This window comes from Lynx canadensis, chromosome E3 (genome assembly GCF_007474595.2).
Source record: "Lynx canadensis isolate LIC74 chromosome E3, mLynCan4.pri.v2, whole genome shotgun sequence".
NCBI lineage: Eukaryota > Metazoa > Chordata > Mammalia > Carnivora > Felidae > Lynx > Lynx canadensis.
This window is the reverse complement of record NC_044318.1, coordinates 14973846-15116954: the sequence shown is the minus strand read 5'-3', so window position 1 is coordinate 15116954 and position 143109 is coordinate 14973846. Positions and strand designations below refer to the sequence as shown.

General features: G+C 47.2%; 3 protein-coding genes and 1 long non-coding RNA gene across 5 annotated transcripts in view; all 4 read left to right on the top strand.

The window, feature by feature from the left end:
* The window catches only part of ITPRIPL2 (ITPRIP like 2), a 7166-nt gene extending 6515 nt beyond the window's left edge, over window positions 1-651 (top strand). Inside the window, exon 1 of the mRNA XM_030300771.1 lies at window positions 1-651. This exon is cut by the window's left edge and continues 6515 nt beyond it. The gene's annotated coding sequence lies outside the window, so the exon portion shown is untranslated.
* An 8398-nt stretch (window positions 652-9049) lies between these two features.
* LOC115504284 lies at window positions 9050-10190 on the top strand. Its single transcript, XR_004343066.1, has 2 exons — window positions 9050-9236; window positions 9705-10190. It is a non-coding gene; the product is annotated as an uncharacterized LOC115504284 (long non-coding RNA).
* Window positions 10191-49401: 39211 nt separating this feature from the next.
* On the top strand, window positions 49402-132771 carry SYT17 (synaptotagmin 17). 2 transcript variants are annotated; one of them, XM_030301260.1, is made up of 8 exons: window positions 49402-49695; window positions 53570-53587; window positions 54279-54427; window positions 61853-62001; window positions 64373-64992; window positions 98049-98169; window positions 99711-99866; window positions 131392-132771. In XM_030301260.1, the coding sequence occupies exons 1-8, from the start codon at window positions 49681-49683 to the stop codon at window positions 131586-131588; spliced, it is 1425 nt and encodes a 474-aa protein (XP_030157120.1). In that variant the 5' UTR covers window positions 49402-49680; the 3' UTR covers window positions 131589-132771. The 2 variants fall into 2 exon arrangements, with proteins under 2 accessions (XP_030157120.1, XP_030157119.1); XM_030301259.1 differs by lacking the exon at window positions 49402-49695 and adding an exon at window positions 52488-53398 and having other exon boundaries at window positions 53565-53587.
* A 6573-nt stretch (window positions 132772-139344) lies between these two features.
* CLEC19A (C-type lectin domain containing 19A) overlaps window positions 139345-143109 on the top strand; it is a 22395-nt gene continuing 18630 nt past the window's right edge. Inside the window, exon 1 of the mRNA XM_030301261.1 lies at window positions 139345-139542. Coding sequence (XP_030157121.1) covers window positions 139455-139542 — 88 coding nt within the window. The 5' untranslated portion in view covers window positions 139345-139454. The remainder of the gene's footprint in view (window positions 139543-143109) is intronic.

Here is a 143109-nt window from a genome sequence, read left to right as displayed (position 1 = left end):
TTCCAGTGACCCTAGAGAGGGGGGAAAAATGTTCAGTGTTATCATCTTGGTGTTCGTTAATTTTTTTTTTTAATCATACATCTGTTACTTAGACACTACTGTTTGTTTCCATTTATACCTACATAGCACATGATTTGGTGGAAATTTAGCAAGTATAAGTTGGGAGAGGGTGAAGATAATATGCAATCATCTATACAGAGAGAATAGACTGAAAAAATTATATATAATCTGGTTTTTGAAGTATCAAAGATATTCAGGAATATTTTTAGCACCTTTTGCTTTAAAAAAAAATGTGCCTTGATTCAGTGACTTGACTTTAAAACATTCCTCTTATTTTATTGTTATTTTAAATGTGTATTCTGACCCCCAGCTATATATTATGATGGAGCCCATTGGCTGCAGTCATGGTGTATGGTTTGTTCCAGTAACAGAGACCAAAGAGTTAATCAAATATGATTCCGCTGCTACAGTTGTGTGATTCAAAGGAGTTTTCAATCACACCAAATTTCCATGGCCCAGGCAGTTGAGGCCAGCCATTTGTCTTCTATTTCAGGTTGGAGTAAATTTGCACTTTTAATTTTTTGGGTCATCTGGGGGGCCTTGTTCTTTTATACTTGGCTTTGTTAATAAAGGAACTTGTAGAAAACCCTGGACTGAGTGTCTGATTTGGGGAGGGCTCTCCTCTTCCCTTGGGGAGGGCATCCCATGGATGTACTGGCTTATGATTCCTTACACAAAGCTCACTTGACTTCCACCTCTGGGTGTCTGGGAGTCTTTTCCCACTCAGCAAAGCTACAACAATTGTTCATCTAGAACTGGCACCATACACAGGTGGGAAAAGATGTTAGTTCATAGCTCTGAAGGTGTGCAGCCTGGGGTCCTGCCTTCAAGTCTTCTTTCTCGCCTAGAACTTTCTGCCTGGCTCCCCCACACACTCCTAACACAGTTCAAGTCTTGGCCTGTGGCTAATTTATCGCTCAAGAATTTTGCTCAGAAATCTCTTAGGCCCCTGGGCCCTCTCCAAGTAGTAAATGTTTGCTAATAATGAAAAACCACCAGGCTTAGTGAAAGATGGAATCTTGGGGACGATGTAAGACTCCACAAAGCCTTGGAGCCAAGTGAAAGCTTAGAGAAACCTGCAGCCACAGGCTGATTAAACAGTAGTTGTAGGATACTTACCCAGGGCAGAGGCAGTGGGTGTGTTTCATTCAGTTTTCAACAAGTAGTTATTGAGTCTTTACTGTCCCCAGTGTTGAGGACACGTGTAGAAATGACCGAGGCAGACGGGGTCTCTCTCTCAGGAACTCGCACACTAATTGTGAGAGGTTGGCAATTCAGTCGTTTCCATGCAGTGTGGTGGTTGGTGATGAGGAAGGGCTATGGAAACACGGAAGAGGGGCACCTTGTGCAGTTCAGGAGGTTCGGGAGAGCTGCTCGGAAGAAGTGGAGTCTAATGTGAGATCTAGAGGTAGGCAGGAATTCGCTAAGTGGAGGGAATTGGGTAGCAGAGGAATGTATCAAGAACAGAGATGAGTGGGGAATTTCACTTTGGCTGGAAAGTGGGGGTGGGAGAGAAGAAGCTCCAGTAGCAAAGGATGGGGGCGGGGGGAGACAGGCAGGCGCCAGGAGACGGGGGTCCTGAAGACAGGGCTTCCCAAACTGGAGTGTGCAAATCACCAGGGAGACTGGTTAAATGCAGATTCTAACTCAGCAAGTCAAGGGTGGGACCTGAGACTTGCTTTCCCAACAAGCTCCCACATGATGGTGATGCCGCTGGCCCAGGGGCCACACTTTGATCACAAGGTCATACATACCGCGATAAAGGTTTGGACTGATCCTGGAGATATTGGTGAAACACTTCAGGTAAGGAATGACAGGGTCACATTTGAGTCTGGCCCACTCTGGCTGCAAGGTGGAGAATGGATTAAGCAGGGGGTGGCCATTTAATTTATTTTTGCCAATGAAGTTTTATAGATGGTGTATATACTGTCTATACTGGTAGAACTGAATACTTGCAACACAACCCTGAAAATACTTACTCAGTGGACCTTTACAGAAAAAAATCGGTTGGAAGTAATCAGGCTGGAAGTCTTCAGATCCTGCAACAGTCCAGGCCTGGGCAGGGGGCCTGAGGTGGGGACAGAGAAACAAGTTGGCCTAAAGATAGAACAATGTCCTGATTAGGGCCAGTGCTTTGACACCAAGAGATCTGTCTTCGAAGTCTTGTGTCCTGCATTACTCATCCTGTGTGTCTTTCTGCAAATTACCTAATCCTCTCTGAACCTTGATTCCCTCATCTATAAAATGGGATTAATAATGGAACCTCCCTCACAGGAGTGATTGAGGATTCAGTGAGATGGTGTTTAACATAATAAGCACCTGGGAAGGGGCAGTGAGCATAGAAGTAATTATTGGAATGGAATTTTGATTTAATCTGTGTCTCCATCCTCTTCCTCTGTTTCCTTTGCTGCTCATTCTTTTTCCACTACAGGGCATGTTTCCCTTTTGTCCATGCAACCATCTCTCTATCTACTCCGATTTGGTTTATCTCTTTCCTTGACGTCCATGGCCATCCACTCGATGGAAAGCCCTCACTCTGGGTACGACAGTGGACTGATGACAAAAATGGCCCCTGTCCTCTTTCTCTTCCTGTGCCAATGCCTCCACAGCCTGTCTCATCAAGAAGGCGAGCCTTTTTACCTACCCCTGAAACTGGAAGGACTTTGGGACTCTCTTTAGTCAATAGCATGTGGCAGAAGGGATGCTGTGCTAGTTCCTCGCCTGAGACTCAAGAGGCCTCGTCTGCCTCTGATTGTTCTCTTGGAAACCTGCAGCCACCGTGTGAATAGCCTGCTGGAGGATGAGGGACTCTGTGGCCCAATCAACCCTGTCCCTGAAGCTGACAGCGAGCTTCCTGTGAGACTCGTGAATGAGGCCGTCCCAGAATGATGTGACCACGAACTGACCCAAGCACTTGAACGAGCCTAGCCAAGACCAGGCACAGATTGGCCCAGATCAGCAGAAGCATTCAGCTGGCTCATAGCCTCTCAGAAATAATAGGTATTGTTTTAAGCCACTGAGTTAGTGGTCATTTGTAGCTCAGCAATAGAGAATTGATTTGGAATCTTAAAAAAAACAATCTGGCAGGGATGCCTGGATGGCTCAGTTGGTTGAGCATCTGAGTCTTGGCTTCCGCTCAGGTCATGATCTCATGGTTTCATGGGTTCGAGCCCTGCGACAGGCTCCGTGCTGACGATGTGGAGCCTGTTTGGGATTCTCTGTCTCTCCTCTCTTTGCCCCTCCTCCACTTGCACTGTCTCTGCCCCTGTCAAAATAAATAAAGTTAAAAAATTAAAAAAAAAAACAACCCACAATCTGGCATACTGGGCTGCCACTGGAGTGTGTACAGGCAGTCCTTAACTTTTGTATGTTTGACTTTCAAACAGCCTGACTTTGATACACGTGCTTGACTGACGCCCCAAAGCACCTTGCCCACAGTAATCCTGGTTTGCCTCATCAGCTGTGGCAGGAGGGTGTTGGCCCCCCCTTCAGTGGATGAGTTGGGCCAGTGTCGCCATCTTTGTGCAGATTGTTTACACAGTTGTTTGACTGTGTTCCTACATTCGCCCTTATCTTGTAAAAACAAATGGAATCTGGGAAAACGAAAGTGCTGATTCGGGTGACAAAAATGCCACAGGTCCCAAAGGTAATACAATTAGGACACTGATTCAATGTGCCCCAAGTGGCTAAGCTTCAGCTGCAGTCAGATGCCGCCTGCTGTTGAGCTGGTGGGTGGGGTGCTCAACTGTAAAGGAAAAGACCCACCATAGTGATGAAGGGCATGCAGGAGACTGTGTCACTTAGACATACATTAGGTCACAACTTATAAAAACCTAACCCACGGTGACTTAAACAGAGGCTTGTTTTTCCTCAACAGCCAGAGCCTGGAGGTGCACAGCCAGCAGTTCAGGGATGAATCAGGGACCCAGGCATCTTTCTGCTGTCATTCTGGGTATTTTCACTCCTCCCCCCCACCCCCCCGAACATTTTTTAAAATGTGTATTTATTTAAAAATATTTTTTTAAATTCTTTAAATTTATTTTTGAGGCATAGAGACAGCGAGACAGAATCTGAAGCAGACTCCAGGCTCTGAGCTGTCCGCACAGAGCCCGTAGCAGGGACTGGAACTCACAAACCATGAGGTCATGACCTGAGCGAAGTCTGACGCTTGAACAACTGAGTCACCCAGGTGCCCCTGGGTATTTTCATTTTTATCATCATACTTGTCATCTCCAGATCCCACAGTTGCTACTACAGTTCCAGGCATTGTTTAAGGCAAGGAGAAGAGAGAATGGATTAGGGAACGTAGTATACGTCATCTTACATCTCATTGGCCAGGATTAGGGAACGTAGTAGCCGTCTTCTTACATCTCATTGGTCAGGATGGTGTCACGTGACCACGCCTAGCCGTGAGGAAAGCTGGAGGAGAAAGCCTGCCCCATGGCATACAGCTGCCCAAGCCAAATATAACGGAAGAATGGATATTAGTGGGTAAATAAGATTCTGCCACAGAAATGCTAAGAACAAATAGCCGAAGGCGGTGTCAAAGATGTAATCAGGGAATATATAATTTCATAATTATATCATTTATACTTGTCTAAGTCCTTGCATATAGTAAATGCGCAGTAAATGTTAGAACTAAAGTCCCAGCTCCACCACTCAGTGGCTGTAATCTCTTGGACAAGTCAGTTAACTTATCTGGACATTAATTTCCTCGTTTGCAAAATCGCCAGGAGGGCGGGGGGGGGGGGGGCGAGGAATGAGGAGAATCCTGCCTTTTAGAGGTTGGTTGGGAGCATCAAAGAGCGATGCATGCGAACTTTAGAAGTGCCCTCCAAGTGTTAGCTGCTGTCTCAGGAGCAGCGCCCCAGCATCTGTGGAACAGGAAGAAGGTAAATCCATTTCTTAGGGGATGGTCACCATCTGGCTCTCTGCCCGGCACCTCCCCCCACCGCCAACCTTTTTCTTCAGGCCTGTGAGTGAGCTGCAGCTGTGAGTACTTGTTATACGTGTTCCCAGGAGGGAGGACGCCCAGAGAGAGGATCCAGCACCCCCGTGTCTCTTTCTTCTGAACTATGGCATTTTCTTACAAGCTTTCTCTGTTTCATTTCTCAAACAAAATTTCATTTTCGTGGCTTGAGTCCGAGGCAGAAAGCTTAGTGAAAGCTCGTGGTTCTCAGTCCTGGCTCCCTAACAACCTATGAGGGGCTTTGTGAAATTATCCACGCTCGGGACTCCACCCTGGCCCGATGAGGTCAGAAGCGCGGGGAGTGCGGCCCAGGTGTGGGTACTTTTTGCCGCTCCCTTGATGATTCTAGAAGGCCGCCAGGGTGGTGAACCACTTCCTTTAGTGAGATGGCCCTTAGGTCCGAGAACCTGGAACCTTCAGCTGGTGTGTGTGAGGTTTGCTTTGCGGTAGAGACAGCGAAAAGAGGTTGTTGGCCGTAGTGGTGGTGGCGGGACGGAAATAGAAGCCCAGGATGGAATTCTTCAGCTGGGAGATACGGGACAAAATAATATCAAGCAGGCATAGGATTTAATTCCTCTGGCACTTCCCCTTTTCTCCAACCCCAGGAAGATAGAAACAGTTAAAAAAAATTAATTTATAAAAGGCATCAGAGTCATCCTGAAACTTCTCAGCAGAAAAAAAACAAAAAAACAAAAAAAAAACCCCAGCGTCTCTATTCAGAGGCACACTGCCCTTCTTCTTTTGTCTTCTAGCCTGGTGAGAACACACATCATATACAGCCTGTCTTTACAAACTGCTGGCTCTTTTCATGAATATTCAATGGTTTTGCCCACACTTTGTCTCAGTCTCTCTCCTCCCCCTCCCCCCACTACCATCTTAGATGCAGTGACTTTGAGCTACCACTTAAAAAAAAAAAAGTAAAGTCCATCAAGGCGTCTTCCAGTGAAGCCGGATGTCGTAGGGGGGTGGTGGTGGAAACTAGGAGTCCTACTGTGTACCAGACTCAAACTAAAAGGTTGTAATGACCTTATCTCGGCAAAAGATTTTTATCTTCACGGTTTATTTAATCACTGGTCCCCTCGAATTAGGAGCTAAGCCTCTGATGGGCTCGATCCTTATCAAAACTACTAAGACATATTTCAACCGTGGAGGAAAATGGTGTGGCATCTGGAGATGGGGGGCCCTCAGGGTCTTGCATGGCAAGAAACTGCAGACTGGAAACACTGCTCCTCATATCTTAAGTAAAGGCTTTGCGATGATTGATAATTTTTCCTCTGATAAATACCTGGTTTTGAAAAGCAGTCTAATTAGTAGGGATCTCCATTTTCCAAGTATTCGAAATGCATTTGGCTGTCCTGTCATTAAACCCAGACCCAGGAGACCAGCCGAGACGTCTGAGCCCTTCCCACGTTCGAGGCAGAGACACTCCTGCTCACTGAATATCCTGGAGTAACCCTGTATTTCCCACCCTGCTGCCATTTGCCAGGGCCAGCTGACTGGTTCTGAGCAATGGGCAGGGAGCACAAGGGACTTGTACATGATCCTGCAGAAGCCCTAAAGGTCACGCGTGAAAGCCATCACAAGATGGAACTGAGTCACCACAAAGAGCACAGCTGCCCTTGACGGTCACCTGATTCATCGTGGCCTTTGTATGAGCGAAAAACAAATCCTCTGTGGTGTTAGCCTTGTGAAATGAAACACTGGGATTTTTTGTGACTGCAGAAAAGCCCAGCTCAACCTATCGATACAACAGGACGCTGAAGAGGGCTCCTATCATCACCCCATTTTGGAAGACCCCACTGTAAGCCTCTTATCTTGATGTGTTTGTAGTAGATGGAGAGAAGATGCTCTCTCCTCGGACCCCAAGGACTTCCCAGTTACGAAATGCTCCATCGGCATTCACACGTGCAGTAAATAATCATTGAGTGCCAACCATGTGCCAGGGCCCTTATTGGCACTGGGGATTGCGTGGTTAGCAAAACGGACTCCATCTTGTCTTTGCCTACAGCTTTCAGTCCGTCGGAAGAGACTGCTGCTCAACAAATAAGCATGCCGATGAGCACAGAATAACTACCAGAGGTGAGTGCTTTGAAGGAAAGAGGTTTCTAAATCAGAAGGGACTTTACGGCAGCCCAGGGGGTTAGAGAAGGCTTCCCCAAAATTCTGAAGCCTAGCGGGCACGCTAACCATGAGGGTCTGCCCCTGGACGTCACCCTGCAGAGCACCTGCTATGTGCAAAGCTCTCTGCCAAAATGCTAGACACACACCACCCTCACTTGACCGTTGCAACAGTCCTGGGAGGTAGTAGTAATATCATCCCCATGTTACAGGTGAGGAAACTGAGGCTCAGCAAAAGGAGGCCACATGCCCTGTGTAAGTAAGTGCAAACAGGGATTTGAATCCACATCTGGCTACAACACTAACACTCATTTCTGGCCCTTGCAAACCGAGCCAGGGAGGTTAGTCATGCAGGAAGTCACCCCTCGTGAGGCCCACAGTGGGAGATCAGAATGAAACCAGCAAGCAGATGTTGACAAGTTGCCTGGAAAAGCCACCCGCTTTTCCAGGGAGGGAGGGATAGCTTTCTCTCCAGTTCCCAAGCTCCTCCTTAAAAGTTCCAGTATTCTTTTTTCATTTTTACAGCATCCCCTCCCCCTCTCCCCAGAGGACTGACTTCTCCTTTCAGCAGACGGGAAGGCGTGGGCTGCCTGCCCTACAGTAGCCCAGCCACTGACAGATGATGGCTTCCCTCCAAACTTAACCCAGATGAAAACGATAGGGACATACCAGCTCTTTCTTCCCTTGGCTTTGTACCATGCTTCCCTTTCTCCCCAGAATAGAAGCAGGAAGGCTTGAGGTAGCTGCGTTGAAATGTTAGCTGAGGGGTGCCTGGGTGGCTCAGTCGGTTAAGCATCTGACTTCGGCTCAGGTCATAATCTCACTGTTTGTGGGTTCAAGGCCCGAGCTAGGCTCTGTGCTGACAGCTCAGAGCCTGGAGCCTGCTTTGGATTCTGTGTCTCCCTCTCTCTCTGCCCCTCCCCTGCTCATGCTCTCGCTCTCTCTCAAAAATAAATAAAACATTACCAAAAAGTTAAAAAAAAAGTTAGCTGATATGAACCTATTCCTTTGTCTTACAGAAGGACTAAACTGATTCTGCATATAGACACATTTACACTCATTCTGGCACATGCTTCACATGCAGACATCCCCGTATGCACGTGGGTGCATAGACATACACTCTCTTTAACACATACGCTCATAGCTAACACATTATAGTTATTTATTTTTATTTTTTAGAGAGAGAGAGCATGAGAGAGGGAGGGGCAGGGAGAGGGGGACAGAGGATCCAAAGCGGGTTCTTCGCTGGCAGCAGAAAGCCTGATGGCAGGGCTCAAACTCACGAACCATGAGATCATGACCTGAGCCGAAGTCAGACGCTTAGCTGACTGAGCCACCCAGGTGCCTCGTAGCCAACACTTTAAAGCACTCACCAGATCCCAGGCAGCTTTCTAGCTCTGGGCAAACATTTGACTGCCAGGGGGCCAGATCCAGCCTGCCACCTGTTTGTGTAAATAAAGTTTTATTGGAACACAGCCACGCTTATTCATTAACACATTACCTCTGGCTGCTTTTGCACTACACATCAGAGTTGAGTAGTTGTGACAATGACTGCATCACCTGCAAAACCCGAGATATTTACTACCTGGCCCTTTGCAGGAAAAGTTTGCCAACTTCAGTTCTAAGTGCTTAAAAATTTTACAAGGCATGCCTGCTGCGTAGCTAACCATCCTGAAACCTAAATGGCTTAAAAATGGCCACTGCTATTATTGTCTCTTATGATTTCTTTGTGTTAACTGAGTTCTGCTGGCAGTTCTGCTCCTTGTGATGTCAGCTAGGACCACAGTCCTCTACAGCAGAGGGCAGTTGGTGCTACTGTGTGCTGTGAACTCAGCTGGCACTGATAACCCACACGCGCTGGTTTCCCTCCTCATGGCCTTACTTTTCGGTTCTAGCATCTCACAGCTCAGCCACTGGGTTCCAAGAGGCAGTGTCATGTTTGCAAATGCAGAAGAACGGCAGATCTCCTAAGGTCCGGATTCCATTGGTCAGAACAGATCACAAGTCCAGCCCAGGTTCAAGAGGAAGTGACTCCACCTCCTGGTGGCAGGACTAGCAAAGGATTTGCAGCCGCCTTTAATCCACCAGAGTAAGTACTTATCCTCACTTTAGACATAGGGACACAGAGGCACAGAATGGTTGAATAACTTGCCCACAACAGCCGGGGAGTGACACACAACCTCATACACACTCATTCACACAAATATGTGGGTGCATACATATTCACACATTATACATACATTCATCACACACACGTCCATAATTCACATACAGGCATACAGTGACAGTCACATGTTTACATTTTCATATTGACACCAAGTCCTCATGCACGTTCACATATACATGCATACATATTTGCACATAAGCACTCACATATACACACATACACATACTCCAGGCATACACACCCTCACACACACCCCCTCCACTTCCATGTGTAGAATCACACGTATCCACATGCATGGGCACACATATACACACGTTTGATCCCTCTCCACTGAACATGGTAATTTCCTCCAATGACTCAAAGACCTTTTCCTCCTTTCTTTTGAACAAGGTGTTCTGATGCCAGAAAACCCTCCTGTCTTCCGTTGTGCAAAGTCTCTCTCCACATGAAGAGGCCCAGAGGCCCGGGACCTTGGATCCCTAGCCTTACTTGGAATGGCCATGGGGCTAGAGACCTACACATCTTTGTTGATATTAGACGTGAGGGACAGGGAAGTTAAGTGCGTTGCCCAGTGTCACACAACAGAAGCCACTAGGCTGGTGGTGATCACTGACAGCTGGGCTAGGTGCTGGGGCTCAGCGGTGCTTGATGAATGAATGAATTGGAAGTCCTTGTTCTGTACGGATTGTTTTTAAGAGAGTTTATTCTTTTAGAAGCGGTTTTAGGTTCACAACAAAATTGACCGAAAGGCACAGAGATTCCATTTATACCCCCGTCCCCACATGTGGATAGCCTTCCCCATATCCACATTCCCCACCAGAGTGGTACATTTGTTATAATTGATGAGCCTATATTAATGCATCGTTATTACCCAAAGTTCATGGTTTTAACCTCAGGGTTCATTCTTGGGTTGTGCATTCTATGAATTTGGACGAATGTACAATGACATATATCCACCATTAGAGTATCATACAGAGTATTTTCAGTGCCCTGAAAACCCTCTGTGTCTAGTCTATTCATCCCTTCTTTTTTCATAACATCTGGCAACTACTGATATTTTTTTTAATGCTTATTAATTTTTTTAAAGAGAGAATGAGTGGGGGAGGGGCAGAGAGGGAGAGAGAGAATCCCAAGCAGGCTCCACACTGTCAGTGCACAGCCATACGCAATCCGTGAGATCATGACCTGAGCTGAAATCAAGAGTTGGACACTTGACTGACTGACTGAGCCACCCAGGTAACCCGACCACTGATCTTTTCAATGTCTCCATAGTTTTGGCTTTTCCGAAAGGTCATATAGTTGGAATCATACAGTCCTTTTCAGACTGGCTTCTTTCAGTTAGTAATATGCATTTAAGATTCCTCCATGTTTTTGCATGGCTTGAGAGTGCATTTCTTTTTAGCGCTGAATAATATTCTCTCATCTGGATGTAACCATAGTTCATTTATCCATTCACCTACTGAAGGACATCTTCGTTGTTCAGCATTCATTTTTGCTTGTGACTGTAGAAAGCAGGTAGAACAGAAATGCTCCCCAAACCTTATGAGTCAGACATCAAGGACATCAGAGAGACACTGAAGATGTAGAGAAGCCCATTTTTCCTCCTTCATTTGGTCATCATTTATCCCAGCCATCTTCAGCCCTAGCCAGACATTATAGTGACCTGGGGAGGGGGATTTTTAAAAATATTGATGCTTGGGTCCTACCCGTAGGGACTGTGATTCAATTGGTCTGGGCTGGAGCTGAGCATCATGGTTATTTTTTTTTTTTTGGAAGTTACCCAGGTGACCCCACCAGGGGCTTGAAAACCATTGGTCCACCAAGACCCCACTGTAGGTGGAAGATTCTCCTGGTGGCTGTAGAGTAGAAGGTGAAGTTCATCTGTTGGGTTTAAAACAAATGGGTCTGGCTCGCCGGTACGCCCTGTTTGGTACGTTGATTTCACTGAAATGTAAAGGTTCTAGCAGGACACGCTCTCTTTGTCCGCTCTCAGATACCATCCTCTATCACCTTTCCACCAGCTACTTCACACATGTAGTTACTGGCCTGGCACCTGGAGCCACTGGTTCTTGCTGACTGTGGGACCTGGCTTTGGCCAAGGTGACCAACATGTCTCAGTCTGCCCAGGGCTTTCCAAGTTTCAGCACTGAAAATCCTGTGTCCCAGGACGCTTCCTCAGTCCGGAGCAAACTGGACATTAGTCACCCTATTTTGACCCCTCTTATAAGAAAGGGAAGACAGACCCACAAAACACTCTAAAACAACTGTTCTCAATGTTAGCTGCACATTAGAATCATGTGGGTAGCATTAATAACTCAGGTCCCAGTATCACTCCCCATCATGCTCCTAAGTGACTGTCACAACCCCAGAGATTCTGATGTCGTTGATCAGTGTGCAGCTCAAGAAAAAGATTTTTAAAAGCCTCCCAGATGATTCCCATGTGAAGGTAGGGACAAAGAGCTCTGAAGCAAGGTAAGAGAGAATTAGCCACCAGGGGGACAGTGCTGGGAAGGAGCAGGGGAAGCAAGCCTCCCAAAGGAAGTGACATCGCAGACGACACAATGTAGTTTGACTTCAGAACTTTGAGTAAAGTCCCTTTATCTCTCTGAGCCTCAGTTTCCTTATCTGTAAAATGGGAACCCCCCTTTGAGGTCCTTGTGAGGATTATATAAAATCAAGCATGGAAGGTTTTGGGCACAGAACATGATTGACATTCATGAATAATAATAAAGGTGCCATTTATTCAGTGCTCATTATGTGCCAAAAGTTTTAAGTCTATGACTCGTTTGGGCCTAGGAGGTAGCTAGTGGTCTTATTTCCACTTTAAGAGTCAGAGTGGTCTTCAGTGAAGGAACCCCTGAAGTATCCTGGTTCTGTTAAATTATTTTTGCAGAGAGCCAGGCCAAGGAGCAAGTGACCCAGATAAATCAGAACTGACCCTGGGAATCTAGAAGGGTCAAACTGGCCTTGGATTCATTTTTCAAAATGAAAATAGCTTTGGCGGGAGGAGGGGAAAAATGAAAATAGCTTTCTTGTTTGTGATCATAGATGTAATAAAAATAAATAAAATAAAAAGTTCATATAATGCAGAATCCTATGAGACAGAAGTGAAGATCTTCAGGGCCAAGCTTCCCCCCTGAGACCAGGAGCGGGAGAGAAGGGCTGCCTTAGCAAGGCCCCTCCCCACCCACCCTTGCCCATCCTTTTAGGAAAAAACCCATCAGTTCCCATGACATCATCTCCCGCCTTGGAGCTGGAGTGTTGGGGACAATGGCAGGATATGGAGTTTAAGGAATTCTGACATCAGCCTCATTGGAAAGGGCTTGGCCTGGAGCTGGGACTTGCCCCTGATGAAGGCCTCTCTGAGGGACCATTTCAGCTGGTGTCCAGAGCTGTCCCCAGAGTAACTGATAATAATGATATTGATCAAACACTCACAGTGTACCAGACATCACTCAGAAGGTGAATTAACTCACTGAATCCTCTTGACCACCCGAGCAGTTAGGTACCATTATGCCCTTCTTATAGAAGAGGAAGCAGGCTCAGAGAGGCAAATAACTTGCTCAAGGCCACACAGCTGGTAAGCAGCAGAGTCAGGATTGGCCCTGGTCCCCGAGCCACGTGCTGTGCCTCGTGCCTCAAGAGGCTGATGTGATGCTCCGAACAGCCACCTGGAGCAGGTCTGTTTGGCATCCTCATTAGATAAATGAGTAAACCAGGGCTCTGAACAGGCTGCGCGGCCTGCCCGGGGTCTTACAGCTAATGAGCACCAGTGCCAGGAAAGAAGCTCAGGGTCACCAGCCTGCAGAGCTGGCTCCCTTAGTATCAGGTTTCCTCAACTCTGGCCCTTGAGCCGCCACCTTGACTGTCTTTGCTACATCCGTGTGCCTTATTCATTTCATCTGTTTTTTCTTAATGTTGACTTTTGTCTGTAGCCTTATTCCAAACAACCATCTGTAAAGCCGTTGGTTCAGTGCTAGTTACGACGTAGTTTTCTAATACATTGAACACCTACTCCGATAAACCATATATGTCACATTCAACCAATTATACATGCACTCATCTATAAAAAACACAAGAGGTTCTGCGATGAAACCTGAATTCCACCTTTACTTAAGGAGCAGGTGAGTGGGGAGACGGGCAGTATTATGGACTGAATTGTGTCCCTCCCCCCCCCCCCCACAATTCATATGTTGAAGCCCTAACTCCCAGTATTCAGAATGTAACTATATTTGAGGATAGTCTTAAAGAGGTGATTAAGTTAAAAACAGGCTATCAGGGTAGGTCTCTAATCCAATAGGACTGGTGTCTTTCTAAGAAGAGAGAGAGAGACACCAGCCATGCGTATGAACAGAGAAAAGACCATGCGAGGACACAGTGAGAAGGTGGTCACCTCAAGCCAAGGAGAAACCAGCCATGCTGGCGCCCGATCTTGGACCTCCAGCCTCCAGAACTATTAGAAAATAAACTTCTGTTGTTTAAGCCACCCAGTCTATCTGGTGGCATTTTGTTATGGCAGCCCTATAAGACTAATACAGATAGGGGGGCACCTGGGTGGCTTAGTTGGTTAAGTGTGTGACTTTGGCTCAGGTCGTGATCTTGCGGTTCGTGGGTTCGAGCCCCACGTCGGGCTCTGTGCTGGCAGCTCGGAGCCTGGAGCCTGCTTCGGGTTCTGTGTCTCCCTCACTCTCTGCCCCTCCCCTGCTCGCACTCTGTCTCTATCTCTCTCACAGTAAGTAAATATTACAAAATTAAAAAAAAAAAAAACAACCTGATACAGATAGGTTCTCAAATCAGCAAATCATCTGAGATGATCAGAAAAGAGGGCCATGGTGGGAGGTGGGAGCTGGGAAGGGACCAGGTTCAAGTCTCCAAACTGGCATCAAGAGGGATGGTGGGAAGAGATAATGTCTTACCCTAGGGGCGGAGTCAAAGCTATAGACCCTGGTAAGGATCTGGGACAGGAAGGTAGACAGAGATGAAGAATGTATCCGCTAGATATTGCTGCTTAATAAAGCATCCCAAATTGTAGTAGTGGCTTCACAGACTGACCATTTATTATTTGTCACAATTCCTATGGGTTGACCAGGCAGTTCCTTTCTTTTTTTGATGTGTATTTATTTTTGAGATAGAGACAGAATGCAAGCAGAGGAGGGGCAGAGAGAGAGAGGGAGACACAGAATCCCAAGCAGGCTCCAGGCTCTGAGCTGTCAGCATAGAGCCCGACACGGGGCTCGAACTCATGAGCCGTGAGATCATGACCTGAGCTGAAGTCGGACACTTAACTGACTGAGCCACCCAGGCACCTCGACCAGGCGGTTCTTTTGATGGTCTTATCAGGGCTCACTCAGGCAGCCGCATTCAGTTGGCAGATCCACTGGGGTCTGGGCTTTTCCGGGGCCACCAGATGGCCAGGCCTCTCTTCATGTTGCCTTCCATCCCAGGCTCCTTCACAGCATGGCAGTCTCCATGTTCTAAGAGAGCAAAAGTGGAAGCTTTAGGGCCCAGGCCCAAGAACTCACACACCACCTCTGCTACATTCCACTGGTCAAAGAAAATATTGGGGCCAGCGCAGGGGCAGGAGATAGAGAAGTAGACTCCATCTCTTGATTAGAGATGCTGCAAAATACTGTGGCAAAGTTTTTCAATTGATGGCAAGGAGGTTGATCTTACATGCAATCCCAGACTTTTAGCTAATGGGAGATTCATCCCAGGTTCTTGGATAATAATCAGATTAGTCCCTGTCAACCTTCTGTGAGTGAGATGGAGCCCCATTAAGAGAGGCTAACATGGAATTTGGTTTTGTTTTCCATCCTAGATTTACCAAGGTGTAGAGATTCAAATGCCTACTAAGGCCAAGTGTAGCGTTGGGGGGGTGGGGAATCAAGTGATCTGCTTGGCGATTGCTCATTTGCCCCCTCTTGAGAGATGACCAGAGCACCAGCAGCCATTTTGGTCCATGAGGTGACCATGATGATGAACGTCGTGAGCTGAGGATGCCGAGCAGGAATATAGTGTCTGGGTCCCTGCTGACGCTTGGAGTCTCCATCCCAGCTCTGAGCTGTTGATTCTCCAGATACTTTCTGATACTTTTATCTTAGCCTTCTTATTTTGAGGTTTTGTAATAAGGAGGAAATCCTAATCCTAAGTGATTTAGCTGCTAACAAAACTGGGAAGATGTCATATTCACATTCAAATACAAATTTATATTTTCACTTGAAAAATGAGATCTGGTTACACTGGGGCCACATTCCCAAATGGCAGTCCTAAGGATGGGACTGAGGAGGGGCTGTCGCCTTTATTCTCAGTTCACACAGTCCTCACTAATCCAGACTGATATCTTGTATCCTCCCATTGCCCCCATTTATATTGCCTGCGTGCTCCTGGAGGCATTTGAGTTTGTGACCCCTGACCTGCGTTCTTTCTCTGCACCTCAGTTTCCCCATTAGCAAAACTGGGCTAACAATAGAACCTCCTTCTCAGGCTTTTTGGGAAGTGGGAAGATGAGACACGTCACTAGATGTAAAGCACTTACCTGAGTAATGCCCACCAGTCTCAATAGCGAGAGTCCTGTTATTGTTACTATTATCATTATTTTCTTTTTCTTTTTTTTTTTAAATTTTTTTTAACGTTTATTTATTTTTGAGACAGAGAGAGACAGAGCATGAACGGGGGAGGGTCAGAGAGAGAGAGAGAGGGAGACACAGAATCTGAAACAGGCTCCAGGCTCTGAGCTGTCAGCACAGAGCCCGACTCGGGGCTCGAACTCACAAACCGTGAGATCATGACCTGAGCCGAAGTCGGAGGCTTAACCGACTGAGCCACCCAGGCGCCCCTATTATCATTATTTTCAATATGAGAAGGAATTTGAGTTTTTGGGTGGGTGATCCCAAACCGAAAGAAGAGAAAGCAGGGCACAGCTCAGGCTCCAGCAAGAGGTTCTCAGGTGTGATCATGCCTGTGGGTGACTTTTCTTGTCAATCCGGGGACAGTTGCCATGTTAATTTCATCTATCCCTTTTAGGTGTGAGTAGCTCACCACTTGCACAGAGGATGGAGCTGTCTTTGATCTTCTTCAGGCAGCTCACATCTTCTCCCTTCCCAAAGGCAAGAACCGCTCTTGGCTTCCCCCCCGCACAAGGCCTTGGGATCTGTCCTGCCCGGGCTGTCTGCCATCATTGCTTCTCCGTTAGGCCAGGCTGTGGGCAGGGCGGCCAGCCCACTGAAGAGGGGGGATTCTGGGTGAGCCCACAGCATAGGGGAGAGTGGGTTTTTTTCCTTTGCCTGAGGCTGGTACCTCCCAAGGATAAGGCAATATAAAAGGGGGGATTTTGTGGAATAACTCAAGACTGGGAAGGAGACAGACACATTGTGCATACTGGGGTCTGGGCAGGGGAGGGTATATGCTGGCAGAGGTCACCCTCAGCCTGTGTGGTGGATCTCTGCAGTGACTCCTGCTCTGAAGGCTGCCTCCTGCGGCTCAGGTGGGAGGGTGCTTAGCCAGCCAGGGTGGGATTTTCCACCCACGTACAGGGCCAGGAGAAAGCGCTAGAGCGTTAGAGCCCTCAGAGCAGCTCCCGGGCACCTGGGAGCAGATCCTGGCTTTCTTTTTTCTTGAAAAAAAAAAAAAAAATTTTTTTTTTAATGTTTATTTTTTGAGAGACAGAGCACAAGCCTGGGAGGGGCAGAGAGAGAAGGAGACACAGAGTCTGAAGCAGGCTCCAGGCTCTGAGCTGTCAGCACAGAGCCAGATGTGGGGCTCGCACTCATGAGCCGTGAGATCATGACCTGAGCCGAAGTCGGACTCTCAACTGACTGAGCTACCCAGGCGCCCCACGATCCTGGCTTTCTGATTCACAGGCTGTGTGATCTTCAGCAAGTCACTTAACCCCTCTGAGCTTCTGTTTACTATCTCAGAATCCCTGTGGTGAGTATTCCTGTCAGTGTCTCTCTGGGCAGTGGGCAGGAGCCTCTCTGGAACATGCCCTCGGGGTCCAGATGTTATGGGGTGTGGGTAAGTCCAGTGTGATTAATGAGGGCCACTGCTGTGCAGTGATTCACAGTCGACACTTCCACGGGGAGCGTGTGGGCTCTCCCCATGTTGTTGGGAGATCCTTTACAAACAGAATCACGACATGTTCATTCTTCATCTTGCTTTGTTTCCACTTGCCATGTATGTTAGAGATCTTTCCATATCAACCCATCTAGATATGCCTCATGAAAAACATTTTTTTTTATTGGGGCAGCTCAGTCAGTTGAGCGGCAGACTTTGGCTCAGGTCTCGATCTTGTGGTTCGTGAGTTCAAGCCCCACATCGGGAGCTCGCTGCTGTCAGCCTGTCAGCACAGGGCCCGCTTCAGATCTTCTGTCCCCCTTTGTCTGCCCCTCCCCCACTTGTGCTTTCCCCAAAATAAATAAATATTCTTGAATAAATAAATAAAATAAACATTTTATTGAGTTACATTGTAATTACAGGAAAGTGCACACACAGCACAGTGACTTTCAAAGTGAAAAACACCTAAGTAATCGCTACTTAAATCCAGAAACAGAACGTTCCTCTCATCCTAGATGTCCTCTCCCAAACCAAATGGGTTTATAAATAATATGTACTCTTTTCGTGTGTTTGTTTAGCTTTTTTAGCCAAACATTATGTGTGTGAGATACAGTCATGTTGTTGCAGGTAGCAGCACTCAGCAATGACTAGAGACCCTCTTGTCACACCTTGCAGAGGGGAGGCCCGTGGGCATCTGGTGGGTGGGGTCCAGACATGCCCTCTGCATCCTACAACTCACAAGACAGCCCCCTCCCCCACCGTCAGAGACTATCTGGCCCCAATTGTCAGTAGTGCCGATGTTGAGGAAGCCTGATGTGGACCAGGCTAAGAGCTTCCGATTTTATCCTGAGGGTAGCAGAGGATGAGAATCCCGGGTCAGGTGTATGTTGAGAGTAACTAGATACCACCGAATATTTTTCATAGTTAATTGTGTCCTCATTCTTTAGTAACGCCTGCATCCTTTTCCATCATATTTTGCCAGTTCCCATCAATTATATTGTTTCCAATCTTTGGCCATTACACCAACTCCAGATGAGGACACCTGTCACAGCCTCTTTACAGAGAATATCGTATTTGGATGTAAACACATACACACTCTCTCACAGAAACCCACAATTTCTCTTTCTGGAGATTCCAGACAATGGGAACTTGATCGAAGTTTCATTTAAATGTAAATTTTCTTCACTCCAGCATGGTTAACATCGAACTGACTTACAGAAATAGCTCCTGTCATCCTGGCCTCTGCTGCTGATTCACATCTTGTGCGAATGGACACAAGATCCGGAAAGATAAACAGGAAGTCCCTTGAGGCATGGGAACATAGGGGCAGGCCTCTGCTCCTCTGAGAGCTGGGACTCAAATAGCTAAGTGCCAGCCAGGGTGGAGCCCAGAGGGACCAAAGCTGACCTTCCTCTGCCTGCAAACAGGACTGACGAGGTCTGGGGTGATTTACAATTTTTCTCCCTAAATGCTTCTTCTGAACTAATTCCACTTTGAAATTCATCTCTGATTTCTCAGTGTCTTTTATCTTTGTCTAAAATTCAAGTAACGGGTAGTGCTTTGATTTCAAATGCACTGTTTTAAACTATAACTACATAATATGTCTTGTTCATTTTTATCTCACCCATTGTTCAAGCAGTTGCATTAACAATTGTTTTACATTAATTCTAAATGTTACAGGAACAATAAAGTCAATAGAACAGAAAATTTTAAGTGCGCATGACAGAAAGGAAGACGGCCCAGATTCATTCAGTTACTCTTAATAAGATTTAAAAATTAAATTTTGCTTTGAGCCTTCTGGCGACCAAAGCAAAAAGGGAAACACAGTGCTACACACAATTTCTTGTTTTCTTTTTTTTTTTTTTTTTTTATTTATTTTTTTTTTTTTTAAAATTTTTTTTTTCAAAGTTTATTTATTTTTGGGACAGAGAGAGACAGAGCATGAATGGGGGAGGAGCAGAGAGAGAGGGAGACACAGAATCGGAAACAGGCTCCAGGCTCTGAGCCATCAGCCCAGAGCCCGACACGGGGCTCGAACTCACGGACCGCGAGATCGTGACCTGGCTGAAGTCGGACGCTTAACCGACTGCGCCACCCAGGCGCCCCAATTTCTTGTTTTCTAATCAAAGGAAAACAACACATCTTTAGTTGAGATAATTATTTTCTTGATCCTAAGTTCTGAAAGGGGCTGAATGTGAAAAAATTTTAATTTATTCTTCTAATCTCTGGTCCTATCTCTGCTTTTCTTCCTTACCCTGGATGGGGTGTAGGTATAATATTGTAAAATAATAATGTTTGAAATGATAGCTGCCCAATGCTGGGCTATGTGCTTTATACACTGGATATGGGCTGTTATTATCCCCATTTTACAGCGGAGGGAACTGAGGGAACTGAGTTTGGGTAACAATCCCCAACTCCCGCTTGGGTGGTAGTGGAGTTGATAGATGGTCAGGATGGTCCTCTGAGAAGGTAAGTAACTTGTCCAAGGTCCCACAGCTGGGCAACGTCAGAGCTGGGATTCAAACAGGAGGCTTTAGACATCTTAGATATCTTTAGCGCCTAAATGCCAGGTACACCTTAGGGCGTTTTGTATAATTGTGAGGGTGAGAGTAAGTTGAAGTTAAAAGAAGAGCTGATTTAGGCCCAATTCTGCCTCCTAAGAGCCATATGACTCTGGGCAGTTTGATTCCTTTGAGCCTCAGTTTCTTTATCAGGAAAATGGGTAGGTAATGGCTCCAACCTTAGAGGGTACTGCGAGGATTTAGCATATTGATGCTTGGAGGGGTTTAGCATAGAATCTGGCAAGGACAGTACCCATCAAACAGCTCTTAATGCCAAGAATCCTTGATGATAAAGAAAATGTGTTATGTGTGTGTTATGTGTGTGTGTGTATATATATAATGGAATATTATTTGGCCCTGAAAAGAAGGAAATCCTGTCATTTGCAGCAACATGAATGGGCATGGAAGGCATTATGCTAAGTGAAATAAGCCAGACACAGAAAGTCAAATACTGCATGATCTCACTTATATGTGAAACTGACACACTCAAACTCACAGAAGCAGAGAGTAAAAAGGTGGTTGTCGGGGGCTAGGAGGGAAGGAGAAGTGGGGAGATGTTGGTCAAAGGGTACAGAGTTTCAGTTATGCAAAATAAGTAAGTTCTGGAGAGCTATTGTACAGCACAAGGCCTATGCTAAACAATATTGTATTATATATTTAACTCTTGGCTAAGAGGGTAGATCTTATGTCATGTGTTCTTTTTTTTTTTTTTTTTTTTTTAATGTTATGTGTTCTTACCATAAGAGGGAAAAAACAAAAGGAACCAGAGGAAGCTTTTGGAGGCAATGGGTAAGTTTATGGCCCTGACAGTGTTGATTGTTTCACAGGTATACACTTATCTCCAAACACATCAAGTTGCATACATTAAACAGCTACAGCTTTTTGTATATATCTATATCTGTGTATCTATGTTATAAGGAATCCTTTTTTTTAAAGGTTTATTTATTTTGAGAGAGAGAGAAAGCACAAGCAGGGGAGGGGCAGAGAAAGAGGGAGAAAGACAGAATCCCAGGTAGGCTCTGTGCTGTCAGCCAGAGCCCGATGTGGGGCTCAACCCCTGAACTGTGAGATAATGACCTGAGCAGAAATCAAGAGTCGGACGCTTAGCCAACTGAGCTACCCAGGCGCCCCTCTGTTATAAAGAATCCTTGATGAGGCAGGAATGGCCAGCTCTCCACCTCGGGTAGGATCACCCTCCCTGTCCCTTTTTATAAGCCTTTCTTGTTCCCAGCCCTGTACTCTCTGATTGCCCTGGGGGAGGTTGAGGGGAGAAACAACCAGGAAGGGGCTTTGAAGCACCCTTTGAAATGGCCGGAAGGTCCCAACTCTGAGCTGTCTGCAGTGGTTTTCACTGCAAGCTTCACAGTAATACTGTCTGTTTTTATTTATACTACATTTCCTGTTTACAAAGCCCTGTTGCCACATGCTCTCATCTGTTCGCTGCTTGCCTCGCTTCACTTCTCTGGGCAGTTCTCTGAAAGGGCAGGATTCTCATCTCCATTTTTTAGATGAAGCAAATAAGGTGCAGAGTGGGGAGGTGACTTCCTTAAGGTCAACCAGCAGAGAGGCTAATAGAACCCAGCTCTTCTGAGTCCATGTTCAGGGCTTTCCTCTAGCACATGCTGCTGCAGGCCAGCAGTTAATAGAATTGTTTCCAGAAGTAGTTAAGAGAGCCAGAAAAAAACACATTTTGAATTGGCCAAGAGGGATTTGAAAAACCAACACACAGGGGGCACCTGGGTGGCTCAGTCGGTTAAGTGTTCGACTTTAGGTTTCGGCTCAGGTCACGATCTCACCGCCCGTGGGAGGGAACTCCTCATGTGGCTCCCGCTGACAGTGTGGAGCCTGCTTGGGATTCTCTCTCTCCTTCTCTGTCTCTGCCCCTCCCCTGCTCACTCTCCCTGTCTCTCTCAAAATGAATAAATAAACTTAAAAAAAAAAAAACTAACACACGTCAAGTCCTGGCTTTTCTCCTAATGTGGCTGCTTGTCCTTTGTCCTCTGTTCCTTCAGTCTTCATGTTTCTCAGACCGTCCTCACTCTCCTGTTCAGAAACCAGAGGACTGGTTCGTTCATTCATTCATTCGTTCATTCATTCATTCATTCATTCACTCGCTGTTAGGTACTGAATTGCCTTCACCTCCTCAAATTTGTATATTGAAGTCCTACCCCCAGTATGTCAGAATGTATGTATGTATGTATTTAATGTTTATTTATTTATTTTGAGAGAGAGCGAGCAAGCATGAGTGGGGGAAGGGCAGAGAGAGAGAGAGAGAGAGAGAGAGGGAGAGAGAGAGAATCCCAAGCAGTCTCTACTTTGTCAGCACAGAGTCTGATGTAAGACTTAATCCCACAGACTGTGAGATCATGACCTGAACCAAAATCGAGAGTCAGATGCTTAACCGACTGAGCCATCCAGGAGACCCAGAATGTGACTGTGTTTTAGAGATAAGTCTTTTAAAGAGATAATTAAGGGGCGCCTGGGTGGCTCAGTTGGTTGAGCGTCCGACTTCAGCTCAGGTCACGATCTCACGGTCCGTGAGTTCAAGCCCCGCGTCGGGCTCTGGGCTGATGGCTCAGAGCCTGGAGCCTGCTTCCAATTCTGAGTCTCCCTCTCTCTCTGCCCCTCCCCCATTCATGCTCTGTCTCTCTCTGTCTCAAAAATAAATAAATGTTAAAAAAGAAAGAAAAAAAAAAGAGATAATTAAGGTAAAAGGAAATCTCATGGGTGGGCCCCAGTCCTAAGCGACTGGTGTCCTTACTGGAAGAGATTAGGACACAGACGACACAGGCAGAGTGGCAACCTTGTAAGGATGCGGTGAGAAGAAGGCCGTCTGCAAGCCAAGGAGAGAGGCCTCAGGAGAAATCAACCCTGCCAGCACCTTGGTGTTGGACTTCCAGAACTCTGAGAAAGAAATTTCTGTTGTTTAAGCCCCGCGGTCTGGTATTTTGTTGCAGTAGCCCCAGTAGAAGAAAACACTCGCTCCTTTATTCACACTTCCCTGTACATCCCCTCGTGTACGTCATGCCTCGCTGTTGCTGAGCAAGGCTTCCTGGTTACTCTCTGTAAAACTGCAACCCGTTTCCACTATCTGGGAATCCATATATTTGCTTGTTAAGTGTTTATTGCCACCCACTCCCCACACCAGGATATGCATGCAACAGGGGCCAGGTTTTTTGTTGTTGTTGTTGTTCATTGCTGCATCCACAGTGTCTACGTCACAGTAAGTGCTCAGTAAGTATGTGTGTGTGTGTGTGTGTGTGTGTATAATATATATATTATATATATATATATATATATATATTTTTTTTTTGAGAGAGAGAGAGAGACAGAGTACAAGCAGGGGAGGGGGAGAGGAAGAGGAAGACATAGAATCCAAAGCAGGCTCCAGGCTCCAAGTTGTCAGCACAGAGCCTGATGAGGGGCTTGAACTCATGGACTGTGAGATCATGCCTGAGCCAAAGTCATACTGAAGCACCCAGGCACCCTCAGTAAGTATATCTTGAATGAATGAGGTCATGCCTGTACTCAACCCATCAGCAGTTTCTGAGCTATGACTTAGCACCAGGCCCTGTGCCAGGAGCTGAGATATACCTGGGGACCCAAGTAGTCTGTCCCCATACTGGCCTGAGCATCCCTACCAGATGCTCGTGATCATTTCAGCATCACTCCTGCACCCTCCACGTTCATCCCCGGCTTGCTCTGGAATTGATGCTGGATCAATGCTTGTCGAATGGCTCAGTGTTGGGAGCAAGGGCCTGACATATCCTTACATGCTGGATGCAAAGGTGAATGGTTTCACTGTGAGGCCATGATGTGGCAGGTAGTGTATTACGTATTTGTAACAAAGTCCCAAAGTCTGTAAACACAGGGATAGAGGAGGTAATTGCCCTCTCCATTACTTGATTCAAGTGTATCCTCCTGAGTATGAGAAAAAGGATGGATGGCAGGATGCTTTCAAGGCAGAGATTTGCATAGAACCCCCCGAACTTCTAGGACCCATGGTGACCCACACCCCGCACCCTCCTGGCTTGCCATCCACAGCTTGGGGGACTATGAGTTGTTATTTTAGAATTACATGCATTTGTCTTTGATTTTACCCATGGAGATATTTTTACTAAGGTAGAAGATCAGGAGAGGTGAGCACAGTATAAGCACGGGTACTTTCTGGGGTGCTGGTGATGTTCTGTATCTTGAGAGGGGTTTGAGTTGTGTGTTCCTTTGTCAAAACCCATTGAACAGTGTACTTAAAATCTGTGCAAACTACTGCATGTAATTTCACCTATAAACAAATATTGAACTCTAGGGAATAATAATCTTGCTGAAGTATTTAGGAGGAAGAGAAATGAGATCTGCAACTTTGTTTGAAATGCGTCAGACTTCAAGGTAGATCAACAGATGGAAATGGGATGGATAGACTGATGATAAAGCAGGTACAGTAAAATATTGACCGTAGAGCCTGTGTGATCACTGCAACATTCTTTAGACTTCTTGGTATGTTTGGAAATTTTTATATTAAATTTTGGAGGTAAAAACTTGAGCAGTTTCCATAGTGCTCCTGGGTTTCTTTACCCCCTCCTGCCTCCCTTCTCCCCTCCCTGATCCCTTCTCCTCTCCTCTCCTCCTCTCCCACCTCTTATCCTCCGTCTTCTTGCCTTCCCCCTCCTCCCCTCTCCTCTACCTCCTCCCCCCTCCTCCCCTCTCCTCCTTCTTCTAGATTTATTTATGTATTGTTTTTAGTAATCTCTATACCCAACATGGGGCTCAAACTCAACCCTGAGATCAAGAGTCACATGCTTTACCTCCTGAGCCAGCTGGGCACCCCTCTTTTCCTTCGTTTTTTAAATTATTTAAAAAAAATTTTTTTAATGATTATTTTTGAAAGAGAGACAGAGTGTGAGCAGGGGAGGAGCAGAAAGAGAAAGGGAGACACAGACTCCAAAGCAGGCTCTAGGCTCTGAGCTGTCAGCACAGAGCCCAACACGGGGCTCGAACCCTCAAACCGAGAGATCATGACCTGAGCCGAAGTTGGATGCTTAACCGACTGAGCCACCCAGGCACCCCCCTCTTTTCCTTCTTGATTAAAGAGCTGCAACATTGATGCCATTGCTAACAGACACAACTGTGACTCCCAGTTTATCCCAGTCTGTCTCAATTTATAAAGTGGATTATAGGTATTTTAGAGAGCCCTATCATATTTCTAATATTTATACATTTTTCTCTCTTGGATTTGGGGACATTTACCACTCATTTATTCACTCACTCATTTATTTTTTATCCACTCATTCTTTCTTTCCTTCCTATTTTTTTCATTAACTCCTTTAATTACACATTCATATAGAATGCTTCCCCATTATAATTAATTAATATCAAATAAGTGAAATGTGCACTAATGTTTCACTTTAGTAATTACATGTTAAAACCTATACAGTCTATGTGGTGTCATTTTATATTGTGAAATAAGACTTATTATTTATTTATGTATTTAATTAGAGAGAGAAAGTGCACAGGGAGCTGGGGAGAGGGGGAGAGGGAGAGAATCTTTTTTTTTTTTTAACTTTTTTTTTTAAAGTGTATTTGTTTTGAGAGAGACAGAGACAGCGCAATTGGGGGAGGGGGGAGAGAGGGAGGGAGAGAGAGAGAGAGAGAGAGAGAGAGAGAGAGAGAGAAAGAGAAAGAGAGAGAGAATCCCAAGCAGTCTCCATACTGCCAGTACAGAGCCCAATGCGGGATTCAAACCCACCAAGCTGCCAGATCATGACCTGAGCTTAAACCAAGAGTTAGATGCTCAACTGACTGAGCCACCCAGGTGTCGGTAAGATAAGACATATTTATGTTTCTTTATCAATAGTACATCTGGAGAAGCTTGCCAGATTTAGTGAATAAAAATGCAAAACACCTAGGTAATTTCAAATTTCAGATGAACAATAAATTTTTTCAGTATAAACATATCCCATGTAATATTTGGGATATATTTACACTAAAAATAAGTTGTTTTTCTGAAACTCAAATTTAACTGGGCTTCTTGTATTTTATATGGTAACCCTGCACACAGACTTACCCTGCAGACTAGAAACCTGGAAAACATTAATACTGATTATTAAAAATCTTTTTATTTTGGAATATTTTATATTCACAGAAAAGTTGCAAATATAGCATCGAGAGTTCCAGTATACCCTTCACCCAGTTCCCCCAATGTTAACATTTTACAAAACCGTGGTGCATTCATCAAAACTTAAATATTCAATTGGGTACGTAATAGTCACTAAACTCCAGATGTTACTTGAATTTTACCAAGTTTTCCACCCATGCCCTTTTTCTGCTCCAGGACCAATTAAACATACTGCACTGCATCTAATAACTCTGATTTTCTTCTAACTTTTCGTATTTTTGGAGGTGAGGCTGTGTGTGCCTATTTGCCTTTTCTTATGAAAGGGGAACTTTCTGAGATTCTGCGAATGACTATTTTAAGTTTTCACAGGCTGGCAAACTGTTGGAAGGAGAACCATAGCACAAAAGAAGAACACATCCTGAGACACTGGTTAGTGCCTAACAAGTTTTGGCTTGGTCACAAGCTAGGTGTGCCGAGAGGAGTGCGTTGCACGTGTGTGCAGCTCTGAATCTGAGCTGCAATGATAGCAGTGGTATTTACTGAGCAATTGCTACTTGCCAGGTATTATTATTGCCAATGATGTTATTACTGCTATCAGATCGTGGGCCCCATGAGGGCAGAGACGATCTTTTACTCGTTTTTGTAACCCGGGCACAGTACTTGGAATACAGCAGGTGATCTGCAAATAATTACTAAAGAAATGAAGTATGGGACGCCTGGGTGGCGCAGTCGGTTAAGCGTCCGACTTCAGCCAGGTCACGATCTCGCGGTCCGTGAGTTCGAGCCCCGCATCGGGCTCTGGGCTGATGGCTCAGAGCCTGGAGCCTGTTTCCGATTCTGTGTCTCCCTCTCTCTCTTCCGCTCCCCCGTTCATGCTCTGTCTCTCTCTGTCCCAAAAATAAATAAACGTTGAAAAAAAAATTTTAAGAAATGAAGTATATATTTGTTCTCCCCAAATCCACCACAACCAGTTTAAATGGTTTAAAAGTCTAGATTTCAAACTAGTTAGATGAAGCTAAATTATGCTGTGGCAATAAATGAGTCCTTGAATCTCAGTGGCTTAAGAAAACTAAGGTATATTTCTTATCCCTGCTACCTAAGTTAGGTCAGTAGGGACTGGGCTGGGGCTCTGTTCCACATGGTCACTCAGAGACTCAGGCTGACAGATGTTCATACATCTCAACCTTGATCGTTCTTGGTCCCCAAAACAGGGTAAGAGAGAACTGAAGCTTGTACCCTGCTTCTTAAAGACATCGATCATTTCTTGGGGCACCTGGGTGTCTCAGTCGGTTGAGGATCTGACTCTTGGTCTCAGCTCAGGTCATGATCTCATGGCTCATGAGTTCGAGCCCCTTATCAAGCTCTGCACTGACAGTGTGGAGCCTGCTTGGGATTCTGTCTCCTTCTCTCTCGGCTCCTTCCCTGTTTGCTCTCTGTGTCTTTCTCAAAATAAATAAAAATAAACTTAAAAAAAAGACATTGGTCACTTGTGCTACCACCCTTTGGTTAGATTTGGTTACATGGCCTCACCTAGCTGCAGAGGGGCTGTGGAGTGTAATCTTCATTGATCCAAGAAAAGAGGGAAATGGAAGGGGACTTGGTGGACACATGTGTCATGTGTTTAATTACTTTCCTTTAAATAGAGCATACATGTGGGGGCACCTGGCTGGCTTAGTCGGTTGAGTATCCGACTCTTGGTTTGGGCTCAGGTCATGATCCCAGGGTCATGGGATCGAGCCCCATGTAGGGCTCTCTCTGCGCTGAGTGTGGAGCCTGCTTGGGATTCCCTCCCTCACTGTCTCCCTCTGCCCCTCCCCTCTGCTCATGCCCCCTCTCTCTCTTTCCCTCTCTCCCTCTCTAAAAAAAAAAAAAAATCCATATATATACATATATATACACATATATATGTATATATATATATATATATATATATATATATATGTATATATAAATGGAGCAAAGCTGTGATATGTAGCTAAACAACCCAAGGTGGAGAAAGATCGTCCATTTCTATCCACATGCCTAACTCCCAGCATAGGTTGGCCCACACACAAAAGGTGTACTGTCAGGGGCGCCTGGGTGGCTCAGTAGGTTAACTGTCCAACTCTTAGTTTCAGCTCAGGTTAAGACCTCACCGTTGGTGAGATCAAGTCCCATGTCAGGCTCTGCACTGACAGCATGGAGCCTACTTGGGGTTCTCTCTGTCCCCTTTCTCTCTGACCTTCCCCAACTTGGGTGCATGCTCTCTTTCTCTTTCTCCCTCTCAAAATAAATAAATAAACATTTTTTAAAAAGGTGCACTGTCAGGCTTATAAGGTTTGTGGGCTGAATAATGTATGAATAAATCAGATGAATGATCATCTCACTTTCGCCTGGCTTTAGGAAGCACACACTCTGAGTCATATTTAATTCCCGCACTCTGAGGCTGAATCCTTTAAAAGATCCTAATTAGATTCTTGGAAGAAATAATACCCATCAGACAAACAAATGACAGGAGGTTGCCTGCGGAGCTAAACTCCAGGCTGGGAAAATGTAATAAGAGGGCCTATCCCTCTGGAGACTAAACAGGCAGAAAAAAGGTCATGCCAATTCCTAGCGGGCATAATACCCGTAAATAGTGTCCTTCAAGGATCAGGGCCCTGTTCTCTGTTAGCTGTTAGTCTGAGGAGGAGGAAGGGATACTTTCATGTGATTCTAAGTACATACTTTGTTTCTGATAAATTAAGCTCCAGAGAGTTCTGGATTGTTAACAAGGGTGTTTTACATTCATAAAGGCTGTATTATGGGCAATATGGGGATAAAGCAACAGCGAGGCTTCCTGGGAAGGCAAAAGACACCATTGTGTTCTTGCCTATTTATTATTCTCCTGTGTGAATACACATGGTCTGTTACCATATCACAGGGTCTCACAAGGGACCTCCAAATCAGTCTAGAACAACCAGCTCAATTTGCCAGTGATGAAACTGGAGACCATGCAGGTTAAATTAAGCACAGCTTGATATCTGTGGTTGGGCAGGTTGTGCACTGCACAACTTGGTGCTGTTAACGCAGGCTCTGTATGAATGGTGTCTGCTGGGGTCATGCAGTTCGATCGTCCTATATGATTTTCTTGTGAAGAGAAAATGATCTCTTGCTGCTTTGATTGAAGAATGTATATAAATTTCAAGTATCTTTCAACTGAGAGTATTTAAAGAACATTAGCATAGCTTTGCAAAGCATGATTCTCAAATTTTTGAAGAGTCTCATATTTTTGTTTTCTTTCTGGAAGTCAGTATTCCATTGCAGCTAAGAGCTCGGACTCAGGAATCAAGGAAGAAATGTGATTTGATTGTTAATTAGCTGTGACTGTAGGCAAATCACTTCTGCGTTCTAATATCAGGCTCTTTATTTCTAATATGAACATAATATTACCACTGGCTTGTACAATGTTACCTACAAACCCCACTTCTTTGCATACTGTGAATTCGTTCCAGGTAGGAGTGGACTTAGACTATGGATCATGGTTGGTCACTATGCCAATCAATCGGCAATCCCATTCCCTGCTTTCCCAGACTCCTTTGCACCTAAGGGATAGCCATGTGATCCTATTCTGGCCAGTGGGAGTGTTGCTTTCATTTGTACAGTACTCGGTTACACTTGAGTCCCTTTCATTCTTTCATAGAGTTCATAGTTCTTGAAGGCTGTGTCCAGCTGGAAAGAGCATCCACCTAAACTCTGAATTAGAAATCACAAACCCATTTTCCCCTCCAGCTGCACCAGTGGTCTAGTTGCATGACTGTAGGCTAGCCACTTCCCCGTTAGGGATCGAGTTTTGTCATGTAAAGTGGATGGGGTGCGGTTGATGGGGCCCAAGAGGTTATTTATTTATTCATTTACATAGGCAAAGAGGATTCTTCAGACCTCATGCCTACCCACCCATTGCCCAGCACCCTTCTAGCTCCTCTCCAAGGGAAAGGTGCTAGTTGGCTCCTTCAGAGTCCCGGACATTCTCTGGGCCATGTGTCACTCGTGGGAGGGGTCACTGCGTGGCAATGGCTGTTCTTTTGCTTTGCCTCCTCTCCCACTTCAGGGGGCTCAACAGGACCCTGATCTAGGAGTGCCTGCCTGAACTCTTGTACTTTCCCATTGGGAAATTGGTGGCCATTGGGTTGGGCTCCATATTAAGTTTGGTAAGACCTCAAGATTTATATCCATGGACTGGAGGTTAGGAGTTAGGAAGCCTGTTGTAGTCTAGCACTCAAACTAAGTTCTCTGATCTAACTTTTTATTTTTTTATTTTTTTTAACGTTTATTTATTTATTTATTTATTTATTTATTTATTTATTTTTTTATATATATATGAAATTTATTGACAAACTGGTTTCCATACAACACCCAGTGCTCATCCCAAAAGGTGCCCTCCTCAATACCCATCACCCACCCTCCCCTCCCTCCCACCCCCCATCAACCCTCAGTTTGTTCTCAGTTTTTAACATTCTCTTATGCTTTGGCTCTCTCCCACTCTAACCTCTTTTTTTTTTTTTCCTTCCCCTCCCCCATGGGTTCCTGTCAAGTTTCTCAGGATCCACATAAGAGTGAAACCATATGTTATCTGTCTTTCTCTGTATGGCTTATTTCACTTAGCATTACACTCTCCAGTTCCATCCACGTTGCTACAAAAGGCCATATTTCATTTTTTCTCATTGCCGCATAGTATTCCATTGTGTATATATACCACAATTTCTTTATCCATTCATCAGTTGATGGACATTTAGGCTCTTTCCATAATTTGGCTATTGTTGAGAGTGCTGCTATGAACATTGGGGTACAAGTGCCCCTATGCATCAGTACTCCTGTATCCCTTGGATAAATTCCTAGCAGTGCTATTGCTGGGTCATAGGGTAAGTCTATTTTTAATTTTCTGAGGAACCTCCACACTGTTTTCCAGAGTGGCTGCACCAATTTGCATTCCCACCAACAGTGCAAGAGGGTTCCCGTCTCTCCACATCCTCTCCAGCATCTATAGTCTCCTGATTTGTTCATTTTGGCCACTCTGACTGGCGTGAGGTGATACCTGAGTGTGGTTTTGATTTGTATTTCCCTGATAAGGAGCGACGCTGAACATCTTTTCATGTGCCTGTTGGCCATCCGGATGTCTTCTTTAGAGAAGTGTCTATTCATGTTTTCTGCCCATTTCTTCACTGGGTTATTTGTTTTTCGGGTGTGGAGTTTGGTGAGCTCTTTATAGATTTTAGATACTAGCCCTTTGTCCGATATGTCATTTGCAAATATCTTTTCCCATTCCGTTGGTTGCCTTTTAGTTTTGTTGGTTGTTTCCTTTGCTGTGCAGAAGCTTTTTATCTTCATAAGGTCCCAGTAATTCACTTTTGCTTTTAATTCCCGTTTATTTATTTTTGAGACAGAGAGAGACAGCATGAACGGGGGAGGGGCAGAGAGAGAGGGAGACACAGAATTGGAAGCAGGCTCTAGGCTCTGAGCCATCAGCCCAGAGCCCGATGCGGGGCTCAAACTCACGGACCACGAGATCGTGACCTGAGCTGAAGTCGGACACCCAACCGACTGAGCCACCCAGGCGCCCCTCTGATTTAACTTTTTTTAGGGAGTTCCACACTGGTGATTATTAAGTCCAAGTTCAACTATTAATACAGAAATGTCTTGGGGTGCCTGGGTGGCTCAGTCAGTTAAGTGTCCAACTCTTGATTCCAGATTTCAGCGCAGGTCGTGATCCTAGGGTCATGTCAGGCTCTGCAATGAGCGTCCTTAAGATCCTCTCTCTCTCTGTCTCCCTCTGCCCCTCCCCCTGTTCCCACCCACTCTCTAAAAGAAAGAAAAGAGAGAGAGAGAGAGGGAGGGAGGGAGGAAGGAAGGAACGAGGGAGGGAGGGATGGAAAAGAAAAAAAAAAAAAGAAATGTCTTGATTCCGGTCTAGTTTCTATTCCCTGTATATGGCTCCCTAAGGAAATTTGAGAGTTGGATGGAGTGGGAGGGAAGGAGGTATAAGGAGATTGACAGTGCTAAGTTTCAGGTGTCTCTGGATCTCCCGCTTCAATGGCATCAAAAAGATGAGCAAAATCCCAACCCAAGATAATTCTTACTAAACTTTTAACAACTACTTCTGAAACACTCATTTTGTGCCATGTCACAGCCAGCTCTGGTGTTCTAAAATTCTACTACGTTGGTTGAGATCGACACTGAACCCCAAATTCCCATCCTCCCAATGGCTTGTGCTTTGCTCTCCTGAGACCTGAACACCAGTGGGAATAGCATTGTGGAGCTTCAGCCTTTCCCATCCCGTTTTCATCAGCCCACTCTTTAATATGGGCTACTAACATTTTCTTAATTTCATGTGGTATTAAACATCTTCGTCTTCAAGTCCTCATTCCTTCCAGAGACCCAAACCATTCCTCGTATAAAAATTCTGGGGCTACTCCTGCTGATGAGACCCCAACGATTTACACTTTCTGTTTTAATTTTTTTTAAGGTGTATTTATTTTTGAGAGAGAGAGAGAGAGAGACAGACTGTGAGCGGGGAGAGGCAGAGAGAGAGAGACACAGAGTCTGAAGCAGCCTCCAGGCTCCGAGCTGTCAGCACAGAGCCCAACGCGAGGCTTGAACTCACAAACCGTGAGATCATGACCTGAGCCAAAGTCAGATGCTTAACCGACTGAGCCACCCAGGCACCCCAAGATTTACATTTTCTAAAACAGAATGGGTTCCATTTGGAGAGAATACTTTCTTGAACGGCAACCATCAGAAAGGCACACTGAGTCCTGGCCCGGCGGGTTTTGGGCGTTAGCTCTGTTACACGGTGCCATTTATCTTAGGCACCAGGAGCTCCAGGACATTGCCATCCTCGCTCTTTGAAAATGGAACAGGCTATCGTGGAGGACGCGGACAGATGTTTTTAAACTGGCCATGCGCAGTGTATTCTTGCTCTTTTCCCCAGGCAGGATTTAAAGCAAATTTTTAAAAATTAAAAGCGAACAAACAAACAAGAACACTCCAATGGGTAGGATCAGAAGAACTTGATTCAATAGCTGTTTCAGGCAGTTTTCTATAGCAGGTGTTCGGGAAACAGGAGTGGAAAGGTACAGTCCTCGCCCTCAGGGGGCTGGTGGCCTGCGGGTGAAACAGACGCATAACAGTAACTAAGATAAAGGCTAGTCTCGGCCAGTGCCGGCCAGAGTTTAATATGCCCATGAACCACCCGAGCTTCTTAAAATGCAGATTCTGTGCAGATTTGGGATACAGCCTGAGAGTCCGTGTTTCTCACAAGCTCCAGGTGCTGCTGCTTTAAGGACCACATTTTGATTAGCAAGGGAACAGGCTTTGAAAGCATAGGCTCTGGAGCCTGACCTCTCTAGGTTCAAATCCTGGCTCATCCACTTACTAGCTGAGCGAGTTTAGAGAAACTTCTCCACCTCTCTGAACTTCAGTTTTTTCGTCTTTATAATGAGGATAATAATTCCTACCTCACGGTGTTGTGTCAGCATCATATGGTATAATTCAGGTTAAGCACTCACCCCATGGTAAATGCCCAACAGATGGTAGCTGTTGTCGGGATAGGCTATGAAGAGCTATTTTAGAATTCTGAAGTTAGTGCTGTGGGCATTCCAGGAAGACTCCATGGAGGTGGTGACGTTTGAGCCAAGTCAGGCAGAATGGGAAGACATATAGGGCAGGGGGACAGCGTGAGCAAATGTCTTACAACTGGCAGCATGCTGGGCGTAATTGTTCTTGAGTCAAGACTCGGTATGACATGGGGTTGGCAGAGGCTCAGCTCTTCCGGATCCTTCTGTTTCTTCCTCACTCCTGCTGTCATCCCTGCTCTGGAAGGGACAGGTGCAGTGATCTGCATGGAGTTTCTCCATCCAACATGGTCACCACTAGCCACATGCAGCTCATCAACACCTGCCATGTGCCTAGTACCACATGTTGAAATGACAGTATTTTGGAGATACTGGGTTAGAGAAAATATGCAAAATCTATAAAGGAAATATATAATAACACATCTAAGAAGACACAGTATAGTGTTAAAATTAACTTCACTGTTTCTTCTTACCTTTTGAAAAATGTGGCCAGCTGAAAATTTTATAAATTTTTTAAAATGTTTTATTTATTTTTTTGAGACAGAGAGAGACAGAGCATGAACGGGGGAGGGGCAGAGAGCGAGGGAGACACAGAATCTGAAGCAGGCTCCAGGCTCTGAGCTGTCAGCACAGAGCCCGACGTGGGGCTTGAACTCATGGACTGTGAGATCATGACCTGAGCCGAAGTCGGATGCTTAACCGACTGCGCCACCCAGGCGCCCCTCTTCTTACCTTTTGAAAAATGTGGCCAGCTGAAAATTTTATAAATTTTTTTAAATGTTTTATTTATTTTTTTGAGACAGAGAGAGACAGAGCATGAATGGGGGAGGGGCAGAGAGCGAGGGAGACACAGAATCTGAATCAGGCTCCAGGCTCTGAGCTGTCAGCACAGAGCCCGATGCGGGGCTCGAACCCATGAACCGTGAGATCATGAGCCAAATTCGGATGCTTAACCAACTGAGCCACCCAGGTGCCCAGCCAGCTGAAAATTTTAAATTAAATATGTGGCTCACATTGTATTTCTGTTGGCCGGAACTTGTTTAGAGGCTCCATCTGCTCTTGGCGGGTCCGCTTGCTGAGGCTCGGGCAGAGACATAGGGAGTATACCTATGCCAGGGTATGCTTGTGGTGTCTGGAAAGTGGGGAGAGCAGGCATAGAACAGAACTGAGGGCTGGGAATGAGGAAAGTAAGGTTATCAGTCACTGCCTCATCAGATGTTCTTACTGTGCTGTGTATCAGTTAGCTACTGCTGCATAATAAACTACCCCGAAACCTCATTGTCTAAAACGGCAATCATGCTTACGTGTCTGTTGGTCATCTGGGGAGGTTGCTGATCTAGAGGAGGCTGGGTAGATTTTGACTGTATCTCCTTTTTCTTCTTAAGTTTATTTGTTTTGAGAGAGAGAAAGCATGCACTCTTGGGTGTGAGTGGAGGAGGGGCAGAGAGAGAGAGACAGAGAGACAGAGAATCCCAGGCAGGCTCTGCACTGGCAGTATGGAGTCCAATGTGGGGCTTGAACCCATGAACTGTGAGATCATGACCTGAGCCAAAACCAGGAGTTGGACCCTTAACCAACTGAACCGCCCAGGTGTCCCTTTGTGTATCTCTTCATGGGCCTCAAAGTTAATTGGTCTGTGATGGAGCTTAGCAATCAAGAAATTTTAAAAGCTCCCAGGTGATGCAGCTAGGGTGGCAAAACTATCGATTCAGACCCTAAAGCAGAGGCTCTCAAATTTGAACATGCATCAGAACCCCCTGCAGAGCTCATCAAAATAGAAATTGCTGGGCCTCACCCCCCACACTTTCCAATTCAGAAGGTTTGAGTTAGGCCCTAAGATTTTGCAGTTTTTACAAGTTCCTGGGTGACGCTGATGTGCTGGTCTGGGGACCACTCTTTGGTAACTACTGAGCAGGAAGAAAACAGTCATGAGGTAATGCTGGAAGGGGATTCCTACCATATGTAATGGGGAAGTAGAACCACCATCTGGGCTGGGAGGGGGAGGGGAGAGAGAGGAAGTGAGGTAAGAGATTAGGTTTAAGAGTCCTCATTCTTACTTCCTGGAGGAAGTAGCTAACGCCAGTGAGCTGTAGGAGCCTCCGCCAAGGTTCTGGGGACTCAGAGAGTTGGTATTCAGTTTACCATAACACAGCCTGGAGGGATTGCATGTCTCGTGGAGAAACCCACGTTGGCACCCAGTGTATCAGTATGGCATGACAGTGGTAGATTAACCAAGACTGAGGGAAGATCTGGGGTGAGGGTGGCCTCAGGGGCAGACTCCCAGAGTCCAGACTGCTGCAGAAAAGTCCCCTGGCATTTACAACAATCCACCCACCCCTACCCCCATCCCGGGGACCGTTAGAAGTCTGGGGCTGGGAAGAAACACAAGCAATCACAGGGACACAGGCAGGACCCACAGCCACTGGGAATGGGTCCCAGCGTGAGATCCAGGAGCCAGTACAGTCCAGACCAGCATAGACCTGCCACTCCTCAGCGAAAAGCAGCAAGAACAGAAGGCCACATGCAGAGCAGGGCCAGGACTAGGGTCAGGCAAAGGAGGCACCTGGGACACAAAATTTAAGGGTAGTGCAAATACAGGGTCAGCCCTCACCCTAGCCCCCATCCCCGTGTAAAGACAAGAGGGATGAGACCCCCCCCCCTAAACGGAGGTCCCACAGACTCAGTGGTCTCCCTACAATGCTGTTGGGATTCTGACATGTTCTCTGCATCTGTCATGGAAAAGGCTCAGAGCTGGGGACACCCCTGGAGCTGGTGGAAAGTGTTCTATTCACTCTGTCTCCTGGAAGAAGGCTGTTTTCAATCAGAAGAGACTGGGTTATCATTAACAGGTAAGTGTCCTGAACCAGAAAGGGAGTGTCAGGTCCAGAAAGAAGAATGGAAGGAAACAAAGACACTTGGGCGTTTTGCACAGCTGGACCATATAGTCAAGTTTGCTAGCGGGTGTTTCACAGTTGACATAAGTGGCATCAAAAAGTTTTTAACAAAGGAAGATTTGTCTGACACAAGAAAGGATTTGAGCCTTATAAGAACTTGGGTGAGGAGCTTGGTAGGAGGCTCAGATGTGTTACGGATGAGATCCGTCAGGAGTTGATGAGGCCGGGGGGTACCTAGGTGGCTCAGTTGGTTAAGCGTCGACTTCTGCTCAGGTCACAATCTCACAGTTCCAGCCCCGCATCAGGCTCTGTGTTGACAGCTCAGAGCCTGGAGCCTGCTTTGGATTCTGTGTTTCCTTTTCTCTCTCTCCACCCTTCCCCCACTCATGCTCTCTCTCTCTCTCTCAAGAATAAATAAACATTAAAAAAAAAAAAAAGATTTGATGAAGCTGGGCAATGGATGGGTAAATGCACCTCTCTCTGAGAAACTGGCTGAACCGACAGTGTGAGGGCAGGTCTGGAAGGGAGCCCCACCCGGTAATTACACTGTTATTAACTCAGCGTTTACTTTGGAGAGGGAGGGAGCCTGATGGGCAGGAATACTCTCTGGGTCATGACAGATCCAGGGAAAAGCCTAGGCTTGTCAGCTGAACTTATCCCCAAACAAGAGGCACAATTCTGGGTGTCAGATGCCATTCGTTCTGAGACCATGGGGGAGCACCTGATCCTCTCCTCAGGGAGTTCTGTGGCTCTGGTAGTCAGGGAGGCACATGTGGTCCCCCAAAGAGTGAAGTCAGCCCAGACCCATTGTTAACCTGGGTGTGACCCTCGGGAGATACTTCCCTTCCTAATGTCTGACCTCACTTTTTAAATTGAGCTTTCCCTGTAGGAGCCCTTCCCCTTCTCCAGTTTTCCATGCACGGTGGGCCTTCCCTCTACAAGACAGGATGAAGGCAGCTTAGGGAAGGCCTGCCATGCCAGGCAAGGGTGGGTAGTTATCCTGCAGGCAGTGGGAGCCGTGGAAGACTTTTGAGCTGAGCGTTGGCATGCCTCGAACTTCCCATACCCTCACCCGGACAATGCTTGGCTTATAGAAATTTGCGCTCAATATACTTGATAGAATAAATGATCTATGCAGTGTTTTTGGAAGAACTGAGTAAGTTTCCACTTTTTTAGCTTAGCCTCTTCTCCACTGCTCTGAAGCAATCTCCCACCCACCCTTTCTCTGCAGAATGATTTACGCTTATTTCTACTGATCCCCTATTTGCTTTATTCAGGAAGATAGCAGCTCAGGCTTCCCAGATCTTATCTCTGAACCCACAAATATCTAAAACAGTGGATAGTCTAGTGGGGTTTGACATTGGTGTTCACCCAAAGCTCTGTGGTTGGCCTTTGACTTTTTTTCCATGAAAACCTTCAAAGTTGATCAATTTTCATGGAATTAGAGCACTATAAAAGGCATTGATATCACAAGATACTAATACCTTCATCTGTCCTATGTTTAGTCTCCAGAACTCTGTGGGGTCAGAAATGGAATGATCAGGCGTCGTTTGGTGTAACAGAAAGGGCGGGAATTTTGCTCGCTGTCAGACATCATTCAGATTCCAGCTCTGCCAATTATTAGCTATCTGGCCTGGGACTGTTTGCTGACTATCTCTTGGCCTCAGTTTTTTTTTCTTGAAAAGTGGGGGCTGCCTCTGTGTCTGGCTCATAGAGTTGTGAGGATGGTAAGGAAGACAGGTATTCAAGTGTTTAGGGCAGTGCTTGGCCACATAGTAAAGGCTCAAAAAACAGAATAGTAATTGAATACCATCGAGCAGCAAAAGCCCTAGTGATTGGGATTCCACTCAGCAAGCTAATTGACTTTTTTGACCCAAGACCCATGAAAGATACTGGGGCTGTTTCTGGGCAAGGATGAGAATAAATACTGTGGGACATGCTTGAATAATGTATATATATTTTTAAGAATAAAACTCTTATTTTTATTATTTTTTAATGTTTTATTTGTTGGTGAGAGAGAGAAAGACAGAGCGTGAGCAGGGGAGGGGCAGAGAGAGAGGGAGACACAGAATCCAAAGCAGTCTCCAGGCTCTGAGCTCTCAGCCCAGAGCCCGACGTGGGGCTTGAACTCATGAACCGTGATATCATGACCTGAGCTGAAGTCGGATGCTTAACTGACTGAGCCACCCAGGAACCCCAGAATAAAAATCTTACAGTAAGAATCTCTTTCTCCTCACAGAACTCTCCAGCCCCAGAGATATTTGGATTTGAGTTTGCCGGGGAAGGTGTTTTTGTATGTGTTAGTTTTCAATACTGGGTAAGAGTGGGAGTGTGGGCAAAGGGGGAGAGGATGCAGGAGTGATTCAGAGGAGAGGAGTTACGAGAGTCCTTCAAGCAGGACAAGGAAAAAGAGATTTGTATCACAAGGACAGGGCTGGCTTTAGTGACAGTGGTACGGCTCCTGTGCTCAAGAAGATCCTAAGCTTGGCTTGATGCCCTGTTGTCCTTGTCGTCTTGAGAGTTTTAATAATTTTGAACAAGGGGCCCCACATTTTCATTTTGCACAGAGCCCTGAAAATGATGCACAGCCAGTCCTGTATAAGCAGAAGAGTGAGGAGCGGAGGGGGCTTGGCAGACCCTGAGTGCCCACCCCCGTGGGCTAGCCGGCAACCATCACCTTGGGATCCCGTGCTTTCCCAGAATCATTCAATACTTGTAATTCCTCTTGAATGAAGAGAGAGGACACGGATGTGTATGGCACTGTCTTTAAGAAGGGAAAATCGGGGCGCCTGGGTGACTCAGTCATTAAGCATCTGACTTCAGCTTGGGGCACGATCTCACAGTTTGTGAGTTCGAGTCCCACATCGGATGAGCTCAAGCCCCACTTCAGGTGAGTCCTGCTTCTCTCTCTCTCTCTCATTCTGTGCCCCCTTGTGGGATTCTCTCTATTTCTGTCTGCCCCTCGCTCACTTGTGGCCCTCTCTCTCTCTCAAAAAAAAAAAAAAAAAAGAAAATCTTGCTGCCCCTGGATATATTCAGGGTGGATCTGAATATAACCAGGAGGGCATATCCCTATGAGCACCTGTTAGACCATCACCTACCTACTATGAAGTCCACTTTGGCTGTCCTTGGCCATGGGACATCCTGGCCTGTTACGATTTTTGTGCACACGAGAGTAATATAATGGTCATGCGGTGTCTGTCTTTTTACCCTCCCTATTTTCTTTGTGGGCTCTGCCCTTCTGTTTTCCACGTGTTGCCTGTGGTGCTGCCAATCACAGTGTGTCGTCTCCCCCCTTAGACACGGGGACGTGAGCCAGGCTGGGCGGGTCAGAGTGCCCCGTCCCCCTTCACGTCTGTGACTGACTCACAGTGGCAGTTTAGGGGCTACCAAAGCTGAAGTTGCATTGTGATGGACCTTACAGTCACCCAGAAACAGACTAATCAAGAGTACCTCGTGCTTCTAACAACCCCTGTAATGACAATGTAAGATGTTACTCCTACTGTTCCTACTCCCTGCGTAAATGTGGGAGCTCTGATGCGCACAGATCCCTAGAGCTGGTGCAGTTCACTCAGTGGTGAAGTCAGACAACCAAAGGTCTGCAAACACTTCAAAAATGTCAGAATGTGGGGCTCCCGGGTGGCTCAGTCGGTTGAGTGTCTAACATTGGCTCAGGTCACGATCTCACAGTTCGTGGTTGGAGCCCTTGGTCAGGCTCTGTGCTGACAGCTCGGAGCCTGGAGCGTGTTTCAGATTCTGTGTCTCCCTCTCTTTTTGTCCCTCCCCCACTCATGCTCCGTCTGTCTCTCTCTCTGTCTCAAAAATAAATAAGCATTAAAAAAACTTTTTTTAAGTGTCAGAATGTTATGACCCCTTTTACTGTCTTACTCAGGGCAGAAATAAGGCCTGTTTATAACCTTGATTTGTATTAATGGGAACACCAGTGGGGGCTATGCATTGATCTTTCATAGAAACATGTATCTAAAAAGTGAGGAAGTGTAATTCTTAAAGCAAATTTGAGAGAAGAGCCTGTAGACATAGAACAATAAGAAAAAGCCAAAAGGCTTTTTGAAAGCAAGAGCTTTCATTTTAATTTCTTTTTAAAAATAGCTTTGTTGACATGTAATTTACATACCATAAAACTCACCCATTTTGAGTGTACAATTCAATGATTTCCAGCAATTCACAGAGTCATGCCTCCATCACCACAAAAACAGTTTTCGAACATTTCCTTCACCCCCCCAAAACTCTCTGCGTCCATTCCCCACTCCCAGCCCCAGGCCCCCAGCCCCAGGCAACAACAAATCTCCTTTCTGTCTCTACAGATTTGCCCTTTCTGGACATCTCATCCGAATGGAGTCATACCACACGTGGTCTTTCTTGTCTGGCTCCTTTCACTGAGTAAAATGTTTTTGAGGTTACCCACTGTTGTGGCATGTTCCTTTCTTTTTATTGCTGTAAAGTATTCCATTGTGTGGCTATACCACATTTTGTTTATCCATTCACCCATCGATGGGCACTTGGATGGTTTCCACTTTGAGGCAATTATGGATAATGCTGCTGTGAATGTTCACATACAAGCTGCCATTCAGGGCGATGGCTCTTTAGATGATGCTGAATGCCTCTTCACCTCGAACAAGCTCTTTCTTGGAAGAGTACTAGGCCTCCAAGAGCCTTGCTTGGAAACATGGATAAAGAGTTAAACCTCACATGCTCCCCTGAGAAGGCAAAATTGCTCCCAGGGGGTGTCAGCAGGTCTCAGTTTCTATACAGGACATGTCCCCGTGTCTCTCTTAACAAGATGGGGCAAGACCCAGGTGGGGCCATTAGTTCCTCCCTGGCTTGATACATATGGATGTCTGGAAAAATCTCATTGGTCAGTGGGGTGGCTAGGCTGAGAAAATGTAAAGTTGTCTCCTCTCCGTGGAAGGCAGATATTGTTGGCAAAAAACATTCGTTCATTCAGCAATACTACTGAGTGCCTTCTACATGCTAGGTACTGTTCTAGGTATTAAGGATACAGGTTTGGGAGAAACAGACCAAAAAAAAAAAAAACCAAAAAAACAAAAAACCCACAAAAAGCCCCCCTCAGCTCATACAGCTTACTTCTAGTTGGGGAGACAGACCATAAAAAATAGGAAAGATGTAAGGTATGTCGCATGGTGATATGTGTTATAAAGAAAATTAAGCAGGGAAGGTGAACAGAGTTCCTGGGAGAGGCAAGAGGTTGCTATTTTGAAGAGGAAAGTTGAGGAAGAGCAGATTGAAAAGGTGACATTTGAGCAAAACCTAAAGGACGTTGTATTGTCTGAAGCTATCTAACAAATTACCACAGACTTAGCTGCTTAAAATAACCCATATTTATTATCTCACAGTTTCGATGGGCCAGGAATCTGGGCATGACTGAGCTGGGTCCTCTGCTTCAGGGTCTGCCACAAGTCTGTAGTCAAGAGGCCAGCTGGGCTGGCATCTCACCTGAAGGTTCAACCAGGGAAGTATCCATTTTATTTTATTTTTATGTTTATTTGTTTTGAGAGAGAGTGAGTACGTGTGAGCAGGGGAGGGGCAGAGGGAGAGGGGGAGAGAGAATCCCAAGTAGGCTCTGTGCTGTCAGTGAAGAGCCCTGTGTAGGGCTTGAACTCACAAACTGTGAGATCATGACCTGAGCCAAAATCAAGAGTCGGGCAATTAACCAACGGAGCCACCCATGTGCCCCTGTTGTCAGAATTTTAGCTCCTCTAGGACTATTGGACTGGAGTGGGGCGGGGGAGGGGGTGTCTCAGTTTCTAGCTGGGGGCATCCTTATCTCCTGGCCATGTGGGTCTGTCCAACATGGAAACTTGTGTCATGCAGAAAGAGCCAGCTACCAAGACAGAAATTACTGCCTTATGTAACCTAATCACAGAAGTGACATCTCATCACCTGTGATAAGTTCTGCCCATATTGAATGGGAGGATTTTATGCAAGGATGTCAATACCAGGGGCAGAATCATTATGGGCCATCTTGTAGGCTCCCTGCATAGAGGTGAACGAGTGAGCAAGCCAAGGGGGAGCTCAGAGGGAGGAGTGTAACAGGAGGAAGAAACCAGTGCAAAGGCCCTGGGGCAGGAACTTGTCTGGGGTGTTCAAGAAACAGTGAGGAGGTCATTGTGTCTGGAGTGGAATGTGCAAGGGGTAGGGAAGCAGAGGTGAGGACAGCGGGGGAGCTAATGAGGGGCCAGGTTATGTGGGACCTTTTTAACTTTTACCTTAGATGAGAGTTGCTGGCGGGTTTCAGGTGGAGGAATGACATGAGCTGGCATTTGTTCTGGATCCTCGATCCTCCAAGTGTGGTCTGTGGACCACTCTTAAAGGCTGTTAGAAATGCGGAATCTTGGGATCTACTGCCCCAGACCTGATGAGTCAGAGACTGCATTTAACAAGATCCCCAGGTTATGGGGCACCTAGGTGGCTCAGTCGGTTGAGCATCCAACTTTGGCTCAGGTCATGATCTTGGGTTCTCGAGTTTCTGAGCTTGAACCCCATGTGGGAATCTCTGCTGCCAGTGCAGAGCCCGCTTTGGATTCTCTGACCCCCTCTCTCTGCCCCTCCCCAACTTGCGCTCTCTCAAAAATAAAAACTAAAACATTAAAAAACAAAACAAGAACATAAGATCCCCAGGTGAGTGGAATGCACAGTGAAGTTGGAAACTTAGTGGTTCTCACCCTTCAGCCAGCATCAGAATTACCTGGATGGAGTGTTTGTTGAAACACAGCTTGCTGGTCCCCCTCCCCCAACCTGCAGAGTTTCTGATTCACTAGGTGCAGGGTGGGGACTGAGAGTCCGCATTTCTAGCTAGGTCCCGGAGCTGCTGATGTTGCTGGACCAGGGACCATGCTTTGAGAACCACTGGTCTACAGTGTGCCTGGCACCAGGGCGCAGGGCTGAGGAAGGACAGAATCTTTCCTTTGAAGCTGTCCAGAGCATCAGACCCTGCTGCTGGCCTCTGGGGGAAGATGACACATCAGACTCAAAGCTCTTTCCTTGTCATAAGTCCTACGAAAGTGGATTTTATATGCTGCCCCTTAAAACCACATCTGTGCCATCACACTCGTGTCTCCCCTGGCTCTCTGTTCTGTTTGTGCAGTTAAATCCCATCTCTGTTTCTCCTGTATGTGGTGCAGAGAGGGAACAGGTGGTCACCAGTGCCCTGCTAATAGCTCTTCAGATGTTTGCAGCCCATTATTAAATCGCCCTCAGAGTTTCCTTCTTGAAGACTAAATAATTAGCTACCCTTTTCTGAATCATGGGGTGGAGAGGTGAATGTAGTCACCAGCCTCAGACGGGGGCATATGTGGTAGAAATTCTTGAACCAGTGTGGGGGCTGGAGGTAAGACGGGGTGAGCGTTGCAAAAGCTAAGCCATCAGACTCCTTCATTTCGGCAAGATCCTTGGAAGTGATGCCAGCAGGCAGCATACAAGATGACAGGTCTAGTGCCATGCAGAGATCAGCTGGAGGTGAAGTGTCACCGGTGAGCCAGACATCTTCAGGGGTTATGGGCACTGTCAGGTGCACCCCTGCCCCGGTGCAGCCCCCCACCCTGACTCATTCCAGCCAACGGATTGGCACCGGTGGTGATCGTCCTCCTAGGCAGGAGGCCTGCGAGCATCACAAAGATGATGTCCTGGCATGCCAAGGTCAAGGTCAAACCGTGGACCACCTGCATCAGCATCTCCTGGGAGGCTTGTTAGGAAATGCAGACCTGCAGACCGCGTCCTCCACCCACTGCATCAGAACGTCTGGGTGAGGAGTCTGAGAATAGGGATGTTAACCAAACACCATCCCCCGCCCCCCACGTCCACGCACAGTCAAGTTTGAGAATGACTGCTAGTGTGTGATGTGGCTTTCTCTCCTCCGAGTGTTGGCCACCAACAAGAAAGAGAAAACCGTCTAGGGTAAGTAAAGCACCTAGTACAGTTATTAGTAATAAAAGCAACTTTGTGTGGTTGTTTCTATTTTGAAAACCAAAAATAGTGATAGCTAGAATTTCTGGAGCAGATCCTCAGTGATGGGCACCGTGCCAAGGGATGGATATAGACTGGCCTGTAGAGTCCTCACCTCCATGAAATAGTGGCTGCTAGTATCACATTCAGTGAAGAGGGAGCTGAGATGCAGAATTGTCTCAAGTCCCATGGCTGCTAAGTGGCAGGTGGCATGATTTAGTCCCAGTCCTGGCTGATCCTAGAGGCCAGGATTTTAACCTCCACTTTGTCCCTTCCTTCTCCCTAACCCACATTTCCATCCAACTCTAAAACAGAATAAGAGGCACCACAGCCACAGATTCAATGTTATGGGAGAAAGAAACAGAGAACCACTCACTGTGAACCCACGCTAGTGTTTCACATACATTTTTCTCATTTGCTTGACTCCACACCAGCCCTCAGAAGGAAGTATTATACCCATTCTGCTGGTAAGGAAAACTGAGACTCCCAGGGATTAAGGGGCTTGCCTAAGGCCACACAGCTATTATGTAGACAAGGTTGGACTGGACTCCAGATTCTTGTGATCATCAAACCACACTGCCCTTTGGTAAAGATGGAGAAGAAAGGGGTCCAACTCCTTACATGGGATTACTTGGTCATGTCAGCCCTGGAGCTCATACTTAACAGGTGGCTGCCCTTCCTATTGCCAGACCAGCGATTTAATTAGCCCAGAGCCTTCTTACTTCCCCAGAGTTCAGAAACACTGCCCAGGGTTACAGGCACAGCTAAAACAGGATCTGAATGGCATGTTCGGGAAGCCGTATAATTAAAACTGACTTAGGAGACAAGTACCGTCAGCCAGTTTGGCAGAAATAGAAAGTCACCTAACCAGAATGTGTATTGCCTAGATGGTTGCCAGAGACTGCTTTTTGCTGTTCTGGCACTTTTTAATTACAATAGATACCCTGAGGTCTGTGGTTTGCACTGCCTTTTCTAACTACCTTCTGAAGGACCCTGAAGAGCAAACCATTATTATGCGTCTGCCATCTGGGGTTGGGTCTTGATGAGGCGGCAGGTTCCTCTAAGAGGCTGTAGACTGAGGTGAGCCCACAAGCGCCCCCAGGAGGTGGCTGAAGCCTTAACTCTTCCGCTAATCTGAGCCCCGTTCTCTGTTAGGAGGGTCTGAACTGTTTTAGGGAACCCGATCCTCTCCCTCTCCACGTGGTCTTTGTGAGATGGTGGCTCACGACCTCTGCGCACCTGGTCCAGGTGGACGCAAGCAGCGTGCTGGCTCCTTTGGACACAGTGCTTGGTCCAGAGGTAGGCACTTAACCCAAGCAGGACCACTTAGAGTTTTTCCTTAAGATTTCATTAAAAGTCCCCCTTACTTTTGGAGCATAAGCTATTAAAATCTAAACTCAAGTGCACTAATGGCCATCTTCCTGCCATGTGAAGCAAACCTATCCCAGGGGAAAAAAAAGTCCAATGTTTAGAGAAAAGCTGCGAAGAGGTGCAATATGGAGAGAGTGAGTCCTTATGACTTCTTTTGTGTCTCTAATCCAGCCCTGACACTAGGATTTGCCCTTGGACTTCCCAGTTAATGAGCCTGTAAGTTCTTTCTTGTTGGGTAGAATTGAGTTTCTTCCAGGAACCCTATATAATACATATCTGAGATCAACATACCCAAATATAAAACCCCAACTACTCCCCCAGCAAACCTGCCTTCCTCCAGCCTCCCCTGCCTTCCAGAACCTCATCACTGCTTATTCAGTTACAGCCATCGGTTCATTGCCATGACCATTGTTCAGTCTCGAATCACCTCATACCTGGATTGCTACAACATCCTCCCTGCCTCCAGGCTTGTGTACCCCATGTCCACAGACACACACACACACACACACACACACACACACCCCTGCCAAAATCTTTCTGGGCCTGACCCTTCCTGCTCTTCTACGGGGTAACTTACCAGGTTGCCAGGCATCTGGCCTCTCCTACATGTAAACCCCACCTGGCAACACTCTCCCATTGCTCCAGCCAGACAACTACGTGGCAGTTTTGACTCTCACCCCTAAGCTAATGAACCTGCCACTTGCGGGGGTTCCTAATCCCTTCTGTGCCATGGACCCCCTGCTAGTCTTTTGAAGTCTGTAGACCCCATCTCAGAATAATGTCTTTAAATCATAGAGTGGAATACATAGGATTATAGGGAAATGATATAATTCTTTTTTTAATGTTTATTTGCTTATATATGTATTTATTTTCATTTACTTCATTTTGAGAGAGCACGACAGTGGGGAAGGGGCAGAAAGAAAGGGAGAGAGAGAATCCCAAGCAGGCTCTGCGCAGAGCCCGACGTGGATCTCAATCTCACCAACCATGAGACCATGACCTGAGCCCAAATCAAGGGTCGGACACTTAACTGAGCCACCCAGGTGCCCCTGAAATGATTCTAATGAAACACACTTATCAAAAATTTAAAACGAATTTAAATATGGTAATGTATGTGATTCTTCATTAATGCATTCAGTAGAAAGATCTACTGGTTGTGATTTTCAAGCAGTAAAGAATGTAAATAAAATTTCAGGTTATTCACAACAACTGTAATGTGAGATGAATATACCTGATTTCTATTGACTTCTATTTCTATCGGTGACAAACCCAGGTAAAAGTTAAGATTGTCGTGGTTTGCTGCCTGCATCCATAATGAAAGGAGATAATGGATCGCACGCAGAGGTTGGTGACAAGGGAGATGTAACTCTTTTCTTTCCTAAGTTCAGGGACCCCGCAGAATTCCGAACTGGGGGTTTTCCCACCGAGACCCGGGTGGGGGCCAGCTGCCTTGTCCTAACAGGCACAGCCTTGGTCTGAGTCCAGATTATACCTCAAAGCCCAGACTACAGGTCCCTGTGAAGAGCAGGGAGAGGCTCACAAAGCTGGGGACCCGGAAAGCCAGTCTTGGAGTGACATCTGACGAATGACTTCGAGCTGACTTCTTGTTCATGCTTTCTTTGGAGGCAGAATGGCACAGCTGTGAGGAGCTGGGCCTTGAGAGTTAAATTAAAATAACTGCCTGCATTGGAGGAGGGGTGCTTGGTTTTCTCAGACAGTTTTAAGTCTTTAGGGATTAAGGGATCAAACCAACCCCAAGGGTTTCCTCCCCCTTCCCCCAATACCCAGCACTGTGAGGCAGTATGGTGTGGCGGCTAGGGGAAGGATTCTGGTGTAGGCTGTCAGGGTTTGAGTCTCAGCTCCTCAATGCCAGTACCCCCGGGGCAAGTTACCTCACCGCTTTCAACCTCCTCCAGTCTCATCTAGAGAGTAATCTCATCTAGAGATAGTAACAGAGCTCACCTCATGGTTATCAGAATTGAAAGTTGTACTTGTGTAAAAGGTTTAAAGCAGAGCCTGGCACACGGTCTCAGAAAGGTTAGCTATTCTTCCTGGGAACACTTGGCAAACGCTGTCACCTCTCTCAAGTCCCCCAACCCCCCGCTCCCCCACCCAAACGCCCACCCCGGTAGACAGCCCTTCTCTGTGAAGCCCTCTCCCCCCAAGCACCGTTTCCATCCAGCGCTGAAGAAACATTATAGATAAATACCATTAAGTGGTCAGGACCGCACACTGTGCGGATTCAAAGGCCAGTGCGTGTAGCTACCAGCTGTAGCTGGAGGGGATCTACCTCACTGCACCCCGGTTTCCTCATCTGGGAACCGGGGGCAACTGCACACCCCCCTCAAACGGTTAAGAGGAGTCAACAGCAACAGCAGAAACTACGGAGCGCCTACTCTGGCCAGGCGCTGTGCTTGACGCATAGCGATCAAGGCAGAGGACGATGAAATGCAATCACGCCTGTGAAGTGTTGAGCACAGTGCCTGCCGGATTACAAACGCTGGGCACTTTGCATGCCACGTGCTTCGAATGAAATATTACATACTAAAAAATGTAAACCTGTTAGATTTTTACAAAGAATATATACACATGTGCACATTACACCTTTTGTTTATGACTTGCACGTTCATTCCCTCAGCTGGCCCTGGAGAAAAGGCAGGGCAGACAGATTTTTAAGCCATTTTTAGTGATGAAAAGACAGAGGAGTTGATAAACGGGAGACGGCTGGGGATTTTAAAAAGAGAACCGGCGGAGGGCAATGTTCCACTTCAAATCCCTCTGTGCAGAGTGGGCCCCAATTCTGTGGCCCCGGGGTGGGAGAACCGGCTCCGGGGAGGAATCCAGGCCCTGGGCGCCCCAGAGACGCGAGCAAGCGGGACAGGATGGACACGCCCGAGGGCGCACGCTCGCTGGCGCGGAGCTTCGAGCCGGCAGAGGCGCGCACGTCGCGGGCGCGACGCTGGGTGGCGCTGCCGGGCCGCCCCGCGCCAGACCTGTTGAGCCGAGGGCGCAACTCGGGCAGGTTTAGGGCAAAGGGGCGCTCCGCTCTCTTCGCACGCCCCTGCGGCCCCGGCCGCAGCACCTCCCTCGGGGTGCCCCACGCCCCACCTTATCTTAAGGCTCCGGTTCATTTGGCCCCTGCGTTCCTCGCCGCAACAGTTCTAGGCTCGTCGGGTGGGGCGGGAATAAAGTTTGTCCGAGCTGGACTGGGAGAGGGGTGGTGGGGAGGACCCTCCCCGCTCCAGACTCCATGGCGGGCAGGACTGTGCCCCCTCGGCTTCAAGGCTGTCCCGGGGGCTCTGCTCTCGGTAGGTGCCAGCCCGCGTGCCGACCGGATGGGCTGACCCGCGCACCGCCCCCTCCCACCCGCTTCCCCATCCCCTCCCCCGCCTCTGGCGCGCACCGGCCCCGGCGTCTCCAGCCCCGCCTGCGCCGGGGTCGCTGCAGTCCCCGCGGCCGCCCCGGGCTCCCTCCCCAGGCGCCCCGGCCTCATTCCAGCCAGGGGAGCGCCTCGGGGGGAGCGCCGGACAGCGAGGGTGGCCGAGGCGGGGGCTCCAGGCGCCCTTGCTCTCCCAATCTGGGAGGCGGCCCCGACTCCGAGAGCCTGAACGCAGGGAAAGGCAAGGACGGGGCGGCCGGCGGAGGGGCGGGCGCCGCTCATCAGCCACGCCAGTCACGTCTGGGGCCACCCGGCTGCCTTTTTCTTCCTTTCCCCCTTCGCCTTCTCCCCCCACTCCCCTGTTGGCGAGGGCAAAGTGGCCGTGGCGGCGCCATGCCCGGGCCGGAGTGAGCGCGAGGGCGAAAATGGCGTACATCCAGGTAGGGCTGAGGCTGGGGGGCAAGGTCCGCGGTGCGGGTGGGGGGTGCCGCGCCCCCTCCGGCTGTGAGCCCGCCAAGGGAGGGCACACGGCTGGGCTCCCACAAACTTGCCTCGAGAAAAAGGGTGCCCGAGGGCACGCAACCTGTGCAGCGGTGGGGTACGCCCCAGGAGAAGGGGCTGGGGACCCCCACACCCGAGGATGAACGGCCCCTGCGGACTCTGCACGGGTGCCCTCTCCTCCTAGGGAGGGAATGGGATTGGGGCGGACTTTTCAGCCCCCCCACCCCACCCCCTCCCCTTGCACCCCACCCCTGGGGAGGGGCCGCCGGGAGGGCGGCCCGGGACGCGCCAGCCGCCCGGCCCGCCAGCTGCCGTTGCCGTGGCGACGGCTCTGGCTAATTGGCCGGCGGAGCGAGCCTGAGGCGGCTGTTCCGGCCAGGAGGGACAAGGACGTCGTCTCTCCCGGACCCTGGGTGCTGAGGGGTGGGGGACACACTATAGGCGTGCTGTTGGTGGGGGGCGGGAGCAACCGATCACTTTCGGCCATTGCATTGTGGTCTGGGAGTTGTGGACCCCCATCACCTTGAGGAAACTCTCACAAGAATCCTTGAACTGAAATGATTTCCAAGCATCCTTCTTGAGGGGAGGCTGCTTGACTACCAGACCTTTCTCTTCTATACGAGGTGTGGGGGGGGGGGGGGGGGGGGGGGGGGGTGGGGGAGGCAGTGGCGACAGGTCAGCGCCAAGGTCATGCAGTCAGACCTGCAGTCAGACCCGTGGAGCCGCTTGCTTTCTGGGGTTGGCTCCTCAGAGCCCAGCAGAGAAGCCTACAGGTTCCCTCATTTAGGGTGCATCTGGGCTCACTTCTACCCTCAGCTACAGCTGGGGGTGGGGGGGGGGGTGGCTGCTGGTCTCCCAGTTCCCCACTGGTCACATCTCTCTCGTCCTCAGACTTTTCAGCCTGCCAGGAACTCTGTGCTCTGTCACCTGCCTTAGTCTCCCCATCCCTCTCCTGGCTTAGATTTACTCCATTGGCTTCCATGCAATCTTTAGGTCCTCTTTTCAAGTTCACTGAAGGTCACATTTACTGTGCACATACTGTGTGCTGAATGTTGTTGTGGGGTTTTTCAGCAGTCACGCAACAAACACCCGAGTGACCACCTACTGTGTGTGGGCACTGGGGATACAGCTGTGAAAACAGCAGTCTCTGCCCTTCAGAATCCAGTGAGAAATAAACAATATTAGAACATGCTTCTGTGGTTTTTAATAACCACCTTCAGGACAGAGATTAGTGATTTGCCCAAGGTCGCACAGCTGCTTAGGGGTCATGGTGGGATCTAGAAGGGAGGACGGGGAATCTGAGGAATTTGTTAAACAGCTAATATGAGAATGGCTTGGTGATACTGTCTTTGCTTCTAGAACAAGGTGTGAAACTTTTTCTAGATCCAGAGAGTAAACTTTTTTCTTGGAGACCTACGTGGCCTGTCACAAATATTCAACTCTGACCGTGGCGCTGGACAGCCACACATACATAGATAATAGTAAATGCATGGGCGTGGCTGAGTTCCAATAAAACTATTTGTACTAGTCAAGAAGTAGTACTTCTGATTTTTTGCAACCATTTAAAAATGTACAAACCGGGGCGCCTGGGTGGCGCAGTCGGTTAAGCGTCCGACTTCAGCCAGGTCACGATCTCGCGGTCCGTGAGTTCGAGCCCCGCGTCGGGCTCTGGGCTGATGGCTCAGAGCCTGGAGCCTGCTTCCGATTCTGTGTCTCCCTCTCTCTCTGCCCCTCCCCCGTTCATGCTCTGTCTCTCTCTGTCCCAAAAATAAATAAACGTTGAAAAAAAAAATAATAAAAAAAAAAAAATAAAAATGTACAAACCATCCTTAACTGGAGGACCGTGCAAAAACAGGTTGCGGGCTGGATTTAGCCTCGCAAGTCATAGCTTGCCAACCTTTGTTCTAGAATGTCTGGGTTCTCCTTCCTGTTTCTTTCTGGCTTGAATCAGTGCTCCTCCATCCAGTCAAATACATGAACCCAGTGGACCCAATGCGTGGCAAGCGTGTCTTAGCTTCTTCCCTCTCCTCTTCCTTTTCCTTGGTTTCTCTCATCTTGCCGAACTTGGCGTTTGAGAAATCTGGATGATTGGGCCCCTGTAGTGGCCTGGTCTCTACTCACATGGTTTTATAAATGGTGTCTTTTGATTGCCACACACCCAGGAAGTGCTTTCCTCTATGAAAAGAATGGGCATGGACCGTTATCCTTGCACTTGATTTGAAACATTTTCAAGCACTTTCATTTGTAAGCACATGAGGGCATAGCTTTTTCCTGCTTTTACCTGCATGGGCCGGCCTGGACAGTCTGTGGTGCCTAGTAGGTTCCAACTGGTCTTGACAAACCACCTCGTTCTCATAAAGCCACAGAAAGGGTGCAGATATTTTGTAGTGGGGTATTTGCATAGTCCAAGTCCTAGCTTAGCCATTCCATGAAAGAGAGGTAACTAAGGTTCAGAGTGGCCCCCTGACTTCACCCAAGTCACGTGATTGGCCGGTGGTGACGGCAGCACTAACACTTAACCACTCAACTCTGCGTGGCCCCCAAGCGTCTTCAGGCCTTGCCATGTAGGGTTCCCAGTTTTGCTTTTGGAAGAGTTTGTGATTAGTGCCTGAGACTTCGTTTCCCAAGCCGTAATCATTCCCTTATCACTTCAAGGATTTTTGAATTTGTGAGCTATCACTTGTACCAGATTTATTTAATACTTTTTCCTATAAATGGACTCGCTTATTATTATTTTTTTTTTTTACTTAAAATCATTTGAAAAGGAAACTTTATGTCACTAGCATAATGGAAGACCAGAATCACTTGATATGAGCAGAAGGCAACCGGAAGAATAAACAGGATGATAGTAATGCCACGTGATTAGTTAGATCCCAGGCTCTGAGCTGAGGTTTGCTCTCTATTTAAAAAAGAAAGAGGGGGTGGGGGGGATTTGCAAGTGTTAGAAACCTGTTAACACATGATGATACCAAAGGGAGACCTCCTGGAAAGGGAAATGAAAAAGAGGGTAACTTTCTCCCTCTTGATTTAAAGTTCTGAGTTTGAGTTCCTCTCTGGGATATATCCCAGACTGGGATGTGGAGTTCCTAATCTCCCTGGTTTACTTGGCCCATTCATTTGGAAGCCACTGTGACTCTTCCCTTGAAGAGGGGGAGGGAATCCGTGCCTTGGAAACCTGTGAGAAGAAGTGGGGGTGGGAGGTGGGGCTGAAAAGGGAGGTAGCCCCGCCCCCTCTGCCCTCCCCAGGACCAGATAATGGCTTCCTTTTGGGCTCCCTGTGTTTGTGGGTGGTCATAGGAACTCCCCACCATCACCATTGGAGCAGAATTGTAAGGTAGGGCCTCTGGGAGGGTGCCGGAGCCAAGTGACATCCACTCTGTGCCTGCCTGCATGTTAGCTAGTCATGTCCTTTTGGGTTGGCTTTATGGCTATTTCTGTATAGGAAGGTTTGCTCTTCCTAAGCGTGGCTGCATTGGATAGCATGACTATCTATCCACCCGCTCTGATTCATAACAGCATACGGTGCAAATCAAATCGAAATGCTAAAGTTTCCCATTTATTCGGTGTTGGTTAGCCAGGAGGCTACCAGCAGCCCCGCAGATAGCAGCACCTTGTTAGGGAGTCAGCTCCCTTCCCAGGATGGTAAGTGGAAAGATGCAGGGCTTTTTTTTTTTTTCCCCTCTTTCTTTCTTGCTTTCTTTCTTTTTTCTTTTGTGAGTTGCTGGAATATTGCTAAACTGGTCTTGTCTCTCTTTTTGTAATCCTCTCACCCCCGACGCCCCTTGGCTTCTTCGTGGATCTCTAAAAGGGCAGTTGGAACCTTTAAACGAGGTGGGTTAATTCGATGATTCGTGTGGTCTGGTTTCTGATCACGAAGTGCTTGTCTTTCATTTTGGACTCTTATGTGGGGCTGTGGGGACGTTGAATATTAAAGCAATAACTGGAGGTTAAGAGCGGCACAGTTTCGCTGTGTTTCTGTGGAAGGGAGATCCCGATGAAAACACACTAAGGGAGAAGAGGTGGATATCCCTCCCCACCCCCTCCTTACTCCGTTTGATTACCTCTGTTTACTTTCATGTCACGGAGATTATTTTAAAAAAAAAATCTTTTTGCTTTGCTTTCAAGAAGACAGTAATATTCATTGTGTTTTCGAGAACATATTGTATAGCCCTCATGATGTTGTATAAACCACCCACATGTCAAGAATGACATTCACATAAACTACAAAAGGGAATACCTGTGAATGTTTTGCTCGCTATTAATGGCTCCAGCGAGTTGGTGTTTGCCATCTTTGTGCCTGCAGTTGGTAAATAGAAACGGAAAACATTTTGTTCTAAGTGTTCAGCAGCAGAGACAGACCTCCTGAATGTCATTATTTCTCATCAGGGATCAGCTACTTGTAATTTCGGGTGTTTTTCCTTTTCCTCCTCTCCACCCCTCCCACACGCCCCCCCCCCCCCCCCCCCCCCCCCCCCCTCCCCCTCTCCCCCTCTCCACTGCCCACCTCCCCCAATGGCCTCAGGGTTTTCTTTCTAGAATCTCCGATCTGCTGCTGTGCAGATGGACTTTCAGGCATTGCTGTCAGAAGTGTTATGAGTCCAGCTGTTGCCAGTCGAGTGAGGACGAAGTTGAAATTCTGGGACCTTTCCCTGCCCAGACTCCTCCCTGGCTGTAAGTAAAACCGCTCTGAACTTCCTTGAAGGCAACCTCAAGACCTTTCTTTTCTCGGTTTGCGAGAGAGGGCGCGGGCAGGAGGATAGGGGTAGGAAACAGGGGAAGGCTGGGTGTCCGTTGACGTCTTTGCTGCTGATGGGGACGTACTCTCTGCCTCTCCTCTTGTTGGGCAGGCCAGGGGGCGGGGGGCAGCTGGTGGTGAGGCTGTCGTTGAACTGGTTTCCCGTTGGTCCTCCTGAGATATGAACCGTGGGGTGCCGAGCGTGTGGGCACTTTTAATCACGTTGAGTGTCACTCCAAGTGGAGGAAGAGCTCTGTGAGCATCTGTATGCTTCAAGGGATGTCCAAGTTCTAAAGATTCCCATCCAAGTCAGTATGACAAACTGTCCCACCCCCTGACCCGGTGCTTGGCACATAGTCGATGCTCAGTAAAAACTGCTACATGGGTGGTAGATGGAATGAACAAACAAATGCCTTTTTGCTGGTCTGAACAAGAACTTCAGAAACAGGGAAGCAGAAGAGCACCCCCAGGCTCCATCCTGTCCTCCAACGCTGTTTATGTTCTCTCTGGCATCTCTCATTTTATTTCTAATTCGTGCTCCTCCCGCGCCTGCACACAACATCTCCATCTGCCAGTCGCTCAGATATTTTGGGAACACAGTTTTGAAGCTTCTCAGCCACGTGTCTGGTCCACCTCTCTGTGGCTGAGAGAGGAACGTGGCCAGAGAGTCTGGGTTGAGTCTGCCGGTCCAGCGCCGAGAAGGGGCCTGGCTGTCCTCGAGGACGGGTTCTCACGACACGGACGGGGAGGTCCAGAGAGGGCAAGAGACAGTGCAAGGGCCCACAGCCAGAGCCTCAGTGGGAACCCTGTGCTGTTTCAGCCGCGTTTCTGGAAGTCCATGATGCCCCCTCTTTCCCCTCACGTTGGCGGGTCATGGCTCACCCCCCTCACCTGCTCTCCTTAGAAGCAAGCATCAAATATTTCCATAGCAAAATGGCTCTGTGTCAGGCTCCATGCATTCATATCCAGTTTCTCCTACTTTTTTTTCTAGTTCTGTGACCTTGGGCAAGTCATTAGATCTCTTTGCCTTGATTTCCCATCTGTAAAATGGGGGTGATAAAAACAATAGTGTTTATCTCCTATGGTTGTTGTGGCGACTGCATGGATTAGTACACAGAAGAGCACTTAAGAATGATTGTCACCTGGTAGGCAGTCATAAATGTAGGTGACCCATCTCACCCTGTTTGGTCTCAGTTTTCTCATCTGTAAAGTGAGAACAGTAATAGAACTTATTTTCTAGGGTTGTGATTAAGCATAACCTGCTTCGCAGAGCAGTTAGTAATCACCTTTTATTATTATTATTATTATTGCTGTTTTATTGTTTATTTTTGAGAGAGGGAGAGAGTGTGTGTGAGCGGGGGAGGGACAGCGAGGTGGGCGGACAGAGGATCTGACAGCAGAGCCTGATGTGGGATGTGGGGCTCAAACCCATGACCGTGAGATCATGACCTTGGCCGAAGTTGATGCTTAACCACCTGAGACACCCAGGGGCCCCAGGAATCATTTCTGTTATTTGTAGATGCTTTTTTTTTTTTTTTTCTTTTAGGGACACAAAGAGTGAGTTGGGGAGAGAGGGAGAGAGAGAATCTTAAGCAGGCTCCACACCCAATGCAGAGCCCGATGCAGGGCTTAGTCTCACAACCCTGAGATCATGACCTGAGCCAAAATTAAGAGTCAGATGCTCTTTTTAAATTTTTTTAGGGGCGCCTGGGTGGCTCAGTCAATTAAGCATCTGACTGTTGGTTTCGACTCAGGTCATGATCTCACGGTTCATGAGTTTGAGCCCCGCATCAGGCTCCGTGCTGACAGTGCTGAGCCTGCTTGGGATTCTCTATCCCTCTCTCTCTCTGGCCCTCTCCTGCTTGTTCTCTCTCTCTCTCTCTCTCTCTCTCTCTCAAAATAAATAAATAAATTTTTTTTGATGTTTATTTATTTTTGAGAGAGAGACAGAGTGCAAGTGGGAGAGGGGCAGAGAGAGACACACGCAGAATTCGAAGCAGGCTCCAGGTTCTGAGCTGTCAGCACAGAGCCTGACACGGGGCTTGAACTCACGGACTGTGAAATCATGACCTGAGCGAGGTCGGACACTTAGCCAACTGAGCCACCCAGGCGCCCCAAGAGTTGGATGCTCTTGACTGAGCCACCCAAGAGCCCCACTAGAGATTCTTTAAACTGGTGTAAAGATAGTGTTAAGAAATTATTTCATCAGTCATGGATTGTAGCCTGAATCCTGCAGGTGTGCATAGGGTTGAGGTGTTTGGTGGAACCAGTTCATTAATCAAAAGGTCATTCCCATTTTCTAGTGCCCTAGGTACAGAGGTTGGCTCAGCCCATTTGGTATCTTGAAAGCCGTACTCAGGCAGTGCCAGCTCTGTGAGGGCAGGGTTTTTATCCGTGTTGTTCACGCCAAAAAATAGTTACTGACTAACTGACTAACCTACCGGCAAAAATTGAATCCTGGAAGTGCCAGTCATCTGGTTGAAACCTTACAGTTTCTTTGGTAATTATTTCTCGAGTATGCACCGTGTGCCAGGCACTGTGGGATGCAGAGGCTAGATAGAGTCCCATTCCTGTGCTCAGGAGATTTAAAATCTAGTACAGGAGATAAGGCAGGTACATAGGTCCAGCTACCCCCTGGAGTTGTGCATTCCCACCCTGCACACCAATATGACAGTTTTACATAGAGTCTCACTGTGGAAAAAGTCCAGGGATAATGGCTTCGGGCATCGGTGGATCCAGGGGTACAAATGTTGTCATGGGCATGCATTTGTGCCCTCTCCACCTCCCTGTCTCTTTCTGTTTCTTCTGTATTGCCCGATTCTTAAGCTTGTTTTCTTCTTTGCTTCATTCTCAATAGCAGCAAACAAACCAGGAGAGGCTCTTATTGTCCTGGTTTGGGTCATGTGCCAAACATTGAGCCAATCACTTTTGCTTGGAGGAAATGGTGCTAGGATCATGCCTGGATTGTCTGACCACCTGGAACCAGGGAAAGGATCATTCCCACCTGACACACATGAACTCAGCTCGTGGACCAGGGGTTGGCAAACTTGTCCTGTAAAGGGGCCAGACAGTAAACATTTTAGCCTCGTGGGCTTAGTCTCTGTCTCAGCCACTCACTTCTGTCATTGTAATGTGAAAGCATCCATAGGTGAGGCATTAATGATTGGGCATGCTATGTTCTAGTGTTACCTCATTTACGAAATCAGGCAGCAAAATCTGGCCCCATAGTTTGCTGATCTCTGTAATAGACAATTTGAGCGCTGTAACCAGAGAGGAGAGAATGGACCCAGGGTAGGCAAATACCACAAATGGTCACAATATCTAGAAAGAGTAGGGGAATCATGGAAAATGGGCCTGCAAGCCCAGAGCATGTAGGGCTTTGAACGTCAGATTGTGGAGTTAGAATTTGAATTTGCTTCTGAACCACTGGAGAATCCTTTTTTTTTTTTTTTAAGTTTATTTATTTACTCTGAGAGAGAGAGAGAGAGAGAGAGAGAGAGAATGAGCTGAGATGGGCCAGAGAGAGGGGAGAGGGAGAGAGAGAATCCCAAGCAGGTTCCACACTGCCAGCTTGGAGGCTGCTGTGGGGCTCAAATTCCTGAACCGTGAGATCTTGACTTGAGCCAAAATCTAGAGGGATGCTTACCAACTGAGCCACCCAGCCACCCGTTAGTGGAGAATCCTGATGGACATTGAAAATCAGTCAGGTACCTTTTTTCCCCAGATACCCAGATGTTAAGTATTACAGATGCATGGCTCGGGTTCTACCAATGAGCTGGCGAACAGTTGCACTTTACCTGGGCTGCTGACCCTTTGTGCAAGCGGGGAACTCTTTCAGGGGGTAAGGAGTTGGGACCCTCTGGGATGGCACTTTGGTTTTGCCACAAGCAGAGAAGAGCACTGGAACCTTCCCAGCAGGGCCGACGCATGACACAACTCCAGAAGGCCCCTTTCATATGGTCGTCATTATGAATGATAACACTTAGAACTCTGCAGTCTAGAGCCTGAACAGCGGTACATGACCTTCCATGCTTCCCAGGATGAATATCTTGCATCCTGGGTAGCAACTTAGTACCTTTGTGGCACGCAACATAATGCAAAATGTTAAGAGAAATCTGTAAAGGGGAGGCGGGTTAAATCATTCAGAAAGTGAATTTACAGCTTGTGCTTTCCCCAGATTTATTTACCAAGTGGGCAGTTGCATGTTATCAAACAGGCAGGGAGTAGAAATGTCAAGTGTACAGGCTTTGCAGTGCTGTTCCTACTGTGACATTTGAGCTCAGAACCACAGGACATGCCTCTCTGTGGGGTGGCAGGTACCAGATGAGCTGGTCCTTTGTGTGTGTGATTTGGGGGGACACACCATTAATTGCCACATATGCTCCTGTCATTTGGATCCCCCATTCTTTCCTTGGCTGGGCTGGGCTGGGGAAGGTCAGGAAAACTGTACAATCCCACTGGCTCCTTTTGGAGCAATGCCAGAAAGACCATCATTGAAGAGTGAACTACTCAGGTTATTTCCGTGTCCATCAAGCATGTATTGAATACCTACTATATGCATAGCTCTTACAGGCCTCACAAGGGATGCCCAGCTCAGTAGTTTGGGGTGTGCAGCTTAGAAGCTGGTATTGCTGGACTTCACTGGGAGTTTAACAGTGGTGCAAAATAAATATCCATCCCAACCCCCACCCCACCAGGCTTCCATTCCCCGGTCTGTAAAGAGGATGAGGGTTGTTAGTAACAGAAGTAAACTCTGGATTGTTTTAAGGGTGAAATGAGATGGTTCAGACAGAGCATTTAGCACAGTGCCTGGCACATAGTTGGTGCTCAGCACCTGGTACCTTTGATCAAGATAAGTACACATCTCCCCCCCCCCCCCCATTTAAGAAGTGTACCTGCTGTGGGAGGCGGGACAAGATAAGCACTCAGATCATCTTGAGACCAGATAAATCAGATAAGAATCCCAAGAAGGGTGTGTTCATTCATTCATTTACTGAGAAAATGAATGTGGAAGGCTCCGCACGTGCCAGACTCTGTGCCAGGGCAGGGTGGGCAGTGGTGAATGAGACACCACCCTCGTGGGGCAAGGATCTGGTGTCAGACGCAGAAGACAAGCCACAACTAGAGAGGAGTTATGTGCGTTGTTAAAGGGGGGAAAGAAGGTGCAGGGCCAAGGGCTGATGGGGTAGGAGGAGGTGACAGCGACAGGGTGGGGGCTCTCTGAGGAGGTGCTGTTGAAGCCGAGACCTGACTGATGAGAAGGAGCCGCACAGGAGGTGGAGACGGGAAGAGCATCCGAAGCAGAGAGAACAGCGCGGCCCGGCTCGCTGTGTTGGAGGAAGGGCCGGGAAGCATGGTGGGTGCAGAGAGGGCAGGGGCTGCTCAGACAAGGGCTGAGAGGACTCGACCGGAGCTCCAGGGGGCGATCGCGCCCAAGCTGGGTGGGGCCTCACAGGTGCAGGTGGAGGTGCTGAGGTGGTTCTGCCTTCTTCGGAAGGTGCTGCTGCTTGCATCTAAGGGAGAGAGAGAAGAATGCGTGATACAATATGATTGCATTTCTTTGCCTTCTCCTCCTCCCACCCTCCACATTTCATCTGCTATATTCACCTTTTACAGACCAGGAGGAGGAGGCAAGCAAGGACTGGGCATCCTCCCCTCCCCCTGCAACATGCCTGGTCTTGTCCTGGCTGTGACCCTGATCTTGCTTTGGAAGAACATGAGATCAGTCTCATTTCATGCACAGGATGCATCTGAAGACCTCCTAGAATTGGAAACTTGCATTTTTCAAGACCAGCTCCGCGCAGGCTTAAATGTCAAGTTGGGGGGTGGGAGGTGCAGTCTCGGAAAGTATCAGTCTACAGCCACAATAGCTTAGGGGCATGTTATTAGCGGCATCCATCTCACAGGCCACACCGCCAGCTTTGCCCCCTCACTTCCCCTTCCCCAAGCACCCTTCCCTAGCTTTATGGGGATTGGGGGCTCTTACAGGTTGTAATAATACCAGCTGAAATGTATTGAGCACATACCTACTACATACCCAGAACTGTTCTAAGCATATTATATTATATGCGTTGACTCCTTCAGTGTTCACTGGAACCATACAAGGTGAGTATTATTATTCCCACTTTACAGATGGGTAGATGGAGGCACAGAGGAAGGGCCTTGCCCAAGGTCACCCAGGCGGGGTTCAAACCTAGAGGTTGTGCTCTTAATTACCACCCTGTATCTCCCTACCCCCCGACATGGTGTTTTTTATTCTTTCAGTATTTTTCATCCTCATTGGGAGCACATGGAATCAGAGCTGCTGCTCATTTTTTAGCTGTTTCTTCACATCGAACTATTGTTCTCAAGTCATTCATTCTCAGCACCATTTTGTAGCTCTTGCCCTGCCGCTCCAAGAACTCTCGAGTGACACTGTTATAGGGTATTTTTTAGATATTTATTTATTTTGAGAGAGAGTGCGCACACACTTGCGTGTGAGTGGGGGAGGAGGGGCAGGGAGAAAGGAAGAGAGAATCCCAAGCAGGCTCCATGCTATCAGGGCAGAGCCCTAAGCGGGGCTCAAACTCACGAACCGTAAGATCGTGAGCTGAACCAAAATCAAGAGTTGGATGCTTAACCGCCTGAGCCACCCAGGCGCCCCTGTTATAGGATATTTTTTAAAGATATCAAAGTAGAGACACAGTGAAGGTTGAAATACCAGGGCGTTCCTCACCAAAAGCCATCTGCAGAAGATCAGATGGGTAGAAACAACCTTCTGGTGTCTTCCAGACTGAAGACCAACAGGCCTGGTCTTGACTTAGCCTAAGTGGTGCCCCCATGTGGCAATACCCTGAGTAAGTTCCCTCCCCCCCGGTCTGTGAATGTGAAATTATGCACATTCAGATTGTTCTAAATTGGAAGATATTTATTCAATATCATTTCATATTTTGTGCAAAACGTAAGATGTTATTGGGGCACCTGGGTGGCTCAGTGGGTTAAAGCGTCTGACTTCAGCTCAGGTCATGATCTCACGGTTCTTGAGTTCAGGCCCCTTATCTGGTTCTCTGTTGTCAGCTCGGAGCCCACTTTGGATCCTCTGTACCACCCCCCCCCCCCCCTCTCTCTGCTCCTCCCCCACTCATGTACACGCTCTCATGCTCCCACGCACACTCTCTCTCTCAAAAATAAATAAACTTAAAAAAAAAAGTGAGGTGTTTTTGAGAGCTTAGGGCTACCACACTGATTCGAGTTTCTATTATTGCAAGTAGTACAAATTGGATCCGCGACAGTTTCATCATGGGTCTGTCCTCTAAGGGAGAGAGAGATGCCAGCCCCTGGAGATTTTTTGACAGCCGTTGAAACCTCTTCTTTTCCTGTAGGATGGCCAGCCGGAGCAGCGACAAGGATGGGGATTCCGTCCATACAGCCAGTGAAGTCCCTCTGACCCCAAGGACCAACTCCCCAGATCGAAGATGCTCATCCTCAGACACATCTAAGTCTACCTACAGCCTGACCCGGAGGATTTCAAGTAAGCATCTTTGCTGTGACTGTCTAGGGCTCGTGGCTCAGCAATCCTGTGCTGCTCAGCCTCTGCTCAGAGCCCATGATTCAAATCCAGTTAGCCGGGTCCCCAAGACAAAAGAAGAGAGCTGACGGCATCCCCGCATGGATCCACGTGAGGGAAGGGGTTGTCTCAGCCTCCGGAGTTACCAGGGCAGGGTGGGGACTGTGGCCATGGGAGCTGATGCCCCATTGGAAGGGGGCAGCCGCTACTCGGCCCTCGCTGAAGGAGATGGTGGGCTCCGTATTACCTGACTTTTCCAAAGAGAAACTGGCAATCTGTGTTTCTATATGAAGCTTCCTTTGTTTTAAACTCCAACAAAATGTATCTGTGGGTCAAATTTGGTCTCTAGGCCCCCCAGTTTGTCCACTCTGATGTGCAGAGTATGTGTTTGACCAAATGGCATGATGTGGATGGGGAGGAGAAAGGAGGATAAAGCCCAAAGACTCCCAGCCTCCTCTCACCTCCTGAAAGTGTCTCTGCTGTCTCATTCAGCTGCTGCAATTCACTTAACAGAGGGAAAAAGCTTAAAATTCATGAAATAAATCCACTCAGGTGGAAATATTGGTGTCTGATCTTTCCTGGGAGCAAATAGGGAAGAAAAAGGAAGCAGAGAAAAGTTCGAGGGCTTGAAAGAGTGGAAAAGAGGGGATGTGAGGCTTCTCTAGGCCTCAGTCTTTCCATCTGTACAATGGGAGGGCTCTTCTTGACCTATGCAGTCCAATGCATGTTGCTGGTGACCATTTAAATGGGAGGTTAAGCCCAACTGAGACATGATGTATGCGTTATGTACCCATGATTTTGAAGACAGTACATGAAAGAGACTTTAAACTGTCTCACTAAAATGTTTTTATTTTGATTATATGTCAAACAAATTAAAGTTAATTTCACCTGTTTCTTTTTTTTATATAACCTTTTTTTCAATGTTCGTTTATTTTTTGAGAGAGAGAGAGACAGAGTGTGAGAGGGGGAGGGAAAGAGAGAGAAGGGGGGGATACACAGAATCCAAAGTAGGCTCCAGGTTCTGAGCTGCCAGCTCACAGCCGAACGCGGGGCTCTAACTCACGGACTGTGAGATCATGACCTGAGCCAAAGTCGGACACTTAACCAACTGAGCCACCCAGGTGCCCTTTCACCCAATTCTTTGTACTTTTAAGGGAATTGTGGCTACTGGAAAATTTTATGTTCCCTGTGTGGTTTGTATTTCTGGTCCCCTTTGTATTTCTCTTGAATAGCACTGGTCTAGATAGTTCCTGGGTCTCATGCCCAGCTCTATACACGGATTATTTCCATTTAGCACACAGCTGTCAGAATACCAACCATGCACGAGACACAAGTCTCACAATTTTCACAGGCAAGACCGGTGTTCAAGCAATTAACAAGAATGTCATGAAAGAACAAATACCGTATGACTCCATGTAGATGGGGAATCTAATGGTCAAACTCCTAGGAACAGAGAGAAAAATGGGGGAGGGACTACTGGGAGGTGATGGTATATGTTTATGGCATAGATTGTGGTGACGGTTTCAGGATGCCTGCCTACCTCCCAACTCACCAAATTGTGTACATTAAATATGCACAGCTTTTTGTATGTCAGTTGTGCCTCAATTAAATAGTTTTTTTTAAAAAAATTCCATGTGATTATTGCTAGAATAGAGGGATGAGCAAAGATTCAAATGATGAACTTGGGAGCATTGAACTCTGCTGGTTGATAGGCAGGGAGGAGGCACCCCACAAGCGGTGAAGTCCAAACATGGTTCTTGCAGAAGTGCATCAGTTACCATTGAGTGAGCTCGTACCCTGTGCACATTCTATGCAGAGCCCTTTCCATGCATTGGCTCTGTGAATCACCACAATCTTTGAAGTAGGTGCTATTATTGACTCCGTTTTACAAATGGGGAAACTGAGTCCCAGAAGCTCTGGCTCCAGAGTCCACTCTCTGCAAGTGGAGACAGTATAGGGTACCAGCTAGAGTCAAGACTCTGGGGCCGGACAGCCTGGGCTTGACTCCTGGCTTCTCCTCTTAGTACTTGTGTCCCTTTTGGAGAGTTACTATCTGTCAGATTAGTCATTCCCTAATACCTTGTGGCCATCAGGTGACTTGATATATCAAGGCGTTTAGAACAGTGCCTGGCAGTGATGGAGGTGATAATGCCGTCTTGTTGCCTCTCATAGAATAAATAAGAGGATCTCAAGGTGTGGAGAGCAGATGGGGAAGAGCATTGTGAAACGGAGTGAACAATATAGGAGTCTGGGAAATGTTGCCAATCTCAAGAAGCAGCCCAGGCTTGGCCCCATATGTGGTGGTGCTAATTGTTCTTTTTTGGCGGCTGTTTAGGTCTTGAATCCAGACGACCCAGCTCCCCACTCATTGATATTAAACCCATCGAGTTTGGCGTCCTCAGCGCCAAAAAGGAGCCCATCCAGCCCTCGGTGCTCAGACGGACCTATACCCCAGATGACTACTTCAGAAAGTTCGAGCCCCAGCTCTACTCCCTCGACTCCGACAGTGACGATGTGGACTTTCTGACAGACGAAGAGATCTTGTCCAAGTACCAGCTGGGCATGCTGCACTTCAGCACCCAGTACGACCTGCTGCACAACCATCTGACGGTGAGGGTGATCGAGGCCAGGGACCTGCCGCCCCCCATCTCCCACGACGGCTCGCGCCAGGACATGGCCCACTCCAACCCCTATGTCAAGATCTGTCTCCTGCCAGACCAGAAGAACTCTAAGCAGACGGGGGTCAAACGCAAGACCCAGAAGCCCGTGTTTGAGGAGCGTTACACCTTCGAGATCCCCTTCCTGGAAGCGCAGAGGAGGACCCTGCTGCTAACTGTGGTGGATTTTGATAAGTTCTCCCGCCACTGTGTCATTGGGAAGGTCTCCGTGCCTTTGTGCGAGGTTGACCTGGTGAAAGGCGGGCACTGGTGGAAGGCGCTGATCCCCAGTTCTCAGGTAAGGGGGTGACTTTGTGCTGTTTCTTGGCTGGGGACTTTAAAAAAGAAAAAAAAAAAAAAAAGATGATTTTTTTTTTTTTTATTTAAATTGTCTTTGCGTTTTGAAACCTTTTTATTTGGACGTAGTTTTGGACTTATAAGAAGGTGCAAACGCAACACAGATTCCTTGTGTTCTCTTTATCCAGCAACCCCAGTGATAAATCTTACACAACCAGAGTGCGTTAGCGATACCAGGAAATTGACGTTGTCAACTAAACTACGGACCTTATTCAATTTTCACGCATTTTTACATGCACCACTGCGTGTGTGTGTGTGTGTGTGTGTGTGTGTGTGTGTGTGTGTTCTATGAAATTTTATCACATGTATTGGTTCATGTAACCACTACCACCCTGGGAGCTTTTTTGTCATCAATGCTGGGGTATTTAATAAGGACAATGATTATCCAGGGTATGAAGCGATCAGTCATTTTGACTTTCAGAAATTGATTTGGGAAAAATAAAATGAAGGCCGAAGAACGGGTGATATATGGATATTTTTCAGGCAAATTGTGAGATTGGCTTCTTTCCTCCACCAGCCCACAGACATGTAATTGGCTGCTTGGGAAACCACCCACGGACCAGGCTCTGTCCCCAGTGGGCTGATAGAGTCCCTCCCTTGGGCATTCTGTGGACTGGAGGACGACAGCGCACGTACTATGGGTGGAAGGATGAGGTAGAAGTCCGAGGGAAGGAAAAGACCCAGCCGTTTGGAGGCTAGTCTGGTCCATTCATGCTGAGGTTGACAATTCTGTGTAATGCAGGCAGAATTATTTTGTGTCAGACACACCAAGGTGTTTTTCAGAGCTGAACCGTACTGGCCAGGGATTTGATGATCCAGCCTCACATTTGGGGTATGGGTTTTAAACTTGGGGACTGGAGGGGTTGCTCTACTGTGTGTGTGTGTGTGTGTGTGTGTGTGTGTGTGTGTGTGTGTGTCCATCCATCGGTCTGTACAAAGAGAGATTTATCCTTCTCTTAGTTTGTATTTCCCCAGAAGAAGAAAATCCCAAGGCAAAGGAAGTCATTTTTTAGGGAGATGACACGAGAGGAAATACCAGGAGGCAGTGGGAAGGTCACATAAAGTCTGCATTATCAGGCCCCCACCCCTGTGGGTGACTGGAGCTGTAAAACTGGAAGCCAGCGTTAGACACATCCTAAGAGTCTTTCCACCTGAGGGGTGGTGCAGCCGGGGGGGTTATACACTGACTCCTATCAGCCATTGAATGAGGGCAGTTGGGGGATGGGAACTTTCTTCCCCTGGCATTCCTGGCCTGTTACACTGGGCAATAAAGAGACCTTTGACATCCACAGGTACAAAAAAAAAAAAAAAAAAAAACCCAAAAAACAAAACTCTAGAGCTGGCAGCTGGATGCAAGTGTGTGTGCACTGAGGTGATCAGGACCAGGAGGTGGTGGTCAAGGTGTTAGCAGTGCTTGCTCTGATCCTGTATCCTCCTCCCATCACGATCAGGATATATTGGATGCTTTCCGTGTATCCTCCTCAATATGTGATATCATTGGGTTTTCAACCATTGAGAAATTAGGGAAACCATTGAAAGAGGGAGACCCACTGGACAAAATAAACTCTGTGGCCAGCCTGATTCTGCACATCTATGGAACACCCTGGACATACAGAGAATGTGGACATCCACACACCTTGCCTCCGAATCTCCTGAAATCTGAGGCCAAGGCCAGGACGCGGGTGCAGGCAGTTAATTTAGGAGGTGATCCCAGGAAGCAGGAGTGAGGGCTGAGGAGACCCAGGGAAGGAGGGCACCTCTGGAGTGAGTGGTGACTCTTCAGGCTGCCGTCTGGCCCCTGCACACTGGTCAGGTGGGCTCCCATAGCCTCACGCAGGGGCGGGGACAGAAAAGAGAGAGACCACGTGTGCTGCTGATAATGTGCCCAAGTGGCGCTTTGAGACCGTCTGTAGCTGGCACCGGAGGCAGTGTCTGTTGCATCCCTCTGCTGCCATGGCAGCCCCCTCCCCCTCCCCCGAGGTACTCCTTCTCCCCCTCCCCTGCTTTTACTTTTCCCCACGACACTTACCATCATCTTGCAGACCATATATTCTATGGTCTACCTCCCGTACTAGTATGTAAACCCCATGAGAACAGATTTTTGTCTCTTTCGTTCACTTCTCTGTGCCCTGCACCTACAACCGTGCCTGGCATTTGTTGAATGAATGAAGGATGGAAGGAAGGAAGGTTTCCCCCAAGTGAATTTCTCTCTCCCACCTGCCACCCTCCCCTCCTCTCCTTCGCCACCTTCCCTCTCCCTCAGAGAAAGTCTCGTGGAAACTGACAGAGAGAAGAGCAGACTCCCATCCCCCAACTCAAGGCGGCTCTGGACTTCACACTCTGGGGGTCTCTGGCTGGCTCGGTTGCAGTTTACCTCCGTGAGTAGACAGGCCAGTTGTCTGAGGTTGGGTTCCCTGGAAGCAGAGCTTGAGATAAGGATTTGGCCGTGGATTAGTTTGTAGGGCCGCTGTGACAAAACGTCACAAATTAGAGGCTTAAAATGACAGAAATTTACTGTCTCACAGTCTGGATGTAAGAAGTCCGTGATCAAGGCCACGCTCCCTCTGAAACCTGTGGGGGAGAATCCTTCCTTGTCTCTTTCTGGCTTCTGGTGGTCACTCCAGTCTCTGCCTGCGTCATCACATGACCTTCTCTCTGTGTGTGTCTGTGTCTTCTCTTTTCATATAAGGACACCGGGGGGGGGGGGGGGCCCACCCTACTCCATTATGTTCCCATTTTAAATAATTACATCTGTAACAACCCTGTTTCCAAATAAGGTCACATTCTGAGGTAGTGGGGGGTTTAGATGATAACATATCTTCTGGAGAGGGGGAGTGTCATTTAGCCCAAACCCGAATGTAGGAGAAAACCCTGCAGGGGAGGGAAGGGAGCAGTCTAGGGAAAGGGTGAGAGCCCAGCGAAGATATGGTGTTAACAAGGCCTGGCCTCAGCTGATCTGTGGCGGGGAGGGGACTCTGGATCGTGGGTTGGCATTGCAGTGCCTTCCTCCCTCAGGCCAGGAGCCAGCCTTTTGTACTCCCGTATCTGCCAGACGTTGGTTGGGACAAGCCTGGGAAATCTGATCTGCAGCTGGGCAGCCACAGGCCTGCTTAAAGCTTCTCTCCTGCAGAACAGTTGTTCTGAGCCAGGGGCAGCTTTGCTCTCGGGGCACTGGGCAGCCCTGGGAACCATTTTGGGTTTGGCAGGTGGAGATCAGGGGTGCTGTAAACATGTGCAGTACACAGGACAGCCCCCACAATGAAGAATGGTCTGGCCCAAAATGTGTGCAGTGTCAGCGTGAGAAAGCCCACTATGGAAGAAAGGGAGAATGGAGGTTCAAGGACCACAGCAGGGTCTGCCATGAAGGCAGGGTGAGGGCAGGGCTGGTCCCCGCAGGGTGGGGAGCTTTTTTCCAGGAGAAACAGTTGTTGGGAAGCGGGGAGAGACAGGGTCAGAGGGTGTTAGGAGCAGATATCCAGGTAACTCTGTTGTTTTTCATTCCATATGTAGAAAAGGAGATACTGGTTCTGAACAAAAATCCACATTGAGCAAAGTAGGCCTGTGTCGGAGACAGAAAACAAAATCCTCACACAGTGTTGCTGAGGCCATTGGATGTCAATGCTGATTTTCATTGCAGGCCAACATCTACCTTCACCAAAGCATCTGTTGGCCAGTTGAGTGGGCGGGGAAGATGGGGTTGTGCAATAAGGTGAAGGCAGAACTCTCCAGTCTTGTTCCTGGCCTGCCTCTATGGCGTAGGATCTCAGTGTCTACTTCTACGTTCTATGCCTTGGAGAACCCATGGGAGCGGGTGACTGGTCAGGCCAGCGTGTAGGCATTCTCTGGCTCACAGCGGAATGTCCCAGCTGTTTTGTGGCTTTGAACATTGTGTCTTTGATCTCGACATTCAGGAAGCTAGTAGCTAATGGAGCTACTGTAAATTTGGGGGGCTTGTTGATAAGGCTTGGCTAGGAGATCATGAAAATGGGGACAGAGAAATAAGAAGCATATGGGGTGATCACATAGGTGTGAAGTCACTCTTGCTGCTAAGAGAAATTCTGCTCTAAGTGGACCACAGTGAATCGACACTTTGGCTGTTAAAGGTGAAATCCGTGTAAACCTTTCTTTTAAAAAATTATTAGTAATTATGACAAAACACACATCCATTTTTTTTCTATTCACATAATAATCACTGAATTTATCTTTTATTTTATTTTTAAATTTTATTTATTTATTTATTTATTTATTTATTTATTTATTTATTTATTTTCAATATATGAAGTTTATTGTCAAATTGGTTTCCATACAACACCCAGTGCTCATCCCAAAAGATGCCCTCCTCAATACCCATCACCCACCCTCCCCTCCCTCCCACCCCCCATCAACCCTCAGTTTGTTCTCAGTTTTCAAGAGTCTCTTGTGCTTTGGCTCTCTCCCACTCTAACCTCCTTTTTTTTTTTCCCTTCCCCTCCCCCATGAGTTTCTGTTAAGTTTCTCAGGATCCACATAATAGTGAAAACATATGGTATCTGTCTTTCTCTGTATGGCTTATTTCACTTAGCATCACACTCTCCAGTTCCATCCATGTTGCTACAAAGGGCCATATTTCGTTCTTTCTCATTGCCACGTAGTACTCCATTGTGTAAATAAACCACAATTTCTTTATCCATTCATCAGTAGATGGACATTTAGGGTCTTTCCATCATTTGGCTATTGTTGAGAGTGCTGCTATAAACATTGGGGTACAAGTGCTCCTATGCATCAGTACTCCTGTATCCCTTGGGTAAATTCCTAGCAGTGCTATTGCTGGGTCATAGGGTAGGTCTATTTTTCATTTTCTGAGGAACCTCCACACCGCTTTCCAGAGTGGCCGCACCAATTTGCATTCCCACCGACAGTGCAAGAGGGTTCCCGTTTCTCCACATCCTCTCCAGCATCTATAGTCTCCTGATTTGTTCATTTTGGCCACTCTGACTGGCGTGAGGTGATATCTCAGTAACACACATCCATTTTTAAGTGTACATTTCAGTCATATTAAGTACATTCATGATACAACCATCGCCACCATCTGTCTCCAGAACTCTTTCCATCTTGCCAAACTGAAATTTTACACCCATTAAACAACAGCTCCCCAGGCCCCGTAGCCCCCAGCACCTGGCCATCACCATTCCTTGTGTCTCTATGAATCTGACTACTCTAGGTACCAGTAAGTGGAATCACGCAGTGTTTGTCTTTTCATGACCAGCTTATTTCACTCAGCACAGTGTCCTCGAGGTTCATCTATGTTGTAGCAGGTGTCCGAATGCCCTTCCTTTCGAAGGCTGAGTAATATCCCTTACTTTTTTTGTTTTTTAATTTTTTTAAATGTGTATTTATTTTTGAGAGTAGAGAGAGAGAGAGAGGGAGACAGAGCGCGAGTGGGGGAGGGGGCAGAGAGAGAGAGAGAAAGAGAGACAGAGAGGGAGATACAGAATCCGAAGCAGGCTTCAGGCTCTGAGCTGTCAGCACAGAGCCTGACCAGGGCTCGAACCCACGAACTGCAAGATGATGACCTGAGCCGAAGTCGGACGCTTAACCGACTGAGCCACTCAGGCGCCCCTGAATAATATCCCTTTATATGTATATACCCCATTTTGTTTGTCCATTCATTCATCTGTCAGTGGACATTTGGGTTGTTTCCATCCTTTTGGTTATTGAGATATATGTTACAGTATATATTGTGATATTTCATAATATATTATGTGATATATATTATTATAATTTAAATATATAATGCTCTAATGTATGATAATATTGTGAATAATTTTGCTACAAATATGGGTGTATACATATTTCTTCAGGCCTTTTTGAAGCCAGAAAAATATCCAAGGATAAAGGCAGTTTATCTTCTCTTAAGATCACGTGGCTTTGGGAAGGGTGGGCAAGGTGGTGGGAGAGGAGGTGCCCCATGGACATAGCAGAAACTCACAAAGTGTTAGGAAGGACCAGAGTTCCTGGGGTGCCTGGGCGGCTCAGTCGGTGGAGCATCTGACTCTTGAGTTCGGCTCAGGTCATGATCCCAGGGTGGTGGGGTTGAGCCCCACATCAGGGTCCACGCTGAGCATGGAGCCTGCTTAAGATTCTCTCTCTCTCTCTCTCTCTCTCTCTCTCTCTAAGGAAAATAAATAAAATAAATACAGGGACCAGAGTTCTTACTCCAGCTTGTGGCTGGAATCCTGTAACCCGTGGGTCGTGCTTTGGTTGTGCCCAAGTGGAGACACAGCACCTACGACCTTCCATCCCTTACAGCACGTCTGTATGGAGCTAAACTCTTCTCAGGAGAAAGTACTTTTTGGAAGTGAAAGTCCCTCGAACTGGGGGGAGATTATAATTATTTTGACCCAGTAAATACACAACACAAATATTGTACCTATATAAATTATTCATGTATTTAGTTCATACACATTTGTCAGGTGCTGATCAGGTTCTAGGGGTTGGGATTTCTCTTTCTTTCTTTCTTTGTTTTAAGCTTGTTTATTTTGAGAGAGAGAGAGAGAGAGAGAGAGAGCGAGTTGAGCACAGGTTGGGGAGAGTCAGAGAGAAGGAGAGACTTGGGATTTTTCCCAAGCAGGCTCTGTACCATCAGTGTGGTAGGGGCTGGGATTTCTAATGTAGCTATAAGTCAGTGTCTCCTGTGAGCCCAGCAGTGCTCTAAATGATTTATATGTGCTAACTCATTTATCCTAACAGGGGCCCATTTTACAAAGGAGAAAACTGGGCAGAGAGAAGTTAAATAATTTGTCTGTGCAACTAATTTAGACCGAGGCTAAATTAGACTGTAGGACTGAGGCTGTTTGACTTAAAAAGTGAAGTGCCATAACCACAGCGTTATACTGGTTCTCCACAGCAAGCCAAACCAAGTCCCTGCCCTCATGGAGTTGACATTCCGGTGGAGGGAGGTGTGTAGCAAATAAGTGAGTTAGCAAATAATGCCATGTTTCACTGTCTATGCCAAGAGAGAAAACAAGGTAGGATATGGGGCTGGAGAGGAAGGGCTGGGTGGTGAGGGTGGGGAAGCTACTTTAAATGGGTGAGCTAGATGGAGTGAGGGGGTCAGCCTGGAGGATGTCTGGGGGAAGAGCATTCAAACAGCGGGTTGAGGAAGTGCAAAGGCCCTGAGGCTGGTTTGGCACGTTGATGACTGGAGTAGAGTAAGTGAGAGGGAGAGCATGAGAGATGAGGTTGAATTGGTATAAAAGGTCATTTCACATCAGTCTTAGAGCTAAAAGTATAGGTAAAGGCTTGAATTCTATTCCTAAGTGTGATGGCAAGCCCTGGAGAGTTTTGAGAAGGAGAGGTGACTTGGTCAGGCTGCCCTGGAGAAAAATCACTGGGAGACAAGGTACTTATATCCAAAATATAAAAAGAACTCCAATGACTCAAAAAAAAAAATTCCAATTTTAAAATGGGCAACAGTTTTGAACAGACGCTCCACCAAAAAAGATACATACAGATGGTCTATAGGTACATGGAAGGGTGCTTGACATCATGAGTCATCAGAGACCTGCATGGCGAAATACCACTGCACACCTACCTAAAAGCTACACACACTGACAACACCAAATGTTGGTAAGGATGTGGAGCAACCAGAACTCTCAGACAGTGGGAGTGTATAAGGTGGTGTAACCCCTTAGGAAGAAGTTGTGGTAGTTTTTTGTGAAACTAAACATTTATCTGCCCCTATGATCTCGCTGTGACACTCCTAGGTATTTATCTAAGACAGATGACGATGTTATGTCTGCACAAAAAATTGCACACACATAGTCTCAGCAGCTTTACGTGTCACAGGCCCCAGACTGGATGCAGCCAGGTGTCCCATCAACAGGATGAAGGATAACAAACTATAGAATATTCATATAATGCAACATTATTCAGCAATAAGAAGGAACAAAGTACCGATACGCACAACAGCATAGAGGAGTGTCACAAACAGTATGACAAGGAGAGCATTATTCTGAACAACATTACGCTAAGTAGAAGCCAGACCCAGGAGTGCACGCCTGCATGACTGGTTTGAGAACCAACAAAACTAATCTGTGGTGAAAAGTCAGAACAGTGGTTATGGGAAGTTAGCAGTAGGGGCGGGGATCGAACGGAAGGGAGCAAGAGGGACATTTCTGGACTAATAGTGAGGTTCTGCATCCCGATGGGACTTTGATGCCCAGGTGTGTGCATTTGTCCAACTCACATGGTACACTTGAGGTTCAGGCATCTGGTTGTACGTGTCATTTGTATACACACACACACACACACACACACACACACAAACCCAAAGAGCCGTAAACACACAATGAACGGTGGCTACTGACCTGCCTCCTGAAGTGTTTCAGGGAGAAGCGTACCAATGTCTGTAACTTATTTTAAAATGCCTTCCAGGGGCTCCTAGGTGGCTCAGTTGGTTAGGCGGCCGACTTCGGCTCAGGTCATGATCTCGTGGTCCAGGAGTTCGAGCCCCGCGTCGGGCTCTGTGCTGACAGCTCAGAGCCTGGAGCCTGTTTTGGATTCTGTGTCTCCCTCTCTCTGACCCTCCCCCATTCATGCTCTGTCTCTCTCTGTCTCAAAAATAAATAAACGTTAGGGGCGCCTGGGTGGCGCAGTCGGTTAAGCGTCCGACTTCAGCCAGGTCACGATCTCGCGGTCCGTGAGTTCGAGCCCTGCGTCGGGCTCTGGGCTGATGGCTCAGAGCCTGGAGCCTGTTTCCGATTCTGTGTCTCCCTCTCTCTCTGCCCCTCCCTCGTTCATGCTCTGTCTCTCTCTGTCCCAAAAATAAAATAAAAAAACGTTGAAAAAAAAATAAATAAACGTTAAAAAAAAAATTAAAAAAAATAAAAAGCCTTCCAAAAAGATCATTAGGTACGCAATAAGGCAAGTCTAGCCTATCTCTAAATTATTAATGTAGAATTATTAATATTAATAGCTGCAGTGCAGAAGTGAGGTGATGTGTATAAAGGAGGTGAATGTATAGGTCTTTCAGCTCTTCTGTATTTAGCCGTCTTTATAGTAAAGTGTTGGGATGCAAAGAGAGAAGAAAGCAGAGGCACACTTAGGAGTCATTTGCTACGTACAGTCTTGTAGATAGGAGGTGATGGCCCCAACCTGCGTGTGAGGTGCAGGGGCACGAGGGTCCAGCTGGAGAGACAACTTAAAGGCATAATCTTTGGGGCGCCTGGGTGGCTCAGTCAGTTGGGCGTCTGACTTGAGCTCAGGTCATGATCTCACGGTCTGTGGGTTCAAGCCCCACGTCGGGCTCTGTGCTGACAGCTTGGAGGCTGGAGCCTACTTCAGGTTCTATGTCTCCCTCTCTCTCTGCTCCTCCTCTGCTCGCACTCTGTCTCTCTCAAAAATAAACATTTAAAAACATTAAAAAATAAAGGCACGATCTTTATTGTCCAGGACCAACCCTTAGACGTTCAACTCTGGCTTCGGGGAGCTGTAGACGAGACTGTCTGACAGAGTGGGAATTTTGCCACCATGCTGGCTCTGCCCTTATTTTCGCAAGCAGTGGCGGCTCCCGGACTTCAGCCTCACTGATTCCAAGGTCCTGAGTCTTGGATGAATCGCAGTTGGGCGAATGTGCTAGGAGATTCTAAATGCGGTCTCCTGCTGAGCAGCGCTGGGTGGCTGGGGGCAGGTGGAAAGGGCCAGCTGTCCAAGCCTGGCATACGGGTCTAAAGCATGGCTCACTGGTTGGCTCTTGTGATGGTTGAAGGAGCCGGTGGCCCACACAGACTGCCATTAGGATTATGTTTTATGGAGCCATTTGGGAAGGAGCAGACTCAGGTTAGAGTGCTCTTAAAAGTTATTGGGGCATAATTCTGAGTCGTGTAGGGGTGTAGCATCTTTTATTACAAAGCCAGATTTCCTACTGAGGAGAAGTGTTTGATTTGCGCTCAGAAGAAGAAAATGTGTTTAGTCAAAAGTGATATTTGCACACTGGGATGCTGGATATTTATGTTTCTGAAAATTGCTTTAGCCTGAGATTTACTCTGACCAAAGGAACGCCTTTTAGATCTTCGTTGCCTAGTATTCAGGGTCTCGTGGCTTAGGAAGTGAAGTCTGTGCATATTGCCTTTGCCAGATAAGATTCAGAGACCCACATTTAGCAATAAATGTATTCTGGGTACTCCTGCATCCCAGCCCCCTGGGCCGGGTGCAATACTTACATTACCCTACCCGATGGATAGTAATGGGACCTGCATTTCATAGATGAGGAGCCTGAGGCTCAGAGAGTTTGAGGAACTTACCTATGGTTGCACAGCTGGAATGGGGAATTGAACCTGAGACTAACTCTAAGCCCACACCCATGATCGCATGATATAATCTATTTAGGAGACAGCCCTGGCCGATGACTTTGTAAACTGACCTACCCCCATGTAACTCGAGTATGTGATAAGACTGTATCTCTCATAAGTATAACTGCATTTTTATATGAATATGTACCTTGCTTCCTTCTACCTTTGGAGTTATCCCCGTAGAAGGAATTCTACGTTTGCTTGGAGCCTGTTTAGGAAAGGCTTTAGAGACCAGGGGGCATGCTCATGGCTTTCCTGAGGAGCACCACACTGATTGGATTTTTGAAAACGTGGGGGCGCCTGGGTGGCGCAGTCGGTTAAGCGTCCGACTTCAGCCAGGTCACGATCTCGAGGTCCGTGAGTTCAAGCCCCGCGTCGGGCTCTGGGCTGATGGCTCGGAGCCTGGAGCCCGTTTCCGACTCTGTGTCTCCCTTTCTCTCTGCCCCTCCCCCGTTCATGCTCTGTCTCTCTCTGTCCCAAAAATAAATAAAAAAACGTTGAAAAAAAAATGAAAAAAAAAAAAAAAAGAAAATGTGCATAGAACAGTCTGATTTGGTGACCAAGATAGGTGTCGTTGTGGGAACTGCCTTTCTTTAAGTTGAGGAATAGAAAAAAAAAAATCGCGTGACTCTGAGGTAAAGAGATTTACTTTCTTGGATGGCCCTCAAAACGTCTGTTTTCATCAGGAATCTTCGTTAAAACTGAGAGAACCAGAGCGACTGGATGGTTCAGTTGGTTAAGCGTCCAACTCTTTTTTTTTTTTTTTTTTAAATGTGTATTTATTTTTGAGAGACAGAGCACGAGTCAGGGAGGGGCAGAGAGAGAGGGAGACAGAATCCAAAGCAGGCTCCAGGCTCTGGGCTGTCAGCATAGAGCCCGATGTGGGGCTCGAACTCATGAACCGTGAGATCATGAACTCAGGTGAAGTCGGACGCTTAACCGACTGAGCCACCCAGGTGCCCCCCACCTTTTTTTTTTTTTTTTTTTTTTTTTAATAAGCATCCAGCTCTTGATTTTGGCTCAGGTCATGATCTCTTTGTTCATGAGATCGAGTCCCACGTCAGGCTCTGCACTGACAGTGCGGACCCTGCTTAGTACTCTGACTCTCTCTCAATCTCTCTCTCTCTCTCTCTCTCTCTCTCCCCGCTCCCCCTGTCCCCCTCTCAAAATGAATAAATAAAGCTTAAAAGAAAAAAAAAGCTGACAGAACCCATCTCAAACTAGCTTTGGGCGGAGAGGAAGGTCTGTGGTAGTGTGGGCTCCCGGCACCCCTGGGTCTGGGAGGTAGGTTGTGCGCTGAGAATCTTTCTCAGCAGGAATGTTCCTCACCTGTGCCTTCCTCCATTACCTTTCTCCCAGGAAGACCTTTCCTGTGCAGAAGCAAAAGCAGCCACAAGATGCCCCAGGCTAAGCTCCCACCAGCCAGGTCACACACATGGGAGGAGACATCCTGTCTTCTAAAAGTTCCAGAAGTCCCAGGGAGGATTCTCAGGGGCCTGTCCTTCCCTGAGTCCTGCCCCTGTCCACCTGGTAGAAGAAGGCTTGTCACCACATCCACATTCCAGCCTGTCACTGCCACTCAGCGGCCTCACAGTGGGAGGGAGCGTGGTTTAGGAGAAGGAAGAGTGAATGTCTCTTCTTTAGCTGCTACCGTTCCAGTTCTTTCTTTGGTATTGTTGCCGTTTCCCTGGCTAACACACCAAAGAACCTTGGCAGTCAGGGGTTTAAGACCTGGCCCTGGTAGCAGGCAGATGTCACCGCTTGGAAGTTCCCGGAGTGGAGGGGGGCTGCCTTGGCCCTGGGAGTGTAGCCTTTGGCCTTTTGCTGTTGGGCTACCTTCACTGGAGGACCAGCTCTCAAAGATGGGTCCTGATCAGATGGCCCAATCCCACTGTCTTCTAAGGGGCTCACTGGCCATGGGAAAGTCATCTGTGACCTGGCCTGGGCTTTCCTAGAAGCCCAGAAGATTTGAGTGCAAGTATTTTATTTGGGGGTGCTGCTGAGAAAAACCAGAAGGGAAGTAGGGGAGTGAGACCTGTACAGGACGTGTTATCAGGCAGGTTGCCACCATGGGGTGCAATTTTCCCAGGCACTCGGTGCAGGGGCGAGGGCGCCAGGGCGTTTATTCACCAGCTCCCTAAGGCATAAGTTGAGTCATAAGTCATAAGTTGAGGGCTGCTTCAGGAACCCTTAATTCCCTGGGCTCCTCCAGCCTGCTTCGTGGACATGAAGAGAGAGGACTGCGGTGGCCAGCGAGACTCCTGGCTGGAGAGATACAGCGCTGGCAGCAGGGAGCTCGGCGGTCTGGGAGCTGGGGTGACATCTTCTGCGTCCCCACGCTTACTCTTGCCACCTCGAGGGCTCCAAATGCAGGATCTTCCCTGCTCTCCCTTTCTCTGCTTGCCGCTTCTCTCCATTTCTCCTTTCCTCTCGTCAGGATGGTGACAAACAGACGAGCAAGACCCCTGGCTAACCAGATGCCCCTAGAGAAGAAGGCACCAGTGTCCCCTTCCTGTAGGGGCGTGAGTCACTTTGCACATGACTTGCTTGGCAGCCATCTCTCGTGGCTTTGGGGTGGATGGGCAGGGACAGCCCTCAGCTTTCCCCACTCAGCCAGTGTCAACTTTTTTGCTTACAGAGGCAGGGAATGGGGGTGGGCTTGAGTCCTGCGAGCAGTACTCCTCTGCCTCTTGAAGATCCCAGAGGGAGGTGCTGGGACCCACTGTTGCTGGCTCTTTAGTCCCTGTGTCTTGTCCCCAGCTTTGGGCCCAGGAGGCCAAAGGAAAGGTTCCCCTCTGCATCCTGTCGATGTACGGCTAACGGCTTGGCCAGACTTTCCACAATATCAGCTTCTCCTATTACTTATTCTTGGTATTTGGGGGCACATAGAAAGAACTTGGTAGATGTTTTTTGAACTGAATAAATATTGTTGTGTAAAGAGCATTAGCTTTAGAGTTAGACTGACCTGGTCAATGTCCCGGCTTCACCATTTACCAGCTGCATGAACGTGAGTCCAACTCCTCACCTGTAAGTGAGGGATAATAATGCAGTGCTTACGGCATAGGGGACTTGGGGCAGATAATAAATACAGAGAGCTGACTGTGACATAGTACTCACTGTATGACAGGCATGGTGCTAAGCGTTTCTATTGTATTAACTATTGTTATCATCCCATTTTATAGATGGGGAAAACTGAGGCATGCATTAAGTAACATGCCCAAGTCCACAGAACTGGGATTTGCACCCAGGCTGTCCAGCTCCAGAGGCTGTGCTGTTAGCCACTCTACTCCACTACATTACATCTTGATAAACCAAGATCAGGCAGGCAAAGCACCTGGCATATAATATACACTGAGTAAGTATTGACTGGGAGCTCGTGCACTGGGAAGGAGGAGGGAGGAAGCCAAAAAGAGAAAGAAGAGGTTGGGAAGCAAGTAAGATCCAGGCCATGAGGAATTGGCCATAGGGTCCAGTTTGTGTTTCAGCATATACTTTGGTCTTACCATGTGTCAGGCAGACAGAGATCAAAAGAATTTAGGACATCTTTTAAAAGGAAAAATAGTTGACGATTTGAGGTATCCAGAGTTGTGTTGCTTGGGCCAAGTTCCTGGAAACTGCCTGGAGTGATACACGGCCCCGGCCTCTCCTGACTGCATATTGTATTTTGAGATCACTCACCACCTGATACCATAACCGGCGAGGCCCTCGACAAGGCAAATGTCAGGTTTTTAATGAGCATCCCTCTTTAAGCTGCTGTCAGCCTTGACCCTCTCAGTCGGATCCTGGCCTCTGTGTGTGTTAAAAGGGTTTCCCGCCCAGGTTTTGGTGAACAGCAGTGTTTTGGCAACACTGTGCAGCCAGGGCTGGCCCGAGCAGAGCCTTAGAAGGGAACATTAACTAGAAGTTTCTTTTCATGTAGTCCTTCCTGTTTTTCTCCTCCTAGAAAAGAAGTAGAGTTTGCATTTCCGATCTCAACATGAGTTTCTGATTCCTAGTTATAATGTGAATTAGAAGGGGAACCGGTAATGACTTGCACCAAGCCTTTTTTCTAGATGAGAAGACTGTAGCACAGAGTGGTTGAGTGACTTGTCCAAGGTCACACAGCTTTCAGTGACAGTTTTCAGAGACTAGTCAGTTGCCTGACTTTTAGGTGGGGGCTGCTGTGCCACACTCCTTCACCCCACAAGGGAAGGGGTCTGTGGTGACTAAGAGCATAGGCCCTAGAATATACAGACCTGGGTTCAAGTCCTGGTTTTTATATCCTCTAGAGGTGTGGTCATGGGAGAGTTATCTTATCATGTCTAAGCCTCAGTTTCTTTGTCTATAAAATGGGGATGATATGGTGTGCTGGAGCTAGCTTGCACTGGCTCACAGAGCTCATTTTAAATTGTCAGGAATTTCGCAAGCCGAAGGACTTCACATTGAGGTCAGCCCTTGTGTATGAAATTGACAAATACTCCAAATCAGAGCCTTTTCCCCTCCTGGAGGGTTAAATATCCACATACCACTGATCACAGTGGTACTTATTTCAGGGTGTGTTTGTGGGCCACAAGAGGGCTCCTTGAGGCTCAAAGCACAGGGCACGATGTATGTATACAGTGGTGCCATATACAGAGTACAGCCCAGCCATCCCACAGATCCTCAGGCCAGAGTCAGCCCAGCCACTCCCAGTGAGGTGACCTGGGGCAGTTACTGATTGTCCTGAAAATAATGGTAATCTCTGACTCTTCCTGAGTCTTCCCATTGACCAGGGATTATATCGTTTTAGGGCTTTCCATATAAATTTGAAAATCACCCAGGAACTATCATTATCCCTATTTTCCATGAAAAAAAAAAAAATGAGGCACAAGGGTGCCTGGCTGGCTCAGCTGGTGGAGCATGGGACTCTTGATGTCAGGGTTGTGAGTTTGAGCCCCATGTTGGGGGCAGACATTACTTTAAAAAAAAAAATCTTAAAAATAGGTAAATAAAGAAAATAATGTTAAAAAATTAAAAAACTAAGGCACAGAAAGTCTGAAGTAACTTACCCAAGGCCATGCAGTTAGTGAATGGAGGAGTCTGCATTCAAAGTCTGGCATCTGCTCTTGGCCTCCACCCTTTCTCTCTCTCTGAAGGTCAGCTTCCTTCTATTTTCTATGGAAAATGGCAGGAAAAGCAAATGCGACCTCAAGAGTTGCAGTGAGGGTGGCATCTGATAATGCCTGTGGCGTTCGCACGGGCCCAGCCCATCGCAAGGCTTCTGTTGATGTGCACTCACTGCTGGTAAGCCCCAAGTAAATGTTGCTGGCAATCACTACCATGGGATTGTGCTAAAGTCTTCTTAGCCAAGGAACGGCTAAGGTCAAACTCAGTTTGACCAAGGAAATTAGAGCAACATGAGCCAGCAAGTGATTTGTCAACCCTGGGAGGGGTCGACGCGGTAAAGCTGGAGCTCTTAAGTGCCTGGCAGGTGGGTGGCCCTGGTGTCTCGTGGTAAGCTTCAGAGGCAATGCTGGGGCTCTGCTCAGAGAGGCAGAGGTTGAAGATTTCGGTGGACTGTCACCACTGACTGAGCCTGTACCAGTCACAGGTTCTGGGGCTACAGGCAAGAGTGAGACCTGGTCCCTTCCCTCAAGACTTGTCACTCGAACAAATAGTGAGCATCTGTCAATACGTCCTATTTCCTGACACCGTCCAAAGGAAGCATTTTCCAACGTGACCCCACCGAATCATACAAGCCTTGAGGGACAGCGATCATCCCCGTTTGACACCTGAGGAAACTGAGACTCCAGGCAATGAATGACTTTCCTCAGAAGTTCACGGAATAAATGGCGGAGCCAGGACTCGAACTTAGGTGACTCTGGAGCTCAGTACATCTTCATTTCCTGCAGCGGCCAAACAAGTCATGGCCATCAGTGACTAGGATGCAAAGTGAAAGAGTGGGACTGAGAGAAGGGACTTCGGTTCAAGCAGCCGCAGAACTGACTCTGGCCAGCTTGAGGGAAATGATACGTAAAATGATAACGGATTCGCTTGCTAACTGCTGGGCTCTCAGTTCTTCCCATATATTAACCCACTCAATTCTTTCTTGAGCTCTACATGACAGGTGTTCCTACTGTCCCGTTGTGCAGAGACAAACACGAAGGCTGAGGAGTTGGAGAACCTGGTAAATGGTGGAGCTGGCATTCACCAGCTCTCGGAGAAAACGGGGTAGTACAGAAAGGGCACTGGGACAGGGCATAGAAGCAAAGGAGGAATTGAACCGCGAGGCACCTGGGAAGCTCTGGGACCTTCTTGAGCACAGCTCCACAGACTTCTCCCGTGGGGTCCAGTGCCCAAGGTCAGCCCCACCCAAACCACAGCCAGAGTGCTTCTGATACCGGAATAAGCGGTGAAGGATGCCGAGTAGACAGAAACATTTGCTGTCTATAGCCACCCCCCCAAACTGAGGCTGAGAGAAAGTGCAATTTTTTTAATAACAGGGCTTTTGAGGGCAGCTGACGTAAGAGAGCAAAGTAGCTACAGGAATGCCTGTGCTTTTCTTGTTTTTTTCTAAAATTGATCACTAGGTGTATTAGACTCTTGCCATGTGCCAGGCCCTGGACTAGGTAAGAGGGTGGGCTTTGAAGTCTGACTGACCCAAGTTCAAATCCTGACTTGACCACATATACCTTCATCCATTCAGTAAATATTTACTGAGCTCTCAGGCAGGGCACTCATGTTATGGGGATACCCAGGCAGGGGATACTCATTGTGTGACCTTGGGAAAATTACTTGCCTTCTCTGAGCCTCAGTTTTCAGTGGGGGACAGTGGGGGTAAAAGCCAAAGAGCATAGTTGTCAAGAATGTACAATCTGGGGCGCCTGGGTGGCTCAGTCGGTTAAGCGTCAGACTTCGGCTCAGGTCATGATCTTGCGGTCTGTGAGTTCAAACCCCGCATTGGGCCCTGTGCTGACAGCTCAGAGCTTGGAGCCTGCTTCAGATTCTGTGTCTCCCTCTCTCTCTACTCTCGCCTGCTCACACTCTGTCTCTCTCTCCCTCTCTCCAAAAAAAAAAAAAAAGGCACAATCTGGAATCAGCCTCCTTAGACTCATACCCTATAAGCCGTTTTTACTCATAACACTTCTGACACTAAATGTATGGAGTGTTTTATTCACACCAACACATTCCCCGTTTGTCCAGACACCAACGGAGTATCCTACAACTTAGTTCAGTTCTGACACTCACTGCCTGGCGTTTGTTCAGATCCCACAGTTTAAGGGCTCAGTCTCACCAGACCGCCCCCATCACAGATGCCAATTGTAAGTCCCAGGTGTCCCCATACTTCTCACTGACCCAGCTATAAACTATGGGTTCTTTAGACCTCTGCCTCGGCTTCCATAATTTGCTAGGATTGCTCGCAAAACTCAGGAAGACACTTTACTATTCGTTTATTTTAAAGGATATAAACTCAGGAGCAGCTAAACAAAAGTGATGCATAAGGCAAGGTATTGGGTGGAGAGGGGCACGGAGCTTCTGTTCCCTGTCGGGGTCCACCATCCTCCCAGCACCTCGATGTGCTAACTCTAAACCCTGTTATTTAGGAAAGTTTTTTTGTTTGTTTTTTGTTTGTTTGTTTTTTTTAGTGGAAGTTTAATAACATAAGCATGACTGATTACATCACTGGCCATTGGCGATTGAACTCGGCCTCCACCCCCGCCCCTCCCCAGACTTCCAACCCTCTCATTGTGCTTTGGTCTCTCTAGCAACCAGCCTTCTTCCTGAAACTATGTAGGGAACCCCAGCCCTTAGTCATCTCATTAGCATACACAAGCCCTTCTTATCTCCCCAGAGATTCCAAGGGTATTAGAAGCTGTATGCCAGAAACAGGGGACAAAAATCCAAATATGTATCTCTTATTAGATCACACACTTGCTCTGCCCCCTGCTCACTGTGTGATGTCAGGCGCATGCCTTGACAATCCATTGTCTCCCTTTACTCATATGTGCAGTGGGGATATTAGTAGTCCCTCTCCCAGAGGGCTGTAGTGACGATCAAATGGGAGACTAAAGGAGAGCATTCAGAATTCTGTGCCTGGCACAAAGTTGCCAAGAAACACTGTATAATGTAAGAAGAAAAGGTGACCAGGAGTTGAATTCTGGGGAAGACTGTACTTAAGGGCCAAGGAAAAGGAATGAGAACAGTGAAGACCAAAAAATGGAAGCTAGGAGTAAGAGGAAAACCAGGAGGGACCCCGGTGATGCCAGCAACAGAGGAATTTAAAAAAGAGCTATTCTCTACTAGAATGTCATGGGGTATATATTTTGTCCCCCGTTTTCCCAGGAGGATAGGAAATGGGGCCCAGAGAGGTTCAGCAGCATGTCCAAGGCCACACAGTCAGGACCTGCTAGAGCTGGCATTGGAAGGTAGGTCTGTGACCTGATTCCTTTGCTTAATCTATCACCGTGTTAGTTTCCTGGAGCCGCCATCACAAGTTCCACAGATTCGGTGGCTTAACACCACAGGAATTTATTCTCTCTCAGTCCTGGAGTCTGGGAGTCCAAAATTAAGGTGTTGGCAGGGGTTCCTTTCTGGAGGGGCTGAGGGAGATTCTGTCCCATGCCTTTGTCCTAGCTTCTGGTGGCAGGCAGTCCTTGGCGTTCCTTGGCTTACAGACGTAGCACCTGGATCTCTTGTCTGTCATCACATGGTGTTCTTCTCTGACCACGTCTGTCTTATAAGGACACCAATTATGTTTGATTTAGGGCCCACCCCACTCTCAGGAACTGCATTACAGGGACCTTGACTGTCTTGCTCACTTCTGGGTCCTTGGTGTCAGGATAGTCGGGATAATCATTGAGTGCCTCCTGTATGCTAGCCCTGTGCCCTGCATGTGGTAGATAGTCTATAAGTAACTATTGACAGGATGCTCGGGCTGGATCTGAAGTTGGGTAGGTGTTGGGGAGACACAGAGAAGCAGAGGGGGACTTCCTACCCAAAAATGGAAAGAGCAGATGGAAGAAGGGTCTGGGGCTGGGCCCTCTTGGCTCAAAAGCTCTCCCTTAGCTGGCAGAACTTCTCCCGGCCACTTGCCCCTTAGTGCCCTGGCCTTTCCTGGGTGCTGCTCCTTCTACTTGAGGGAGACTCTCCCTTAACATAATTGTGTCCACTGTTAGTCCTTTGTTATGGATACTGGGTAGCTGGAGACAAGGCTTCGTGCTGTCACTTCAGGTTTGGGTCGATAGTGCCGCATGTTGTGAAGTGATCTCTGTTAGACCAGCCATCTTTGCTATAAGATGTTCTCTGGGAGTTCAGATTATGATAGAGTCAAGATCTCACTCTTTTTGAGATGCTTGAGTGGGTCTGAAGTATGTTGACTGAATTTAGATGGCCATTGAGTGCTGTACAGAAACTCTCCATATCCAAAGATTGAGCTTCTCTCCTATCTTCCCTGGAAAGTTTAGCTTCATTTGCAGGATATAAACAAATGTTTCTGTCCGTCAGCATTTATCAAGAGTCTGTTCTGTACCTGGAGGGATGGACAGAGTAATATAAAATTACGAAGTCATTGTCTCATGGGGCAGAAAGACAGGAGAAAAAAAGATGGTCACTACCTCAAAAATGAAAACAGAGCCTTACCTCACACCATATACCAAAATCAAGTCCAGATAGTCCAAGGATTTATGTTTGAAAGGCCAAACTTTTAGAAGGCAAAACAAGCAAACAAACGAAAGAAAAAAGAAAAAGAGAATATCTTTACAACCTTAGCATAACAAAGCATTTCTAAAAAAGCCATAAAGTGCAAACCATAAAAGAAAAAGATGGCTGTATTCTACCATGTTAAAATTATGCACTCTGCTCGTCAGAAAATACAGTAAAAAAAATTTTTTTTAACGAAAGCCACAAACTGGGAAGATACGTTTGTTATACACGTATATTCGTTTACTGGGTCTGTTGTAACAAAGTACTAAAAACTGAGTGACTTAAACAACAGAAATTTACTGTTTTGGAGGCCAGTAGCATAAGATCCAGGTGTCTGCAGGGTCATGCTCCCTCTGAAGGTTTTAGGAAGGATCTTTTCTAAGCATTATAACTTAGTTCCACATGGTACTGTCTCTAATATGCGTATCTGTGTCCAGATTTGTCCTTTTTATAAAAACAATGGTCATATTGGATTAGAGGTCCACCCTACTCCCATATGACTTCATCTTAACTAATTACATCTGTAAGGACCCTATTCCTAAATAAGGTCACATTCTGAGATCCTAGGGGTTGGGACTTAAACATGAATCTGAGGGTGGGGGAGAGACACAATTCAATCCATAACAACACATAACAGGTGGGTAGTTTAGTATCCATAATATTTAAAGGCCTTTTGTAAATTAATAAGAGAAAGACAAATACCCAATAGAAAATAGGCACAAAGAAATGAGCAGAGTCTTTTAAAAGTATAAATAGCCAATGAACGTGAAAGCAGCCAGGGAAATACAAAGTAAATCCAAAATAAGATACCCAGTGGACAGGAATACTTAGAATGGCTGACAGGAACAGGTAGACACATTCCGGTGGGAAATGTATGTTGTCAGGCAGCCGTGGGCATATAGCAGGGCATTGAACTCACCCAGAAAGACTGTCAACATTTTCATGCAAAAGAGGAAATGCAGTTAAATTAATATATGATTAGATATTCAGTCAAAGAAATACAAACAAAAAAATATTTCAGCAGCCCCACAGATCCCATACCCATGTGTTAAAATGTTAATGTTCGGTGCTGGTGACTTTGTGGGGAGATTTCTATCCTGCTGGTTGCCATGAAGTTATTTTAGCCCTTTGGGCTGGTCCGGCAGTTGATATTGAGCAGCATAAAAAATATTTGGATGTTTTTTATATATCTTGATATATTCTTTGACCCAGTAATACCACTGATGGGTTTTATTGGAAGGATGTAATCTGAAAGAAGAAAAATACCAAAGTGCTCAATTTTAGGTCATTAAAAATAACCTAAGTGCGTAGCAGGGTGCCTGTGTGGCTCAGTGAGTTGATTATCTGACTCTTGATTTTGGCTCTGCTCATGATCCCAGGGTCGTGGGATGGAACCCCACAATGGGCTCCATGCTGAGTGTAGAGCCTGCTTGAGATTCTCTCTCTCTCCTCCCCCTCTGCCCCTCTCCTCTGCTTGTGCTCTCTCAAATTAAAAAAAAAAAAAAAAAATTGGGGCACCTGGGTGGCTCAGTCCGTTAAGCATCCAACTTTAGCTCAGGTCATGATCTCGCAGTCTGTGAGTTTGGGTGCCATGTTGGGCCCTGTGCTGACAGCTCGGAGCCTGGAGCCTGCTTCGGATTCTGTCTCCCTCTCTCTCTGCCCCTCTTCCACTCATGCTCTGTCTCTCTCACTCTCAAAAATGAATAAATGTTAAAAAAAATTAAAAAAAAAATAACCTAAGTACCTAGCGATAGGAAAATGGTTAAAATAAGTTACAGTATTTCAGCCTAATGGAATATTCTGCATAGACATTAAAAATGAAACTTAAGGGTCTCAGTCAGGTTAGCATCTGCCTTCAGCTCAGCTCATGGTCTCAGGGTTCATGAGTTCGAGCCCCACATCGGGTGAGCTCGAGCCCCGCTTCAGAATTCTCTCTCTCTCCCTCTCTCTCAAAAATAAATGAAAAATAAGTAAGTAAATAAATAAATAATAATAAATAACTAATTAAAAATGAAGCTTTGTGGGTGCCTGGCTGGCTTGGTCAGTAGAACATGTGACTCTTGATCTTGGGGTCATGAGTTCAAGCCACACACTTGGGATGGGGGTGGGGCAGCAGTGGAGAAAAGGAAGCATTTGATGAAACGTGTAAAGTGCTGGGATTATCGTTGGATTTCGCTTTTTAAAAAATCCATTCCTATTTTAATTGTTTACACAGTAAATTAAGAGACAAAGGGTTTCTCCCAACACATGAGAATAAAGTCAGGGAAACACAGAGCAGGCTTCTTCGGGCCTCGTTAAAAGTTGTGTGCATACCTCTGAAACCCTCTGCTCGGTGAGCAAGGGCCAGAGCCAGAGCGCCATTTAGAAGCACTTAAAAGGACGAGTCTCAGGAGGAGAGCCAGGCTGTTGTTTTCCCCAGAAAGTGTCTTTTGTCCCAAATGGTTTTCTTTGATTTCCTTTTTATTGATTAGAATTTAGCTGTTTTCAAAGGCTGCAGGGAGAGCGAATTTTTGTCTGGGTAGAGAACGGAGCAGCGTTTGTACAAGCCGGCTGCTGGGGGGTTGCGGAGAGGATGGCTTCTGGATTCTTTTGAGTAATTTACAGATGGTCTATTTCCATCCTCCCAAGCCCACCCCACGTGGCTCAACCAAATTCAGCTCATCGGACTCTTAAAAAAGGAAACCAGGCCTGTTTATTTGTGACATTGCGTTAACATGAGAAAAGGTAGAAATGGCACCTGTCCCCTGGCTTTTGTCTGCCAACTCCGCTTCACTTCTCTTGAGGTCGGGGGGCAGGCAACAGACACGGGGCCCCCTCTCTGGACCGTGATGTAGTGGTAGCAGGCCTCCACGTCAGGGCTGCATAGCTCGTTCTCATGGTCATCTGGATTGAAGTTCCACCGTGTGTTGTGAAGGCATGGATAATGTCCTTGCCTCCATGGAGAACCAGAAAATATCAGATAAGGACAAAGTGCCTTTATCAGAAATAAAGTAGGTGCTGAAAACAAGCAATTGAGAGGGAGGGAGGCTCGGGGACTATTTTCAGCTGGGTGGTCTTGGAAAGCGTGGTTGAGGCGGTGATGTTTGAGTTGATGTTCCCAAGCTGAGGCAATAGCAGGTGCAAAGACCCTGTGGCAGGAATGGTCTTGTTTTCAAGGAATAGAAAGAAGGCAGATGGGGCTGGCGGGTGAGGTCTGAGGTGTAGGCTGGGGTCAAATTATTTAGAACCTGGCAGAGCAGTGGTTCCCAGTTGGGGGGTTTTGCCCTCGGAGGATGTTTGGTGATGTAGAGAGACATTTGGGGTTGTCACACTTGGGGGTGGTATGCTACTGGCATGGAGTAGATGGAGACCAGGGATGCTGTTAAACATCCTACAGTGCACAGGACTGCCCCCACAAGACAGAATGATCTAGCCCCAGATAGTACCGAGGTTGACAAATCTTGTTGTAGATGAGGCGAAGGACTTGTTATTGTTGTTGTTTTAAAGTTTATTTATTTAAGTAATCTCTCTACCCAAGGTGGGGTTCAAATCCATGACCCATGTGATCAAGAGTCACATGCTCTTCTGACTGAGCCAGCCAGGCACCCCTAGATTAGGCTAAGGACTTTGGATTTTATTCTAAGAGCAGTGGATGGAGGGTGTTAATTAGGGAAGCAAGAGAATGGCCCGGTTCTGTTTTCTTTTCTAAACCAGAGTGTTGGACCAAATTATCCAGCTCTGACATGCCAACCTTATCTGACTAAATTTGGGTGGGAGAAGGGAGACTTTATAGCCTTGGAGAATAAGCAATCTCCCAGAATAAGCAATCCGTTCTTCCTGGGGAGGCTGAGCCCACTTCCTGGGTTTTGTGTCGGGTGCTTGGGTTTCTGCTTACAGCAAAGAAGAAAGGCTCAAAGAGGAAGCAGAAGGATAGAAATTGTACTTGATATGTGGCTTCCAGCTGGTACTTTGGCCTCCTTCAATCTGGAGAAGAAGACCCAAGACAAGCTTAGCTGAGGTCGTGAATAGACTCTCGTCGTATCTATCGGAGAAAAATTCAGTCTTTGGTTGGTATTAACATTTGTCCAGGCTAGAATCATGGATACGAAGAGAATATTAGTTAATATTTCAGTACTGTTGATATTTTGGGCCAGATTATTCTTTGTTGGGGGGTTGGGGTGGAGGTATCCTGCACTTTTAGGATTTTTAACAGCATCCCTGGCCTCAACCCCCCACACGTCAGTAGCAACCCCCTCCCAATTTGTGACAACAAAAAATCTCTCCAGACATTGCCAAATGTCCCTAGAGGTGTGAGGGAGGGAAAAATTGCCCCAGGTTGATGTAAGTTTCAGGGGCCAGTACTTCATAGGTGTCCACAAAGATCACCATAAATTCCATGATTCTTCTGGGGAGGGTGGGGCAGGTTGGGGAGTTATTGAGCTAGATGGTCCTGCTTTTTCTGTTCTGTAATCTAAGTTCCTTACCATCTGGCCGCCGGTCAGCTTTCAAATTTAGCATCGGATATTTCTAGGGAGGAGGGACAAGGAAGATGCTGTCTTCAGGAATCCTCCAGGGACATTTTTGCCTTCAGATTGTTTAGAGCCTTAGTTTTTGATGTCTGAGTGGATGTTATTGTTCAGATGTGTCACACATTCTGGAACAAAGGCCCTGAGTTTAGTGAGAACCCTCCACTTTCTTGGGGGCTGGGCTGAGATACAACCTTGAGATCCCAAGCCCTGAAAATTATGGGACCTGTCATCATAAGTCACTCAAGAGAACAGCAATGGTTGACTTTCTCCACAGTGATTACTTCAGAATTATTTCTGAATATCAAATATTAAATTCTTGCCCCAAAATGTATTTCTCTCTCTTTTTTTAAATTTTTTATGTTTTTTTTTATTTATTTTTGAGAGAAAGACAGAATGTGAGCAGGGGAGATCAGAGAGAGAGGGAGACACAGAATCCGAAGCAGGCTCCAGGCTCCGAGCTGTCAGCACAGAGCCCAGACGCGGGACTCAAACCCACAGACCGTGAGATCATGACCTCAGCCGACATCAGACACTTACCCGACTGAGCCACCCAGGCGCCCCCTCTCTTTTTTTACTTGAAATGGAGGTTGAGGGTATCCACAGCACACACCTGTTCTGCCTGAGGGTGAAGCGAGCATCATCTTCCCCATTTAAAAAGCAAAGGAAAATATAAAAACCAAGAGTACAAATAAGTGGGGGTGATGTTATTTGTGAAGAGAATCCTCATTAATTTATTTAGAAATCCAAATTAGTAACCATCTTTGCCTGCTTTACTGTTAATAGCAAGTTACTTGGGACTTTATCTTTTGAAATCAAGAACTTCAGGACCAGAACAGCAAAGGGTAGTGGGACTGCAGTGCACAGTTCTGTTACTCGGGTCCATCTGCACGGAGTGTCTTTCCCTGAAATATTTCCTGGGCAAAATCCTACCTATCTTTTTTGTCCTAGTTTTATTGAGATATAGGTGACATATAACAATATGTAAGTTGAAGGTGTACAATGTCATGATTTGATATACATATATTTTGAAGTGATTACCATGATACAGTTAGTTAATACATCCTACTTACCTTTTTAAGTTTATTTATTTTGAGACAGAGAGAGAGAGAGAGAGAGAGCGCATGAGCAGGGGAGGGCAGAGAGAGAGAATCCCAGGCAGGCTCCCTGCTCAGTGCAGAGCCCAGCTCGGGGCTTGATCTCGTAAACTGTGAGAACATGACCTGAGCCAAAATCAGGAGTCCAACACTTAACCTACTGAGCCACCCGGGCGCCCCTCTCTTTTTTTTTTAAGTAATCTCCACACCCAATGGCAGGCTTGAAACTCACAATCCCAAGATCAAAAGTCGCGTGCTCCACCGACTGGGCCAGCCAGGTGCCCCCATCCTACTTATCTTGAAAGACTTAACTCGTGGGGCACCTGGGTGTCTTGGTCGGTTAAGCGTCCGACTTCGGCTCAGGTCATGATCTCATGGTCCGTGAGTTCGAGCCCCGCGTTGGGCTCTGTGCTGACAGCTCAGAGCCTGGAGCCTGTTTCGGATTCTGTGTCTCCCTCTCTCTCTGCCCCTCCCCTGTTCATGCTCTGTCTCTCTCTGTCTCAAAAATAAATAAATGTTAAAAAAAAATTTTTTTTTTTAAAGAAAGACTTAACTCGAGGGGCACACCTGGGTGGCTCAGTCGGTCAAGCATCCGACTCTGGCTCAGGTCATGATCTCACGGTTCGTGGGTTCGAGCCCCATGTCAGGCTCTGTGCCTGTGCCGACAGCCCAGAGCCTAGAGCCTGCTTCAGATTCTGTGTCTCCCTCTCTCTCTGCCCCTCCCCCACTCATGCTCTGTCTCTCTCTCTCTCTCTCTCTCTCAAAAATAAATAATAAAACATTAAAAAAATACTTAACTTGAATGCCTTCTCTGGGAAGTTCCCTGACCATGCCCCTCCCAAGAATGGGTTGTACTTTACTGTGTCTTGCACTAGGTCAGGTTTATGTGGCTCATTAACACTTAGGACCCATGATTTGTTTTCACTGAGGTAAAATTTACATAATGTCAATATAAACTTTTTGTTTTCAAGATTATTTATTTATTTAGAGACAGCAGAGGGAGAGGGGGAATCCCAAGCAGGCTTCACTCAGCACAGAGCCCGATGCAGGGCTTGATCCCGTGACCACGAGATCACAACCTGAGCCGAAATCAAGAGATGGTCGCTTAACGAACTAAGCCACCCAGGTGCCGCTCAATCTAACAATTTTAAAGTGTATACAGCTCAGTGGCATTTAGTACGTTCTCGGTGTTGTGTAACCATCACCTCTCTCTAGTTCCAGAATATTTTCATCATTCCAGAGGAGACCCATACCCACTAAGGAGTCACTCCCCATATCTGTCCCGCTAGCCCCCAGCCTGTCTCCTACAGATCCTAGCAACCACCAATTTGCTCTCTGTCAGTCTAGATTTACCTGTTCTGGATGTCTCAGAAATAGAATCATACCATAAGTGATTTTGTATCTGGCTTCTTTCAGCTACCATAATGTTTCCAGGGTTCAGCTACAAAATATTGTAGCATGTATCACTACTTCATTCCCTTTTATAACTTTCTGTCCTATGGTTATGCTACATTTTGTTCATCCATTCATCCATTGGTGGACATTTGGCCCACTTCCACCTTTTGGCTATTGTGAATAGTGCACAACCATGAACATTCACGTACAAGTTTTTCTGTTCTCTTGGGAGAATGGAAATACCAAGAAGAATTGCTGGGTCATGTGGTAACTCTAGGTTTATCCTTTTGAGGAAGAGCCAGACAAGTAGCACAGTGGTGACACTATTTTATATTCCCACCAGCAGCACCCAGGCTTCCAATTTCTCCACATCTGCATCAACACTTGTTATTTTCTGGTTGTTGTTGTTGTTTTTCTAGCCAACCTAGTGAGTGTGAGGCCACTGGAATTTTGATTTGTTTTTGTATCTTTCCTGCTCCCCACCCATAAGCCGAATTGTTGGTGGCATTGTACTTTTGTTACCAGCCACATTTTATAAGAGTTAATGAGCGGGCTGAGCTTGCCTCCTGTCCTTATTTATAATGTGATCTTGAGCACGTCACTCGGCTTCTCTGAGCCCAGATTCTTTCCTCTAACATGGGAACCTCCAGAGCTGTTGAGGGGCAGAAATGAGCCAGAGTCAGTGCCTGCCCCAGGGTGATTTCGCAATACAGGTTTGCCGTGATTATCACGATCATGATGTCCCGGTGCCTAGGACTGAGTAACTGTAGAATAAGTGTTAATTAAATAAATCAGTGAACCCTTGGATATTGCTCAACTAGCCCTCTTTTTTATTTCTGCCAACTGTTCCCTGAATTTGAGACAACTGTCTTGCAAATTGATCACTCCCAAGGTGAGGCAGAGAGAAGGAGTAGTGGATCAATGGGACCACTTCCCTTGGAAAAATACACCGTGAAAACCTTGATAGTTGTGTGTTGGAGGGGAGGGTGGGGGAGAGCTGGAGAGAGCAGCTCCTCATAACCTTCGAGGAGAAAGAGGAATAAAAGAGCTTTTTTTTTTTTGACATGAAAAACAATTTTCTTAGAAAGCGGAAGATAGAGGATGACACGAGCAGCTGCCTTGTTGAAGGTTGGTCAATGGCCCCCCCGAGAGGAAAAGAGCAACTCTCTTCACTCTGGAAAGGGCTTGAGGGCCCCTTAGGCGCTGAGAGCCCTGTAGCTGGCCTTGCTCCTTTTTCCATTTCCTGTAAGGACCTCTGGGGTGGACGTACTCCCACAGGTCAGCCTCTGGGCAGCTTTCTTTAGCTGCCATGGATCTTTCTAGAATCCACCTCTTAGCTCACTCCAGCCACTCTGGCCTTCATTCTCTTCCTGAATCTCTCCCTCTTCCCACCCCTCTGCCTGGTGTGTCCCCCTCTCCACCTCACTTCCATTAGGCCTTCCTCAAACCTCACCTCACAGAGGCCTTGCCTGAGCACCCTGGCTGACATGACGGCCCCCACATGTGCCCCACCAGTCACCATTCTCTTACCCTGCCTAGGATTTCATGCTTGCTTTTTAAATGTTTGTGTTATGTTTTTAAATGAAATATTTCTAACTTAAAAGAATAAAACAAATACCCAGGTAACCATGTCCGAGATCTGACAAATGCTAATAATATTCTTCCCTGTTTGGTTATTTCATATCTCCCCTTTTAATCAACTTTATTAAGGTATAATTTACATACGATAAATACATACATTTTAAATACGTAGCTTGTTGATTTTTGGCAAATGCATGCATGTAACTGCCACTATAATCAAGATACAGAGTATTTCCCGCGCCCCAGAAACGTCCCTCATCTCCCTACCCTGCTGAATTTTTCTTTTTTTTTTTTTTTAATTAAAAATTTTTTTCTTTAATTTTTTAATGTTTATTTTTGAGAGAGAGAGTCAGAGAGAGTGAGTGGGGAGGAGCACAGAGAGAGGGAGACACAGAATCCGAAGCAGTCTCCAGGCTCTGAGCTGTCAGCACAGAGCCCAATGCGGGGCTTGAACCCACGAATCATGAGATCATGACCTGAGCCGAAGTCGGATGCTTAACTGACTGAGCCACGCAGGCACCCCTCATATTCAGCATTATCTGAAATCACCTCATTTGTGACTTTTTTTTCTTTTAAGTTTATTTATTTATTTTGAGAGAGTGTGCGAGTGGGGGAGGGGCAGAGAGGGGGAGAGAATCCCAAGCAGGCTCTGCAATGACAGCATGGGGCTCAAACTCACGATCATGACCTGAGCCAAAACCAAGAGTCAGATGGTTAACCAACCGAGGTGCCCCCATTTGTGTCGTTTTTAGTGTTTACTCTCTCTCTGTCCAACCACAGTGTATGTTCATGGAGGCAGGGACTATGTTGTTCCCCACTCCTTGCATGGCATGGCCCACAATCAATCTATCAAGGTCATGATACTGTATTTATTATCCTTGTGTGTACATCTTTTTTTTTTTAATTTTTTTTTTAACATTTATTTATTTTTGAGACAGAGAGAGACAGAGCATGAATGAGGGAGGGTCAGAGAGAGAGGGAGACACAGAATCTGAAACAGGCTCCAGGCTCTGAGCTGTCAGCACAGAGCCCGACGCGGGGCTGAGCTCGAACTCACGGACCGCGAGATCATGACCTGAGCCGAAGTCGGCCACTTAACCGACTGAGTCACCCAGGCGCCCCATTTTTTTTTTTTAATTTTATTTTTTAATTTTTTTTTAACGTTTATTTATTTTTGAGACAGAGAGAGACAGAGCATGAGTGGGGGAAGGTCAGAGACCTTGTGTGCACATCTTGACACACAGTGAGGTACATTGATGGGGTAATTCCTGGAAATGGAACTATGGAGTCGACGGATATTTCCTTCTTTTGCTATCCTAAAAGAGACATCTATCCCCCTTTCTCTCTTCTAACCCGTGTCTCAGTCTGAGCACTGTTGCCATTTCGGGCTGGACCATTCTTTGTTTTGGGGGGCGGAGGGGGCGGTCTTGTACACTGCAGGATGTTGAGCAGCATTCCTGACCTCTACCCACTAGCTTCCCTAGCGTCCCCCACCTGAGTTGTGACAACCCAAAATGTCTTTAGACAGTGGAAAATGTCCCCGGGGGAGTTAGGGGCGGCAACATTGTCCGCATATGAGAACCACTGGTCTATCTCTGTAGGCTGATTTCCTGCCATACAGTTTTGTCCCTTGGTTGGGCCTATGTTTAAATGAATTACCCTCGATGACATTAGATGTGTTGAATTTATTTTTCACCAGCTCAGTGGACTGAAGTACACCTTATGATCCCTACCTGGAGAGCTGTATCATGAGTTGAGCAGCTGGTTAGTTGTAGAACCAGGGAAGTCTTTGCTCTAAGTCTACAAGGATATGAATGCTTCTCTCTGGAGAATTCTCTGCATTTCTCGCCTCAGGATAAATATGTCTGCAGAGTCAGGCTCTGAGGATACTGCGTCTTCCACGCCTTAAAGAACAAGGGGGAAACCCCTTACAGCTATGTATAGGGGCTGTCTGAACTTCCCTGATGAATCAGCACACTGAGTTGGCCATTCTTGTCTTTAAAAACCTGCAAGCTTGCCTGTAAAGCAGTGAAGGATAGATGGGGACATAGTGAAATGAAGCAGGCAGGTCCCATCCGGGGGTGGGGAGGGTGGGCTGCAGTGTGGCCAGATGTTACGAGGTGGGGATGTGGAGCCCAGCCTTGCCGGACCTTCATTGTTCAAGAAAGGCAAGAAATCCAGAACTTTTTTTGAAAGTGTGATGTCTTGATTCTTGATTTTTATAATAATTAGCAACTTATTATGTTTCAACTTGATGTGGGCCAAATGAAATACATCTATCTATAGGCTGACAGTTTGTAACCTCTGAGGTAATGTGTGAGGTTACTTCTTGTTTGGGGACTAACTCACTCAGCCCAGAAATCTTTTGGCTTGACTGTGGATGCAGTCAGCGCATGTTTATTGAGTATCTACCATGTGCCAAACTATGTTCCAGAGCTGCCGCTTGACGTAAATTTGCTGGAATGACTGATAACCGAGAGGGATAGAGATTATGGGTGGGCAGATGGATGGACAGAGTGATGAAAGAAGGATAGATGGATGATGGATGGCTGAAAGATGGATGGCTGATGGATGAATGAAAGATGGATGGATGATGTATAGAGGAAGGATGGATGAATGAATAAATAGATGGAGGATGGCTAGCTCATGGGTGGTTACATGGATGGATAAATAGATCAATCTGATCTTTTAGAGATATATACTAAAATATTATAGATAAGATAATATGATGTTTGGGAATTACTTCAGAATGATATGGGGAGTTGAATGAGAGTATAAGTAAATCAAGATAATTATTGAATCTGAGTGATGGTGGACATGAGGAGTTTCCTTATACTTTTTTGCTTTCTTTTGAATATGATTGGAAATTTCCCATACTAAAAATATTTGTTTTAATGTTCTTGTCATTTAGAGATACACTCTGAAGGATATACAGGTAAAATGACATCATGTCTGGGACATGGTTTAAAACTTTCAGCTAAAATTTTTTGCAAGTCGGGGTATAGATGTGCTATGCTCTGAATGCTTGTGTCCTCCCAAAATTTATATGCTGGAATCCTAACGTCCAGTGTGATGCTGTTGCAAGATAGGGCCCTTGGGAGGTAATTAGGTTATGAAGGTGGAGCCCCCTTGAATGGGATTAGGGGCCCACATTGCTTCCCAGTCCCTTCTACCATGTGACGGCACAACAAGAACCCTGTGACCCAGAAGATGGCCCTCACCCAACCATGCCGGCACCCTGATCTTGAACTCCTAGCTTTCAGGACTGTGAGAAGTTTTTGTGGTTTATAAGCCACCCAATCTATGGTATTTTGTTGTATGAACAAAGACAAGTACAGACTAAGACACGATGAAACATCCTTTAGCAAAATGTTGATCGTTGTTACCACTGGGTGGTGGGTATATAGAGATTCATTACACAGGCCTGTGTAAATCTGTATATGGTTGCAAGTTTTTACAATAACTTTTTTTTTTTTTTTAATGGGACAGAGAAGTGGGGCCTCCTATTTTCCAGGTACTTTTGGAAGTGTGGAATCAGGCTCTGGGTGAATTTCTCACAAGCATGGTAGTGTTGACATCAAAGGAATGGGTATTTAAAAAAAATGTTTTTTTTAACATTTATTTATTTTTGAGACAGAGAGAGACAGAGCATGAATGAGGGAGGGTCAGAGAGAGAGGGAGACACAGAATCTGAAACAGGCTTCAGGCTCTGAGCTGTCAGCACAGAGCCCGATGCGGGGCTTGAACTCACGGACTGCGAGATCATGACCTGAGCTGAAGTCGGTCGCCCAACCGACTGAGCCACCCAGGTGCCCCGGAATGGGTATTTTTTAACAAGGGATGTCACTGGCTGAGTGTTGCCATAGTGAGGCTAGAAGCCAGGGCTCTGTTGTGGACTCCAGGTTGAGAACAGATTTCTTGCCCACATAGGTGCTCCCACTTCTGTTGGGAGGCAGAAAAGCACAGTGGTCAGAGTGTCTGGAATCAGCCTCCCTGGGTCCAAACACCAGTGCTGCCATTTTCTAGCTGTGTGGCCTTGAACGTGGGATTTCACTATCCTGTTCCTCAGTTTCCTCATCTATTAAATGAAAGTTAATAGTAACATGTTACAGACTCATTGTGAAGATTGAACTACTTATTCCACAGAAAATGCTTAGCACGGTACTTGATATGTAGCATGTATTTATTGTCATTATCAGTGCTTTGTTGTTACTACTGCTAAGTATTTTAAGAAAAGAAAGAACTTTCTGAGATAGGTGGGATGATTGAGGGCAGAGGCTAAGAGAAGCCCAAGAAAGAGGCACCCAGTGTCAAACGATCAACCCACAGAAGCCCATTCATAAGCTGCTGGAATCACTTTCCTGCAAGCTAGGTACAAAAAGGAATACAAGAAAAAAGCAACTTCCCAACCATTTCTTTTCTCTGCAGAATGAGGTAGAGCTGGGGGAGCTGCTTCTGTCGCTGAATTATCTCCCAAGTGCTGGGAGACTGAACGTTGACGTCATTCGAGCCAAGCAACTTCTTCAGACAGATGTGAGCCAAGGTTCAGGTACAGTGCGACCCTTCCTTCCCCCTTTACTTAACGTAGCACCTTTGTTTGTTTGACATGGGGACTTGATTTTTTTTTTTTCCTGCATTTCTGAGACTATTAAGAAGACCCTGTGAGGGTAACCAAATAGCTTTTAGAACTAGGATGTTAGACCAAGAGGAAAAATAAAGAATCAGATGTCTCTTAGGATGAGGCAGGTAAATGATGCCATCTCAGTAACCCATCTGAACCGGGGATTTGACTGAGACCACGTGTGATAACTACTGACCTCTGCATGCTCTTTGTATACACGCAGCCCCAAGGAAGTTACTTGCCTATCCAGATGCTATGCCTGCAATGCAGATGCTATGCTCCAGGTGGCGGTAGTGTGCACTGACCACACCTTCTGGTCTCTGGGCGTGTGGGGTACACCCTGAGGTTTTTTTCCCTAGCTCATTTCAAGTAGACCGTGAATCTTTTTAAATCCGAGCTCTGAAAAGACTGTTGTATTTAAAGTGTCTGACTGTATAGCAAACCAATTCAAGCATGACTTTTAATGAAATGGAACAGATTCCATTCCATCTGTATGTAGCTTCTCCCTTGACAGCAAAGGATATTATCATGAAAGTAGCCAGGGTCTCTGGTACCTCTTCAGCTCAGTGGAGGAACTACTGTCTCCTCTAAGTACAGTAGCTAAAATAAATCACTTTTGCTATAAGGTGACAGCTGCATTTAGAAGACAACTTGCATTCTCAAAAACCACATTATAAAAATAGAGGTTTTGAAGGGGCCATTGAAGGGGATGGTATTAAGGCTGGAGAGTTTCAGACTCATCACCATGGGAAAGTCAGTATGATAAAATGATTAAACGTTCCAAAGTCAAACTGCCTGAACCAAGTCCTAATTCTACTGCTTACAAATGATGTGACCTTGAAGAGGTTATTTAACCTCCATAAGCCTCAATTTCTCCATCTGAAAAATTGAGATAATAATAGTATCCATCTCACTGGATTGTTTCAACAAATATTAGATAAGGTACGCAAATCTCTTTGTAAACTAGAAAGTGATCTAAGAATGATAGTTACTATTCTGATACTCCCACGTATGTGCTATGGGCTCACTGACAAGGTAATGGGTTTCTAGGGGCAGAAAAATGAGGGCAGGCTCTGGGTCTGACTCTTCTCCCACTAGTCTGATCTTAAGTAGATCATTTCCTATCTTGAGTCTTCAGTTTCTTCATCTGTTAAATGCATACAGTGCTTGACACATGGAAGGAGCTCAATAAATCTTGGATGGCTGGAGGAAGAGAGAAGGGGATGAGCAGATAAGCAGCTGGATGGGGAAGAGAGAGGAATGGATAATGGACGGATGGATGGGAAGATGGATGAACAAAAGGAGGGGTGGATACCTGGACTGATGGATGGAAAGATAAATGGATTGATGGGGATAAAGAGTGACGAAAGGATGGGTAGGTGGTTGGGTTATCAGATAGATGGCAAGTTGGATGGATGGATTGAGTTTCATGAGCTCCAACATTGTATAATGCTGTGTCCGATTCCCAGACCCGTTTGTGAAAATCCAGCTGGTACATGGACTCAAGCTTGTGAAAACAAAGAAGACATCCTTCTTAAGAGGAACAATTGATCCTTTCTACAATGAATCCTTCAGCTTCAAAGTTCCCCAAGAAGAACTGGAAAATGCCAGCTTAGTGTTTACAGGTACGTTGTGTTCCAGATCCTGATGATCTCCAGGTGAGGCTATTCCGCTTATTGTCCTAAAAACAGAAGGTATCTAGAGAGGACAGTCTTTAAGAACTTCATGTCTGGTATTCAGCTACCTGGGTTTGAATTCATTTACCACTTGTGAACTTGGGCAAGATCCATAAAACTGTACAGCATGATTATTACAAATGTAAACTTTGGAGCCAGATTTCCTGGCGCTTCCACATAACTACTGAAGACTTGGGCAAGTAGCTTGGCCCCTCTGAGCCTCAGATTCTTCACCTATGAAATGGGCAATAATAGTACTTGCTTCATAGGTTTGTCGTGAAGACTAAGGGACTTACAACCTGGAAATAGTAATGAGTGCTCACTATGTTAGTTTTGGTGGCATGATCATTTCAGTAGCTTATAGTCTAATAGGGAAACATGAGGAAATAGGGTCACCTAACTCAGGAGGATTTTGAAAGCCTTCCCAGAGGACATGGTGTTTAAGTAGAGGCTCTATGTGCCACTCTGGTTGAATTTAATCGGTTGTTTTCAGGGTGTATTAGTTATCTATTGCTGCAAAATGAATTTAGTGACTTAAAACAGTGAACATTTATTAAGCTCATAGTTCCTATGGCTCAGGAACTCAGGCATAGCGTTGCTCGGTGCTCCTGGCTGAGGTTATCTGACAAGGCTGCACTCAAGGTATTGGCTGGGGCCACAGTCTCATCTTAACGCTCATCTGGGGGAGGATCTGTTTTTAAGCTTATGCACATAGTCAACGGTTGGCAGGATTCCGTTTCTTGCAGTGGAGATGCATGGGATTGGAGGCTTCAGTTCCTTCCTGAATGTCAGCCAGTGACCTTCTTGTGTTTCTCATCACGTGGGCTTCTCCATGGGGTAACTCACAGCATGACAGATGGCTTCCATCAGAGCAGGCATGTGAGGGAGCAAGATGGAAGCCGGAGTCTTATTGTTAACCTAACCTTAGAAATGATGTCCCGTCACTTTTGCCGTATTCTGTTCACTAAAAGCGACCCCGTGGGTCCAGCTCACCTTCTAGGGGAAGGGGATTACAGGAGGGTGTGAATACTGGGAGTTAGGGATCATTGGGAGCCATTTTGGAAGCTGGCTACTGCAGCATAGAACCAATAGAAGTAATGGTTTTTATCTCCTGTGTCCTCGTCATAGGAGGGGCTTCACTTATATTATCGCTAATACTCATCATGATTCCCCCTGTCAAGTCAGTATCATCCCTGTAGACTTACAGGGCTGGGGACCGAGACCAAGGCTTAAAACCTGAGCGAGCCATCCAGCGTCAGACTGGTAGAATCAAGATTCAGGCTCTAGTCTCCCTTGCTCCAAAGATGAAGGGGTCTGCCTTTCCCAAACACGCAGGTAGTGCTGGCATTGGGGTTCTGGCATCACACTGAAGAGTCCTGCTCCAGAGTAGTCGGAAGCTTCATCTGTTTAGATCTAGTCTAAAACCCTTAGCCGCAGGTCTCCCAAGAAAGAAGGCCGTGGCTGAAAAGCCGTTGCATGTGAGGCTTCCTCTGCATGGGCTTATTGCTTCTCATGGCCAAGATTGCAAATGCGCTGTGCTCCAGGACTCCCCCGAGGCACGTTGGTTCTGGGTTTTCTAAGGGCCTGTCACCCAGAGAGTCTGCATCCATTCAGGGGATGCCTGCCCTAAGCAGACACGACAGTCCTATCTGTTGCAGCCTGCGATGGCTGCTGTCCAAGGGTCCCACTGTCCCCAAGGTTTCAGGTGAAGACAGAAGAGAGTGATTCCCCTGAATCTTTAAATGGTAGAGGGCAGGCAGTGGGAGCTTTATTGAACCAAGATAAGATCCAAGCATGGAATATGGATTCCCAAGGCCCTACTGAAAATAAAGGACTTAATGTTGCACGTGGAGATCAGGAGGGGGCCCAGGGGGCATTGAGTGCCCATAAGGAAAGCCCTGACACTTGGGTATTTTACTTTACTTAAGATTTTATGACAAAAGTAGCACACGCCCGTCACAACCAAAAGATGCGAATGGACAGAGAATCAGAAGAGCAGGGGGGTTTAAATGCATGGGCTGTGGAGCCAGGGCCTGGGCCTTGGCTTTATGGCCTTGAGCAAGATATGATGGCTATCAGTTGGACAACATAGCTCTAGGTTTTACCTGGATTTATTTTCAGTTCTCGGTCATCCATAGCTTTTTTTTTTTTTTAAAGAATGTTCTTATTTTTTTTGCATCTTTAATCATCTCTTCTAAAATTTGAGCATTTATTGCTCTAACAGCTATATGCTTACTAGGGTGTAAAATGGGTGTAACTACACAAGGACGTCTTGAAAGATTGTTATGTGGGGGGTGCCTGGGTGGCTTGGTCGGTTGGGCGTCGGACTTCGGTTCAGGTCATGATCTCACGGTCCGTGAGTTCAAGCCCCGCGTCGGGCTCTGTGCTGACAGCTCAGAGCCTGGAGCCTGTTTCAGATTCTGTGTCTCCCTCTCTCTCTGCCCCTCCCCTGTTCATGCTCTGTCTCTCTCTGTCTCAAAAATAAATAAACGTTAAAAAAAAAAATTAAAAAAAAAAAAAAGAAAGATTGTTATGTGGGTTAAATGAGAACAAGACATAATCTTTGCTAAACACTGTGTCTAGTGCACAGCAAGCACTTAGTAACCGTTAACTATTATTATTTTTTGTTTATTTATTTATTTTGAGAGAGAGTGCGTGGGGGAGGGGGAGAGAGAGAGAAAGAGAGAGAGAGAGAGAGAGAGAGAGAGAGAGAATCCCAAGCAGATGCCACCTTGTCCGCACAGAGCCCAACTTGGGGCTCGAACTCACGATTTCGAAATCATGACCTGAGCTGAAATCAAGAGTCAGATGCTAAACCGATTGAGCCGCCCAGGTGCTCCAGTAACTGTTAATTATTATTTAAAAAAAATTTTTTTTAACATTTATTTATTTTTTGATAGAGACAGAGCGTGAGCGGGGGAGGGGCAGAGAGCGAGGGAGACACAGAATCCGAAGCAGGCTTCAGGATCCCAGGTGTCAGCACAGAGCCGGATGCGGGGCTTGAACTCACGGACCGTGAGATCATGACCTGAGCCGAAGTCGGCCGCTTAAACCACTGAGCCACCCAGGCGCCCCTGTTAATTATTAAAAGGCAGTTTTACTCTCTTCTTCATCCCCCTTCTAGTCCCTTCTCCCTTAAGTCACCGGTCACCACCTTGAGTGTCCTGGTATGCATCATTTCACACTTTCTCCCTTCTTCACACAAACATCATCCACATACAGAAAATTCAGCTCTTTTAAGAAGTTATTCGTTAGGGATATCTGGGTGGCTAGTCGGTTTAGTGTCAGATTCTTGATTACGGCTCAGGTCATGATCTCAGGGTTCGTGAGTTTGAGCCCGGCGTCCAGCTCTGTGCTGACAGTGTAGAGCCTGCTTGGGGTTCTCTCTCTCCCTCTCTCTCTGCCCCTCCCCTCTGCCGAAATCAATAAATAAACATTTCTTTAAAAAAAAGAAGTTATAGGGGCGCCTGGGTGGCGCAGTCGGTTAAGCGTCCGACTTCAGCCAGGTCACGATCTCGCGGTCCGTGAGTTCAAGCCCCGCGTCAGGCTCCGGGCTGATGGCTCGGAGCCTGGAGCCTGTTTCCGATTCTGTGTCTCCCTCTCTCTCTGCCCCTCCCCCGTTCATGCTCTGTCTCTCTCTGTCCCAAAAATAAATAAACATTGAAAAAAAAAAATTAAAAAAAAAAAAAAAAAAAGAAGTTATTCATTAATTCAGGAAGTATGTATTGAGCACGTGCGCTGTCCCAGACACTGTTTCCAAGGGCTGGGAATATAGCAGTGAACAAAACAGCCCCTGCTCTTCCTGCTCTCATGGAGCTTTTGTGACTATTCTGTGGACACTACTCTGAAACTTGCTTTTGTTTCATTAACAAACGAATGTGTGCAGTCCCTCCGGGTCAATGCAAATGTTAGTGGGCCTAGCTCCTTATTTTTTATAATCGCATTATATGCCGTCCCCTGGTGTAGTACAGTAACAGCAGAGATTACACATAGTGGGGGGCGAGGGAGGGTGTGGGGAGGTCAGGGGCATGTGACAGAGCTTGAGATAATGTGGTAAGAACCTTGCAGCAGAAAAATACCCAGAAGGACAGAAAGTTTTGACATCTGTTGAGAGGTGTTTTGAAGCCTTGAGTCCCGTGTGTGAACACCGTAGGGCAGAAGCCTCAAACTGGGGCAGCTCTCCCGCCCCCACCCCCATACATCTCTCAGTCACCCCCCTGCACTTATGGTGACAGTTATCAGACAAGGCCCGTGCTCTCCATTTGTGGAAGACCTGCTTCTCTTGTTTAAATGTTGGGGTTTTTGAGGGGTGCCTGGATGGCTCAGTCGGTTGAGTATCTGACTTGGGCTCAGGTCATGATCTCACAGTTCATGAGTTCGAGGCCCCGTCAGGTTCTGTGCTGACAGCTCAGAGCCTGGAGCCTGCTTCTGATTCTGTGTCTCCCTCTCTTTCTGCCCATCCCCTGCTCGTTTTCTCTCTCTTTCTCTCTCAAATAAACATTTTTCAAAAATTTATAAATGTTGGGGTTTCAGGCTCCTAGCTCGAGGGCACCTCTTGCCAGCTTAAAGCCCATTGAAAATATTCTTTCTAGAGAAGGAAGAATCTCAGGCCTCCCTGCCTTCTTCACTAAGGGATTCTTAACTCTGGCTGTATGTACTTCAGAATTGACTGGGAGCTTTAAAGTGCTACCAATGGCCAGACCCCACTCCCAGAGACTCTGACCAACTGGACTGAGTCTGGGGTCTCAGCTCTCTCTCTGTATATGTGTATGTGTATTTTTAAAGCACCCCAGATGTTTAAAGCAACGCAGTCAGGGTTGAGAACCATAGCTGTGAGTGGAAATCCCAGCTGGGGTGGCATTTTTCATGAAGGGCCCTGGCTGCAATAATAAAAGAAATACAGAGTGAACTAGTATCTATCTAGGCAATTGAGGAATTGTCCTGAATTCAAATCTAGAATGTTCTAACGTGCTTTATTCATCAGCTAGGGGAAAGAGCTGTCACCTCCAGGCTAAAGATCTGAAACCTACCTATTAGCTTGTTTCCAAACACTTCCCAACCAAAGTAAGGTTGATCTGCACTTTGAGCATTTGTGGAGAATCCTGGTAAAAGCCTGTAATTAGCTGGCGGGCGGGGCTTTCTTGGCAGTTACTTTCCTGTGTGGGATGCGGGTTCTTCTGCAGTTTTCAATCAGGTGACTTCTGCAGCTGAAGTTTAAAAAGGGGGTGTGGGGTGGCTTTTCAACTCATGGGGGAGAAACATGCAGCCCAAAGGTCTTCCGGGGAAAGTAAAGTGGATTTGGCCACTGTGGTTAGTGGGCTATTGTTGGAAGTGGGGGAAGAAAAGAAGGAAAAATAGAAATGCAGATTGATGGTGCCTCTGCAAAAAATTAAAAATAGAATTACTATGTGATCCAGCAGTTGCGCTCTGGGTATATCCCCAAAAGAATCGAAAACGGGACTCAAAACAGACATTGGCGTATCCACGCTCATAGCGATATGATGCCCAGTAGCTAGAAGGTGGAAGCAGCCCAGATGTCCGTCAATAGATGGCTACATGGATAAACAAAATGTGACCTGTCCCTTCAGTGGACGGTTATCCAGCCTTCAAAGGAGGGCAATGGTGACGTGCTACAAAGCGGATGAACCTTGAACGCATCCTGCTACATGAAATAAGGCAGATATGAAAGGTCAAATGCTATATAATTCCATTTCTATGAGATGCCTAGAGTAGACAAATCGATAGAGACAGAAAATAGAATAGAGGTTTAACCGGGGCTGGGCGGGGAGGAGAATGGGGACTAATTTGTCGGCGGGTGTGGAATTCTAGTTTGGGAAGATAAAAGCTTCTGGAGACGGATAGTGCGGTGGTTCTGCCACAATCGGAATCATCTCAATGCCACTGCATTGAATACCTAAAAGTGTGTAAGTGTAAATTTTATGTTGCGCATATTTTATGACAATTTAAAAAACAAAAACAAGAAATGCAGCTGGAGCTCCACAGAACGCAGGCGGTTCAGAGTAGTACGTGGATGCTGAGGCTGGCCCCTTGCCGACTGTTTTCCTGAGAAAAGTCCCTGCCCTTTCATTGTCACTTGAACGACCTAAATGTCATGGTTAGGGGCCACGCCCTGGAGCCAGATGCCCAGGGGTTCGTTCTATGATCTTGGTGCTTGCCTTGACCTCTTTTTTGCCTCACCTTCCTCATCTGTAAAATGGGGATAATGGTTCCTACATCAGTAGATTATTGTCAAGTCCAAACTGGGTTAATAATGTACACAAAGGCATAGAATGGTGCTTGGCTCAGAGAAAGTGCCCCATCAGTATAGCTATTATTATTATTACTCAGAAGACACCATATTTATATAGCTAGGTCCACCTTAAGGCTTTTCTGAAAGAAAGCAGGGCAGTACACACAAATAAATAATATTGTCTACCCACTTGCTAAACTTAAAGTCAGAGTTTCTGTGGAAAACCCAAAAAGGGAAGGAAAACTTATTTTATAGGGGCGCCTGGGTGGCTCAGTCGATTAAGTGTCCGACTTCGGCTCAGGTCATGATCTCTGGCTCATGGGTTCAGGCCCTGCGTTTGGCTCTGTGCTGACAGCTCAGAGCCTGGAGCCTGCCTCAGATTCTGTGTCTCCCTCTGTCTGCCCCTCCGCTGCTGGTGCTCTATCTCTCTCTCAAAAATAAAATAAACACTTAAAAAATACGTATATTGGGGTGCCTGGGTGGCTCAGTCGGTTGAGCATCCGACTTTGGCTCAAGTCATGACCTCACGGTTCGTGGGTTCGAGCCCCACATCAGGCTCTGTGCTGACCGCTTGCTCAGAGCCTGGAGCCTGCTTCAGATTCTGTGTCTCCTTCTCTCTCTGCCCCTCCCCCGGTCACACTTTGTCTCACTCTGTTTCTCAAAAATAAATAAATGTAAAAAAATTTTTTTGAAAAAAAAAAAATTACATATATTATGTTGGGACTTTAAAAAATCCTGAGGCCCAGGCCCCAGGCCAGAGCAACTGAATGAGCCAGAGCATCTGTGTTTGGGGAAGGAGAAGGGGGTATGTGTTTCACGGCTCCCCAGGTGATTCTCTTGCACAGCCTGGGTTAGCAGCATTCGCCCACACTGTTCTGCCTCCCTCCTCACCCCACTGTCTGCTTGGAGGCCTCCCAGGCCTCTCTTTGAGAGTGAGTTCCAAGGCACCTGGTCTGCTTCCATAATTGCTTGGCTTTCTGCAGCTCTAGCATCAAATTGGTTCATTGAATCTGCTGGTATGATGAGGTGGGCGGGGTCGCGTGGTGGAGGGTGAGATAGAAGGTCTGGAGCGATGCTGCTGCTACCTTCGCGCCTGGGAAGACTTCCGGGCTGATCGGGCAGTGGAGGACCCGCTGGAAAAAGTGTCGGGGTTCGGGAAGCAGGGCATTGGAGAAGCCGAGGGCTTCCAGCCGAGGACAGGAGAGGAGGCCAGTCTGAGAGGGGCAGAGCCTTTCTGCGAGAGCCAGAAACTCCCTCGAGATGGAGAGATGCTGTGGGCTTGTTCGGGGCCACAGATGTTCCCCAGCATCTGGCCTCAGCCCACCTCTGCCACGCCTCTTCTCCAGCCTCCCCACAGCCTCTGTCTCCTCTCCCTGCCCAACTGACCGGGCACCAGGCGCAGCTCTACCTCCTAGAGAAACGGGTGCACAGCCATTCAGAGTATGGATCGGGGTGACACACGGCTTGGTTCACATGACACCCTTACCACGTAGCAAGTGCATGTGACCTTGGGTCAGGGACGTCCCTTTCCCGAACCTCAGTTTCCTCCTCTTACACCCTTCCGACCTCAGTACATCATATAGAAAGCTTTACACGGTGCCTTGTACACAGTTCGTGCTCCGTGAATACCAATGTGATGGTGACGGTGATGATGACGGATGTTGCCATAGAGGAGCGGACGGACTCTGGAGTTATACAGACTTGGACTTGAATCTTGGCCCCACTGTTAGCCAGCTGTGTGACTTCAAGCAGAGGACTCCACCCCTCTGAGTCTGGACTTTCTCTTGTGTAAAATGTAGCAGATTATTCCTATGATGGGAAGTAAAGGCAAATCAGCATGTGGCCTTGTGCACCCCAGAAATAGCCCCTTGGAAAATCATGCCTGTCATTTGAATAATTCCAGTGTGTAAGAGTTGAAATGCTGGCGCTTTTGAGGTTAACGGCTCGGCCCGGCTGCCTGTGGCTGTCTCCCTAGCCTAGCTCCCTCACCTAATCATCGTCACCCCAAAGCTGCCAGCTGGTACAGTGTCCACGAGCCAGGGATTGACACGAAAGCTGTGCCAACTCAGCCGTAGAACCAGACCGGCTTGTGCTCCCTGAAGTGCCCTGGGGTTGGCAGTGTGTGGGAGGACCCGGCGGTAGGCGCTTGTCTCCGGCCAAGACCCAGATCCGGTCACAGGAAGCGAGCGGCCGAGCATGGAGACCAAAGCCTCCGCTTTCTGGATGGAGGGTAATGAAAGTGGGCCCCTGTGGGCCAGAGTGTGGGGAAGATTGCAGAGAGGAAGGCAGCCCCAGAAGGAAGCCCATGAACTTACATATGAACTCCTGGGCTCACCCTGAGCTGCTCGTGAGTGGATATGACCCTAAGCAGTACATGGGAGACTTTGAGAACCGAACTACAAAGTGTAGACTACCACCCGGGTCTGGAGCTGGCCCCTTGGGGACAGATAGGAAGAGCACTGAAAAGACCTTGAAAACTAACTGACATTGAAAAAACAGCATATAGGGGCGCCTGGGTGGCGCAGTCGGTTAAGCGTCCGACTTCAGCCAGGTCACGATCTCACGGTCCGTGAGTTCGAGCCCCGCGTCGGGCTCTGGGCTGACGGCTCGGAGCCTGGAACCTGCTTCTGATTCTGTGTCTCCCTCTCTCTCTGCCCCTCCCCCGTTCATGCTCTGTCTCTCTCTGTCCCAAAAATAAATAAACGTTGAAAAAAAAAAATTAAAAAAAAAAAGAAAAAACAGCATATAGAAGGCGGGTTAGAACATGTGGTCTGAACCTAACCTCGTCAGTTGCCTGATGCAACTGAAAAACCAATATATTTAGAAGGATTTATTTATTTATTTATTTATTTATTTATTTATTTTAAAGTAATTTTTTATTATTTTCATTTTTGAGAGAGAAAGAGAGTGGGAGCAGGGTAGGGGCAGAGAGAGAGGGAGACAGAAGATTGGATGCAGGCTGCAGAGCCTGATGCAGGGCTTAAACTCACAAACCACGAGATCATGACCTGAGCTGAAGTTGGATGCTTAATCAATTGAGTCACCCAGGTGCCCCTATTTAGAAGGATTTAAACAAGACCTAGAGTCTCATGATATAATATTCAAAATGTCCAGGATACACTCCAGAATGACCTGGTTCACAAAGAACCAGCAAAGTCTGGCAAATTGTCAGAGGAAATATAATCAGCAGGCACCCACTGCAAGATGACCCAGATATTGGAATGATCACACAGAGACGTTAGAGAAGTTCTTACAACCATGCTCCAAGAAGTAAGCGTGAATCCTCTTGGAAAGAATGGTATGGTAGAGAATGTTGCAGGTTAGTAGAGAAACAGAAAAAAGAACCAAGTGGAAATTTTCGCAGAGCAAAGTAGAATGACAAATCAGATATTCACTGGATGGGCTCAAAGGCAGAATGGAGATGATGGAGGAAAGAGTGAACTTACAGACAGATCAAGAGAAATGATGTACTGTGATCAGCAGAGTAAAAAGATTAGAGGGAAAGAGGAACAGAAGGGGAAAAGAGAGAAGTATGGTGGGGACCATCAGGATGGGAGTGAGGGACTTACCCCCCAGACGTCCCATGAGTTCCTTACCAGGTTGCTGGACCACTAGCTCAGGGGCCCCACGACTGTCCTTCCCTTCCCAGAAAGCATTAGCAAGTCACGAGGAGGCAGTATCACGCTGTGTTTGAATTCAGCCAGCCCTGGCCTCGGACCGTGACTGTGGGCAAGTGGCTTTGCCTTGGTGAGGCTCAGTTTCCTTGACTGAATAGTGGGGACATTATATTTATCGTGAAACCCCTGTGAGTTCATTATCTCATTTGGTCTTTCAATAAACTTACAAGGTGGCCATTATTCATTGGGGAAACTGAAGCTCAGAGAAAGGGATTGCAATGAGTCGAGCCAACTGCAAAGTCTGCGAGAATGGTCCCCACAAGACTGCCCTGTTCTCACTTCAGACCAGCTGGCTAGAAAGTCAGGGTCCCTGTGACCGTGCAGTTTCAATGATGCACAAGAATGATTCACAGGACTCCAGAAAGTGTTACTTATGACTACAGTCTCATGGTGGCAGAAGGACACAGATGAAAATCGGCCCAGGAAGGAGACACACAGGGCAGAGTCCAGAACGGGTCCAGATGCGGAGCCTCCGGTCATTTTCTCCGCAAGGAGTCCTGGATGGCGCTGCCTCTTCCTGGTCACTAGGTGCGCACTGTGCATAGAATGTTACCGATTAGGGGAGTTCACCGAGCCTTTGGTGTCCAGAACTTGTACTGGGGCTCCATCTTGCACTCTCTGACAGCTGAACTTCAGCCTCCAGCACCTCCCAGAGGTCCAGCTAATACCTCTCATCGTCAGTTCCTCCAGGAGACCCCAAAGCTCTCCCCATAAATCACATTGTCCAGTGGCCAGGGCCCTGAGGCAAACATAGCCCCTGCAGGATATTCCAGAAACCCGGAGATCACCTCCCAGGAGCCAAGGGCATAGACCAGATCCCTCTGTGGACACAATGAATTCTTTACTACGTAGGAAATAACCGGTCACTTGGGCCACGAGGTCATCCAGCTGGTGAATGGTTGGGCCAGGCTTCCAACCCAAGTTGTTTGGTTCCCAAGTCTTCCTCACTCTTAACCAACTACACTTTGATGACCGTGTGAATCTCCTGGCGATCTTGTTAAAATGCAGATCCTGAGTCAGTAAGTTTGAGAGAGACCTGAGCCTCTGTGTTTCTAATAAGCTCCAGGTAACACCGATGCTGGCCTGAAGACCACGCTTTGAATAGTAGGAAGACACTTCACCTGTTCTCCCAGCTTACCCCATTATGTCCAGGGCACAGAAGGCAGTGTGAGTTTGGAAAAAGTACCACAGGGCAGGTCAAGTAGAGGCTGTAGGATGAGAAGCTCACTTTTTTTTCCTAAGTGCCTTGAGAAGCCCTTGGAGGGTATTTGGCCAGGGAAGTGCTATGATCATGTTTTAAAGTATCAGTCCAGGGGTGCCTGGGTGGCCCAGTCAGTTAAGCATCCGACTCTTGATTCCAGCTCAGGTCATGATCACAGTGGTTTGTGGGTTCAAGCCCCACATCTGTGTTGATGGCAGAGCCTGCTTGGTATTCTGTCTCCCTCTCTCTCTGCCCCTCCCTTGTGCGCACTCTCTCTCTCACTCTCTAAGTAATAAATGAACATTTAAAATAATTAATAAACTATCACCCAAGCTGTGGAATGGAGGATGGTGTTGTCAGAAGGCAAGAGGGGGAGCGAAGAGACCTTGTGGAAGGCTACAGTGCTGGTCAAAGGGACAGGTGATGGTGGCTTGGACCACAGAGGTGGCAAAAGGGGCTTCAAAAAAGTAACTGTGAGATCTAAGGTAGGAGGCAGAGTCAACAGAAAGTGCTCATGGTGTAGATGTAAAGGACACTCCTCTATCTTGGCTTGGCAAGCTCCTTAACTCCTCTGAATGAACATTTCCTTGTCTGTAGATTTCAGTCTCCCAACTCTTAGAGTGCCATGGGGACAAAAGGAAACGATGTATGTAATGTTATTAGCACAGCAGTTGGCCCTTAGTGAGGGCTCGGTGGATGTGACATTGAGCCTGGATGTGGGCATAGGCAGTCAACAGATGGAAGCAGACGCCTGGCTCTCCTGGCAGAGCACTCCCACCTCACTTCTCCTCCGGAGAGCTCCTTGAGGCTGCCAGAGTCCATCCACCCAGGTGGTAAAACTTGGCTGGATCTTAAACATTCATTTTCGGTTCTGGTGGCAGCCTTTAAAGACCAGGCCAGCTGCCAGGGCTCCTGGGGATTTTTACTCCATTTGCATGGTTGTTTAATGTGTTTGGTGCCTTTGGAGGGAACCTCATTCCAGGCAAATCTCCATGGGGGAAAGCATCAGGGGGCTGGGGATTTATCCAACCACACGAGTCCCTGCAGAGCCTCAGCAAGGAGTGGGAAAGGAGAGCCAGTGAAGGCCAGATTCAGCCTTGCCTTGTGCTTCAGTGCTGGCGAGAAGCCGCCGGGCTCAGCAGCCAAGGCCAGCACCTGGTGGCTGTAAGACGAAGGCTTGCTGGTGGAATAAACCAGACACCATGAATATCCTTTACGGAGAGTCCTTCTGTCCATTCTTTGTCTTGACTGCACCAACCCAGAGCTGCTCGTCAGTGGGAGAAGGCTTAACCTTTAAAACACTAGGGACTGTGGGGCACAGGCTGAGTGTCCCTTATCTGCCTGCATCTCGGGGAGACCTTGTGGATCAAGCTTTGGCTTAGAAGTCAGAGAACCAGACCCAAAGAGCGTGGTAACTGAATCATCTCAAGTAGGACCTTTTCATGTTGTTGGACCTCCATTTTCCACCTGTCAGATTTAAATAAGATCTACCTGGAGGGGGCATCTGGGTGGCTCAGTTAAGCGCCTGACTTCAGCTCAGGTCACGATATCACAGTTCGTGAGTTTGAGTCCCGCATTGGGTGAGCTCGAGCCTCACTTTGGGTGAGCCCCACTTCTCTCTCCCCCTCTCTCTGCCCCTTGCTCGCTTGCGCCTAAAATAGAATAAAATAAATAAAACGAAAATACAAAAACATAGGTCTACCTCGAGGTAGCTCATTCCATCTTTAGCAATGATAGCAAACACATACATGGCACTTCCTGTGTGCCCAGCACTGCTCTGAGTGCTTCACGTGAATTAACTCATTTCATCTTCATGGCACTGTGACATAGGAATTGCAATTATGTTATGAAGGAGGAACTGAGGCACTGATTGGGGAAGTACTGTGCTCAAGGTCTTCTGGGTCCAGAATCTGGACTCTCAGTCACTGAGTTATACAGCCTCAAATATTTATCAAGCCCCTACTATATTGAGGTGCTGTGCTAGTTGCTAGAGAAATAGCAGAGAGGCAGAAATAACTAATCCTTTCATGAGACTGGTATGCTAGCTGGAGTGAGACAAAGAAACACCTAAATAATTACAGAGTATGGTGACAGGGGCCGGAGCATCACTTTAAAGTGGGTAATATAAGCTTAGAAAGGGCTGGCTATGCAAAGATCAGGGAGAACAGTCTAGGCAGAGGAAATGGCAAGTGCAAAGGCCCTGAGGCAAGAATGAGCAAGAAGGCGAAAGTGGCCAGAGCGTAGTTAATGAGGGGAGTGAGTTACACGAGAGGTCAGAGCAAAAGTAGCTTAAGCTTACTTGTTAAGCTTAGATGACAAGTATTTCTTTCTCTTTTACTTAAGTTTATTTATTTTGAGAGAGCGAGAGCAGGGGAAGGACAGAGAGAGAAGGAGAGAGAGAATCCCAAGGAGGCTTTGTGCCGCCAGTGCAGAGCCCAGTGCGGGGCCTAATCTCACAAACCGCCCCCCTGAGACGGTTAGGCACTGAGAAAACTGGCGAACGTGACAGATGTGGCTTCTGCCTTCCCGAAGGAGTGAGATGATGTGCGTGTAGGGATACTTAGCACATAACAGATGCTCAGTGGGTGTAATTTTCTCTTTCCATGTGTGTAAGCTGACATGAAAGCTGCTCCCCTAGGTTTCTGCCTAACCCCCAGCCCCCACAGGAAAGCAGGATGTAGTTGGCTTATAATGGCAATCGTTTCTGGAGACAGCCTTAGGCAAGGGCATTCTTCACCCGCCAACAGGTGGGTGAAGAATGAGCCGAGCGGGCACAAGGGGTAGGCCTTCCCTCTGTCTTTAGGCGCTGGTGCCCCACTCCGGCTGGGGGAGGGAGGGTCTTTGCGGCTTATCTCACGGCTGCTTTCTTTGTGATCCTGAGTTACACAGGCCCAGGAAGGTGTCCGCTGGCCGGGCACCAAACTTCTCATTACGTGTCTGCTTTTAGATTCTATTCTGCCTAATTTTATCAGGGCTGGAGAAGCAGAAGAGAGGCAGCCTATGGATGATTCGTGGGTGGGATCCTCTTGCATCCTGGTTCAGGGTCATCTTGGCCCTCTCAGTGGTGTCTTCGGTCAGGAGGGGTTAGGACACTTCAGGGGGGCATGGACAACTCTGTGATCAAATGAGGGTCCCCAGCCTTACTACAAGAAGCTTCTGTAAAGCCCAGGGTGTTCCTGAGGCATTTGAGGACTGGGGCAAATCATTCTTTCCCAGGTTATTGAGGGTGCCTCACAAGAGAAGTCACAGAAGGGATAATGGGAAGGGCAGGAACTCAGTGGTAGCTCTCTTCCCACTCTTTTTTTTTTTTTTTTTTAACGTTTATTTATTTTTGAGACAGAGAGAGACAGAGCATGAATGGGGGAGAGGGTCAGAGAGAGGGAGACACAGAATCTGAAAGAGGCTCCAGGCTCCGAGCTGTCAGCACAGAGCCCGACGCGGGGCTCGAACTCACAGACCGCGAGATCATGACCTGAGCCGAAGTTGGCCGCTTAACCGACTGAGCCACCCAGGCGCCCCGCTTCCCACTCTTAATAACAGGCAACCTTCATTAAGGCTTAGTGGATTCCAGGCACCGCCCCAAGGACTATCTGAGTTGGCCCTCACAACAACCAGACGAGGGAGGTACTACTGTTATCCCCATTTTACAGAGGAGGAAGAGCTCAGATGATTTGCTTAAAGTCACTGTATGAACTAAGGGAGGGGAAGGCTGCTGTAGTAGACCAGCCATGCTGTGTCGGGCTTAGCACGGTAGAAGCTTCTTTCTTGCTTGCACACTGGTGTTTGCGGGCTCCTTCACGAGTAGCCTTCCGTGCAAGGATTCAGCGACCCAGGCCCCTTCTGTTTTGTGGCTCTGCCGTCTTCTCAGGCCGTGGAGGGTTTCACCTCCAGCTGGTGGTTGGGAAAGAGAGAGAAAGTGTTGAGGATTGTGTGGGAAGTTTTAATAGGCCAAGCCTGGAAGTTAGGAATATCACTTTCACTTCTATTCAGACTCCGTTGGCTCCAGCTCCCCGCGAGGGGGAGGCTGAGATAACAGTCCTGCTGCTCGTCCAGGAAGAAAAGGCTTTGGTGACCTCACGGCCGTCTCTGCCAAAGGGGCCCAACTGGGCAAATAAAAGCCAACCTGGGCCCTGAACAAGCTTGCTCCCCTGCCTCCCCGAGCACCTGCTGCCTCTGAGCTCCCCCATGAGTGTCAGTGTTGGGGGGATCCCACCTCACCAAACCCCAGGCTCGGGGAATTCAGCCCAACGAGAGCAGTTCCTGCAGTGAATTCGCCAGATACCTTTTGGCTGGCAAGCCCTGGGCACCTGCTGACGTACGAAAGGAGTTGACCACTGGTTCTCAGCTGGGCCGATGTTGTCTCCCAGCGGACATTTGGCAGGGTCTGGAGGCGTTTCTGGTTGTCGCAACTCCAGGGGTGTCACTGGCATCTGGTGGGTAGGGCTCAGGGATGCTGCTGGCATCCCACAATGCACCGACAGCCCCCCATGATGGTGCTGAGGTGGAGACACCCCCGAACCAGAGCGGTGGATCTGCTGGTCTTGGCGTTTGCGGGGTGAGGTGGTGACCTCTGTGAAGGGCAGGCGGGTGCCGGCTCAGAGCCAGTCTGCTCCAGTTAGGTGCCTGTTAGAGGCATGTTTCTTCTCCTTACGGCATTTTAAGCTCTCTTCATTCTTAGTGGTTTTTCTTTGGCTGCCTGAGTGTGAAGAATTCAGGGGTAGAAACTCTTGGGTGAATGTGTGCTCATCTGTGCAGATTTTTCAAATGGCTTCCTTGCTTCCACCCATAAAAATGTGGGCAGACAGAAGCATGCTCTGCAAACAAGCCGCCTTCCCAGGTGGTATGACCTGGACAGATGGAGTGCAGCCTGGCTCTGCGGGCGAGGGGGTGGGGGGCCCTCTCAGGAAGAGGAGCAGGGTATTTTTAAATCCGGTCTCTGCTCCTCCCCACCTTGTGGTTTATGGGTACGTGTCACTTGCATGTGTTGATGTGCAGGGTTCACAAGGGAAGAGGAGTTCTGATGGCTTTTCAGTAATTATAAAGGATATATATTTATACACACATGTATGTGTATATAATACAACCATTAGGAGAGAGTAGAATAAAAAGTAAAAATTCTCCCTGCTTAAAGGTGGTTACTCCTAACAAGTCTTCTTTCTAGGAATATATGCATTTATGTGTATGTGCACATGTATGTGCCTATATATCTGGCAGGTGTACATGAGTGTGTGTGTGTGTGTGTGTGTGTGTGTGCATGCATGTGTGTATCTCCACCTGCTATTGTGAGTATCCAAAATATATATGCTTTTCTGTAACTTGCTCTTTTCACATAATGGTTCTTGGGCATTTTTTCATATTAGCATACTTATATATAGGAGAGCCAGGCACCGTGGATATATCAGTGAACAAATTAGACAAAAATCCTGGTTTTGGGGCACCTGGGGCACCCCCGCTCAGTCGGTTAAGCGTCTGAGTCTTGATTTCAGCTCAGGTCATGATCTCACAGTTTGTGAGTTCGAGCCCCGTATCAGGCTCCATGCTGACAATTCCAAGCCTGCTTGTGATTCTCTCTCTCTCCCTCTCTCTCTGTGCCCCTCCCCTGCTCGCTCTCTCTCTGTCTCTCAAAATAAATAAATATACGTTAAAAAAAAGTCCCAGTTTCATTAGGTGGCTACTTGAACATGGGAAGACAAGTAGCAAACAAAACAAATCCGTATGATGCCATGTAGAGATGATGTTCGATGCTAAGGAGGAAACAGAAGGAAGGAAAGAGAATAGTGAGCTTGGGCGTGAGGATTGCGAGTTTTTCCAAGGTGGCCGGGAAAGGCCTCATGGAGAAGGGGACATTTGAGCCAGGATGTGAAGGCTATCAGAGAGGAGATCGGAGATGTGCCACGTGGATGTGAGTGAGTGTGGGAAGAGCATTGCAGCCAAAAAGGATAGCAAGTGTAGAAGCCTTTACATGGGAGAGATAGCCGGCAGACCAGCGTGGCTGACACGGAACACAGATTCCCCTAATTATTTGTAACAACCACGTGATATTTCATTAAGTCCAGGAGTTGAAGAAGTTATTTAATTAGTCCCCTGTTGGTACCATTGGGACTAATGCCAGGTTTTTTTTGCAGTTAGAAGAATCATTGGGGTTGGCATCCTCAACGCGTCTCTGCTGATGTGTCCAAATATACCATGAACTAAAACCCAGCCGTGGGATTGCTTGATCGAAGCATAGATGTTTGTCTGTTTTGATAGCTAGTGTCAAAATTTGCAACCCCCCCCCACCAAAAAAGAAAGTGGCATAGTTTTATTCTTTTCTGTCTTCTTGCAAATGAAACAGATGGTTTTGGCAAATATTTTTGCACCTTTGTGGCCCAGGGAGGCCCCAACTCCTGGCTGCCCAAAAAAGGATTCTTGTAAGGCGAAATAAACAAGTTTTGAAGATTCTGAAGTGCTGAACAGCTACGAGGTGATTTTTTTTTTACCTTTAAAAAGCATTTTGATTTTTAATATATATTATATAATAATTCAAATATATGGAAAAGTACAGAAACATAATCACAGGCAATCAGCAACACCCTCCCCGCCCCCCCACCCCGATCTGCCTCAGATTAATTTTTCATTTCTCAGTTGCCCTCGGCAAAGCAATTCCACACTGGTTGCTGGCTTCCAGAACCCAGGTGTGCAATTATTTTATTTTGAAATGAACTGTGTGAAAAAGGGATACAGGGACTTAATCAAGGTTTAAAACTTTTGCTCTTTGAAAGAGTTAAGAAAACAAAAGAGCAAGGCACACCTCGAGGAATTTTTTGGGGGCGCCTGGGTGGCTCAGTCCGTACAGCATCCGGCTTCAGCTCGGGTCATGATCTCGCGGTTTGTGGGTTCGAGCCCCGCATCGGGCTCTGTGCTGACAGTTCTGAGCCTGGAGCCTGCTTCGGATTCTGTGTCTGCCTCTCTCTCTGCCCCTTCCCCACTCGCTCTGTCTCCTCTCTCTCTCAAAAATAAATTTAAAAAAAGAGGAATTTTTTGCAAAACATAACCAATAAAGAACCTGTATCCAGAATACATAAAGAATTCTAGTAGCTCAGTAACAAGACAACAGTCCACAATTCAGTAAAAAGCGGGCCAAGGTTTGAACAGACGCCCTTCGCAAGAAGACACAGGAACGGGAAAGCAGCACCAGAAAAGATGCTCTACCTCCTTAGTCATCAGAAATGCAAAGTAAAACCACCGTAAATGCACTGCGCATCCACTAGCACAGCTAACGCGGAAAACACGGGGCACCTGGGTGGCTCAGTTGGTTGAGTGTCCCTCCGTCTTCTGCTCAGGTCATGATCTCGCAGTTCGTGGGTTTGAGCCCCACATCGGGCTCACTGCTGTCAGCCTGTCAGCACAGAGCCTGCTTTGGATCCTCTGTCCTCCTCTCTTTCCCTCCCCCACTTACACTGTCCCAAAAATAAATAATTTTTTTTTTTAATTTAAAAATAAGGGCTGAAAATACCAAGGGTTGGCGAGGATGTGGGGCAACTAGAACTTTCCTGCATTTCCGGTGGGAATGCAAGACGCTGTAACCACTTTGGAAAACAGTATGCATGGCCTTCTAAAGTTAAATACACATTTACCATACAGACCAGCATTCCACTAGGAGTGGAAGAGAAACGAAAACATACATCCACAAAAAGTCATGCACACAGATGTTCCTAATAGCATTATTTGTTAACAGCCAAAAACCTGGAAACAACCCAAATGTCCATTAACTTGTGGATGGATAAACCAATTATGATACATCATACATTAGACTACTACCCAGCAATAAAAAAGAAAAAGATACTAATACACATACACATGGATGAATCTCAAAAACATTACGGTATAATGCAAATGACTATATACTACGTGATTCCATTTTTATGAAATTCTGGTGTAAGCAAAACTTGGCCCACTTGGGTCAGGGAAAAGGATGGAAGGGAAAGGGAAGAGAAGGAACTTTGTTGGAGAGAGAGAACTATGTATCTTGATTATAGTGGTAGTTACGTGTTCGTATACAATAATCAGTATACATCCAACTGTGTACTTAAAATGGATGGATTTTATTCTGTGAAAATAATACTTTAGTAAATAAAACCGAAGAGAATTTTTTTTTTAATTTTTAATTTTATCTTATTTATTTTTTTAGTTTTAGTGACTTCTTTATTTTTTAAGTTTATTTATTTATTTTGAGAGAGAGAGAGAGCACAATCGAGGGAGGGGCAGAGAGAGAGGGAGAGAGAGACAATCCCAAGCAGGCTGTCTACTGTCAGTGCAGAGCCAGACATGGGACTCAAACTCATGAACCGGGAGATCGTGACCTGAACCGAAACTAAGAGTCGGACGCTTAACTGACTGAGCCACCCAGGAGCCCATAAGTGTTTTTTTTTTTTAATTTTTTTTTTTAACGTTTTATTTATTTTTGAGACAGGGAGAGACAGAGCATGAACAGGGGAGGGTCGGAGAGAGGGAGACACAGAATCTGAGGCAGGCTCCAGGCTCTGAGCTGTCAGCACAGAGCCCTACGCGGGGCTCGAACTCACGGACCGAGAGATCATGACCTGAGCTGAAGTCGGCCATTTAACCGACTGAGCCACCCAGGCGCCCCAGTGTTTTTTTTTTTTAAATAAAATATGTGGATGTGATTTTAATTTGCATTTCTTGGGAGTCTCATGGCATGGGACATCTGTCATGAGCTTTTCCTGTGGAAGGAGAAAGGCATTTAAGGCAGGGGTGCGCCTTGAACAGGATCCAGCGTGCTCATCGGTCAAAAGTAGACTTGAATCTTTCATTTGCTGTTGTGATTAGACAGCACATCAGGGTGCTCGACCCTTCTGTTCAGGCCCAGGATGGTGTTTCTGGCCATGTGTGGTCTGGTTGTTGTGGTCACTGGGATAACCTGGTGGGACCCACCGGGAGCTCCTCGGCCTCTCTCCGGGGACTGTGGCCTTTTTCCCTCCTGTGACCAGCCTGTGAACGGAGTAGCCGCACAGACCCGGAAACAGATTTCTGGGGCAGAAAGAAGCAAGTTAACGGCTATGAAACTAAAACGGTTGAGTTTGTGTGTTTGTCTTTTACTGTCTCAACATTTTATTGAGACCCTTTAAGAAAATATTGGAAGAATTATTCAGTCAACACCTGTATCCCCATCACCTAGCTTTTACAATGACTATTTTGCTGTTTGCTTTGTCACACGTCTAACCATCTCTCTGTGTATCTCTCAATTCATATTGTTTCCACGCCTTTCGAGACCAGTGGCAAACTTTAGTTCCCATTCATTTGTTGTTTAAAGTTGACTTTTTGCTGAAGCTTGACATACAGAAAATCGTTACACAGGCGTGACTTATGAAGAAATCACTGGCCATTGGTGATTAAGTGAGTCTCCTGCCCCTTTCCTCTCTCCAGAGGTTGGGCAGTTGGGATGGGCTGAAAGGTCCAACCTTCTAATCATGCCTTGGGCTTTCTGGCAGCTAGATCCCATCCTGAAACCATCTGGAGACCTCAGCCATATCATTAGTATACAAGAAGACACTCACCAGTTGAAGATTCCATGGGTCTTAGAAGCTCTTGTGTCGTGAACCAGGGACTAAGACCAAATATTATAATAAAAGATGCTCCTATCATCCGTTTCACTTGGAAATTACAAGGGTTTTAGGAGCTCTGTGTCAGGAAGTGGCGGCAGAGACCAAATATGTATGTTTTATTATGTCACTTCATGTGCATTCATTTACATATTGTCTGTGACTCCTTTCTTTTATGTTTGTTTACTGAGAGAGAGAGAGAGAGAGAGAGAGAGAGAGAGAGAAAGAGAGTAGGGGAGGGGCAGAGAGAGGAAGAGAGAGAATTCTAAGCAGGCTCTGTGCTGGCAGCCCAGGGTCCAACATGGGGCTCGATCTCATGAACTGTGAGACCGTGACCTGAGCCAAAATCAAGAGTTGGACACGTAACCAGCTGAGCCACCCAGGCGCCCCTGTGGCTGCTTTCTGCTGCAATGGCGGGGTAGTTGCAACAGAGACTACAGTTGGCCCTTGAAGCCTAAAATATTTACTGTCTGGCTCTTTATGGAAAAAGTCTGCCTACCCTTCCCCTGATGTAACACCTCTGGGCTCTCTTTCATTCATCTTATTATTTGATTTATTCTCTGTTATTTTGTATCCACTTCTCCCAGGGAAGAGTTGACTTACCTGACTGGGAACAGTTTTCCTCTGCTGGATGGGATTAAGGTGGGTCCCAGCCCTCCTCTCGCTGGGACCTACCTGCCTACAATGGGCGGGGAGGGGTGGGATTCTCTGTAGCTCCTTCAGGGCACCTGCTGTTCAGGCTTGGCCCTGCAGGGACAAGGCCTCCACTGGTTTTGGTCAGAGAAGTTTAATTCCAGAACAACTAATAGGGCCAGGCCCCCTCCCACAGTCCAGCTGAACTACCAATCCAACCACTGTTTTGTTCTGCATCTAACACAGTGTATCTAACCTGGCCCCATGAGAATCGCCAGGGGAGCATTTGAAAAACCCTGGAATCTAGCCCCTGACCCCAAACCAATCAACAGAATCTCTTGGACTGAGTTTCTGGGCACTAGGCTTTTTCAAAGCCTTCCAAGTGACTCACATGTCTGCGATATTTCTCCTTTATTTTCTCAATTGTTTCTCAATTATTTCTGAAGACTAGGAGGGGAAGATTCGATTAATTACCCCCTTGGGGGTTCAGCAGGTGTTTTGCAAATAGCTCTGAAGCCAGTTTGTAGCGAACATTTCCCCCAGAGGGATGCCAGCAGCTCAGAAACAAGTGTACAAAGATGATCCTCTTTCAGATACATACATTGTGGTTGTTCGTGTAAAAACAAGCACATTATATTATAGTCACACCTTTAAATGCTTCCTCCTAGACGGTGTGATTCACACGCAGAACTGAAAGTGATTCTTCCACCCATATGCCATCTTTATAAACGCAGGCTCCACATGGCTCAGTTTCCGCACAGAGGAGTGAAAAAGTGGACCAGCCGTGGTCCAAAGGAATTTCAAAGGGAATCTCAATCTTGAGTCCTATGTCTTGAGGAAGGTGGAAAAGACCTAATTCCAAGGCCACAGTGACAGTTCTCAGAGCCTCTTCCTCCACTCCCAGGTTTGTGGATTAATGAAGGGAAACCCCAGGCCACATGCTTTTCCCTTAAGGCAGGGTTGCTCATTCTCAGTGCTTGCGGGCGTTTGGGGCCAGATGATCCTTTGTTGTGAGGCTGTCCTGAGTACAGTAGGGTGTTGAGCTGTATTCCCCCTCTGGTTGTGACAGTCCAGATGTCTCCTAACTTTGCCAAATTTGGGGAACAGAACAGGCCCAGCTGAGAACCACTGCATGAAAGGAATTGAACAACTCGTTAAGCTCGTATATATCCTGTAGACCTGGCCAAAAGGGACTTCCACCCTGGGCCTTGCGCTTTCTTTTTTTTTTTTTTTTTTTAATTTTTTAATGTTTATTTCTTTTTGAGAGAGAGAAAAACAGAGCATGAGTGGGGGAGGGGCGGAGAAAGGTGGGGAGGGAGACACAGAATCCGATGCAGGCTCCAGGCTCCAAGCTGTCAGCACAGAGCCCGACACGGGGCTCAAACTCACGAACTGCAAGACTCTGAGCCGAAGTCGGATGCTCAGCCGACTGAGCCACCCAGGTGCCCCTGGGCCTCGCGCTTTCAGTGGGGTGAGAGGTCTGAAGGCAAGTCCGAGGGGTCAAGGTAACATGCCCACCGCACGCTCGGGGCTCTCTCTAGCGCATCCTCAGGAAAGCAGGCCATGAAGGTAGTGTGTGGGCCCAAGGAGACAATAATAGTACTCACCTTGTAAATAGAGTTGCGGGGATGAAATCATTTAGTGTCATCACGAATCCATAGAACGGGGGCTGACACACCATATGCACTGTTTTTCGTATCGATAGTCGGTAGACATAAGACAACTTCCTTGTCTGCTGCCTACCTAAAGAAGTAGCCATTCAGATGCTGGAGGCAGACCTGCTGAAGCCCAGAGAGATGATGGGAAGGTCTCCAACATGGCGCCTCACACACCAGCTGGAGGGCCGAACTCCCCTACAAACACATTCACATGCAAAATATTTCTACTCCCAATCTTGTTGTCATATATCAGGGTCCGTGGAAGGGGGAATGGGTGAGACTTTTCCTTCTAAGAGAAGAAGTGATGCTGAGCTCTGAATGTCCGTCCTTTTTGCCACAGGCAGGCTCTGTGACCTTGGGCGCTCAACCTCCTAACCCCTCTGAGCCTCTAATTCTCTGTCTGCAAAATGGGGATATAAACAGTACCTTCTCTGATAGGATTGTGGTGGGGATTGAGTCAAAAAATGTATAAAAACTACTTTTCTCATTGCCTAGCTACAGGACTCAGGATTTGGTATTGCTGATTTTTGATTACAATAACATTGTTATCTAAATTGTACTTGTGACTGTCGGAAGGAAAAACATGGAGAAGAATGCGCTGTTTGAATAGCTGCTGTGAATCACAAAATGAAACCTCACCCTTAAGTCATGGATGAAACTTCTTAGAACCAAAGGAATGTTACAGTTGAAAAGGGCCTTAAAACCTAAATAGACATACCCGTTGTAAAAATGGGAAAACTGAGGCCCAGGGAAGGGATATGATTTACCTAGTTTTGAAGAAACATCTGAAACATTCAGAGAGAAAAAGAAACAAAAGGGAGTGCTATAGTTTGAGGAAGTTTTGCGAAGGTTGACAAGAGAATGGGTACCATCTTTGTTGGGGTGCGTCTGAGCTGGCCAGTGGGGAGGAGAGACAGGAGGAAACAGGGCCAGGGTGACTGCTTTGGGGCTTCTCTGAAGGTTGAGGTAACTCTTGAACATCTAGACAAAGTCTGGGGATCCCTCCGTGCTGAGGAATTAGGGAGGACTGGAAAACAGCCCAGGATGGGTTTTGCTGGCTTCATGCATTTTTTTTTTCCAGAAGTGGGGGAACAGCTCAACTCAGCACCCAACAGGTGGACTACAGGGTCTGTGACGAGGTGGGGCCGTGACCTGAGAGCACCCCTGCACTGTGCTGTCAGCCTTGAGGCTGCACATGGGGTATCACCTTGGGAACCATACATGCAAAATGGGGAGCTGTTGAGATTTTTTTTTTTTTTTCCTTTTAATTTGCAGTGTTTATGACACCCACACGCTAAGTCATCCAGCTTCCCTTCCAGACCGGCTGCCTTGGCAAACTCAGTTAACAACCCAAAGAGTTTAGCTCTTGGGTGGTAGAACAGCTTCATTTTCACAGCAAATATCAACATGTCAAAGCCTTAGCTTGCTCCTGACTCACTCAGGGCACCCAGATTTTGACTGGAGAAGTGGGCGATCTCCCTGTACCTCCCTGCACCTCAGTCTCCCCAGCTGTAAAGTGGGCCAGTGATAGCAACTGCCTCAGAGCCGTGGTTCTCAATGGAGAAGGGTTGGATGCTGCTGCTGGGGGATGTGTGACAGTGTCTGGAGATAACTTTGGGTTGTCACAACTGGGGAGGGGACTGCTTGCTAATGGCATCCGGTGCTCAGAGGTGCTTCTGAACATCCCGCAATGCTCAGAATAGCCCCACAACACAGAATGATCTGGTCCCAAATGTCACTAGTGCTAAGGGTGAGAAGCCTCACTCTAGAGGGTTGATAGGAGATTTCACAAGTTAATCCACATGATGTGCTTAGCCCTGGACCATGCATATGGTAGGTGCTTAATAAAGGGGCGTTACTCTCCATGCTCCTTCGAAGCCTGGTCCTTGAGCCCAGTGGGTGCCTCTCATCATGCTTTGGCTTTGCCAGAGTTCTTTCCCTCGCCTGAATTGCCATGGTGAGTGGTGCCACAGAGGCAGACAGATTTGTTGATAATTCTTTAGAGATAAGTTGAGCCTAAAATTCTAGGATGTGGAACGTGCCAGATGTACCCAAGCCCTGTCTGAGGATGGAACTGGACTTTGGTGGCTCATCTGTCTGCACAGAGGACTGTCCCCAGAGACAGAAGCATCAGGGTGCTTGAGATTTGTCAAGGCTAGGGAGAGAACACAGTGTGACTGACAGGTGACAGCATGTTGCTGGGCAAGGTGGCAGCTCTGCTCTATAACCATGGGGGAAAAGGGCACTAAAGGGGTTTTGTGTGAGTAAATCTTACACTGACTGGACCCTCTCCCCTTTGACTTTAAAAAAGGCTTTAAAATTTTAACTGTGCTTAATAGAAAACTTTTCATACTTTCTTTGACCTGCTAACTGGAAAACTGAACTTTCTGACTGATTCCGAGCCATAGCTGTAAAAATAAATGGTTACAAAGTGAATATCCCTTGGCCGGATGAAGGAGTACAGGGTTGTTTGCCCGTTTACCAAGTGGCCCCCTTCTCCTGTACCTTTTTTTTTATAACTTTTTTTTTTTAAGTTTATGTATTTATTTGAGAGACACAGTGCGAATGGGGAAGGGGCAGAGAGAGAGAGAAAAAGAATCCCAAGCAGAGCCCAGCACGGAGCTCGAACTCACGAAACCGTGAGACCATGACCTGATCCAAAACCAAGAGCCACCCAGGCTCTTAACCAAGGCTGAGCCACCCAGGTGCCCCTCCTGTAGTTTTTTTTTTTTTTTTAATGTTTATTTGTTTATTTTGAGAGAGAGTGTGTGTGAGCAAGTGGGGGAGGGGCAGAGAGCACAGAGAGAGAATCCCAAGCAAGTTCCACGCTCAGTGCAGAGCCCAACGCTGGGCTCAATCTCACGACTGCGAGATCACAACCTGAGCCCGTGTCTAGGGGCGGTCGCTTAACCGACTGAGCCACCCAGGTGCCCCTCTGCTGTACTTTTTAAAGTTCTTGTATCTGTCTGCTAGTCACAATCCACTAAATTAATTTAAATTACTGCACATGGGGAAATCAGATGACCAAGCTTATTCGGAGTATGTCTAAATCCACGAAGAGGAAGTAGATTCTTAGAGAATATGTGAGGAGCCCTCTCTATGGGTTTGATGCACGGGCTTGGGATCTGTTCTGACTATTGTGATGCCTTTGTGCTACCACCGTGCAGGTCTTTGGAAAGTTGCTTTCAGATGACTAGGGTACATCGTCCACTAATACTAGTGACTGTAGTAGAATGAGTCCCCAGAACAACCAGTAGGAATATTTGGGGATGCCTTACAACGACATTGCCAATTGTGATTATTCCTAAAGAGGAAGAAAGTAGGGATCTAGTTACGAAGAACTGGCTCCCTTCACGGGGTAGTTGCTGCAGATATTCAAGTTTTGTCACAACGAGCTCAGTGACTTGGTTTCCTTATCTGTAAAATGGAAGGGTTGGGGTATCCAGCCCCCTTTCTCTGGACCCCTTTCTGGATTCTACATGTATCTGGTCTTAAGTCCCCGTTTCTCCAACAACACGCTCCCTAGAATTCACAGTGGTGGCAAATCTTGATACTCTCCCAGGCCACTTTTTTATAATAGAAGTCATTAGTTTTATTCCGCTCTGGCTTACTGTCATTTTCATTTTAAATGTTCGATTTCTAAAAGACTGTTAAGATTGCCATAACTTTACCCAGTGGTGTGCGAGTGCTGAAGCCTGCCAGTTAACTCAGATGGTCACGGCAGCTACTGTTTCCCCGTCAGAAAGGCTGAATCACTGAGGAGCGCCTGCCTTTCGAGGGCCAAATGATTCACGGAGCCAAGTTACTTTGCAAAGTGGGATAAGGAGCGTAGGATATTAGACTTCCTTTTAGTCTTCTTCCCCTTCTGGCGATTTAGATGTGGATTCTCTAATGGCAACTTGTTTTTCTCTTGTTTTCTTTCCAAAGCAATATGTACTTGGAAGAAGTGCAAACTGTACATACTTATATAATACAGAAGGCAAAAAGTTCCCTGTTTTCCCTCTCTAGAGAGAGCCACTCTCAACAGTTTGGTGAAATTCCTCCAGACTGTTTTCTATTCTATATATTAACACTTTTTTAACAAAAAAAGAGAGTGTGTTTATGTATACTATTTTGCATCTTCTTTTGTCTCCTAGCAATATGCCTTGGAGATTTTTCCATCTCATATATATATATAGGTCTATCTCATTTTTAACAGTGACATTGGTTTCCATGGCATTATTACATCAGGAATGATTTAATTAGTCTCCTCCAATCCTACTCTGGATGCCTCCCAAAGCTGATCTGAAGACAATGACTTGGGTTCAGGTAAACTACTAAGGAGGTGATCCCAGGAAGTATTGACAGGAAAGTGAGGAAGTGAGGCAGAAAAGGGAGGCAAGCCAATTGGGACATTTGGTAAGTGGATAACTGCAGCTTGGAAGGTCCCTAAGACCATGAAGTGATTGGCTGGAAGCATTCACCAACTTAGAAAAGCTATTATCATTATTTTTTTATGTTTATTTATTTTTGAGAGGGAAAGAGTGTGAGCGGGGAAGGGGTAGAGAGGGAGGGAGACAGAAGATCTGAAGCGGGCTCTGATGTGGGGCTCGAACTCATGAGATCATGACCTGAGCCGAAGTCGGATGCTTGGACTACTGAGCCACTGAGGTGGCCCTAGAAAAGCTATTATACTACGGTTATGGTTTATTACAGAAAAAGGAAACAGAGTCAAATCAGCAAAGGAAAGAGGCACACAGGGCAGAGTGCAGGAGAGACCAGACCAGAGTTTCCAGTCGCCCTCTCCCAGTGGAGTTGTAAGGACAGCACTTAATTGTCCCAGTTAAGTGGAAACACACTTGGAGGGTTGTCAACCAGAGAATTTCACTCAAGCCTTGATGTCTGGGATACTGATTAGGGAATCAGTCACATAGGCATCCCAGTGGCTCGCTGACCCTAGTCTCCAGCCCCTGCTATTGAGTGGCCCAAGCATTCCGCCAGAAATCATAGTTAGCACAGACTGGCATGGCCCAGGCAGAGGGCTCTGGGTGCTTGAGGTAGGACACGACCCACAGAGGCTTTGGGTGGCCTCTAGGGTGGGCCGAGGGGGTGGACAGAGGACGACAGCCTCAGCTACGTTTCTTCATGGACATTTTGATTATTTCCATTTTTCGTTCTTTTTAAAATGTATTTATTTTTTTTATTTGAGAGAGAGTGTGGGAACAGGGGATGGGGGATGGGAGGGAGAGAGAATGAATGAATGAACGAACGAATGAATGAATGAGTGAATGAATGAATGAGTCCCAAGCAGGCTCCATGCTCATCACAGAGCCCAACATGGGGCGTGATCCCACAACCCTAGGATCCCAACCTGGGCCGAAATCGAGAGTCTGATGCTCAACCAACTGAGCCACCCAGATGCCCCTCCATTTTCCATTCTTACAATGCTCTAGAGCAAGAGTCAGCAAACTTTTCCAGAAAGGGCATGAGACAAACTGCTTTCAGCTTTCTGGGCCACACAATCTTTTTTGCAGGTCCTCAGCTCTGCTACTGTAGTGTAATGGCAGCCACAGACATTATGTAAACAAATGGATTTGACTGGGTTCCGATAAAACTTTATTTACAGGGGCACCTGCTGACTCAGTCGGTTTAGTGTCTGACTCTTGATTTCATGCAGGTCAGGATCTCACAGTCATGAGATCAAGCCCTGCATCGGGTTCCTTGCAGGGTGTGGAGCCTGCCTAAGATTCTCTCTCTCCCTCTGCCCCTCCCCTGCTTGCATGCACTGGCACATGCTCGCTCTCTCAAAAAAATAAATAAAAATTTTATTTACAAAAACAGGTATTAGGCCAGATTTGGCTTAAAGGCTCTAATATCCAGACATTATCCAATATCTAATATCCAGAATATACCCTTGTATGTATATCTTTGTGCAGATAAATCTATGAGATAAATTCGTAGAAATAGAATTGCTGGATCACAAGTTATAACATTTTTATTTTGAGTAGATACTGTGAACCTCTCCCAAAAGTTGAACCAACTTCCTCTTTCACCAACAGTGCATGGGAGTGTTTGAGATTTCCTTTCTTTATTAAAACCCCTTTCCCAAGGAAAACCTACATTCCATTTACTAGGATGTATTTCCTTTTTCCTTCTTGAGCTTTGCAGAGGCAGAGGAAGGTAGAACATTCTGCCCCCAAGGAATGCCTGGAGTGGCCTCATCATAGTTATCTTGCTTTACCAAGGCCCACAGAGAAGGGCACTCTGGTAACTTGTTTTTGTTTGGTGAGATCAAACCTTACACTGCCCACGAAGCATGGTTCAAAACAATCCTGAGTGTTACCTTTAAAAAAAAAAAAAAAATCAATGCATCAGAGAGCTCCTTAGTAATGTCTTATTAAGCAAAGATTCCAGTCCTGATTTCTCCCTTCTGTAAGGGATCTTCACGTAAACGAGATTACCCACGCATACTGAACACTTTACCAAGTTACAAAAAATATACGTGGTCCAATTTTCGTCCACGTTACTGACAGGTGCTGGACACTTGAGTGGTGCTAGACCTGATTGGTACAGGCTAGCCTCGTTCATCCTGGGCCTTTTTGGTATTTAGACAATGGATGGGGTTTTGGGGTTTTGTTTTTCCACTTTTCTTTTTTTCTTCCCATTTCCCCCCTCCCCAATTTTCATCATTTAGAATTCTTGGTATGAACCTCACAGGGGAGAACAGAGGCTCATTAGCATTCAAGTTCTGTTTTTGGCTGCATATTTTAGCTGGTTTATTTGATAATCGGCATCCCTCCTGGGATCCAGCCCGCTTTTGCTCGGCTCATGCTGGGTGAATCTGTGATATTTCCCATTCTGCAGTCCTTCATTTATAACACAGACACAGCCTGCTTTCGTGTTAGCGAGATGGCATGCCCGGACTACCCACACGCAGATAAAGAATTAGGCAGAACTTGGCCGAGAAGATAAATCAAGCTAACTATCTCATTAGGCTTGAAAGACACAAATTAAGCTTGCATTAGAATTAACAGGGAAGCCTTCCAAAGAGACACACATTACAACAAGGGGTAGAAGACATTGCCATGGCCGTTTCTCTCAGGAAACTTGCCTTGATGGCCTGGAACAGAGGAAACATAAAATCTCTTTTATAAAAGGTCCACAGACAGGGGCGCCTGGGTGGCTCAGTCAGTTGAGCGTGCGACTTTGACTCAGGTAGTGGTCTTGTGGTTGATGAGTTCAAGCCCTACATCTGGCTCTGTGCTGACAGCTCAGAGCCTGGAGCCTGCTTCGGATTCCCCCTCTCTCTGCCCCTCTCCCGCTCATGCTGTGTCTCTCTATCTCAAAAATAAATAAACATTAAAAAAAAATTTTTTTAAAAGGTCCACAGACAGAAATCTGGGATCAAAATAGCAGGATAACATTCATCGAGTGCTTATCTAGGTACTGTGTGCTGAGAGCATTCCACACATTATCTCACTGAAACCTCACGGTGACTTGTGAGGTCAGGTACTATCACGATTACTGTTGCGGGGTGCCTGGGCGGCCCAGGTGGTTAAGCGTCCGACTCGTGATTTTGGCTCAGGTCAAGATCTCACACTTTGTGAGTTTGAGCCCCAGGTCGGGCTGTGTGCTAAGAGCGTGGAGCCTGCTTGGGATTCTCTTTCTCCCTCTCTCTGCCCCGCCCTCCTGCTCACTCCCTTTCTCTCTTTTGAAATAAATAAATAAACATTAAAAAATTCTTTCCCCTCCCCCCAAAAAAAGGTTCCTGTATCACCTAGGAGGAAACTGAGTCTCAGTCTGCATTTGTCCCAGGGTCCTAGAGCTGCCAAATGATCGCCCAGGATGTCTGGCCACATGGCCCGCAGTGGTTCATCCAGCATGAACTGGCCCCCCAGGGGACATTGGCCCCACCTGGAGACACGTTGGGTTGTGACAGCTCCTGGCATGTAGTGTGTAGAGTCCGGAGGCGCTGCTAACCATCCTGCAGGGCACAGGACAGCCCCCATGACAAAGAATTACCCGACCCCAAATGTCAGCAATGCCACGAATGAGAAGCCCCGGGTTAAGTCCGCGGCCAGCCTCCAGTGACGGCTGACTGTCCCGCTAGAAGTCCCCAGCTGTAGTGCTCCGCAGACGGTGGGGTGGGGCGATGGCCGTAAGTTTGAAGCTGCACGTTGGAGGGTATGCGGCTGTCTGGTGGAGCCACGACAAAGGCTGAGCGGTGGCAACACGCCTGGTGTGGTGAGGGCCACCTGGTGCCACGGGAGTGAAGGGACCACGAGAGGAGGGGATGAGGGAGGGGGGGAGTTCTCACCGATAAGAGAAACAGGTGGTGCCCGAAAGCAGGAGCCCGTGTCTGCAGCAGAGGACCGTGTAGACTAACGACCTCTGTCTTGTTCTTGCCCCCCTGTTCCGTTCTCCTCCTTCCTCGCGACCTCCCCCCTGCCACCCCCGCCCCTCTGGCTCCCCAGTGTTCGGCCACAATATGAAGAGCAGCAACGACTTCATCGGAAGAATTGTCATCGGCCAGTATTCTTCGGGCCCCTCCGAGTCCAACCACTGGCGACGGATGCTCAACACTCACCGCACTGCCGTGGAGCAGTGGCACAGCCTCAGGTCCCGGGCTGAGTGTGACCGTGTGTCCCCTGCCTCGCTGGAGGTGACCTGAGGGCTGCGGGAAAAGCAGCTTTCGTTTGTTTAAAAAAAAAAAAAAAAAAAAAAGGAAGAAAATTTAAGACGGAAAAAAATGTGTCACATGCCTGTTACATCCACACTTACACACTCACAACACACACACACACACACACACACACACACACATCCTAAATCCTCTCAGAACAGAGAGGAAGCTGACTACTGAACACAAAATGGCTGCCCTCAATGAGCAAGGCCTGAGAACTTTCTGGAAACCCCATCTATATGTCACAAGCTGACTGGGCTCTGCCGTGAGACTCATTGGCAGTGTTTGTTCCTGTTGATACCCCTGCCTCAAAATGCACTTTCCACCCTCAGGCCAGAGAAAGGGCCTCCTCACGGGCGCCAGCCTCCTTTGAGACGAAATTCTGCAAGAGCGTGGCCACTGTGTGGGAGGCCCGACCCCCATGTCCAAAATGCACACCTGCTGACTGGGTGACTTCTGAGCAGGCCGCTGATCCCTGGGGTTCTTCCAACCTGATACCTTTCCCCCAAAGTGTAAGTACTTTGCCTTCTCTTTAGTGGACGTGATAGATTAGACTATTTGGAGAAAACAAATGGCAACAAAAAATATTCCAGTGTAAGAAACTTCCCTGGCTTCACTGAATTTGTCCTTGTGTTAGCTTATTCCTGGGGACCCCCTGTGGGTACGTGTGTGGATGTTCTCACGTGGGTGCCCTCACAGGTGAACGTGTGTGTGTGTCCCCGTGTGTCCTCTTGGTGAGCACCTCTGTCCTGAGCTCTCCCTTCTCTCTGCCTCTCCCTGTGAAATTTCACCCAGTGTCCTCCCGTCTGTCAAGACCCCACCTTCAGTAACAGCATGTGCGTATGTCAAGTAAATAGAATATGATAGAGCAAAAGTAACCTTCTTTGACCGAATCCTGGTAACAGTGACACACAGAAGACCTGCAAAGGACAGTTACGCGGATTAAAATGGCCACCGCACCCCCCATCCAAGATGACTTCTTCCTTGTCATACTCCGAGGATCTCTCTGTGTTTGTGTGTGAACCAAAGTCATTTTTCTCATGCTAAGGAATTAGTGTAGTTAGGCTAGATCTCTCCCCGTTGGATGCTTCTGTATCTTTCCCACAGCCTATTGTCTGGCATAATGGGGAGCTATTTATTGAAATTAAAGATTATTTATTTGTGCCATGCATTTGAGTTCTCTTTTTCTTCATGAACACGGGGCATAAAGCGTGCGAGGGTGTTTTGGTTACTACTGCTGTGTAACAAACCATCCCAGCAATTCAGAGCACCGGTATCTCCTGGAGGTCAAGGACAAAAGGCAGGAGGGCTAGGTTAAGTTTCTTAGGAGGAAAAAAGAGCACTTTCCTTCTCTATTAAATGACTTCCCCGGGGTGCCTGGGTGGCTCAGTCGGTTAAATGTCTGACTCTTGGTTTCGGCTCAGGTCAGGATTTCACGGTTTATGGGTGTGAGCCCTGTGTCAGACTCCGTGCCCTCTCTCTCTCTCTCTCTCTCTCTCTCTCTCTCTCTCTCTGCCCCTCCCCTGCTCGCTGTCTACGTCTCTTTCTCAAAATAAATAAATAAACATTTTAAAAATGCATTGGAGAAATGAAGTGAAATGGCTTTCTTCCCATGGTTGTCCAGAAGAGGGTAAAAGCATGAGAGAAACAGGGAGTGAGGGAAGGTGGGTACACAGCAGGCGTTCGGCACTAGAGATGAGGTGATAACCGTGTTCGGGCCCCTGGGCTTTGGAGCCATAGAAGCCGCGGTTCAAATCGTGGGCCCACTGCTCCCTAGCCACGTGTCCTCCAAGCCTCACGACTTCTCTGGGCTTCGGTCCCCTCGTTGTCTTAGTTGAGATCACCTCAAAGGCAGACCTCGAAGCAAGGGCTTGGATGCAGCTTGGGCGCTGGGGTGGTGACCGCCCCAGAAGCCTAAGTGGAAGAGTAAGAGGAGAAAAGCTGATGAAGGCTGCATCGACCGGCACTGCGGGCGGCTGGGGCTCAGTCATGCTGGGGACCCCACAGAACACACTTGAGAACAATCGCGATAGGGAAACTGGAATAGTTAACTGCTGACCCTCATCCCTCAGGGCCCGAGGGTTGTCGCTGGAGACCTTAAACGTTTGGCACTTTAGGACGGTCCCGTGTGGGCTCAGAAAGCTTCAGTAGCACCAAGAAATCCTCAGGCAGAGAGAATGAGGGGCATGTGATCGGCCGGGTGTGTGGCCTACGGGCACCGCCAGCTGTCCTGTCTGAAATAGGGTGACAGTTCCCCCCCAGTACGGCTCATGCGAGGATCTGCCTGGACGATGCTCGCACAGCCTAAGCATGCGGTGCGTGCTGGCTCTTCCCAGGAGGCATGCGTCAGACGACATTTGCTGGTTGACCGGAGGGGACGGTTGTAGGACGGATGTCAGAGCCGTCCACGTCTCTGAGGAGAGAGTTTGTCAGGGACGAGGGAAATGTGTTGGAAGGTGAAGGAATGACTTGGTTTCTATAAAACTTGAGCCCCAGGTGCCCTGGCCGGGGCTCCCCATTTGTTTCTGTTAGCATCTTCCTCCTCCTCAGCGAGAAGGTGGGAAAGGAGATTCACGGGCCACCTACACACCCTCTTTGGGGCCTGGGGACCCAAGTTCAAGGGGAGGAGGTAGGGCAGGAGCAGTGCTGTGAAGTTTAGAAGCCGAGTCTGTTTTCCCACCCCCGGTCCTTGAGTCCTCTCGGCTCTTGGGACCCAGAGCCTCTTAGGATTTCAGCCCACCCCCTGGGACTTGACATGTGCTGTGACCTGTGCCAGCCCTGCTCAGACATGATGAGTCCCGGGGCGCCAGGAAGGTCTATTTGGAGCACTGATAGGGGATTTTTTTTCCAGAAAGCTGGGATCACTGCAGGGGAATGAAGAAAAGGATTCCTTTCCTTTCTGGGTGACCTGTCTTCTACTGCCGGTGGGGTACCTGCCCTTTTTCCTGTTCAAAAAGACCATTTAAAATAACTCCGGAATTGGGGTGCCTGGCTGGCTCAGTAGGTAGAGCATGCAACTCTTGATCTTGGAGTTGTAGGTTTGACCCCACCGTGGGTGTAGAGATTACCTAAAAATAAAATCTTTTAAAAAAAATAGGGGCACCTGGGTGGCTCTGTCGGTTAAGCGTCCGACTTCAGCTCAGATCATGATCTCACAGTTCACGGGTTTGAGCCCCACGTCGGGCTCTGTGCTGACAGCTCAGAGCCTGGAGCCTGCTTCGGATTCTGTGTCTCCCTCTCTCTCTGCCCCTCCCCCATTTGTTCTCTCTCCCCTCTCTGTCTCTCTCTCTCTCTCAAAAATAAACACTAAAAAATATTTTTAAATAAATAAAAGCTAAGAAACTAAAGGAGATGGTTGATAGATGATAGGTAGGTAGGTAGATAGGAAGGAAAGAGGGAGGGAAGGAAGGAAGGAAGGAGGGGAAGGGAGGGGAGGGGACAATCTTCACTGAGTCCTCAGGTCACCATGAGCATAGTGTGTGTGAATGTGTGTATGAGTGGCTGGGGCGGGGGTGGGGCAGTAATGCCATCACACAATAAATACAGCTTTAGGAAGACAAAATATATATACTATGTTATGATGAGATCTCTATTACAACCTCCAAATCACAGCAAAGATCATATTTGTTAAGGAAATTACCTACCTTCTGGTCAATATATTCAGGTCTAAAACAGAGGTTGGCAAACTACTGTTTGGCAAACAAGCCCACTGCTCATTTTTGTAAATGAAGTTTTATTGGCATCCGACCAGGCCCGTTCCTAGTCTTTGGCACAGGTGAGTAGTTGTGACAGGGTTCCCGTGGCCTGCAAAGCCTGAAATACTTGCCCTGTGGCTCTTTACAGAAGTTGAAGTTATAGTAATGTAGGATGAGTAGGTCTAGAGAGCTAACGTACAGCATGATGCATATGGGTAAATAACACTGGACCGAATACCAAAATTTGCTAAGAGAGTAGATTTCAGGTGCTCTCATCACCAAAAAGAAGGTAACTATGTGAGGAGATGATAATTAGTTTGACTGTAGTATCATTTCACTGTGTATGTGTGTATCAGGTCATCACATTGCATACCTTAAATACATACAATTTTTAAAAAAATTTTTTTAATGTTCATTTTTGACAGAGAGAGAGACAGAGCATGAGCAGGGGAGGGGCAGAGAGAGAGTGAGACCCAGAATCTGAAGCAGGCTCCAGGCTCTGAGCTGTCAGCACAGAGCCCGACGCGGGGCTCTAACTCACGGACTGTGAGATCATGACCTGAGCCGAAGTCGGACGCTTAACCGACTGAGCCACCCAGGAGCCCCAGTATCTTTCATGTTTCAAAAGAATTTCCAGTGGCCTGTGTCTGACCACCCTCCTCCCCACCTAGTGGGTTCACACTCTGAACGTGCTTGATTTCCGTGACAGCAGGGGCCCCGAAGTGCAGTGCACCCGATGACGGAGAGTAAGGAGAAATTATCCAACCTTTATGTTTTGTTATCAATCTTAAAAAAAAAAATTGTTGGAGCGCCTAGGTGGCTCAGTATGTTAAGCGTCCGACTTCGGCTCAGGTCATGATCTCACTGCTCTTGAGTTCGAGCCCCACGTCAAGCTCTGTGCTGACAGCTAGGAGCCTGGAACCTGCTTTGGATTCTCACTCTCCAGCTCTCTCTCCCCCTCCCCTGCTCATGCTCTATCTCTGTATCTCTCTGTCTCTGTCTCTCTTTCAAAAATAAAAAAACTTTTTTTAAAATTCTCAATTTGGGGGCAGAGTATTCTGTAAGACCTGATATATTAGCACAGTAAGTAATCCACACACATCACTTATATAATAAATGTATGTCATTCCTAAATAAATACATGTGCATGTGCTGGGATGTGCACCAGCACCCGGTTATGAGGCAACTGGTAGATATGAGGCATGCTGTAGGCTGAAACTGAGCCTAAGCTGTGCTCGGAGCCTGAGTCAGGCTTTGGCAGGCCCCCCCCACCCCCCCGGCCCAGAGCCAGCAGGGCAACGCATGCTGCGTGGGCACAAGCTAAGTTAGAAGTTATGCCTCACAGGCACAGCCGCGGGTGTTCCAGAGAGAAAACCAGCGACTGGGACGGGTTTGACTCCCTCCTGTGAGTGCCAGCCACACAAAGTGTCAGAGTACCTGATGGAGCATCTCAGGAGTGGAAGCAGGGAGTGGGGAGTGGGGAGTATGCAGGGTCCCCTGCCAGGAAAGGGCTGGCACTGGCTCAGTGATAATCCTAGCAACATTTGCTATCATTTATTGAACATCTACTACTTGCCAGCATCTATGCTAAGTTTTAACGAACAAATTATTTCATTCAATCTTTGTGGGGTAGGTTCTGCTGGTGTCCCCTATTTTATTAAGGGGGAAGCTGAGGCCTCAGAAGGGCAAAGTGACTTGCCTGACAATACACAAAGTGAAGGAGTGAAAGACTCCAGTTTTTAGAGACATTAATTCCTAAATGCAGTGACATTCCCAGTGAAAACACCAGTGGATGTGAAAACATTTATTTTAGGGGCACCTGGGTGACTCAGTCGGTTAAGCGCCTGACTTAGGCTCAGGTGATGATCTTACAGTTCGTGAGTTCAAGCCCCGCGTTAGGCTCCGTGCTGACAGCTCAGAGCCTGGATGGAGCCTGCTTCAGATTCTGTGTCTCCCTCTCTTTCTGCCCCTTCCCCACTCACGCTCTGTCTCTATCACGAAAATAAATAAACATTACAAAAAATTTTTTAACATGTATTTTTTTTAGGAAATAAATATTTATTAAATTCTTGGACCTATTTAGTGAATAAACATAATTGTTAGCCACTTTTTAAATTTGCATCCAAGTTAGTATAAAGTTCAATAATGATTTCAGGAGTAGAATCCAGTAATTCACCCCCTACCTATAACACCCAGTGCCCATCCCAAGTGTCCTCCTAAATGCCCCTTGCCTATTTAGCCCATCCCTCTACCCACAACTCCTCCAGGAGCCCTCAGTTTGTTCTCTGTAAGACTTTCTTATGTTTTGGCCCCCTCCTTGTTTTTATATTATTTTTGCTTCCCTTCCCTTATGCTCATCTGTTTTGTATCTTAAATTCCACATATGAGTGAAGTCATATGATACTTGTCTTTCTCTGACTAATTTCGCTTAACATAATACCTCTAGTTCCATCCATGTTGTTGCAAATGGCAAGATTTCATTCTTTTTGATTGCTGAGTAATACTCTGTTGTGTGTGTGTGTGTGTGTGTATATATATATATATATATATATATATATATATATACCACATCTTCTTTATCTATTCATCCATCAAGGAACTTTTGGGCTCTTTCCATACTTTGGCTATTGTTGATAGTGCTGCTATAAACATGGGGGTGTATGTGTCCTTTCGAAACAGCACACCCCTATCCCTTGGATAAATACCTAGTAGTGCAGTTACTGGGTCATAGCGAAGTTCTATTTTTAGTTTTTTGAGGAACCTCCACTGTTTTCCAGAGTGGCTGCACCAGCTTGCATTCCCACCAACAATGCAAAAGAGATCCTCTTTCTCCGCATCCTCGCCAACATCTGTTGTTGCCTGAGTTGTTAATGTGAGCCGTTCTGCCAGGTGTGAGGTGGTATCTCATTGTGGTTTTGATTTGTAATTTCCCTGATGATGAGCGATGTTGAGCATTTTTTCATGTGTCTGTTAGCCATCTGGATGTCTTCTTTGGAGAAGTGTCTAGTCATGTCTTTTGCCCATTTCTTCACTGGAGTATTTATTTTCTGGTGTTGAGTTTGATACGCTTTTTATAGATATTGGATACTAACCCTTTATCTGATATTTCATTTGTAAATATCGTCTCCCATTCTGTCCGTTACCTTTTAGTTTTGCTGATTGTTTCCTTCGCTGTGCAGAAGCTTTTTATTTTGATGAGGTCCCAGTAGTTCATTTCTGCTTTTGTAAAAAAATACTTAAGTCCGGGCAAACCACACACTAGAACTATGCATGAATGATAACTTTTGCTTCTCTTTGTTGAGCACTTATTCTGTGTCAAGAACCTTCTACAGGCACCTCCTTTAACCCCTAAGAAACCCTGAAAGGTGGAGGGATGGGGAGGAGGTTAACTCACTTAGGTCTTCCTAGGCAAGCAGCTAGTTCTTTTTTTTTTTTTTTTTAATGTTTATTTAGTTTTGAGAGAATGACTGCACGCAAGCAGGGGAGAGGTAAAGAGAGTGGGACGGAGGATCCAAAGTGGGTTCTCCATTGACAGCAGCGAGCCCGAGCCCGGTGAAGGGCTCGAACTCGCGAGGCATGAGATCATGACCTGAGCGGAAGTCGGTTGCCCAGCCACCCAGGCCCCGCAAGCAGCTAGTTCTAATGCCTGCAGGGCCGGGGTGGAGGGACAGCTGAGCCGAAGCAAGCCTCCCGCCTGCTGTGGACTTCCGACTTCCGACTTCCTTCCGCACTGGGCTCCGAGTTGCATTTTTATCTTCTGGTATGTATGTATTTCCTCTACGGGATCCAAGATACTTTCTTTCCTGTGACAGGCCCAGATACAAACTCTGTTATTATCCCATCTTACAGAGGAGAAAACTGAGTCTCACAGAAGTGAGCACATGCCCAAGGCCACGCAGTGGCTCAGAAGCAGGGCTGCGGGTTTCTCTTAGTTCCCCGGAGGGGGCTGACCCCGGCAGCCTTCAAGCTGTCACTCGGAGCTGTCTCCAGCAGTGCCAGTGCCGGGAGGAGGGAGGAGAGAAGGGAGGGGAGGAGGAGGAGACTGGGGTCTACCCAGTGAGTCCGGAGCTCCCAGCAATTCTCGCCTGCGCCCAGAAGAGCTCCCAGAAAGGCTTCTCTCCTCCACTCTGGCCTGGAGGTGGCTTCCTCGGGGCTCAGGATGCAAAGGTGGGGGTTGTGGGCCGCGGCCTCACTGACCCTCCTTTCTGCACAGGCTTTTCCACAGACGGACATCAATATCAGCCCAGGTGAGCATAGGGGCCAGGGCCGGAGCAGGCGGAGAGGAGGACACCTCACAGATGCTTGAGGTTGTATCCGTGAGGCCTGGCTGCGTGGGCTGCAGGCCTGCCTGACCCACGGTGTGGCGGGAGCTGAGCTGGACTCTCCCCCCCCCCCCCGGGCCCCAGGGGCATTGTGCTAGGGTCACGCCCCAAAAGTCCTGATTTTAAATCCCAGTTTTGCAACTTAAAAACTGTGTGACCTTGCCCAAGTTTCTCAACCTCTCTGAGCTCAGCTTCCTTTGGACAATGGGGGTGAGAGTGGCACCCTCTGGGGCTACTCTGCAAGGGAAGTCGGATAAAGTGGGGGAGTACTTCAGGCTTGGTGTCTGGCACCCTAGGAAGATCTGAAAAGGCTGTTTCTGTTAGGGATTTGGCACCTGGGCTCCCCACCCCCACCCTGGCTGTGGCAGCTGCCCTCAGGGAGCTTTCGGACCTGCTGCTGCGCCACCACCGTTGGGCAGGCTGAGGGGACACAGTTGTCCCTCTCGTGACCTCCCTGGAGGCCACTGCTCTGTGGCCCACTTCGGAGGGTTTTCTGTGTCCCTGGGAATTGGGACCTAGCAGCCTCTGGCGTGCGGCGTTCCAGTCTCCAGCTTGAAAGTCTCAGGGCTTCAAATGAGCTCCGTTTCTCCTCTTGGCAATGCGGAGGCTGGGGGCTCGTTCTGAGAGACCCGTCCGGGTGGGAAGATTCCTGAATCCTGCAGCCTGCTCAGGGCTGAGGATCTTGCCTGTCACCTCTGCCGCGAAGGTTATTTCCAAACGTTGTTTAAAATATGTGAAAATAGTAATAATTATTATTATTAATGGGGTGCCTGGATGGCTCAGTCAGTTAAGTGTCCGACTTCGGCTCAGGTCATGATCTTGCTTTTCGTGAGTTTGAGCCCCGTGTCGGGCTCTATGCTGACAGCTTGGAGCCTGCTTTGGATTCTCTGTCTCCCTCTCTGCCCCTCCCCCGCTTGCACTCTGTTTCTCAATAAATAAATTAATTAATTAATTAAATAATACCTATAACCAATTAAGATTTACACAGCCCTTACTATATGCCGGGCATTGTTTTAAGCACTTTTTTGTGTGTATAGATTTATTTAACCTTCACAATAACTTTATGGCAGAGATACCGTTTTGATCCCCATTAAAGTATGACTAATAATGAACTACTTGTAAGACTCCCATAAGACCACATTATTGGGATGTTACAGTGTTGGGACCAACTTAAACAGTGGGGTGATAGGGTTACCAGAGAAAATGCCTGGTGCCCGTGTAAATTTGTATTTCAGGTAAACAGTCATCTTTCAGCATAAACATGTCTCAAATATTACGTGGGACAGGGGCCTGGAATGCTCGATCGGTTGAGTGACTCTTGATCTTGGCTCAAATCATGATCTCACAGTCTGTGAGTTCGAACCCTGCTTCAGGCTCTCTGCTGTCAGCGCAGAGCCCGCTTCGGATCCTCTGTGCAATTCTCTCTCTACCCCTCCCCTGATCGTGCTCTCTCTCTCTCTCAAAAATAAATAAAAACATTTTTTTAAAAAAATTATGTGGGACGTAGGCTTAAAATTAGTTGTTTATCTGAAATTCAGATTTACCTGGGCCTCCTTCTTAATCTGGCCACCCTGATGGTGGGAGATGAGTTCATTCGGGCAAGTGTCAGGGGCTCCAGTTCTGTCATAAAATCTCTGAGCATCTGTCTCAGTCAGCTCTGGCTGCCATCACAAAGTACGATGGACTGGGTGGCTTCGACAACAGGAATCTGTTTCTCGAAGTTCCGAGGCTGGGAGGTCAAGGTGCTGCCTGATTCAGTTCCCTGGTGAGGGCCCTCTTCCCGGTTTGCAGGTGACCACCCTCTTGTTATGTCTTCCCATGGCAGAGAGAGAAAGAGCATGTGCACACTCTGGTCCCTCTTCCTCTTCTTTTTTATTTTTATTTATTTATTTGTATTAATTCGTTTAATGTTTGTTTATTTTTGAGACAGAGACAGAGTGCAAGCGGGGGAGGGGCAGAGAGAGAGGGAGACACAGAATCAGAAGCAGGCTCCAGGCTCCAAGCTGTCAGCGCAGAGCCCAATGCGGGGTTCGAACTCACAAGCGGGAAGATCATGACCTGAGCTGAAGCCGGATGCTCAACCGACTGAGCCTCCCACGCACCCCTCTCTTCCTTTTCTTATAAGGACACTAGTCCCATCATGGGGGTCCCACCCTCCTGACTTCATTGAACCCTCATTACCCCCCCAAAGACCCCACTTAACCATTATATTGGGGGTTAAGGCTCCAACATATGAATGGGGGGACCAGGGGGACACAAACATTCCGTCCATAATAATGTCTTTCATCCTTGCTCTTATGGCTCAGTTTCCGCATCCATGCAATGGGCAAGCAGGAGAGAAGATGGACAAAATATGCTTGAAGTCTGCCTTGTATATTGCAGTCTTTCCTTTGTATCCAGTATGTGGAAAGGGCCTGAGGCTGAGTTTGCAAGTGGAAACAACTGGGGAGTCTCCTCTCTCTCTCTCTCTCTCTCTCTCTCTCTCTCTCTCTCTCTCTCTCTCTTACTGCTTATGCTCCTGGCATCTCTGAGCATCAAGTTTCCTCCTCTAGAAAGTGGGGAGAATTAGCAGTGCCTACCAGACATTTGGGGGATCTTCAGTGAGGTCATGACGTGAAGTGCTTAACACACGGTAAGTGCTTAAAAACTGAGTTCTTACCGCTAGTACTTCTGTTACTGCAGTTGTTGACGAGATGATAGAAATGGCCAGAGACGGTCTTCTGCTGTGACAGAAACCTCCACTGGAGAAAGGAACTTCCAGACATCTCTCCCCCAGCTCACCCCCAGCTCAGCTGAGAGGGGCACTGAGATCACTTCAAACCCCGGCAACTTGGAAAGCTCAGAACTGAAGTTGGCAGGAAGGGTTGGGGAATCCATGGAGCCTAACCCTTCGATATTACAGGTGTGGAAGTCGAGGCCTACAGAGGCCAGTGACCCTGCCACGGTCATCATCCGTCCAAGTGGTAGTTCTCCTTCTCTCCAGGTTCCCAGCCCAGCAGAAAGTCTAGTTGGGGCCTGGGCAGACAGATCTTCTAGAGGAAAGTGACTTCGAGTCAGAAGAGAACGCGTGCGTGCAGGTGTGTGTGTATGAGTGTGCATGTTGATGTGTGACTAGGGAGGGCTCATCTTAGGGTGTCAGGGGGCCCCTGCAGACCATGAAGCTGAGGGCACAATCAAAGCCCTCCTTATTGAGAATGGGCCTAGTTTATCCTCCCCTGGATACTCCCAACTTTTCCTTGCAGAAAAGAGCATTGGTCATATTATTACTGATCCCAGCGCTCCTAACCTTCCATGCACGTGAAGATATATGCACACAGTGCATCGGAGCCACACCTCTAGATTTGCTTGAGATCACTTTAGACAATTCTGGAAGGCTTGGAGGCTTTAGCCAGACTACAGCCTTTCCGTAAAACCTTTTCTCCGAACCTGGCTTTTGATCACATTGTTTAAGTGGATTAATGAGTGTAAAGTGCTTAGAAGGGAGCCTGGCAC

Excerpts from the sequence above, each read along its gene's own strand:
- SYT17 (XM_030301259.1), top strand. The coding sequence starts at position 53,296 with ATGCTAAAGTTTCCCATTTATTCGGTGTTGGTTAGCCAGGAGGCTACC. Across the intron at positions 54,428-61,852 it reads GCCCAGACTCCTCCCTGGCT|GATGGCCAGCCGGAGCAGCG; the intron begins GTAAGTAAAACC and ends CTTTTCCTGTAG. Across the intron at positions 99,867-131,391 it reads TGCCAGCTTAGTGTTTACAG|TGTTCGGCCACAATATGAAG; the intron begins GTACGTTGTGTT and ends CTGGCTCCCCAG.